This window comes from Enhydra lutris, unplaced genomic scaffold (assembly GCF_002288905.1).
Source record: "Enhydra lutris kenyoni isolate GAN:26980312 unplaced genomic scaffold, ASM228890v2 scaffoldscaffold7, whole genome shotgun sequence".
NCBI lineage: Eukaryota > Metazoa > Chordata > Mammalia > Carnivora > Mustelidae > Enhydra > Enhydra lutris.
In genome coordinates, this window is record NW_019154091.1 from 4,145,924 (window position 1) to 4,290,102 (window position 144,179).

The 144,179-nt window shown below is 37.8% G+C and overlaps 2 protein-coding genes across 6 annotated transcripts; both read right to left on the minus strand.

Annotated features, from left to right (window-relative positions):
- Nucleotides 1-6,409: 6,409 nt before the first annotated feature.
- Nucleotides 6,410-42,405, minus strand: LOC111142181 (growth arrest specific 2 like 3). The gene is made up of 9 exons (XM_022495191.1): nt 42,290-42,405; nt 28,571-28,618; nt 23,240-23,408; nt 21,857-21,972; nt 19,706-19,847; nt 14,401-14,464; nt 13,589-13,727; nt 9,527-9,634; nt 6,410-7,962 (listed from the first exon to the last, which is right to left on the minus strand). Exons 2-9 carry the CDS (start codon nt 28,592-28,594, stop codon nt 6,655-6,657), a joined length of 2,070 nt encoding a protein of 689 aa, XP_022350899.1. The 5' UTR covers nt 28,595-28,618; nt 42,290-42,405; the 3' UTR covers nt 6,410-6,654.
- Nucleotides 42,406-50,555: 8,150 nt separating this feature from the next.
- Nucleotides 50,556-108,723, minus strand: LOC111142164 (nuclear receptor subfamily 1 group H member 4). 5 transcript variants are annotated; one of them, XM_022495163.1, is made up of 9 exons: nt 108,645-108,723; nt 92,476-92,841; nt 71,498-71,638; nt 69,447-69,580; nt 67,692-67,790; nt 67,260-67,359; nt 63,393-63,539; nt 53,246-53,359; nt 50,556-51,170 (listed from the first exon to the last, which is right to left on the minus strand). In XM_022495163.1, exons 1-9 carry the CDS (start codon nt 108,721-108,723, stop codon nt 50,932-50,934), a joined length of 1,419 nt encoding a protein of 472 aa, XP_022350871.1. In that variant the 3' UTR covers nt 50,556-50,931. The 5 variants fall into 5 exon arrangements, with proteins under 5 accessions (XP_022350871.1, XP_022350870.1, XP_022350868.1 ...); XM_022495162.1 differs by having other exon boundaries at nt 71,486-71,638; XM_022495160.1 differs by lacking the exon at nt 108,645-108,723 and adding an exon at nt 99,600-99,720 and having other exon boundaries at nt 71,486-71,638.
- Nucleotides 108,724-144,179: the final 35,456 nt, after the last annotated feature.

Here is a 144,179-nt window from a genome sequence, read left to right on the forward strand (position 1 = left end):
GAGCGGGTCATGTCTGCAGACTTCAAACTCTACCCTGGTATTTTCTCTGGAAAACACTCCTTTCACAGTAGGTGGGTCCACAACATTAAGCCAGAGGTTCCCTTTATACACACTGATGCTTATTTCCCTCAGTAAAAAGGTATTTCCTTCCCCCATTCCGTCAGCATTTAGGCATTCAGTGCAGGCACTAATTGCAGGAGATGCAACTATGAACAAGTGAGACGTGGGGCTCCTATCCTAGGTTTGGTCAGGGATTTAGGCAAGTAAGCAGGAGATTGGTGTTTGGTGCAACGTAATGATACGAAATGTGATTTTGGAAAGAAAGTATGCTGGAGACATCCAACCCAGGCTTGGAAGGTCTGGGTTTGTGAGTGAGTGATGCTTGTGCTGGGACATGAAGGTTAACTGTGAGCCAGGTGAGGGGCTGGGGTGAGGGAAGGCGTGGGTAGTCAAGGGAATAGCATCTCCCCTCTCTGAAGACACTGAACTACGCTCTCTTCTTAACTTGCTCTCTGAGCTTTGCTGATCTCAAAGGCTGTAATTTTCAGTATTGACTTTTTTTAACCTCTAAGGAGACCTGGGACTTCATGGACATCAAAAACATTTTTGCTGATGCCCCAGGTAAATGGAAACTACTGCATATTGCTGTTTAAGGGCACTTGCCTTCCAAGGATGCGGAGAAATAGGAACCCTGGTGCGCTGTTGGTGGGAAAGTGAACTGGTACAGCCACTGTGGAAAACAACACAGAGGTGCCTCAAAAAATTAAAAATAGAACTATCCTATTATCCAGTAATCATGCTACGGAGTATTTACCCAAAGAATACAAAAACACAAATTCAAGGGATACATGCACTCTCGCGTTTACTCCAGCATTATTTACAGTAGCCAAATTATGTAATCCAGTGTCCATTGATTGATGAATGGATATAGAAGATGTGGCATATACACAACAGAATACTATTCAGCCATAAAAAGGAATGAAATCTTGCCATTGCAATGAAGTGGATAGATCTAGAGAGTATAATGCTAAGTGAAGTAAGTCAGCTAGAGAAAGACAATACCATATGATTTCACTCATATGTAGAATGTAAGAACGTTTGTTCTTACCTTTGTTTAAAGGGAAAAAAAGAGACAAACCAAAAATCAGACTCTTAACTATAAGGAATAAACAGATGGTTACCAGAGGGGAGGTGAATAAGGGAGGTGGGGAACAGGTGAAGGGGATTAAGAGTACACTTACCTCGATGAGTACTGAGTAATGTGTAGAATTGTTGAATTGCCATATTGCACACCTGAAGTTATATATAACTGTGTGTTAACTATACTAGAATTAAAATTAAATAAATAAAGGCACTTGCCTTCATTTTACCTCAGTGCTTGGGATTAAAATTTAAAATGTCACGTTCCCCTCCTCTTCCAATAAACACCACAGGTTGGCCTATTCTTCCAAGGCTACTTATTGGGTCCCAGAGCACCCAGCACAGCGCAATGAATTATTGGAGAGATCTGCATGGCATGACTTTGTAGCACACTTGCAGGGCTGCATGAGAGAGATCTATTTATTCATTCTGGAAGAAGCATATGAAACCTGTTCATTCAGAGGACAGTCACTTATTTTCAAAAGTTTTTTGTTTTTTGTTTTGTTTTGTTTTTAATGGAGCCCCTAGGGCCATCTTTTACCAATATCTACTTCCATTGCACTGCCAGGAAATTGATTTTAATTGCTAATTTTAATTAGCATTAACTAAATTTAATTTTCTTTCATTCATTCACCCAGCAAACATTTATAGAGCACCTCTACTTCATCACTTTGTCCTACATCCAATGCTTTGAACATAGTTAAGAGCTTTATAAACTAAAGACATAAAAATATACTAATCTCTAAATCTATTTAAGCTTAGAATACTTTATAGAAAAGTCCCAAAACAATTAAATCAAGAAAACTTTTCTCAGAAGAAATAAAACAAAGCAGGATGTTATATTTCCATGGATTTTTTAAAAAGATGCCAACTAAGTCCTGGTTTCCTTATCATATCAACATAGAGAACAAATCAAATGTGTAGAGAAGGATAAATAGGTAAAAATAAATTTATCCTTTAAGCTCAGTTCATCAATCCTAGTAGGTATTTTTATATTTACCGTCAGTTTTCTTGAGCCTTAGTTTTCCTCATCTACAAAAAGAGAGTTCACTCCTAAATTTATTAACAAACATGTACCGAACGCCTACTATGTGCTAGGTACTGGCTTATGCTTTGGGAACACAGTGGTAAACAAAACAGACAAATTACTGTCTGTATGGTGTTAATAGTCTCATGAAGATAATAATACTAATATGGGAATGCTTGGAAGATTGGCTATTAATATAATTAAGCGTTCTGTGAGTTGCAAAGGGCTTTGTAAACCCAAGGCTCCTGATGTGAGAACCACTTTTTTCTTCATTCTATCTCCACCATTCAGTAGGTTTTACTAAATGGTGATCTGAGTAGATACAAGTGCATCAGTACTATCACATTTGACCACTAGAGGTCCTCCACAGTCATACCCAACATTAATCTATGTATTATATTCATTCATTCCAGTATAATTTATCGAAAGCAACTTAAGAAAGTTGGTTATATTAAATAAAATGTATTATATGAAACTCTAAGGGACCTCCACAAGAGATTAATTATATTAACCTAGATATCACTTCCCATGAAATAAGATTTGTGCTATCCCTGGCTGAACACCCAAAATAAAGAAAATATTCTGAATTAATGTCTTATCACAGCAGTCCTGCAAAAACAAACCACTTCACCACCATACATACTTCTTTTAAGATAAATCATTGTAGGGACGCCTGGATGGCTCAGTCAGTTAAGCATCCGCCTTTGGCTCAGGTCATGATCCCAGGGTCCTGGGATGAAATCCTGCATCTGGCTCCTTCCTTGCCCAGCAAGGAGCCTGCTTCTTCCTCTGCCTGCTGCTCCCTCTGTTTGTGCTCTCTCTCTCTCTCCCTTTCTGACAAATAAATAAAATCTTAAAAAAAAAAAGACAAGTTAATGTCCACATCATTTTTAATGGCTATTTTGTATTCTATTTTATGGTTATACCAATATTACTATGTGCTATAGTTAACAAACTTACTGCTAAATCTTTCTTTCTTTAAAATTTCTTCAAGGTCAAGTCTTGTGTTTTTCTATTAAAAAAAATCAATATATTTATAGGAAAGCAGCTTAAATTTAATAAAAAATTTCTTTATATTTTCATATTTACTGGCAATTGTTTTTTAATGTTTTCATAATATTCCCCCAAATTTCATAAACTCATGAATTTAAGTTTAAAATTTCACACACACAAATAGCTAGAAAAATATAAGAATTTTGCCCAAATGGTGCTTTCCTGTTTTCTTTTTTGAAATATCACAGGAAATACTTAATGAACACATATTGAACTGCTTTTTATAATTGCTCTGATCGTGAATATACAAAAACATGAGTATTTCAAGACTCTTTTCACTTGTGTCTGAGTGTGAAATCAAGACAAAGGCACTGAAAATTCCTACTGTCAGGAGCCTTCCATGAACATAAGACTGGTGTAATCTATTGAACTGTACTCTAATAATTATTTCTATTATCTTGGTAATTATTAAGTATGAGCCTTATTGAGACAAACTTCTAACAGATACAGCAACTTAGGGAACTGCTATTTAACGGCAGAATCTTACATTCTCCTGGAAGCAGTGAAGTGAATTCCACAAGTATGAAAAGGGCAGTTTCCTGGTAGCAAAATCAAAACTATTCTCAAATTATGAGTGCTTGATATACACAATTTCTCACATGAACCGAGTGATCAGAATGTATTTCCAACACACAAAAAAGCACACTGAGAACTTGGTGCATATGTTTAAGTTTTAATACTTGAGAAAATAGAAGTTAAAATCTGATACAAACACTGCTGCACAAGAAAAGAATATATACACATTTGGATATCAATAGAGTCAGTATGTGAACCTGGATGTACAAATGTAACAAAACAACCTGTTATTGAAGGCTTTTAAGGAAGTAAGAGATTTTTAAATCAGGTAGAGATTAAAAGATCGCAGAAGGAACAGTAACTGTTTCTCAAAAAATTTCCCTTGTCCACTAAGAATTGTAAACTCTGTGTGACATGGAAAGTTAGAGGTCACATAATGCATCAAGATATTTTGAAGACGTAAGACATAAATGCCCACTGTAAACCCAAACAATCTAAAAATAACCAGCATTTCATTTTCCTCCAAAGATCAAATTGATATACCAGTCATGTTCACAAATTTTGGCAAAGAAAAATAAAAACTCGTTCCATTCTTTTTTGAAAATACACGTTATTTCTTCCACCAGCTGCTTTAGTAATTTAAGCTTAATTCATTTTGTTAAATATGAAACATGAAAAATCTTTTGAAATCTTGCACTCTTAGAAGAAATGAAAACTTCTTTCCAACTTCAACAATGTATTTTAAAAATTGTGAAAATGATCAGAAACAATACCAGCTCTTTAAGAGCACTTCAAAATATATTTGAAGAAAGTATTTTTCAGCTGTTGTTTATTTTTAAAAATCTTTATCTTGAAAGGGTAAGCTTCAAAGGTATCTTGAAAGAGATCATGCAACATCAATATAATTGGAGAAATTCTCTACTGATGAAAAATAGGGTCATTTATAAATTAACTTCCAATTTCCTAAAAAAAATTCCTGGAATTTGTGCCAGATGCCTGTGGGATACTTTTATTCCTGATAACTCTCAATACAAAAGTTACTGTTTAATACTGTAAAATCTACTTTATTTCATAGGTTGGTTGGAATAGCATTATTTTTTAAGTTCTAGAAGTTACCAATACCGAAATATTGCTTGAGCTTATGAGGGAATGAACTTCTTGAACGTTAAATTCCTCCTCTTTGAAAGATGCATTAAACATTTCTGATCACTAAAAGCGTAAAGCTTCTAGCACTTCTTGAACACTGATTTCACTTTCCAAAAATGTAAATATTCTCTCAATGCCCAGAGCAACAGAACTAAACCAAGTATTTGGTGACTGTCTCTTTTAAGAGAAGTATTAATTATTCCAAAAACTAGCTTGCATATATCTCTGATTTTAACTGTATCAGACAAAAGATCACTTCGTTTTATACAAAGTTTTCTTGCTTTATAATCTATGGAATGTTAGTAGTGAGCTTAAGATGATTATCTTATAATTGCACATTTGTGTAAACCATTATTTTTCTTTAGAAAACACATTTTTAGCTTAATAGGGAAACATAAACCTCAATATTGAATATAATAACCTATGATAACTGATAATACTATAAAGTTATTAAACACACCCCTAAAACTTCTGAAAGTACATTAATAATTTTTTTAAATAGCCATAATCCCTTAAAAAAACAAATTATTTACAAATATCTTAGAGCAGTGGAACCTATGCAGTCATTACATGATGTGGATATGTTCCTTGGAGAATCTACCTACAGAACAGAAAATGCTGCATTTATACTGTCCACTTGCCACTGAAAAAGTGAAAGCAGCATGATTTTATTACAGAAAATTAAAATAATTGGAAGGGTCTAATTAAAACTGGCATTGTGCTCTCTAAAGAAAAATAACAATCACATGATAGAATTTTTATATAGCACCACCATAAGATGCTTTAGTAACACCTTAATTTTAGGATTGTTAACACATAATTCTGATATTGAAACATTATTTTAATGTAAAAATTCATATCTGCACTCAGAGGAAACTATAGTAAAAATATTTTTAATACGGTAAAAGTTACTAACTCAGTTTCCCCTTTCACATTGCACAGCATCCATCTAAAATATAAGGTGTAGATTCTTATAAATAACATATAAAAAGTCTTGGGTTTGTTTTCTGTTTTTTTTTTTTTTTTACCAAATTTCAGTTTATATTTCAATATCTTATGGGTTTTTTTTTACCAAAAATATTACAAATTTTTTTACCAAAAATATAATAAAATGTTAACAACTTTAATATAAGCCAGTCAAAAATCAGTTCCTTCTGATTTGGAAAGCTTAAAATGTTAAGTAATAGAATTCTACCAACCCTAGAGTAACATCAAGCTAATCAGCAGCAGCCATTGGTACTTAGTATTGTTCAAGCAGTTAATCCTGATCAAAAATTAAATTAGGTGCCTTTCGTAAGACAAGTGCCAAACCGTTGCTATTTTATTAAAATGCGGTAACTCATATTAAGATCAAGAGCACCACTGTTGCTATTAGGCGGTATATAACCTCCATATTTAATACATATTCAAAAATTCAACAACTATGGTTATAACTCTAGTAGTGTTATTTAGCTCTACATTTCCCTTAGAGGGCAGACATTAACAAAGATGCTATGTATTAAAAATCATATAAAAAAATCATATCAATATCTACTATTAATAAGAACATTTTGGTGATTTTACAACTGTCTGCCTCAAAAGGGTACCTCTGGTGAATTCAGAAATGTGAATTCTGATGCACACTCTACCCATCCCCAACCTCCAACCCTCACCTTCCTGTGCCTAATATCTGAACCTATTTGGACAAACACCCACAGGAGAAACTTTTAAGATGTGATGCTAACATATTTCACTCTCTTCTTTTCCTGTTTTCTTAAAGGATGCATTTGTATTTATTTTCTAGGTTTCTTACTTCCAGTCATAACAAAATAATGGTCATCATCCTCCTTTTTCTTTGTGGTAGGTTTTTTATCTCCACTAACTGCTTCCTTACCAGATGAGGGTGGTTTCCTCGTTGCAGCTGGGGCTTTGCCACTTTTTGGAGGCCCTTTTGCTGAATACTGGCTCTTAGTGGCCATCTGTGCTGACTTTGATACAGGTTGTGTCTTGACGGAGGACTGGGGAAGACTCATGAGAGACAGTGGGGTACGGCCAGGGGACTTCAAGGAGCTGGGTCCTGTCTTCTGGGATGGACTTTTATTCTGGGGCTGCTTTTTGGCAACTGAAACCATATTCTTATCTTTTGATTCCTGTGCAGTTTTTGTAGGTACAACGGAGGATGCGGACAGTGGCTGGTTTAAATTTAAGGCTGACTTAAGCTTGTGTGCTGGCATTGCCCCAGCTTGTGGGGCTCTATCAGAGGGCTGAGACCGTGTTCCTAGACTTGTGGGTATAGTTTTGGAACTGGATTTTGTTATTTTTGCAGGGGAATGGAGAGAGGGGGAAGGTTTAGGCCTTACATGTATATTTGCCTTAGGTGGCTTTGAACGCTTTGACACTGAATCTGAATGTGCCATTGAAGGAGACTCTGCATTATCCCTGGAAGATATCGGAGTGTGTTTCAAATGCTTTGGTTCAGTTTTTCCAGAAGACTTATTTGGCACAAGTGCAGACTCAGGCACATCTCTGGGCTTCTGGGCCATAACAAGATTGGCCTGAGGAGTATCATGTGATGAGATAAGTTTTCTCAACGACTGAGAGTCACAAGGTGTGGTTCTGGATGAAGCCGGTGAAGAATTGCTTTTACCTACTGCTTTGTTTGAAGGAGCCTGTGGTTTCTTTGTGATGCCTTTTGAAGATTTGAGCTTAAGATGAGAAGATGATGCTGGAGAATCTGGCAATTTGGAACGGACTGACACAGAGCCCAGATTCCCTCCTTTCAGGGAAGATGCTGGCAGCAACCCATCCAGTGGACGTACCTGCTTTTCTTTGCTTCTTGGAATACCAACTGGCGTGCCAGGTTTTGATTTTTGTTTCTGAAACATGTTAACAGCTGACAAAGGATTCATTTCAGGAGGCTGAGGTGTTCTGGCAGATGAATCAGGTACATTTTCATTGGAAACTCCTTTTTGAAAGGCTAGAATTTTTTGTTCTAGTGTAGCAAATTGTAATATTCGACAGGGATCATATTTAAGCAAAAATCCTTGAAGAGTATCCCAGCCTCCACCAACACGGACCATGACATGTTTTCCATGAAGCATCTTTTCCCCCAAAAGAAAGTAAAAAAACAAACAAATAAACAAAAAGCCCATAAGGTTCACAGTTCCAATTCATTAGCAGTCACAATCTGTGATGTTTATGATCTATGAAATTCAGAGTATTTGCCAGCAGCTTCAATATAAATTGATAGTCTATTTCTTACATTATTAAAATTATCAATTTAATTCATACTGAATTGTGCAATTAAATATAGGTCCTCTAATTTGTAAGAAAAATTTTTGCACACAACTTGCATCCTAAAAATCCAAATTGCAAATATACAAAATTGCAAGGGCAATATTGTTCAATAAAGAGGAAGAAAAGAGAGAGGAAAGGCAGAAGGAGAGGAAGAGAAGGAGAAATGAGGACTTACAGAAAATATGCCTCATAATAAAGAAAAAAATTATGGAAGAAAGATAAAAACAACTAAAACTTGTACTTTGCAATTTAATAAATTACTTTCATATATATAATTTAGCAAGTTAACCTTTCAAAAAACTTCATATCCTTTACAATTTCGTCATTCTTTGCAGGCAAGAAAATTATGGCTCTGCGAAGTTGAAGAAATTGTTTCAAATCACACAGCTTAGGCCTGGCCTCAAACATACCAGGCTGCACAACTCCAATAGCGCTTTTGTGCCGCCAAGATGCATCCTGGGTAGGCCAGCATAGTCCCAGCTGATTTTCAGGCCCCTAACTCTTCGGCAGGCAATTCTTCACCATTGTAGGAGATTGCCCTGCAAACATTAACTCCAAATCCCATGCCCCCATCATTCTATCAGACTGCCTTAAAAAAACAAAGCCAATTAAAAAACAGAAAGTCTTGGAAATGTTTCTAAAAGTGAGTTGGGCAGGGTGTGAGGAGGTAATGATAACATGAAATTTTAAAATATGGATGGTGAAATATTTTTAAGTATTTTTATATTATATTCCTAGATTGGAAATAAAAGAGCTCTTCTATCAGAAGTGGACAGAATGCCAAACAGGTGAAACTTCAATCTCTTTACCAATAAAGAGGACGGTTAATCAACTGCACATCACAGGTGGGACAAAGGAAGGAAATGAATATGCACATCAGGATATTGGTAAATACACTGATGCTGTGTCAATGAGAAAAGGTTTTATACTTAAGACCCAATCTATACATTATTATAAACTGCAACATTTTGACTTCCTTTTCTTATTACTGACATTTAATCTTATTACATGTACTGTTTTAGTTTTTTCTTCTTATGATGGGAAATCATGCCTTTTTAGAAAATTTGAAAAATGGAATAAAATAGCTGGGGTATATAAAGATTTTTTTCCCCACAATTATTTTAAATGTCTGAATAGTCTTAGCTATCCTTAGTAGTGTATTGTGTTAAAGGTGTCTACCAAAACTCATATGTACTCGTGAAAGCAAGTATTCCATATTTTTCCTGTACAGTAAAATTCTCCCATTAATAACACTCCCTATTCCATTTTTTTAAAAAGTAAAAGGGAAGCAAAAGGAATTCGGTTAAACAATAAATCCAATTTCAAAATAAGACCTCTATGTAAATAGGATATAAATGGTGGACTCACTCTTATAAAGAGTATTTTATCCCCAAGTCGGTACCGTCCTTCAGATAAGTACTCAATAGAGAATCGATGGGAACAACTACAGGGGGGGTCTTCAGCAATATGTTTAACCTAAGATTCAAAACAAACAAAATTTAGTGCTTATGACAAAAAATATTTAACATTAAATAAGCAAGGTTTATTTGATAGATGCGAAATCAAAAGATAAAAATTTAAAGACAGTTGAACCATTTATTATTACCTCTCCTTTACTTGTTGACAAATACTGAGATTAGGATTTTTTAAAAAAATAATCTCTACACCCAACATGGGGCTTGAACTCATGACCCTAAGGATCAAGAGTCACGTACTCCACAGACTGAGCCAGCCAGGCTCCTCCACAGACACTGAGGTTAAACATTAATCTAATAAAAGCTGACAGTGACAGCCTTTTTCCTCTCAGCTTTCAAAGTAGGCTCCACACCCAAAGTAGGGCTCAAACTCAGGACCCTGAGATCAAGAGTCACATGCTCTACTGACTGAGCCAGCCAGGAACCCTAGGGATGAAGTCTGAGGCTCCCTTTCTCCCTCCCTACCCCACCTCTCTCCCTCTCTCTGCCCAAGTCTAATCAGGGTCCTAGTGGATTCACTGAGCACTGGAGGTCTGTGAATGTGAACAACAGGGAGGTCAATTCAAAGCACATTCATTAAGTCCTAGGAAACACATGAGTTTATTATTGAACTTGAATTGTTTTATGCCCTGGATTAATATATCTGTGTCAGGTCAAAGACAGGCCAGTCAGATAAACTTTAAGTAGGAATTCTCACTTGTCCCTTAACACTATGCTAAACATTTGGAGGGGGGTATCTAGATTGTTCCAAAGTTACTGTTAAAATTACCAGAGGCAAATTTATATCTATTCACCCAAGACTGGATGAAATTCTAAAGAATTCAATTCAAGAGGCATTTTTCTAAAAGTGCTCACTTTGTTTCAATAGTCTGCTAAGTAGATGAGAATTGGGGACAAGTCCCTACTTCTATCCCTCAAGGAGCTTACAGAATTTTTAACTGCAGTAAACATCTAAAAAATTATAAAAATGAATATAAAAAGAAGTTTAGGAGTTCTATACTTAAAATATGGAAATTATTATAAACTGATTAAAAAATAAAAACATCTGGGGTGCCTGGGTGGCTCAGTGGGTTAAGCTTCTTGCCTTCAGCTCAGGTCATGATCCCAGGGTCCTGGGATCGAGCCTCACTTCGGGCTCTCTGCTCAGCGGGGAGCCTGCTTCCTCCTCTTTCTGCCTGCCTCTGTGCCTACTTGTGATCTCTGTCTGTCAAATAAATAAATAAATAAAAATCTTTGAAAAAAATAAAAATAAAAACATCTGTTGAGATGTTTGAAAAAAAAGTTGCTATCAGTCACCATGGAAAATATTTTGTTTTCCTAAAAATTACATTTTTGGAAAAAGCAAGGCTATGAATATTTTTCTCAATTATCACACAGACTATATCTACACAAACTCATTAATTGAAGTTGCATATGATATTAAACCAAAGTCTCTTCAGATATGCCTAATTTAGCTAAGCACTAATAGAAATCCATGACTGTCTTCATTATCTACCCAAAATGAACAGCCACAGGTGGATTCACCAGGATATGATCAGAAGGTTCCAGAATTTATCTCCCCACATCATTCATTTAACAAAATAATATGATCATAAATGGAACTATTATAAGGCATTCAATTATGTTTCTCTTGTTCATAGCCTAGTATATATGCATGTGTACATACACATTCATGTTCTCACACAGCACAGACATAAATAAAATGCCTAAATGTAAACTGAAGGTGGGTATAGAGTTTACAATTATTAGAACTATTTACACATGTTAACCAAAGTAATCTGAAAGGAGGTATTTTTTTCAGTCACTACTTTCTATCAATAAAAGTTTCATAAGCATCAGAAATATAGCTGAATACAGCACTCTAAATAATGAATCAGATGATAATTATTACTTACATTAAACACAATTGCAAAATCTCTGTAGATTATGGATGTAGAGGTGGACACTGAATGTATTCAAATACCATACGCATATTAAAGAAATGTGTTCCTTTTTAGTGTTCACAACAAGAATGTAGACATGAAAAGTCACTTGCTTTATTTGTTTAAAATATCCAAATACCACTTACATTCAGCAGTAAAAATTAGCATTAACCCACAATCTAAAGAAAGGAGTAGGCCTAAAAGAAATAAGAGCTATGGATAAAAAAATGTTCTCTTCTGGTTTTATCCACTGTATAATTAACATTAAAACACTAAAGGAAATAGATAAATTAAAATAATCTATAAGGGCACTAATCTATTATCGATTATTTTCCTTCTTTTTCTTACAATTTGTCTATATATACATACTTTTCACAAAATATTTTTCTTGTTGCTACATAGTGATCACATATAATGATTATTCTGTTAAGATAATGAATCCTAATTCACCTAGCCATTGCTCTGAGAGTATTCCCACTGCTTCTAATTTTCACCATTATATATAGCACAATAAAAACTTTCATTTATTCTACTTTTTAATTCCCCTTCAATTACAAAAAAATTAAGGAGGAACATTTTTGTGGTACTTGATAACCATTTGTCAGCTGTTTTTCAAAGTTTACATCATTTTCCACCACCAGTAGCAATCCCTAAGTATAGTTTTACAAAATTCACCAGCACCAGGTTTTATAATTTTAAGAAATTTTACTAATGAGGCAAGTTGTGTATCTTAATTCCTTGATTCTCAGCAAGACTCAACACTATATTTTCCTCTTGTGTGAACAACAGTCCTTGCCCATTTACCTTCTGGAAATGCTTTTCTTATCAAACTGTACAGTAGTCTTTCCAATTCAGTAAAAATATATTTTGCCAATGTTTTCTTTTCTATTTAATTATCATTATTTTAGTTTATATAAGATTTAAAGTAAGTTTTATTTTTTAACCTATTGCATTATCACTGTGTCACATACGGACATTGACAGTCATCATATAAATCAGTAATATAATATAAGTAAGTATATTTTGGCCTGGTAAAGAATATTCAGGCTGACATTTTCTTAAACTGTCTTGCAAGGATATCCAAATCTTTTACTATAGACTTTTATTACGTTAAACAAAACAATCAAAGCAACACTTTCCAAATGTTTATCAGTAATGACTTACTCATTATTTCTTAAATAATTTTGTACATTAAGCACTTTCATAAAATACAACAGTCTGAAAAAGACCATAATTCTAAACAACAGTGGAAGAAAAAAAAAAAAATGTTTGCTACTCAGTTCACCTCCATCACTTACTAGACTAGAGTCACTACAGAAGATACAGCCAAGGACAACTGCAGCTCTAGTGACCTCTGCATAACAATGACCAGGTAAACCTCAAAGACTTCCCAGCTGAGACCCGTCATTTCTAAAAGTCTGCATACATTGTCAGGGGAATATTCCCAAAACCCCATCAATTTGCTCTCAGAACTTTTCCTCCTCCTATATTCTCCAAGTATCAGTGTACTATTTACTTAGAAACCTCAAAAATCATCCTAGATTTTCTCCCTCCCTATCAGAATTAGGATTCTCCAATTCTACCTCTTAAATATGTCCTGTTACTGTTCCTTTTACTTCACCTTCACTACTGCTGCTCAAGTTCAGGCTCTCATCATTGTATGCCTGGATTATTACAACAAAACCAATATAACCTCTACATGACCATGAGAGTAATCTTTATAATGTGTAAATCAGATTATACCACTACCATGATTTAAAAAACAATCAATGAATTCTTGTGGCCTCCAGTTCCCGTCATGATGGATTCCAGCCTATTTGCCTCCCCATTCCTCAACTACATACACATCCATTCCTCATCATACACGAACAACACATCACCTTTAACATATAGTGCCCTAAACTCACCAGGGAGTAGTAGTTAATACTGGTGTATGTTCTGAATAAGAAACATTCTCTTTTAAACACAGCATCACCTGCAGCAAACTATGAGACTGTGACACATCACAACTGAGAAATACAGCAATTACTTACAGCCTCATGTAGCTCTTCATGCGGACAGCACGATTTCGGAATGCTAATGGAATCTTCGGGCCCAGAAGTATTAAGTAAGGTCTCTTCTAGTTCGATTTCTTTCTCAAGTTTTACTAATACTGGTGGCTCAACCCCATATCTGAAAACCAGTTAGGAGATATCATTCAAGGAAAGTCCGACTCATTCACTTCCCTGCATATCACAACAGGTTATGTCTTATTTTTAAAGTGAAGTCTATTTGATTCTCTTCTACCAATTGTTTCACTGGAACATTTGGAAATGCTTTTTAATATCCCACAGACCATCAAAAATTCAACATATAATCTTCACATTATAGCATATATTGGGATTACTGGATGCTCCAGTATTCAACTAGGGATCCTAAAAGTCAGCCACCTTTAAAGTTAGCTTGAAAGTAAAGATGGGGCTGAGTCAGGTATGGAGGACACTAAGCCTGAGCCTTCTTATCAGATCCTCTTTGTGTCCAGAAGATTTGCCTTGCCTTTAACTGCTAAGAGAGTTTTACATGCGCTTACCTTATTCTTAGTTTAAAAAATTTAAGCAACAACTTTTATAGTTTAATACTAAATGACAACAAGTTATATGGGTGAGCAGATGTTGACACATGACACAGCTCATGCAAACAGAACAAAGTTGAAAGAAAGAAAGAAAGAAAGAAAAGGAAATTAAGTTGTTTTATTTCAATCAAGAATTATTTTCTTTTATTTATAAAAAATAGTGCTCTATCTAAAATAAAGTAGCTTTTAGAAAATTAATGGCATTGAAATTCTGAAATAATGTGGAATACATACCTCGACACAATTCGACCAATTTCAAGAAGACAAAGATACACCTGTCTTGGATCTTTGTGCAAAACTGTGAAAAAGTAAGACCACATATTTTAAAGGGCAAATTAAATAGGGAAATAAATTTCTGGCATAGGAGAAGTAAAAAAAAAAAGAATAACGAAGACAGTAGGTTTACTTGTTTGGAGACTTAGAAGAGACATTTTCTCTACATATTATCATCATCATCCATAAATTTTTTAAAAAACTGGCTAATAATAAGAGGATGAAAATTTAGCATGTACCCTAACTGGTAGCATTTTAAGTCTAAAACACTAAGGGCTTAATAACATTAAATTATTTATATTTCAGATCTCTCAACAGGAGATATTATTTGAAGAGATATACCACCTCAATTTTATTCTAAACTATCTTTAGCTTAAGACTATGTGTTAATGGCTTTCTCAAACTTTTTCAAAATCAGAAAAGAAGGAGTACTTCCTAACTCATTCTCTGAGGTCAGTATTATCCTGATACCAAAGCCAAACAAATACATCACAAGAAAACTAAAGACTAATATCTTTTATGAATATAGATGTAAAAATCTTCAATTTATTACTGGCAAACTGAATCCAGTAGCAAGTGAAATTTATCCCAGGAATGCAAGGTCGGTTCAACATATGAAAATCAATCAATATAATCCACTATATTATCAGAATAAAGGAAAAGAAATGTGCAATTATCTCAGTAGACACAGAAAAAGCATTTGAATCAAATCAAATACTCCTTTCACAATTAAAAAAAAAAAGAAGCCTCAACGAATTAGGAATGGAAGGAAACTTTATAGGAATGGAAGGAAATCTGAAAATGGATATCTATGAAAAACCCATAGTTAACATCATTCTTAAAGGTGAAAGACTGAGACTCTTCCTCCTAAGACTAGGGAGAAGATGGATGTCCACTCTCACCTCTTCTATTCAAAATTGTACGGGAGGTTCTAGGCAGGGCATTTAGGCAAGAAAAACAAATAAAAGGCATCCAGATTGGAAAGGAGGAAGGAGGAAGGAAAACTAACTCCATTCAGGTAACACTGTCCTTTGTATAAAAATCCCCTATGGAATCTACAAAAGAAAAGTATTAGAGCAAACTTAGTTTCAACCAAGTTGAAGGATACGAGATCAATATACAAAAATCATTACACCTTATACACCAGCAATAAACAATCTGAAAATGTAATTTAAAAAACAATTCAATTTACAATGCTTCAAGAAGAATAAAGTACTTAAGAACAAACTTCACCAACGAATTTTATGACTTGTTTATTGAAAATTACAAAATATCATTGAAAGAAATTAAGTAAGATACAAATAAATGGAAAGACATCCTGTGTTCATGGATTGGGAGACATAATATTGTTAAGATGACAAAACTCTTCAAACTGACCTACAGATTCAGTGCAATCCCTATCAAAATTCCAACAGTCTTTTTTACAGAAATGGTTAAGGTGATAAAATTCATACAGAATTATAAAAGACAGAACAGCCAAAACAAGAACAAAGTTGGAAGACTCACACTTCCCAATATCAAAACATACAACAAAGCTACAGTAACCAAGACAGTGTGTTATTGGCATAAGGACAGACATATAGACCAGTGACTGGACTGAGAGTCCAGAAATAAACCTAGACATTTGTGTTCAGGTGATTTTTAAAAAGAGTGGCAAGACAACTCAGTAAGGAAACAGCAGTCTTTTCAACAGATGGTGCTAGAACTGAATATCTGTATGCCAAAGAATGAATTTAGATCCTTAATTTACAACATATACAAAAAATAACCCAAAATGGACTAAAGAGCTAAACATAAAAGCTAACACTGTAAAACACTTAGAGGAGGAAAAAGAGGTGAAAATCTGTGTGACCTTGGATTAGGCCATAGTATTTTACATATGACACCAAAAGCATAAGCAGTCAAAGAAAAGATAAATTGAACTTCAGGGGCACCTGGGTGGTTCACTGGGTTGAAGCCTCTGCCTTCAGTTCAGGTCATGACCTCAGGGTCCTGGGATGGAGCCCCCTGCATTGGGCTCTCTGCTCAGCGGAGAGCCTGTGTCTCCCTCTCTCTCTGTCTGCCTCTCTGCCTACTTGGGATCTCTCTCTCTATCAAATAAATAAATAAAATCTTTTAAAAATAAAATAAAATAAATTGAACTTCATCAAAATTAAAAACTTTCATGCATCAAAGGACACTATCAAGAAAGTGAAAAGGTAACCCAAACACTGGATGAAAATACTTGCAAGGGCACCTGGGCGGCTCAGTCGGTTATGCATCTGCCTTCAGCTCAGGTCATGATCCCCTGCTCAGCGGGGAGCCTGCTCCTCCCTCTACCCTTCCATCCTGCTCATGCTTTCTTTCTCTGTCTCAATAAATAAAAATCTTTAAAATTAAAAAAAAAAGAAAATATTTGCAAATCATATATCTGATAAGGGCCTAGTATTCAGAATAAATAAAAACTTACAAGTCAACCAAAAAAAGACAAATAAGCCCCTAAAAATGAGCAAAAGATTTGAAGACAAATTTCTCCAAAGAAGACACACCAAGTGGCCAATAAGCCATGAAAATGCTCAACATCATTAGTCATTAAGGAAATGCAAATCAAAATCACAATGAGCCACCACTTCACATATCCACTAGGACAGTCATCAGAAAAAAAAAAAAAAAAAAAAAAACAAGTGTTGGCAGAGATGTGAAGTTGTACTCTGCCAGTGGGAATATGAAATTTTGTAGCCACTATGAAAAGAGTGGTAGTTCCTCAAAAAGATAAACATAGAATTACCATACGATTCAACAATTCCACTTCTAGGTATATCCCTGAGAGAATTAAAAACATGTTCACTCAAAAACCTGTAAACAAATGTAATAGACAGCAGCATTATTCATATTGACCAAAAAGAAAATAGAATCAAAATGTCCATCAGGTGATAATGTTTTTAAAAAATGTAGTATATCGGGCTGCCTGGGTGGCTCAGTGGGTTAGGCCTCTGCCTTCAGCTCGGGTCATGATCTCGGGATCCTGGGATCGAGTCCCGCATCGGGCTCTCTGCTGGGCAGGGAGCCTGCTTCCTTCCCCCCACCCCCGTCTCTACTTGTGATCTCTCTCTGTCAAATAAATAAAATCTTTAAAAAAAAAAAAATGTTGTATATCCATGGGGCGCCTGGGTGGCTCAGTGGGTTAAAGCCTCTGCCTTCGGCTCAGGTCATGATCTCAGGGTCCTGGGATCGAGCCCCGCATTGGGCTCTCTGCTCAGAAGGGAGCCTGCTTCCCTTCCTCTCTCTCTGCCTGCCTTTCTGCCTACTTGTGATGTCTGTCAAATAGATAAATAAAATCTTAAAAAAAAAAAATGTAGTATATCCATACATGGAATCATTCAGCCCTATAAAGGAATCAAGTACTGTTGAATGCAATGACGTAAATGAAACATGCTAAATGAAAAAAGCCAGACACAAAAAGCCACATATAGTATGATTCTATTTATTTAAAGTGTCCACAATATGCAAATCCATAGATGCCATCTATAGATGTGGCTCATCTACCTTTCTGTTCCTGTTCTTGAGTTAAATGCTCTAGGAAACTTCTGAAACTTAACAGAATAATGGTATGTATGATGAATAACATAACATGCACACTGACTCCCCCAATGAAAATGGCAGTTCTCCTTTGATTTATGATTATTATCTTTTATATACCCAAAGCACAAAGTATACCCTTCCAATGCAATAAGAAGGCCTATATTTGAATCTTAAATTCATACCAAAAGGAATCTGTCCTGAAATTTTCATTAAACTTGTTTTTTTTAAAGTAGCTTTTAAGCACACTTTAACCATAGCATACTTGGGGGTTTTTTTATTTGCTTTGATTTCCTAGCAAAATGTAAAAAATTAAAGCCTTATCTCTGAAAACCTTTAGTAAGTAAAAATATTAGCTCATCAGTTCAATGGCTAGAAAGGAGTTACTGTTATCAGCAGTGCTTTATTTACTCCTATGCTGACCTTCAGGACAGTCAGAAGATGGCTTCTACTAACAATAAGAAATACACAATTTTATACCCTTTCAGAAACAGTAAGCTGGAAACTAGAGAATTCAAAGCATTTCCTCTTTCCTTTGATCTCTACAACCTACATATGCCACTAAATCAACCTCACTGTCAATAAAAATCAGCACACCTGGATTAAAGCAGGGTGCAAAATGGGAAGTAAAACAGAAACCCATTACATTTTTTTTTATTTTATACTGGATAGGAATATCCAGAGGCATATCAAATGCGTAGCAGTGGAAGCAGCCGACCCCACGCGCAGGCAACAACAGTGTGCACAGTCAGAAAATTTTATTTTATTTTGTTCTGTTTTTAGTATATTTTGTCCATTTATGTTTGGTATGGAACTATGAACACATGGTTACCTAATAACCTGAATCTTTGCTTAAGGCAGTGAACTAGTTATTCCTTTTTTTTTTAGCTCAGAGAATTTTCAAACTATAATAATACCACCTAAAAACTTGTTTTTTATTATCGCCATGAACCAGCAATTCTATACAATGTCAGTGATAACATAATTCTCTCTACCAGGGTATGCTACTACTCCCATGATTTCCGCCCACACTTGGTATGCTACTGGTCTTATCAAAATGTTACAAATTCTATGCATATATGTGTATAAATGCTCTAAGGAAATATATATATAGTAGTCTAAAACTTAGGTAGCTTTCAAATTAGTCACTGCAAAGACGATTCTATTGACTTAAAGAAAATGAGATAATATGTCAATAATTCTTTGGCAGAGCATGACTTTTAAAAGGAATTATCAAAAACATGAATCTGTTTAGATGATCAACTTGGCAACTGCTGTGTACAAGGTAAATCTAAATACTGTGAGTATACATCATTTGACCTTTTGTTATTTCTATAATTATCCAGTCAAAAAGAAATTAATAGTAATTTAGACTTTGGTAGAGTAATTCTTGATGAAAACATTAATTAGCAAAGCATTAGTCCAGAACCTTTCCTTGGCCAACTCATTTAGGAAGTAAAATATTTCTAGGGCATTCTAAATATATAAGATATTTAACTATAAATGAAAAGCTTAATCTATATTGTTTAGAATCTGATTCTCCGATTGTTTTACACATATTTAAAATATAAGTTTTTCTAGGAAAATGAGATACGGCCTTATTTGGAAAAAAGTCCTTATTTTGGAAAAAAAAAAATTAGATGTGAGACATACAAAAATACCCTAATAAACACTAAACATTAAACACAATGATGACACCAACACTTACCTAAACCTTCGGATTCAAAAAGGTAAGTCTCATCAACCCCAATGTGCCGGCACCAGTAAAGGAAGTTCGCAGTATTATCTCTAGCAAAGAATGAACCTGAGGCAGCATCTTTCTTACAGGGCACTTTTCTCATTGGAAAAGTCTGAAAAAGATGAAAGACTAATTTCAAAAACTCGTATCAAGGATATTTTCATTAGATATCCATTTTAATATTACTAAATAAATGTTCAGTGTACTGAATCTGACTAAAAAGTACACATTAGGAGGAAATGTATCTTCAAAAATTACTTTAAGTATATTCCAGAAAATGACTCCTAGGAAGTCAAAATTAGCAGCAGGATCAAGCATCTCTAACCTCTTTCTTCTTAAAATGACACAAGAGTCTTAATTAAAACAAAAAATGACAGTCTAATAATTCCAAAGCACATCTCTAAATGTCTCTCCATACACAGTTCAATACAACACAAAATTACTGCCATGTTAAAGGTTAATGGAACACTCATTTTTGCTTACTTCCTTATTTGCAGATTCATAAATATGGTTCTGAGTTTCTTGAGGAGACTGTCAAATAACGAAGTAGTAGCCCATTCTTAATTCAAGTCTTTGAAAATTAACAGTCTAAGTTATATAGAATCCTAATTTTTTAACTATCTGGACCAAGAATAGTTAGATAATCCTGCTGAGACAGGGGTTTTAGTTCTGTTTTAAGTTTTTACTTGAAAAAGCAATTTATGCCTAAGATTTTTTTGCAGTAGGCGCAATGGAGCGTAAGTCTGTCTCCCACCTCTACCACTCAGTTCCTCTCTCTTCCTAGAGATAACCACTAATACCAGTTCCTTATATACCCTTCCTGTTGTATTTTCCAGAATTAAAATGGCCTTGTGAGTTCTTCTAATTGTTAACTGAAATCTTCTCACTTACATGTTAGTGGGCATCTCTACACACAAGGGTACACATATCTGTACATACAGAATGCTACACAAACACGCTAGTCTGCAATCTGATCTGTATGTGTATATGTGCATACACACTTAACAAAAGGCTGCAGGCATCTTTTGGGGTGAAAAATAACAGATTAAAATAGTAATTTCTAATGAATAGACAAGCATCCCACTCAGTTTAGGTATCATAATTAATTTTTAACAACTTCTTTATTGATGAGCATTTATGTTGTTCTTAAATTTTTCTGCACAATCACTTTTGTGAATTTGTAGTTATTTTCTTAGAATAAATCCCTGGGAGAATTATGTTACGTATCAAAAGATATACTTTACTTTCAATGTGATATATATCACCCACTGCCCCCCAGAAAGATGATAGCAATTTATGTTTCTACTAACCCTATGTGAGTATCCAGATGCCACACTCACAGACCCCAGATCTCATAGGTGACCCACGTTCAATAAAAAGAAAGGAAACCTTATCTAGTTCAAATCATGATTTCATGGTCAATGGAGGAACACTGCCTAAAAAAAATTATTATTCATTCAATCAAATTATAGAATTTACCACCAAGACAAAATATGGGGAATATAAAGATGGTGATGATAATGGTAATAATAATAGTAGTAAAAATAATAACTGTGTCCCAGGAACCATCACAAGCTCTTTTCTCATTTAACTCTCAAAACAAGTGAGAATATGAGTATTGTTCTCAAGGAGATATAACTACTTACTGGATATTTACTTACACTAGGCACTAACCTAAATACCATTTATACATTACTTCATTTAATTTCACTAAATCCTTGCAAATAAATCTGACAACATAAATATTAACTCACCCATTTTGCAAGATTAGATAAATTACCTAAGGTCTTATACATAGTTGGGTAGAAGTTTGCAACTTTTCAGATATGATAAGAAATGTACAAAAACAAATTAATATGTACCAAAGTATAAAATCACTGATTGTCAGGGCACCTGGGCAGCACTGTTGGTTAAGTGTCTGTCTCTTGGTTTGAGCTCAGGTCATGATCTTGCTCGTGGTCATGAGATGGAGCCCCACGTTGGGCTCTGGGCTCAATGTTGAATCTGCTTCAGATACTCACTCTCTCCCTCTGCCCCTCCCCCTGCTTGCTCTCTCAGATGGACAGATAGATAGATGATAGACAGATAGATAAAATCACCTCCCGTCAAACATGTTCTTACCCTGGGTTCTCCAGACTCGAAAGTTTTCACCATGCTTTGAAGAACATCAATCAGTTGGCATAATAGTACTCCATTATCAAGTTCTTCCAATAATCTTTCTGCCTTAACTTCAATACCTAAAAACATATTTCAAAGTCAAGGTTCTACTAGAAACAGTAAATTCAAACAATATGGTTAAAATTTAATTAAATGTAATTAGATTATAGCTGAAACACAGGACAAATAGTAGATCATACTCCAAGTATTCATTCTTAGAAGTTATAGTTAAAACAGATAATGTGAAATTAAGTGAAAGACAACAGAAACAAAAATATCTGTGATGGAGAAGAAAAAATAAAATGACATTTTACTTCATTTCTTAAAAACCAGAATATTTACTGCACATTACTACTGCTTGCACAAGAAAAAGATTTTCCAAAAATAACATGGCTTTTGTTGTGATTTTAAAATTAAAGATAATAGCATAACAAATGCCTAGGGAATACCAGACTTTTTGCCTCTAAAATCCCTTCTTTAGAACAATTATTATTACATAATAAGCTTTTAAAAAACTATCCAAATCATCAAACTGATATGAGATAATTAGTTGTATAGTGTTTTTAATTATCCTGGGAAGGCCACAGATGAAATTCTGTATTTAAAAGAGAGCGTGTGGGGTGCCTGGGTGGCTCCTCGAGTTAAGCCTCTGCCTTCGGCTCAGGTCATGATCTCAGGGTTCTGGGATCGAGCCCTGCATTGGGCTCTCTGCTCAGCAGGTAGCCTGCTTCCTCTTCTCTCTCTGCCTGCCTCTCTGCCTACTTCTGATCTCTCTCTCTGTGTCATACATATAAATAAAAATCTAAATTTAAAAAAAGTGTTTTTCTGGGAGATAGTTCAGAGCACTCCTAGTCTAACGGATAAAGAAATATGAAGCCAGATATTCTCCAAGCTGACACTTCCTCCTAGGTTTCACATGCCTTTGCCCCTCAATCCCTCAGAAGTAGCAATCATTTTAATTACAATATATATTCCCCTCAGAATCTCATGCTTATATGAGATGGGGGGAGCACATCAGTAATAGAGATCCCAAATCAGACCTATAAATTAAAAAAAAAAAAAAAAAAGGTTTCAACATTAGCAGTGAAAATGTTTATTATTCAAAGATTACTATATACCTTTTCTATTAAGCCTCAACCTTTCTTACTATCCAAGCCCTAAGGTTCAGGGTGAACTGAAATATCTCCCCAACAGGAATGTAAGCTTGCAAGAACAAGCATATCAAATATTCCATTCACTAGAGTATCCTCAGCCTCTAGAACAATCACTCCTTCACAAAGAGTAAGATTCTCAATAAATATTTAGTAAATAAAAAACTACAATTTTGAGTATCTTTTCAAGCCTTACCTAATAAACCAGAGAGCCAGATTGACAGATCTTCTTGCATGGGCAACAGGGTGGCTTCATGCCTCACAGCTATCCACTCATCATACTGACAAACGTCAGCCAAACCTGGCCCATGTCTGGGGGTCAGAGGACTCCGTGGACTTAGAGGCAGGTCTTCTCCAAACCATACCTGAAGAAAACACCAACCAAATGGATGCAACCTTTTTAAAAGTCAGTGCAACCCACACTTATATTTAAATGATGAATTATAGACCATACATCATATGCACATGTATAAAACTGTGGCAGTTCACAGAAAGGTTATAAACTAGAAGCAAACTATTAATCCAGAAACTCGAGACATTTTCAATATTCAACACTGTGGTAAATATAAATCAATCCTTAATCAATGAATGGATTCTACTATCGAACTACAGGATAAAAGTCAACAAATAATATGTTTCCTTCACTTGTTAGCTAAGTTTAATAAATTACTTGAACCACAGCTTCAGCCTCTCAGCTATAGAATCAGTCAATGGTACCTGCCTTACAAGATACATCTTTGTAGCATCTAGCATTGGGGCGAACAACATTTGTTATACAACGGATAAATGAATGAATAAATGCATAAGTGGCATTTTATAACTTCTGGTCATAATAACAGTGTTATCTTAAAAAAATTCTAAATAATCTGGTACGTCACCTGATTTTTGCAAGGCCCACAATCTAAGAATGGTTTTTACATGTTGTTATCTACGTACCTATGTAATAGCCTCAATTTTGCCTACTTACTCACAAAGCCAAGAATATTTACTACCTGGCCAATCCCTGGTTAAGAATAAAAATTGACCTAAACATAATACCAAACCAACACTTGCAAAATTTTGAAATACAATTAGAAGTGCTTTAGTGTAAGATTATTTAGAGAAAAGACTTCAGTTTATCAATTCAGGAAGGGGTATTTGAGCCCAAGTGAAGTGATGAGGGATCCTCACTGGAGGGAAGCTTGAAATGGAGGACCAGAACTTGAGTGAGATGAGAGTGTATCCACACATGGGGACAGCCTTGTGCACAATATCAGACCCTGAGTAGGATGAGGAGGGCATCCCCAGGAAGATGGGGGAACATCCCAGTGCAGGGTGTCAGAGCCCAAGTGAGCTGAGAAAGACATTAACTCAGGGAGTGGGTGGCAGCAACAATAGGAGATTGTTATATCAAATGGAAGCCAAGTTTCTCACAAGCCATAAGAGGTCAACTCTTTTGGAATAAGAGAAAACTAGAATGAATCCTGTGGTGACTGGAATATTTTTTACCAGAAAGCAAAGAAGGCTCAAAAAATGATAGGTCAGCAAGAAGGGACTTCTTCTACTGGCTAAATCAAGAGCAACTTGAGCATTACACACTGAACAAAATAGAAAACTATCAGTTCATATAGATATAAATATATGAATAAACTGGGATTTTGATGAGGAATGAGATTTTTATATGGTTTCAAAGTATTTCCCCACAAAATACTTTCACAAAGAGAAGAAAGAGTAATTTTACAGTAGAAAAACCTAACAGTCGGCAACTTAAGCAAGTGACAAAGGTAAACACAATCAATAATGGGACAAATAGAAATCACATTCTACCTGAAAGGATGCAGTGAGAAAACACAGTATCCCTCTCTGATATTCCTGCCAAATATGCATAACCTGAATCTAATCATGAGAATACAACAGACAAATCCAAACTGAGAGACATCCCACAAAATAAATGGTCTCTAATATTCAAAAGTGTCAAGGTCATTAAAGAAAGCAAAGAGGGGCGCCTGGGTGGCTCAGTGGGTTAAAGCCTCTGCCTTTGATTCAGGTCATGATCCCGGGTCCTGGGATCGAGCCCCGCATCGGGATCTCTGCTCAGTGCAGAGCCTGCTTCTCTCTCTCTCTCTCTCTCTCTCTCTGCCTGCCTCTCTGCCTACTTGTGTTCTCTGTCAAATAAATAAATAAAATCTTAAAAAAAAAAAAAAGAAAGCAAAGATACTGTTCTAGACAGATTAAGGGACATGACATTAGGTGGCAATACTGTACCAACGTTAATATCCTGGTTCCAATTATTTCATTGCTGTTGTGTAGGATGATGTCCTTATTTGTGAGAAATACACACTAAAATATTGAGAGGTAATGGGGCATTAGACTGGCAACTTATTCTCAAATGGTTTAGCAAACAAGTATCTCTGTTCTACACTTAACAGCCACTTTGTAGGTTTGTGATTACTTTAAAATAAAGGTTTTTTTAATTTTAAAAAAGGAGGTACGAGTATAGTTAATACCAAGTGCATCTATTCCCTTCTTGATTTTTAAATGTAGATCATTTTCCCTCTAAAATATATTAAACTTATTGAAGCATATTTAAGGCAAGTCTTACTACACGAAATAAAAATCCATAACACCATTGTTAATCCAGACAAACTTTGGAGGAATAAAAGAAAAAAAAGAGTTGTTTCCAAGTTCCTATGATGAGAAGCAAATCAAAAAACATGAATACATACCACAAGAGGGAAGCAGAAGTAGCGAAACTCAATAAAAATATCAAAAGATTAAAAATAAATAACTTATTTGAGGGCCATTATTTTAGGAACTAAGAGTAGAGATTAGGAAATGAAATCCTAAATATATAAAGATATAAAAAGTTTTAGGAAAAAGACAAGATGTCTTTTTTATTTATTTCTCTGAATTCTCTTAAAATTATTTCAAAGGCAGTATAGCAAAGATTTACTATTTAAAACTTCCTTTCATAAGCATGTCTTATTTCTGTTAGCACATGGTATTCAGTTAAATATTTGTTAAATAATTGAGGGCATTAGCAAATGACTCTGCACCATCAAAATCAAGATGTATCTTACAGTTGAAGATATTTTATAGCAAATAGAATGTTATTTGTCTTTTAACAATTTGGCTGAGCTGAAAAAAGGCAGAGCAGTTGCAAATGTTTGTCAAGGAAGGATGTGATACAGTTAGAAGGGTGGTTTTGGAAAAAATTTTTTGTGAAAATGAAGAAGCTAACATTAATAGAAGCCATTCTAATTTCTTGCCACATTAGGGATAAGAGTACTTGGATTCTCCTATTCTTGCCAAAAAAAGACTATAATAACCTGGGCTAGTCAATATCATATTCATGTTGTTAAAATTTAGATGTTAATAGCAAAAACTGTATGTATAAATGTTGTCCTCAAACATGTGAAAGCCGTCATATTGCAAAGATTGTTAATCCACAGGCAATCTGTAGATGAACTTGAGTACGTACAAAAACTTAACTTACAATTAGGCAAACTTTTATGCTTATACACAAATGGGCCTTTTCTCAGTTCATAGCCTTTTGTCAGATTCTCAAAGGGGACTATGTATGACCCAAAAGAGATCAGGAACAATTGTTCATTGATTTTTTTTAGACTGTATGTTTATTTACTAATCAGAATGAATGATATTAAAAAAAGGGAGCAAGGAAGATCTTAACGTATTAAATTAACAAGAAATCAGCTGATAAGCTATCTACTGAGTGTCTCCTCTCTACGAGGCACTTATGAATATATACACTACAGTCTAATACAATTAGCAAAGAAAGAGATGAAAATCCTACAAAGTTTTCACACTCATCAGAGAGAGAAGCAAAAACATCCATGACCAGATGTCAAGCATACTCTTAGAAAAGAATTAATAAAGATGAATCTACAGACTCTAGATCAGAGAAGGTTTCATGGAACTATAAAACAAAACTATAAAGAAAAATCACCAAGCTAAGAAAATATTAATGGCATTAGAGTAGAATGAGAAAAACATGGTCAATACAGCAATTATAAAAAGCACCCAATAAAGAATCAAGAAAATATAATTAACATGAAACTGATGACGTTTCTGAGACTTAGATAAAAAGAGAACAAATCGAAATAATTGAATAAAAAATAGTTTTAAGTAATAAAGGAGTTTTGAGCATACTCAATGGGGATTTGAGAGGACCCAAAGAGCAAGCATAAGACCTTTTGGGAGACTGCCATGGACTCCCAAGTCCCAAAAGGGAAAGAATATAATAGAACTCTTTATTAATACAGCTGCATAGCACACATAGGAGGGAGTATAAGCAGGATCATATTCAGAATTGTTGTTAACATTCGATAAATAAATCATCTTTAATCTTCACCACTGTCATCTTGATAAGCATTCTTTCAAAAGAAAAAGAAAGGAAGGAAGGAAGAGTTTCATGACATAGGTATAATGTCCAGTTTTATATGCGGAGAGTTTGGTTATACCAATGATACAATCAAACTGCTGAAGTGTCTACTATGCAACATACATTCTAGTAGGCACTTTGCTCATGTTCTCTCATCGATTCCATTGATTTCCTGAACATCGACCTCACCTTGGAGCTGAGGATGCAGAGGTAAAATAAACTTTCGGAATCTTACAGAGTTGGCAGAACCAGAACCAGAAATGATTGATTCTGAAGTTCTCACTTCACAAGGCAAATTTTATTATCAGCTGCTTGCATCTTTATAGGTAGAAGTTCAGTGTGATTTTTATCTTTAAATTAAGATTCAAGCATATTCTAATTATATAAAAAAAAACTTTTAAAAGAATATAAGAGTAATATAGCAAATACCAATTCTGGAAATCATTCAAATATAAGATTATTCTGGTTTGTCTATCTCCATCTTGCTTCCCCTCACCCAAAACAAATAAACAAGCAAAAAAAACTTTAAATTTTAAGTTTTAACGTCTGGTCATTTATAGGCATTACAGGGCACAGGCATAATTATCTAAAATAATTTATAATTGTCTTCATTGAGAACTCTTTTAATTACAAATACATACTAAATTGTAAGGAGAGGAAAATTATAAAATGTTCCAATTCTCTTCCCAGGGTAGTAGGGTGGACACACCAATTCTAAGGAATTTTTGACTTTTTAAAAAATTTTATAAACATATAATGTATTATTTGCTTCAGGGGTACAGGTCTGTGAATCATCAGTCTTACACAATTCACAGCACTCACCATAGCACATACTCTCCCCAATGTCCATAACCCAGCCACCCTATACCTAGCCCCACACTCCCCAGCAATCCTCAGTTTGTTTCCTGAGATTAAGGAATTTTTGACTCTTACAAATAATTTGTATAAGTGAAAGCTTAAAATCTTTTCAGAACTAGAAAGTTAAAATACAGTCATTTTTGTTATTAAAATTTCATGCTTAAAAGAACTAGTACAGTAAAAACATTGTGGGATAATTTTAGTATTCTAATTATTATAATTTTATATAACCTCACATAATTATTATCTCATAATTTAAATACATATTTTCCCAAGAAAAACACTTACTTGAGTTGCAGGTTGCATGGTCATCTATATTGAAATGAAATTGCTTTTCTGAAAAGAGAACAAAACATTAATATGCAAAAATTGGTAGCTTTCCTACTCCACAACACCCAAATTTTAAGGAATCTGCTTTAGTCTCCTATTTGACTGAAAACTTAAAACTTTTTCTTCTATTTAGAACAGTGTGACTGTAGAAGAAATCAATAATCACTCCTAGCTTCTCACTTATGAAAGTACTCCTCATTTAAAAGAGGAAAACCTGAAACAGTTTCTGGGCTAATATCAAGGTAATTCTGGAAACATCTGGCTAGAAAAATAAAACTGACAATAAAACTTAACACATATAAAAGTCTCCCCCAAATTTCCCCTGTAAACATAAACACCGACAGCACAACAACTGATATGGAAGTCAAGTATCTCTCATCTGATTTTTATAAAGAGATCATATAAATTCATCTGGACTTTGCAGAAATTCACAAGCTTAGCCATTAGCCTCTTCTGCCAGACAACAAGGTAGTAAAGACAAATATCAACTTTAACTATAAAACAATACTCAATGCCTTCCCATAACAACTTTTCATAAGCTGTTTTCTACATAAAATACTAAAGACAAAAAAAAAGAAACTGCAATTTTAACTCCAAAGTACTATTTTCAAAATCTATTGAAAAAAAAATACAATTTTAATTAATTAGGTTAGTACAATTATTTAATGTAATTTTAGAGGGAAAAAAGGTGAAGAGCTTAAAAACACTCAGAATAAAAGAGACTATATAAAAACTAGGATTTTTTATTGCTTATGGCAGCATAATATACTAGTCTATTTTTTATTATAAACTACCATTAAAACATTATAAAAAAAATTAAAATGGTCTATAATGCTGTCAATTTCCAAGAAAAAGTTACTTTCTCCTCTAAGTTTTGCCAAACATACCTCATGCACAGTATCAACTACACATACAACTTTCCTTTCAGGAACATTTCTTCTGGTACCAAAGTTGAACTTGAGCTAAATCTAACTGAAAAGTCTAATATCACATCACGTTTTCTTTGCGGGAAGGCAAAGGACAGCAGAATGTCCTTTTTGATGTCATTTTTCCTTCTCTCTACCATAGCAAAAGGCCAAAGTACAATTGAGCATTACTAATGAGCTTGTTATGCTTCCCACGAGCTAATTCAGTGGGGAATACATTTTCCTTTGGCATAAATAATTCTTTGTCCTCAACAAAGATCCACAGTAAGAAGCTTCCGAGACTATTTTTTAAAAATGCAGCTAAGAAGCTGCTCCCATTAAAATAAGGAGTCCCACATAATCAGACAAGAGCTTTAACAGTTGGAACTGCCAACCCAAAACAAAAGAAGGCCTAAATTATAAGGCGTGTGCAAATCAAGAACAGTGACACATTCACAAAGAAGCTATTGCAAAAATGTTTCGTAGTTGCACTTTTTATGGAAAATCCAACAAAATTGGTTTTACGAAAGAAATGAAGAATTTGTGCACAACCTTCAGTCACTTGAGCTTTAGCAGAAGAATCTTTTTTATACATATTTTTCAAAGCATTCTACTTGTGTAATACAAAGAACTCCTCTTAGGATGACAAAAATATAACCATCTATATTACCTTTAAAAAGAAATTTTCTAATAAATTGTACTCAGATAGGCAATAATGTAACTTCATATATGAAAAACTATCGCATATATAAATACATGCTTTTATTGGAAAACTTCTATAAACTGATAAGACTGTATCAGTGAATCAATTAATTAATGAGTACTCATCATGTTCCAGATCCTGAGAGCCAGTTATTGATACTTTCTAGTCATTTACTATTCTTTTTCTAAACCATTTTTGTGTCCTCAGGTATTTCATCCCAAGAGTAGCATCTATTCTACAGTTACCCCATCCCGAGTCTGCACCACAATCACAATTCTTACCTCCCACTCTTTTTGTTACTACCTATTTTCCTCTTTTCTATCTTTCCCTAAAAGTCTCAGTCTCTAATTTTTCTCACATAAACCAAATATGATGAATCAGCAACACTTCATTTTTGGAGCTGCATTTTAATCAGCAAATTATTGCCTTTATTTTATTTTGCTTTTGTCTTTCTCTCTTTTGGGAGGAACCTATTCAATTCTTTGACAACTTGAGGAAGTCTTTTCCCTTAGATTTGGGCAAGAAGATCTCTGATTTGACCAAACTATACTGTAACCCTGCTGGGAATCATTCACAAGACCAGGATTAGAGATCTTAAAGGAAGAGAACTAAACTTTTACAGTCTGAGGAAATCAGAAACGCAAAAGGCACTCACTCATCCACCTGAAACCTGAACAGAATTTGGACCTAACCCACTCATCTTAGAAACAGGTTCAGTCATGAGGTCCTCAAGCTCATTTATGGTTAGCCTCTTCATACCAATTTAACTTAAAATCATGATGGCAGAAAGTGCCAACCTGTTGAACAGATCCTTCTTCCCACAACTGTAGGCTTTGAAACTGAGTACATTTTTATCCCCCACCCACATTATAAGATATGACGGGAGAGCCTAAGGTGGAATAGTACATTCCTGGTACACATGGGGGAGGGGAGGGTTTGGGAAAAAATGACAAAAAAGCAAAGAAACAAGGTAAGTTTTTTCAGGAAAAAAATGACATTAACTGCCATCATACCACATTTAGCACTCAGACACCAGATTATTGCCAAAATACATAAACTTCAGGGATACGATAAATGCCAAAATTGGGATAGTGGGATAATGCTTACTGTTGAGGAGTGGGAGAAAGATGAGACCGGGAAGAAATGCCCAGAAGCCTTTCAACTGCACTGGTAAGATTTTATTTCAAGTTAAATGGTGAGAACACAGGTGTTATTACACTAGTCTGTATGCCTTTCTGTATGTCAAAAACCATTTCATCATTTTTTAATGCTTCATTTAGAAAAATAACTGTAGAAGACATCTGGATTTTTTTCGGGGTGGGGGGGGACTTTCTTAGCTTTAAAGTTTGGGTTAAATATTTCCTAATTGCCTAATAGGGAAAATAGAAATGCTATAGTCATACCAAAGATATTTCATTTTTTAAAATATGTACTAAAATAACACATCATAAAAGCACCAGCTCTGGTAGTAGAAAGTAGCAGACACAGCTGGTTTGAATTCCAGGTCCAGCACATTAGCTATATGACCTTGGGGTGCTTAACTTTTCTGATCCTCAGTGTTCTCATCTGTATAATGGGATACCACCACCTCCTCCACCTGGTTATTATAACAATTAAATGAGATGACACACATGAAGTACCTGACACATAACTACCACTTAACAAATGAGTTGATATGATTAATATTTTGACGAGACATGATTGTAGTTCATTTAATATAACTTATCAAATTAAAAAGAGATAAGGCCAGTAATACCTAGAAATCATTAAACATAATATGGAAAGCTTTTTTTTACTAATAAATAAATGTAGTTATAAGTGAAAGCAAAAGCTTTAAAATAGCCATGTCATCATGGGGAGGATACTCAGATATGAATTTGTGACTCACAGTTCTCTTTGCTAGAATACAAGTCTTCAGGAACTTATCTAACATCAGCCCTTTGCTCCATTCAGTCTGTCTCCTCGCTGTCCTCCCTCAGTTTGTTTTTTTTTTAAAGATTTTATTTATTTGTTAGAGAGAGAGAGAGAGAGAGCACGTGGGAGCAGAGGCAGACAGAGTGTCAGGCGGAGGCTGGGGGCACATCGGGCTCCTTGCTTGGCAGGGAGCCCGATGTGGGACTTGATCCCAGGACACTGGGATCATGACCTGAGCCGAAGGCAGCTGCTTAACCAACTGAGCCACCCAGGTGTTCCCCCCCACCTCAGTTTTGTTCACTTCTGTGGCTACATCACTATTCAGTCTGTATGCTTTTCCATGGGGTGAACACTCATGCATTAATTCAACAAGCATTTACTCTTCCTCTTTCATGAACTAGGACCACAACCAAGAGACACAGTAATGAACGTAACAGACATGTGACTGCTTTTATGGAACTAATACACCAGTCGGGAAATTTTTAAAAAGCAACCACACAAATGAATACACAGAGTTAAATCTTGATCATTTTACTTTGAAGGAAAGAATGGGGAAGGAAACAACAGGGCCTACCTTAGACTTAGATCGAATGCTTAAAAATGGTTTAGCTGAAGGGAAAACATGAATTTGAAGAATGGTAGGAGTTAGGGAATGAGAGGAAGAGTTCTAAGTACAGAGAATTATTTTTGCGAAGACTCTGAGGAGAGAACGTGGCATATTCCTAGAACCGAAAGAAGCAGGCATGGCTGCAGCAAGGGCAATGTGTGGCTTGGGAGGGGACTGAAAAGTTGGGCAGCAGCCCCATCCCACTAGGCCTCCTGAAGAAATTAGATTTTATTCTAGGTGCAGTGAGAAGCCATGGGAGAGCTTTAACCAAGGGAGAGACAATCTAATTCCGAGTTTCAAAAGAGCTCTTTGAGGGGAAGAGTGGAAGACGGCAGTGAAATAGTGATGGGTTTAACAGAGAAAGGGGGAAAGAAACAGAAAGGGGAGTGGCTAGAGATGTGGGGAAAAGAACCAGGGGAAACAATGAAAGAAGGAGACATGGAGAGGGTAGAAACAGTGAGACCATATAGGAAATGGGAGCACACAGGTAAAGAGATGGAGAGGAGCCTGGCAGAGGAAGAGTTAGGAAATCTGCAGGACTACAGTAGTTCGGTGACAAACAGTAAGTGAACTAGAACAGCAACATTATCTCCACTTTAGAGAAGTGGATGGAGTTGATATCCACTTTAGTCAGAACCAAGACCTGATAATGGTTAGAGAGAGGGGTGGAAGGGAGGGATGTAAGGGCAGAATGAAATGTCAAAAGTGACTCCCAGGTTTCTGGCTTAAGCAACTGAGCAAATACATAGTGGGAGCATTTATTGAGGTGAGGATGATAAGAGTGTGAACAAATCGAGGCAGGGAACACAATACAGACAGGTCAAAAGCACTGTGTTTTGATCATGTTTAATTTGAGAAGACTTTAAAGACATTCTAGTGGAAGTGTTTGGCAGATGGTAATACTAATCTAGAGCTGAGAAGAAAGCTTAAGAGAAGGTAGAAATTGTCAGAAATTACTTAGGAGGTAAAGCTATTAAGAAGAATGAGATAATTCTTCTTCTGTCTTGAGAAAGAAATGGAGAAAGCAGTAATAAGGGCCTAAGAACAAGAGAAAAAACAGAGAAAATCCAATATTAGTCCTGAGAAGAAGTTAGCATAGGAGATAGAGAAAGAATAGTTGAAAAGATTCTTCATCATCTTAACTAACCCAGGCTTATAATTTGTTTGATTAACCTCCTCCCAGTAGCCCTTCCTAACTGGCCTGAATTACTTCTGATTCTATCTTTAGCTCTTGAATTCACATAGCAGTTCCCCAATATCTTGCCTTTACACTGCTTCGTACCATTTTGTGTTATTTCTGTGTATTGCTTTGCCAACTATATTGTAAGTTCCTGGACTGCTGCTAGAAGCAGTATTGAAAGAGTATTCAAGCCTAAAGTTCAGGAAACACTTTTGGTAAATCTCTAGGGAAAACTGGGTTGTCTCTCTTCTCCACAGTGCTTCTGCTGTGGAACAAAATGTGACAGCAGCTTGGAACCAGCTAAATCATAGACAAGTATCTACTGGGAGATCTTTTTTTTTTTTTTAATTTTTTGTATTCTTTATTATTTTCACGTGACATGAACTGATAAATTATTTTGCCTCTCAGCCAGCATGTCCAAGGTGGAATATATACAATGGTTACTAGTCAAAGTACCAGCAGGTCAAGTGAGATGCCTGATAACCAAAAGAATCACTAAGAAAAAAAAAAAAAAATGGTGTATAGGCAGAGGGTCCAAGTGAAAAGCATAGAATAGCTGTGCCAAGGGGCATGGATTCTGGAAGCAATGAGCTACTCAGGAACTTCTGTGCCTCAGTGAACAAGCACAATTTTATCCCATTTTTAATGAACTCCATTTGTGGTAGACAGAATAATGGTTCCGCAAAATGTTTTCATCCTAATCCCCAGAACCTGTGAATACACTACTTTGTGGGCAAAATGGGCACTGCAGATTGAGTAAATTAAAGACTTTGGGATGAGTGATTATCTTGGTAGGTCAAACGAAATCACAAGAGTCCATGTAAGAGGAATGCCATGGCCAAAATTCCTGATGAACATAGATACAAAAATGCTCAACAAAATATTAGCAAACTGAATTCAACAATACATTAAAGGGATCATATACCATGATCAAGTGGGATTTATTCAGGAATGCAAGGATGGTTCAAACCCACAAAGCATTCAACATGATATACCATGTTAACAAAATAAGAAACAAATGATCAGCTCAATAGATATAGAAATAAGGTTTAACAAAATTCAACACCAATTTATGAGAGAGATTCTCAACAGAGTTGTTACAGCGGGAACATAATTTAACATAATAAAGGCCATATATGACAACCCCACAGCTAACATCATGTGGTCAAAAGCTGAATATCTTTCCTCTAAGATCAAGAACAAGAAATGGATGCCGACTCTCACCACTTTTATGAAACATAGTATTTGGCAGTCATGGTCAAACAATTAGACAAGAAAAAGAAAAGTATCCAAATTGGAAGGGAAGAAGTAAAACTGTCATTATTTACACATTACATGATATTATATATAAAACATCCTAAAGACTACCAAAAATCTTAGAACTAACAAATGAATTCATTAAAGCCACAGGATTTAAAAATCAATACATAGAAATCTGTTGCTTCTATACATTAATAACAAATTATCAGAAAAAGAAATTAAGAAAATAATCCCATTTAGAGTTACATCAAAAAGAATAAAATACCCAGGAATAAATTTAACCAAGAAGGTAAAAGACCTGTACAAACTGAAAATTGTAAGACATTGATGAAAGAAATTGAAAAAGATGCAAATATATGAAAAGATATTCCATGCTCTTCAACTGGAAGAATCAATTAAAATGTCCATATTACCCAAAGCAATCTACATATTCAGTGCAATCTCTCTCAAGATTCCAATGGCATTTTTCACAGAAACAGAGCAGAACAATCCTAAAATTTATATGCTTGCTCATTCTCTGTCTCTCTCTCTCTCAAAAAATAAATAAATAAAATCTTTTAAAAACACACAGCATGGTACTGGCATGAAAACAAATACTTAAATCAATGGAAAAAATTAGAGAATCCAGAAATAAACCCACATATTTATGATCAACATATAACAAAGGAGCCTAAAATATGTTATAGCAAATGGACAGTCTCTTCAATAAATGCATTGGGAAAACTGGACAACCACATGCAAAAGAATGAAACTGGACCATTATCTTATACCACACACAAAAATTAACTCAAAATGAATTAAAGACTTGAATTTGAATGTGAGACCTGAAACCATAAAACTCTTAGAAGAAAACATAGGTGATAAGCTCCTTGACATCAGTCTTAGAGATGATTTTTTGGATCAAACTCCCAAGGCAAAGGCAACAAAAGCCAAAATAAATAAGTGGGACTACACAAACTAAAAAGCTGATGCACAAGAAAGTAAACCATCAACAAATGAGAAAGTCAACCAACAGAATGGGAGAAAATATTTACATATCTCTTATGTGATAAGGAGTTCATATCCAACTCAACTCAGTAGCAAAACAATCTGACTAAAAACTGGACAGAGAACTGAGGGTTGCTGGGGCCTGTGGGGTGGAAAGGATAGGGTGGCTGGGTTATGGACATTGGGGAGGATATGTGCTATGGTGAGTGCTGTGAATTGTGTAAGACTGATGATTCACAGATCTGTACCCTTGAAGCAAATAATACATTATATGTTAATTAAAAAAATGGACAGAGGACCTGAATAGATATTTGTCCATAGTAGACATACAGATGGCCACAGACACATGGAAAGACGCTCAAAATCATTAATCATCAAGGAATGCAAATCAAACTACAATGAGGTATCACCTTACACCTGTCAGAATGACTTACCAAAAAGCCAAGAAATAACAAGTGTTGGTGAGGATGTAGAGAAAAAGGAAACCTCCTGCACTATTAGTGGAATGCAAATTTATGCAGCCACTGTGAAAAACAGTATGAAGTTTCCTCAAAAAATGAAAAACAGAACTACTATGTGATCCAACAATTCCACTTCTGGGTATTTTATTCAAAGAAAATGAAAACACTGATTTGAAAAGCTATATGCATCCCCAAGTTCACTACAGCATTGTTTACAATAGCCAAGATACAGAAACAACCAAAGCATCCACTGACAGATAAATGGATAAAGAGGTGGTGTATGAATACAATGGAATATTACTCAACCATAAAATCTTGCCATTTGTGACAATATAGAAGGACTTAAGGGCATTACGCTAAGTGAAATAAGTCAGATAGGGAAAGACAAATACCATATGATCTCACTTATATGTGGATTTAAACAAACAAACCAACCAAGCTGATAGATAAAGAGAACAGATTGGTGGTTGCCAGAGGTAGGAATTAGGGGGTGGGCAAAATGGGTGAAGGGGTTCAAAGGGTACAAACCTACAGTTTATAAATCATGGGGATGTGATGTATAGTATGGGGACTATAGTTTATAATACTGTATTACACATTTGAAAGCTGCTAAGAAAGTAGATCTTAAAGGTCCCCATCACAAGAAAAAAAATTATAACTATGTATGGGGATGGATGCTAGCTAGATTTTTCATGGTGATCATTTTACAATATATACAAATATCAAGCATGTATGTTGTACATCTGAAACTAATATGTGACATGCCAACTGTATCTCAATAAAAATACATTTTTTAAAAAGAGGGATGAAGAAAAGTCAAAGAAGCAGAGAAACAGATTTGAGTAGCATCACTGTCAGCTTTAAAGATGGAAGGAGGAGACAAGGAACACAGGTGCCCTCTCAGAGCTGGAAAGGGGAAAGAAATGGGACTTCCTCTGGAGCCTCCAGAAAGAAGGAAGCCCTAATAACATCTTTTTTTTAGCTCATTTCAGATTCGTGACCTCCCAAACCATAAGATAACAAATTTGTGTTGTTTGCAACCACTACAGTTGTGGTAATTTGTTCCAGGAGTAATAGGAAAGTAATAGTGAAGAAAGGAAGCTGTGCCCAGAGGGTCAAGATATTTGGCCCCAAGAAAGCAATATGCACCCAGAACATGACTGGAAGATACAGTGATCCAACATATTGAAGCAATGAGAAAAATGGCACCAGTCTGTATAGTATGCTAAAAGATAAATAAAACCAACCAAACAAACAAAAATGCAAAATTTATAGGTAAAACCCATTGTGCTATGTGCTCTCTAGCATCATCTCATCATCATCATCATCATCACTATCATCAAATGGCCCTGCCTTTGTATAACTGAGATTACTTATTCATTTCCTCATTTACATATTTACAAAGGCTTCCTATGTTTACTATTTCAGGGAATAGCACCAACAGTCACCAAGTTAAATAGATCATCCATGATTCCTTCCTCTCCCACACCTTCACTGTGTCCTTGCATTCCTCAGTTAAAATAGTGACCACATCTTTGTTGCTTCTACCTCTAAATTTCTTCTTCAATATCTATGGCCACCCCTCTAGTTCAAGTCATCATCACCCCTCTCTCTAGGTTTACTGAAACAGCTTCCAAACAGTCACCCTCTCCCAGCTTTGCAAGCCTCCAACCTGTTCTTCATGTGCTGCAGCCAGATTGATCCTTCAGAAACCCTCATCTGAGGATACCTTTCTCCTTCCCTACTTAAAATCCTTAATGACCCTCCAATGCCTTCAGGATAAAGCCCCAACTCCTCAACAAAGCTAACAAAGCCTGATAAATCCCCTCTAGCCTCTTCTCTAGACCCTCACACTCCAGCCATATTGAACTTCTTTTAGACCCTTCAAGTATGCTCTCTCATCTCTGGGACTTTGCCCGATGATCTATCTACATGCAACAATCTTCCTCCTCCTTTCTTCCAGACTCATTCCTACCTATTTCAGATTCAATTCCTCTATTTAAAAAAATTTTTTAAAAAACACCTCCCAAACTTCCTCCCTAATTTAGGTTACACAGCAATATATGCTTTTATTTTACTCTATACTTTCTAAAATAAGACCCTTATGGGGGAACATTCTCTACTTCTTCTACTACGATGTAGAAATTAGTGCTAAAATTAGTACCAGAATTACTCCTAAATACAGTAAATGTTGCATTTATCACTAAATGGAATATGAAACAATAATGAAGTAAATCTGTGATATACTCATTAAAGGAAAATGCAGCTTCCAAAGCAGATAAAGATTTTTCAAGAGAAAGAAATAAGATTCTTACAGCTTCATAAAAACATCACATGTTATTTGTAAAATTATAAAGACTATTCATTTGTTGGGAGTCTTTGCTTTTCTATTTGAAAATTTCCTTTTGCAATATTTCATAGAGATTTAACCTAAATAACTTAATTTTATGTTCAACAGAACTATTCACTTATCAAAAAATTTTTAAAGAACTTAAAACATTTTGCCTTTATATATGATAAACTAAAAGACTCTACAGAAAACATACCCATACACAAACACTAATATAAAGAAATGTAAAAACACATAAAGTATCTATTAACAAGAAACTGCTCAAATAAGTCGTCATACATTCATACAGTGGATTTATTCAGCCACTTGAAAAATAATAGCTATATCTACTGATATGAAAAGATGTTATGTGACCAAAAGCAACCTGCAGAACAGCATGTATAATTATGTTACTGGGATCACAATGTTTTCTAAATTGGGGAAGGGAAGGTATAAAAAAGAAAAACTTCTGAACACAAGTTTTTCAACAGCCAATTTTATTTTTAGGATCCAAAATTGTAACATGTCACCCATCAGGAGAAAAAAAAAGTCATTATGTTTGAAACTACATAAAGTGAGCTCTTCAACCATAGTTAACTGTATACTGTTACAGAAAAGTATATGTTATATGATAGTGGGCAGAAATTTCCATCAGTCAGCACTTCAGCAATATGTACCATATGACTAATGGTATTGGTACTATAAATTCCTAAGATGCTTTCAACATCAAAGATGAAATTAATGTTTAGTGCATATGCTACATTTTATTACATTCTAGTTCTTTAGAAATTAGTAATTTATTGATAAAATAAATGGCAACTTTCTGTTAAAACAAGCTACTATGTAACAATGTAATAACATTTGTATTTTTAGAAGGAGAAACACTAAAGAAATACAAATGCAATGACTGCTTATCGTGTAAACATGCCTTCCGAGGCATTTCTTTATGGCAGTTAAATTTTGATTAAAAATTGTGAAACTGGAAGTGAGATAAACTTACTGACAGACTCAAGTTTCCTATTCTCTCAAATTCTATGTACATGACATGGTTCTTTAGACATGTAAAGGTATATCTGATATCAAAGTATAGAAAGCAATAGGTAATAAGGAAATAAAACACATAAACACAGACATACACGGACATGTTACTAAAAGTAAACTATAACAATACATATTAACCTTAATCCTTACTTCCCTCCTCAACAGTCGGCTTGAGAAAAATTATTGAAATAACTGAACTTTCTTAACTCCAAACTTGAGATTTACAGGAGGGTGAGGATGGGATAATATAAGAGTGCTGCATAGTAAAAATATAGTGAATACACCAAAGCTAAATGGGAAAATACAAATTAGGAAACATTACTTCTGAACTGGTCAATTCTCCAAACACCATTAGACTCATTTAGTTTTTAGTAATAGCATTTATGTTGCTGACATTCTTCTCTTATCACACGCTTTCATCTACCATCACAAATTATTTCTTACTATTTTTTTTATTATGAAGTATTCAAAAATAAAACTATACATGGCAGAAATGAACCTGGGCTATACAAACAACTCTGTGCAGAGAATTTATGTAACACCAGGAATATAAATGAAGGGCAGTGTGACACACACAAAAAAGGGGGTGGACTGAATTCTGAGTGGACTCAGTAGGTTATTTACTTTCTCTGAGTTTAAGTTTCCTCACCTATAACGTGCAGATTACACCAACTACATTACAGGATTACTAAGAGGTTTAACATTAATATAAGTAAAGAACCTAAAACACATACCTGCACCATCTAGGTAGTAATGTGTTTGATATATAGCAACAATTACTATTTTTAGTGCTTACAGGTATTAAATTAATCAATGAATAAGAACTCATCACTGTCTTTAGTACTACCTTTAGCTGCTGTGCTTCTCAGTCCTTTGGGTGTAGCTTAAAACTTCTAATCGAAATTAAACAGCAAGAAATAATAATAGCTATATTTCAGGCACTGTACTAAACCATTTACGTGGATTATTTATTTCATTTAATCCTCATGACAATCCTCCCATCAATAAGGTAGGAGCTATGGTTAACTTTTTTTTTTACAGATTAGGAAATTTAGGCTTAGAAAGATTAAAAAATTTGCCTAAGGTCATACCCATGGTAAACCTGATTTCAGAACCTGCATGCTTAGCAACTTTGCTATGTTAAAAAGAAATATTACTTTTAATTCAATAATGTCAAAATAGCAGACACCTACTATCCAAAGCTGTTAATGAATTTTTGAAACAGATGCATCAGACAACTTGTATCAGAATATATGCTAGGAGATTCTCATCAGTGTCCACTTTTTCATTCAAATCCAACCCAATCTCCTCCCAAAGAAAATCTGAGGTGGCTAGAATTCTAATTCCTAATAATTTAAATCCCAAGAAATGTGATCACATAGCAGCTCACCAACTGCTTATCTTCTGATAAAGTAGTTGTCAGCGCTCTTCAAGCGAGCAAAACAAAACCCAAAGTGTGACTTGGACTGCGCCTGCAAAAAACCATCTCTTCACTTAAGGACTGGATCAGCAACTCCGCCATGCATACTACACCACTCTTAAATCCGTAAAATTCAACTTGAAAAGATTAGTTAGGAACCAGGAGTGACTGTGTCAGGAGGGACACCTTCCAAGAGCTTCCCCAGATTTCCAGGGCAATCTACAAGCCTTCCCTTCCTTTTACCCCACAAGGCAGCCCTCCAAACTAAGGGATGCAGCTGGGAAAGCAAAGCCCTGCCCGGACTGGAGAGAACAAATAGGGAAGAGGCTGTAAACTTTGCCAGAGGAGAAAATGACTGTCTGTGTCGTTCTCTTTCCAAGGTCTGTGACTATATTAATTCTTCCAAAGGGTGGTGTTGAGGAAATCAAGTGACCCTATATACGCTGGGCGCTTGCAGATAAGGGTGCCCCCGGAGACCTTCAACTAGCTTCAGGTTCTAATCTCCCTCTCGTTTTCTAAAGCAGACCAATAACGGCTTGACACCTCTTCCCCAACCTACTACGTCCGCACCTGCTGCCCACCACCACCCCCAACCCTGCACACCTGTTGCCCCTCGCGCCGCACCGAGGTGGGCAAGACAGGACAGGCAAAACGTCACCTTGACAGCCCCAGGGACCAATCAGAGGACGCGGCTTCCGCGGCGGGCCAATCGCAGAGCGTCTTGGATTTCGCGGAGAGATCCAACCAAACCAGCGCTTCGACTCGGCGGAGCGCCGGGGGTCCTCGAGCCCGCAGACTGAGGCGCAACAGCCCCAATAAGGCGAGGAGAGGCTCGCGAGGAAAAGAGAAAGCAAACAGGGAAGTACTCACCCTCCCAGGCGCGGGATGGTCACTTCTCCCTGCGGGGTGACATCTCGGTTCAATCTGTGCGAATCCGGCACGCCCCTGACCAACCGCCGCCGCCTCCGCCTGGGTCTCAGGTCTCGCCGCGGTTCGCCGCCTGTTTCGAAAGGACCAATCAGAAGGCGGAGGGAGGGCGTGGCTGGAGGCCCCGCCCCAGTTCGCAGGGAGCACGCGACCCGCGCGCGCGCCTCAGTCAGCCGGGGCGCCCCGCCTTCCACCCCTTGGAACCTTCCAAGTCTGGTGGACAACCCTGCTTTTCATGGAAAAGGGAAGTGGCTTGGTCATGGAGCAGGTCCCCCCATCTGGCACCCCGGCGACATCAACAGCCCCGAAATTTATCCCGATGGGCAGAAGAGATGAATCAACCTCGCTTGTAAACATCCTGGAGAGTTGCCGGGTAGAGTACAAGGGTGTTGCCGAGTCGTACCCAGATCTATTAAGAGCCCCTCCCAACTGTAAGCCGCTGGAGATCCCGCTGTAGTGCGGGCGCCACGGTTTCCGGAGACAAACTATCACCCATAGGCATAGGAGTCCTAAGCAGAAACCTTCCCGAGAGAGGTCCCTCTTCCTGTGAGGTTCGGTGTTGAAAGATGGAGAACTCCCGGCCACAACTGGAAGCAAACAGGATGTTGGCTCTTACTTCAGGAAACCCAAGAAACGAGGGAGGGGGGGGGTAAAAAAAAATAACCTCATCACAATGAGGGATGCTTACTAGCTCGGAGGGTTGAAATCGAGCAGAGACTGGACTTCAGTGTAGCAATTAAAAGGTCTGATAACTGCAACTGTAATGTGACTTGTTAATGGGCGGGGGGGCGGTCAGTAGTCAAAAGCCTGGAGGCCCAGGCCCTTCCCTCCTAGTTCGATTTGGTCAGATCATGTCACTTCTCTGGCCCTCAGTTTCTCATCTGTAAAATGAGGGCTTTGGTGTGGAATGATTTTCTGTCTCTCTAGAATTTATTCTTTCATTCACTCATCAAAATCAATGAGAATGGGGAGCCTGAGTGGCTCAGTCCTTAAGCGTCTGCCTTTGACTCAGGTCATGATCCCAAGGTCCTGGATCAAGCCACATGCCAGGGTCCCTGTTCAGTGAGGAGACTCCTTCTCCCTCTTCCTCTGCCTGTTGTTCCCCTACTTGTGCTTGTTCTATCAAATAAATAAAATGTTAAAAAAAATAATGAGATTCCGTTGCTGCATTGCTGAGGAAACTAAAATGAAGAAGACAATGCCGTCCTTCAAAGTGCTCAGTGCCTTGGTAAAGGTTTAATGGAGGTCTGCAAAGGAGGGACCACCTAACAGTCTTGGAAGGTGATGGTCAGAGGTTTGAAAGGTGCTGAGTTTTGAAGGATGGTTAGGAATCTGACAAGAGCAAGGATAATTGGGAATAAGGAGCGCTTTCCAGGCAAAGAGAACACATGGTTCCAGAGATGTGAGAGCAACTGGAATGTCCTGGGAATAGTAGTTCTTGAAAGATTAAAGACTGGAGATTGGGAGGTAGATCAAGGTGAAAGAGTAGGCACAGATGAAAGGTCTGGTAGGTGCTGAGGAGTTCAGAATTTTTCTTGCAGTCATTTGGGATTGGTTATAAAAAGGGAATGATATGATGGTGTGTTTTAGAAAGAAAATTTTTTTCAAGGATTTTTGAAGAATGGAGTGAGATTGGCAACAATTCCAAAAACTAGAAGTTAACAATTACCTAAACTAAATTCAAAACGGATGGAGAGAAAAAGGTCTCTGGAGATAACCTGAGAAGCTGACTTATCTGGACTTAGTAATCATGTGATAATGGTGCCAATCTAAGGAACACAGGGAAAACAACCATCGGAGAAGAAAACTACACTTCGGTTTGGGGTGTGTTCAGGTTGAAGTGTGAGAGGAACATGCAGGTAGAGGGGCTCAGAGGGGTTTAATTGGTTGGTGCAGGAGATACAGATTTGAGAAGTTAATTCAACAAATATTATTGAGTAAGTGCCCCACACCAGACTCTATCCAAGCACAAAGGATCCTGTCCTCACAGAGTTTATATTCTGGGGTGGGTAGATAAGATGGTCATCCAAAACTTGACATATAAATGGTAATTGAACCTGAAGCCCTATAGTAGGCCTTTTTTACTGCAGTTGATCCCAGAAGCCTTTGGTGCTCCTGACTATAATAAATCAATTTTTACCTATCGCTCAAATAAATGTATGCTTTATAATGTTTCTTTTTAAAACTAAGAACAATTTGTCATATTACTTCATATAGACAAATTTCAAAGTGGAGTTGTAGCTTTAAATTGGGCTTTACTAATATCAAAATCTGGGGGTGCCTGGGTGGCTCAGTGGGTTAAAGCCTCTGCCTTCGGCTCAGGTCATGATCCCAGGGTCCTGGGATTGAGCCCCGCATTGGGCTCTCTGCTCAGCTGGGAGCCTGCTTCCCCCCTCTCTCTGCCTGCTACTCTGTTTACTTGTGATCTCTGTCTGTCAAATAAATGGATAAAATCCTAAAAAATATATCTGTACACTTCTCTACAGAAATTTAAGAGTTGTTTGATGAGTCATTAGTTAACAATTTTTTCTTACATGCATACTATGTGCTTAAACATTTGAATACCACTTATTAGAAATTGAAAGATGTTATACGTATATATGTATATAAACACTCTCTATCTCACACACACACACACACACATATACACGCACGCATGCACACACACCCCACCTAATATTTCTGAACTATTTACTGAAACTTTGACAGCAAGGCATTTTATGCTTGCTTTCTTTTTATTCTCATTGTCTATGTAGTTTGTCTTTGGTAACTTCTGTACCTTATAAAGATACAAGACAGGAGGAAAGTGAATTTGCAACCAAAAAGTCCAAGCAAATCACTTTTAAGTCCATATCCCTCACTGGTTAAATGTGTACATTGGGTGAGGAGTTCCTTCTAAATTCTTTGATTCTTATTGCTTTTCCTTTCTGTATTATAAATAAGAAAGGGGGCGCCTGGGTGGCTCAGTGGGTTAAAGCCGCTGCCTTCGGCTCGGGTCATGATCCTGGGGTCCTGGGATCGAGCCCCGCGTCGGGCTCTCTGCTCAGCGGGGAGCCTGCTTCCCTTCCTCTCTCTCTCTGCCTGCCTCTCTGCCTACTTGTGATCTCTGTCTGTCAAATAAATAAATAAAATCTTTAAAAAAAAATAAATAAATAAATAAATAAATAAATAAGAAAGTTCTCTTGTTGCTTTCTTAACCTCATTTTTACATTAGTTCCCGGTTAGTACCCCACTCCTTAAGTGCACTCACCATCTTACCTATCTTGATTTTAACACTACAATTAGTAATTGAGGGTTCCACCTAATGAGGTGACATCTACTTTCATGTGTAGGTTTTCTAATTGGTGGTTAGGTTAATAGCTATATTTTAGAGGTTCTTACTTTACTTGAAATTGCCACAGTTGCAACATGGAGAGCAAGTTTCACCAGCCTGTTTTCATCAGATGATAAAGTCTATTAGTTATGGCTTTGCCAGAACTGTGAAGATGTGCCCCATTTTAAGAAAGCACCATGCCTGGAAATCTAAATATTAAGTTATTACACTAGGAATAATCACTTATTTGACTAATCAGAAGAGCCTCTCAAAATCATATACCCCTTCGATGTAGAGATATGATTTGGCTTTTTCACAGCCCTGCAAGAATGCTCTATTGCTTAAAACATACTGTAGTTACAAAAATAAACCCAAAATGTATTAAGGACTTAAATGGGAGACTTGAAACCATAAGACTTCTAGAAGAGAGAACAGGCAGTAATTTTTCTTACATTGGCCATAGCAACATTTTTCTAGATTTATCTCCTGAGGCAAGGAAAACAAAAATAAACTATTGGGACTACATCAAAATAAAAAGCTTCTGCACAGTGAAGGAAACAATAAAACTAAAAGGCAACACACGAAATGGGAGAAGATATTTGCAAATGACATATCTGATAAAGGGTTAGTATCTGAACTATAAAAAGAACTTATAAAACTCAACACCAAAAAAATAATCCAATTAAAAATGGGGAGAAGACATGAACAGACATTTCTCCAAAGAAGACATACAGGTGGCCAACAGACAATGAAAAGGTGTTCAACATCTCATCATCAGGGAAATGCAAGACCACAGTGAGATATCACCTCACACCTATCAGAATGGCTGAAGCTGTGGTGCCTGGTTGGTTAAGCATCCAACTCTTGATTTTGGCTGAGGTCATGATCTCAGGGGTTGAGATCATGCATCAGGCTCCATTCTGGGTGTGGAGCCTGCTTAAAATTCTTTCTTCCTCTCCCTTAACTCCTCCCCAAAGCCCCCTCTCTTTAAAAAAATGGTTAAAGTAAAAAAGGCAAAGAACCACAAGAAATAGAAGAAGCAAGAAGTATTGGCAAAGGTGTGGAGAAAAAGGAATTCTCATGCACTGTTAGTGGGAATGCAAACTGGTGAAGCCCCTGTGGAAACAGTACGGAGGTTCTTTAAAAAATTAAAAAATATAACTACCATATGATACAGTAATTACACTCCTGGGGATTTACTCAAAGAATACAAAAACACTAATTTGAAAAGATATATGCACCCCTATGTTTATTACCACATTATTTATAATAGCCAATTTATGGAAGCAGCCCAGTGTCCATCAGTAGATAAATGGGTAAAGAAGAATGTGATAGATGATAGATGATAGAGAAATAGATAGGTAGGTAGACAATATATATATATATATATACATATATAGGTTTATATAGAGAGAGATACGCATACACACACACACAGTGGAATATTACTCATCCATAAGAAAGAATGAAATCTTGCCATTTGCAACAACATGGATGGATCTAGACAGTATAACGCTAAGTAAAATAAGTCAGAGAAAAGACAACTATCAGATGATTTCACTCGTATGTGGAATTTAAGAAAACAAATTGTCGCGGCCGGCGCAACAAATCGACCAGGAACGTGAGGGTAAGAGGATGAAGATAAGAACTTGAGAAGCAGAGAGATGGGGGCAGGAGGAGCACTGAGGAGGATGTCCAACAGTGCTAAGTTTATTCAAAGCATTAAGGCCATATATATATATAGTGATATTACCATAGGAGAAGCAATACACCTGTGTCTAGTTAAACAACCACGAGTTCCCATAATAAGTTTCACCATTGACTATAAGCAGACCTCGTGACACCAAATGGCTGATGCCAGTACAATTGTTCTGTATTGATACAGCAAACCTGAAAGTAATTTATGAGCTGTACTAGGGCAGCAAGGACCAGCCACGAACTTATGACCCCAACCGAATTGTTCTCATTTGTTTAGCAAGTGTATGGGAAGTCACGTAGGCGAGCGCACAACACATAGCACAGACCCTTTCTCAGTGCTACTCAACTTTTCCCGTCCTAAACCTTTTGTTAGGTTATTCAGACTTTAAAGGAGGCACAAGTCAGGGCCTGGTTTGGTCCTCGTCTCAAGCCTTACCGTGGCCTCCCACAATAAATGAACAAAGTAAAAAGAGACAAACCAAAAAACAGATTCTTTAACTGTGGAGAACAAACTGATGGTTACTAGAAGACAGGTGGGTGGGGGGTTGGGTAAAATAGGTGAAGGTGTTTAAGAGTATACTATTCTTGAGGAGGAGCACTGAGTAATATATAGAATTGTTGAATCACTATATTCCACCCCTGAAACTAATATAACACTGTATGTTAAGTATACTGGAATTAAAAAAAGAAATAGTTCTTGATTGATTGATTAATTTTTTTTTTTTTTTTGCTTTTGATGGGTTTTTTAGTTGTTTTGTTCTGCATTTTGTGGCTGCCGCTGCTGTTGCATTTAATGCCTTGACATTACTGAGTGTCAGTCTATGGATTATACCTTGTATGAAGTATTGGATAAAATTTGGGGGCAACAGAGGGCTTGATTAATTCATAACTAACTAAACTACTCATTCACCTGATAATCTATTGAGAGCCAACTACATTAAAAACAATACTAAGCTTATTTTAAAGAAATGTTGCAGATTTACATTAATATAAAGTATAAGTAAGTCAATGTTATAAAACTTTGTAACAACAGTTGTAATTAATAGTAAAGTGTTATATCTATGTAGTAGATTGAATACTGTCTCCCCTCCCCAAAATTCATGTCCATCTGGAACCTCAGAATGTGACCTTATTTGGAAATAAGGTCTTTACAAATGACCCCCTCCTCAATTTTGATAATTTGCTAGTATGGTTCATAGAACTCAAGAAAACAGTTTACTTACTGTTACTGGTTTATTATAAAGGGTACAGTCAGTAATAGCCAAATGGAAGAAGCATGAGGTAAGGTATGGGGGTGGGGGAGGGGTGGGGGAGAGGACATGAGCTTCCATGCTCTCTCCAGCACACTGCCCTCCCAGCACCTCAATGTGTTCATCAATCCAGAAGTTCTCCAAACCCATCATTTAGGTGTTTTTATGGAAGATCCATTACATAGGCATTATTTGATTAAATACTTGGCCACTGGTGACTGACCTCAATCTCTGGGAATCATCTTTTTTTCCTCAGATTCTGGGAATGGGGCTGAAAGATCCAGCTCTCTAATCACAGGGTTGATTACTCTAGCAATCACCCCCATGCTGAAGCATCCATAGTCCCACCCCCATCACTTGTTAGTATAAACTCAGGCCCTTTGAAAGGAGCTTGTTATGAATAACAAAAGATGCTCCTTTCACCCCTATCACAAAATTCCAAAGGTTTTAGAACCTCTGTGCCAGGAACTGGGGACAAAGAGCCTATATATATATATATATATATATATTTGTAATTTTATCACAATTAGTTTTCCACATGAGAAGCATATTATTTACTATTATAAGGTCTTCACTATGTGAGTAAATCCACACCTACACTATAAACTCCTAGCTGTGTCTACAGCGCCCCCTCAGTTCCAACTCAATTCCCATCACTTTCCCTACAGATGCTTTATAATCTGGGCAACACCGACCCACATTCAGGTCCTCAAACTAGATCTCCTCCTACAGGCATTCAGAAATTATTTCTCCATCTGAAGTGTCCTTTCTTTACCACCCCTCTCCCTTGGTGGGCCTGCAACTTCCCACTTTTCATTCATTAGCTCAATCCCTAGAGATGGTAGTTGCTGGTATCTTCATCTCACGCTGGTGAAACTAAGGGTCAGGAAGGATTGTGCTAAAGGTGGTCTCTCTCCAGATTACTTGTTCTTTTTCAACAGCTGCACAACTTACCAGCCTCTGGTTTTGCTCCTGCTACCCCTTTCACCTTGAATCGCCTTTCCTCTCACCCTGATCCAAGTCTTGGATACCCTTCCAAGCCCAAGGGAAATGTCACCTCCTCCATGAGACTTGCCCAGTGACCCCATAGAACTTGCCTCTGCACTTCTTTGTAAACCCCTCCAGGCAGTTACCGTGTCCCTTTAGGCATCTTGTAATTAGTGAGGACTCAAGTCTTCCTCTCCTATCAAATGGAATACAATTAAGGTTAGCTCCACCTTATTCCCTCTTTACTATATTTAGGACTTTAGGGTTGCTCTAATATTTTAATACAAAAAACCTTTTTGCATGCTTAGCTAGCTCCATTTTGTCTGATTCCAGGAGAAGGGAACATACAAGCCCATTACATACAGAGGGTATTTTATTGTATTCACCAAAGACTAATGGGGAGAAGAATGCAACAGTATAACAATGAATGAAGGAAATGAACTAATTCCTGCTTTGGGGGAAGTATACAACAGCTGTGCACCCAGCTGTAGGTTTGTTTTCCAAAAACAAAACAAACCAAAAAAAAAAGAGAGAGAGAGAGAGAGAGATTAATTATAAACACTGAAGCCAATAGCGAATACTTTTAAGAGAGAAAAGGGAATATCCCACCAAGGGAGTCGTCTGCATTTGAAAATGCTGCTTCAAGACTCTGCCTGTGAAAGGGTTTGCTCGAGGAAATGCTTTATGTGAGAATCATTAACTTTTCTGTATATTATCTCCTTGAACTTCAAAGAAAATGAACCAATCCAAGGGCTATTACAAATAAATGAATATTCACCAGGACTTCTCCAGGGATAAGAAAAACACCCTTTGTGTTGTGAGAGTTTATCTTTTTGTAAATTACCCTTCACCCACCCCCCACCCACCTCCCAGATACACATCAGGCCCATTAGGATGTGATTAACCATTTAAAGAAATGAGTTTGTATATTTTTCAAATTTTGTTCCAGAAGAGAAGCCTGTTGCCATTATGTTCAGTTTATTGCCAAAATTGAAACCAGCTCTTTGATAAAATGTACGCAAATAAGGTAAGATAAAGAGCAAAATGAAATTTTCCCTATTTCAACAGATAGAGGTAAAGAATGATCAATTTAATTAGGCAAACAGGGCATGCCAATTAGAATGAAAGATTCCCTGAAGCCTTATAAAATACAATGTAAAGAAAGTCATCCTATCTAGCTTTATATTTACAACTGTGGAAGTTATGTAATTACTACATAAATATTTGTCAAAATTCTTGTGTGAGACCAGGTACAAATGAAATAAAAGAAAGTTGTACATCAGATTTATATTATGAGGAAAATCAAGAGCTAGATGCTGTTGCCCCTGCAGTGTTCATCACTGCACATCCCAGATTTCACAGAGAAGTGGGGTAAACTTGTGGTCATTTACTCTCCAGGACATCAGCATCTCTGCGTGGTGATGATTAAATGTCCGCAGCTCAGTCAAACGGCCCAGGAGACAGGCAAAATGTTGAGGATTTTCAGGCTGATAAATCTTACACAACTTCTGGAGCACATCAAGCAGTGGTTCCTGGAGCTTCTCTACCGCTTCTCTGTCCTTTATATATTGTCTGTCTGTTTTGAGGTTTAAGATAAAAAGACAAAATTAAAGAGTGGGGAAGTATTAATTTGGCGTAACTGTAGCAACAGTAACTTGCTTGCAATGTAAATGTAAGGGCCTATTCAGCCAGAGCGGCCCCACCCCGGTTGATCAGCCATTTTGTTGTTTATGCAGTAAAACTTAAACTGACCCTGCCCCCCACCACTTACTTAAAAGCAAGTCCAGGAAACCAGTCCCAGGTAACAAAGCCCAAATACAAGGCTGGGTCAGGTCAGGTGGAGATAACAGCTCGAATGCAGGGATGAGTCAGGTCAGGTGGAGACATCCAATCAGTAGAGCCCGCATAAGGTCTCCCTAGCTACCAAGGAGTGGGCCCTGCCTTTGGGGCGCCAATTCTCACCAAGGTGATAGGCTAGTTCAAATGTCTACTATAGGGTAAACTGTAATTCAATTGGTCACTTATGTGTGACCTAGCATGACTGTGCAGCTTTCTCTGTGTGTTACAATCTCATTCGCCACCTGTGTGTGGCCAGGCCCAACCACATGGCCTTTGCTCTATAAAAGTTAGTCTGTGAGGCAGGGAGGGGTTGCCCTCTCTGTAAGGTCTGTTTGATGGTTGGTTTGATTCTTGATGCTTGGCGCAAAATAAAGCTTTGCCTGACCTTCACTTTGTATCAGTCTCGCTCCTTTGAACATGGACCCATTATTGGGGGACCCAACAATGGTAACCAGTAAATGATTGTACATCAATATGATGGATACATATATTACAACAAATTTTACTGATATAATTATTTTTTTTTTGAGAGAGAGAGAAAGAGAGAACGCATGCATGTGCACACAGGAGGTAGGGGGAGAGGCAGAGAAAGAATCTAAGCAGGCTCCATGCCTAGCACAGAGCCTAACAGGGGCTTAATCTCACAACCCTGAGATCATGACCTGAGCTACAATCAAGAGCCAGATGCTTAACCAACTGAGCCACCCAGGCATCCCATTGCTAATATAATTTTTAATGACATGGGAAAATAAACTTTAAAAAAAGACAATATGTGGTCTATTGTGTTAAAAAGTATGTAATTCCATTTAAGTTCCTGTTCAAATATCAAACTCTTAGAAAAGCCTTTCCTGACTACTAATTATAGCAACATCCTGCTGCCACTTTCTTTCCTTATATCCTCATCTTTACATATATATAAATATATAATATAAATATATTAATAAATATATAATATATAATATAAATCTATAATAAAGATATATAAAACATATAGCTTTATATATTTTATATATAAATATTATTTATAAATTTAATATTATTATATAATTGTAACTTAATATATAAATTAAATTATATATAATTATATATATATATACTTACATATTTTATATATTATATATAATAAAAATTATATGAAAATACATATATAATTATAATTTGATATATAAATTAAATTATAAAATTTACAATATATATTATATATATATTTAACAATACCACCTCCTGAAAATTATTTTTGTCTCCTCATTTGTTATCTTTCTCACCCTATTGGAATGCAAGCTCCATGCAGCTATCTCCTGCCTGTTTCTTTACTGCTGTATCCCCCAGTGTCTGGAACCATGTTTAATGCATGGTATGTGTTCAAAACGCAATTATTCAATGAATGAGTACTATGTTTGGAAAAAAGGTTGAGAAGAACTACACTGAAATATTAACAATGATTTCATTTGAGTGGTGGGATTACAGGCCATTTTACTTCTTCTTTGCACTGCTGTGTCTTCCAGATTTTCTTTAAAGAAACATTATTACTATTACATTGGAGAGGGAGTAGAACAAACAAATGGCATAAAAATAAAAATGTAGTGGGCACCTGGGTGGCTCAGTGGGTTAAAGACTCTGCCTTCAGCTCAGGTCATGATCCCAGGGTCCTGGGATCGAGCCCCACACAGGGCTCTCTCCTCAGCAGTGCACTTGCACCCCTCTCTCTCTGTCTGCCTCTCTGCCTACCTGTGATTTCTGTCATTAAATAAACAAATAAAATCTTTTTAAAAATAAATAAATAAATAAATAAAAATGTAGCAACAAAATTACCTGGAGAGAGGATAACAATTGCCGTAAGCAGGGCATACTCTTCTTGAGTCATTTTCAATTCTGCAACGCTTTTATAAAAACTAAACATAGGTGTTATGTATTCATCAGAGATACCTATGGGGGAAAGATGAAAAATTGCAGAGGCATAACAAAATTTTTGAATGAAAAAAAGTGTAAAACTATAGACACCTTGTATACACACACGTTAATATTTATGCACAAATGTACAAATAATGACTGTATATTATGGGTCCAGTCAAAGGCAGGTCATTGCAAAGAAGGTCAATTAACAAAATCCTCAAAATATCACCTAATCAATGATTTGTGTGTTCCTAATTTCAGCAGTGCCTTTTCTTTTTTTTTCCATTTACTTGAAAGAGAGAGAGAGCACAAGCAGGAGGAGTGGCAGGCAAAGGGAGCAGGAGAAGCAGGCTCCACTCTGAACAAGGAGCAATGTGGGGCTCGATCCCAGGACTCTGAGATCATGACCTGAGACAAAGACAGACACTTAACTGACTGAGCCACCCAGTTGCCCTCAGCAGAGCCTTTGTTTCAGTCACTACTATTCGCCAGTAAATGACAATATTCTCAAATTGCCCAAAGAATCTCCCAACCATTTTCTAGATACGGTTTAATCTTTTTAATATTAATATCTATAATCAAGGTATAGGCAGCATCTTAAACAAGGAACCAAAAATTGTTGTTCTTAAGCCCAGAAGTATAAACATCTTCACTTAATACATCAGCTAGGGTTCTTCTCAGAGTTGCATTGCCTACTAGGGCATGGGTACTTGGCTGTTCTCTCAAAGTCAATACATCCAAAATCAAAAATACCATGTACAGAACTAAACTCATCTTCCTCCAAATCCATCCCCTTCCTGGTATTCCCATTCTCAATTACTGATACCTTCACCCACCCAGCTGCCCCTGCCTGACAACTGAGACTCGGTCCTCTCTCTTAACTCTGGCAGGTGTGAGTCCTATGATTTGACCTGCTACCTCTCCCTGGGTGCTCTCTCTTCTTTCCATGGCACCTGGAATTGGTTTTGTTTAAGTCCTTATTTCTTTTCATTTGGATTACTACAACTGCCTCCTCATTGGTCTTCCTGTCTTCAGTTTAGTCCCAGAATCTTAACATTTAAATCACATTTTGGACCCCCAATTCAGTCTTCCTAATACCGCATAAGAGAGTCACCAAGAAGTTAGATAATTTGCCCAAAGACACACAGTTGGTGAGAGGTGGAAGCGGGATTTGAAACTAGCAGGCTCCAGAGTCCTGGCTCTTAGCTGTCACTAAGCTGCCTGACCTTTCTATCACACAGCCTTTACTCCAGCCATGTTTAGCCACTCAGAGCTCCCTAAAGAACTCACATTGCCCAGTTTTCACATTCTCTCTACTTGGAATATCCTCCTTCTCCTTTATCTAGCTGGCACTTCTTCATAATTTAGGACTCCTTTGTGTCACTTCCTCCAGTCATTCAACAAGTATTAATTTTGTGTCTGTTCTGTGCATGGCTCCACTCCAGAAGAGCTTTGGCTAGGGAATTACAGAGAAAAGAAGAAGGAGGAAGAGGACAAGGAACAGGAGGAAGAGAAGAAGAAAAAGAAAAAGACCATGGGAATTAAAAAAAAAAAAAAAAAAAGACTGTGATGTAATTTATGGATGAATTAAGATAAGGATGAATTTCCCAGAATTGGTCCACACTAAAATGGACTCCTCTATTCCATCTCCAACCAGACCTGGAGCCATACAGCTTTGGCCAAACCAAACCAGAATGCAGCTGGATTCCAGATCCTAAAGAGTACAATTTTCATATAATATTACACTTCTCAGAATCAGAAAGTCCAAATCCTTGCTTTTAGAATAATCTAAAGAGTCTTCCAGAACTGAATCCCTGGCCTTTCTCTCTTTAGTCCAAATGCCATACTCTTCTTTCCCCTTGACTTTTGATTCTTTAATCGACCCCAGTGGGCTCTCTTAACAGTAGTGTCTTTGTTAAGCAATTTGGGTATTGCATCATGTGGAAGATTCCAGCTTTTACAGATTGAGCTGAATACCCATGACTAAACTAGATACAACTTAAAATCCAGAAGGTTGAAGATTGCGAGCCTGGGAATATCAGTCCTGGTTAAGAATTAGTGAGGAGGTTAAGAATTAGTGAGCCAGCTCAGTTTGAAATCTGATCTATGACTTGATGTTGGTCACAATACTTAAATTCCATAAGCCTCAGTGTCTTCATCTGTGAAATGTGAATTATAACAATAGCATTATATGAGATAATATATGTGGAGTGCTTAGCATAATGCCTGGTTGATAGCAAACCCTCAATGAATGTTAGAGCAAATACTATTATTGTTATTTAAGAAATTAGATCAATATTAGTTCATTAATTCATTTTTATCTCAGTTTATCTCAATTTTAGTTAGACTTAGCTCATTTACTTTTGTGTTTACAAAGCTATGTTTTTGTTTTATTTTTACATTCTGGACCTCCCTAGAGATTAATATAAATTGGCTGATCAGTGATTTGCTTCAGTGTTCTTCTAGGTGTTAAAGTTAAACTAAGATCTATATTTTCCTGGTAAGGATGTTCTTTTTTACTTTAAAAAAGAAAAATGGCAGTCTTTAGGCTTTCCTCAGCATTCAGGGACTACACCCATCATTTGTGGCTACCTGAAATAATAACTCATGACCATGCTCTATTTTAAAATAGCATACAAAGATTGGTGATAATATTAAAGGTGGTTGATTTGAAAATATTTAATTTTTAGAAAACATATTTGACTACCTAATTTCCTATTTTGTCTTTCTAAATACCCATTAACCTTACAAAAATGTTACTTCCATTAGCTATCTAACTATAGCTAATACTTTTGAGGAAAAAAGAGGTAAAGATATTTGCTATGATTGTTTATATTGTATATATTGTACAAGCTAACAGTGAATATAGTGAAAATATAGAAAATAGTAGAATTTAAAAAAAAATAAATTTTCTACAGCATAGATCAAATATAAATCTGCTTTTAGAATTGAAGTTAATAATCAGAATTAACTGCAGCACCATCACAAAGGGGTATTTTAAGTTTTATGAACCAGCAATTTCTAACTTAGGAAATGTAAAAATAATATCATTCCGAAGGGTCAATCTTTTCTTGTTTTCCTGCCTCCTCCTTTCTGGAGATTTGTTTTAAGTTTGTTTCATTTTTTGTTTCTATACCCAATTAGCTGATTTTTGGCCACAAGGTGGGGCTATTTTCTAATTTAACAACAAAGACTACTATGGAAAAGAGCACAGTTGTTTAAAAAAAAAAAAAAAAGTGTGTTTCTGCTTCTGTTTCTTGTTTTACTTTTTTTAGAGAAAGAGGTATATAACCGAACAATTAATTGTTCAATAATCAGAAATAGTCTTTGAAAGAAAAACTACTTGATAGAATCAACTCTATGCTATTTTAAGTTATTTTCAATGTAAATGTCTTTTATTTCCTAATTAAACTTCCAAATTTTAACTGGGGACAAAAAATAAAGCAGAGAGGGGCGCCTGGGTGGTTCAGCAGGTTAAAGCCTCTGCCTTCGGCTCAGGTCATGATCTCGGGGTCCTGGGATCGAGCCCCACGTTGGGCTCTCTGTTCTGCAGGGAGCCTGCTTCCTCCTCTCTCTCTCTCTGCCTGCCTCTCTGCCTAGTTGTGATCTCTGTCTGTCAAATAAATTTTAAAAATCTTAAAAAAAAATAAAGCAGAGGGATGTGTGTATGTGATACAAGATAGTATATAAGACACCATTCCTGGTATTTTAAATACCTCTATCTGATTTATTATAATTGATGGGATCAAGATAGACCAAGAATCTTACTAAAAATGATGCTTTTTGCTCAAAATCATGTAATTTGACATTTTCCTAGAAAGGACACCACCCCACAGCATAGAAGTTAAGGTATAAGTCTCTGACATGCCCTACAAAGCAATGTTTCCTTCTACTTTCCTTAAAAAGCTCTCTCCATCCCAGTAGTTTCCCTATGAGGTAACAACAGAAACTCTTGGTTCCTGGAGCCAAATTACGTCAGTCTGCACTTCTCCACCTCTCCTCCCCTCCAATGCCATGGCCAATGTGCTATGGCAGAGGAAAAGACAGAAGCTCCAGCCCAACGTCCAGCCACTGTTGGTATAGTCAGCGACAGTACAATTCTGGCCACTGAGGCAAAGGGGAGTCTACTTGGGAGGTCTCAAGAAAGATTTCTATACTCAGGAAGAGGTCATTAATTTCCTGTCTTAAGTTTCTTTTTCCTTTGGGCACTGTTGCCCCTGGATGTGATGCCTGGAAATGCTGTGGCCAGGAAGAGAATCAGCCTGAGGGTAAAGCCAATACACCAAGGACAGCAGAGCAGAAATTTTGAAAAAGACCTGTCTTTCTGATAACCTGCTGAGCTCCTTAATTAACCAATTCTGCTGCCACCCTTCCTCTGGGTTTCTCATTTGAGCTAATGTCCTTACTTTTTAAGCCATATTGAATTGGATTTTCTATAATCATCAGCCAAGGGCATCCTAACAGATAGTTCCTCTAACAAATAAGATACATTTTTAGTCTTCATGCTTTTTTGCCTGAAATATAAGGCAGGATCCCTATTAGGCTAGGACACACCATTCATGTTTCAAGACAATACTCAAATTTTGCTTCCTCTGTGGAGTTTTCCCTGTCACAGTGAAGCAGAATTAGTTGTTTTCTTTTCTACATTCATTTCTATGCATGTATCACAATTCATATCTCTCCTTCCCAATGGAGTGTGAAATACCAGAAAAAAATCTATGAGAATAGGAACCAATGCCATACTCCCTGTGCCTGACACACTGCCTGACTACTTAAAGGTGCTCTACTCAGTAATCAGCATCCTGCTGGAGACATGATAACGATGAACAAATGTTTGTTAAATTGGGCAATATTCTGTTTTGTTAGTTCCTTGCAACGAAGGTGACATAGTTGTGAGACATGATGGGGGCAAGGGATGCCCTTAGGACATGGAAACATTCTCAGATGTTAAAAGCTTGGACCCTAACCTCTATTTCAACTGCCAAATTCTACCCTGTCAGTCATTTGTGCCATGCTGCTGGCCTTAAGTTAAAAGTTGCCATCAAATTAGCAATTCAAAAAAATAACTACTTTCAAAATAAAATATTTGAAATATTTAATAAATAACGTGCTTCCCATTAGTCCTAGTGGCTAAAGGTTATGTGGCTAAATTAGATTTCACTGGTGCTTAGGAGTTGCCAGGGTTTGGATTGTCAGGTTCCAAATCACCTCAACAAAATTCACCAATTTTTGTACAACAACGGTGCCCCAGGCACTGTGATAATGCTGGGAATAACCTTCTAGCAGTCAACAGATTAATGGAAGAAACAGATACATAAATAAATACATATTGTCCAATACTGGACAAGTATAAAAGGCTTATTGAATACAGCTGAGAGCCAATGAAAATGCTGACTCCTATATTAATTTAATACTTTCTTTTATTCTGAAAATGCCTTTTTCCTACAGATTGAACCCCCATTTGTCTATGCCAAAATTACATAATCAGTTTGAAAAGCAAAATGTGGTGTTAAGAGCTCCAAATTTTGATTTATGCATTTTACTTTTCTTATAAATATTCTGTTATTTGTTCTTAACATTTCCAGCCCTTTCTTCAAAGTCAGTATCTCACCTGACAATCAGCTTACATCATCTTCTTTAGAAAAGTTAGTTCTTAGAATTGTTTCCATTTGTAGCCAAAGCTAAGGCAATGAAATTATGTGTAGTTAAAAAGCAGAAAAATAAGCAAGGTATAGAGTACACTTGACCATGCTACCATAAACCAGCTACAACTCCATCATGCTGATAAGGATCTCTCATTTCTCTGACCTCCCTGATTCTCTTCACTTTATCATTTACCTAAAGCCAATTTCAAATAGCTACCTGCTTATATGTTCCCTCTCAACCAAAGGGCAGGAACTGTGTTTTACTAGGTCTTTGCATTCCCTACTAGCGGATAGTAGAGCTAATATTAGACCATGGTGAGTGATAGGTGCAACATATAGAAAGAGCACCGGGCTTTGAGTTGGATCAACTGCATTCATCTCCTGGCAATCTGCTGATTAGCTATGCGACATTGTGCAGGTCAATTAGCTTCTCTAAGCCTGTTTCCTCATCTATAAAACAGGAGTGTAAAACCCACCTTTAGGGGCCATTGAGAATACACGTAAGATGATGTGTATAAAAGCGAACCACTGCAAAATCCTAAGATACACTGTCATCCTGATAAACACTTAGGAATTGGATATTTCATTTATGTCTGTTATGGGAATAAAAAAAAGCCAAAAAAAATATGTTTCAGAGGTTATATTTGAAGTTAACAGAACAAGTTGCATGGTCTGTGAAAAGTTATTGCTAATTTCCTTAATGTTAAAATGTAAACTCATTCAATGTTAGCAATTTCAGTGCTGTCATATTTTATGGTTTCATATGATTATTTCTAGTTTTAACAAATATTTCAGCTTTAAAACCTAGTTTGCATAATAGTACATTAGAAATAATATAATTGAGGCACTAGAATTATATAGAAATAACCCAACCACAAGTTATGTCAGATATAATATTCTGAATCTTCAATTAATATAAATAAGCACTATAGCTCTCATTAAGTAAATGTATCTCAGGAGACAGTACTTTTGTGTATGTAATTGGGATTTAATAATAGCAAACAAAAGAGTACGAATTTGAAGAACAAGAAATTAAATTTCACATTATATTCTTTAAAGAGTTCTGTAGGCATAGTCAGGGCAACTTTGAGACGCTATGTTTCTCTAGAATTAAATGTACAATAGAAGAATGTGTTATATTTGCATAATAATAAAAAGTTATTCTGAAAGGTCATCTTGCAAGATCAGGTTTTTATGTGGTGTGTAGAAGAGGCAATGCTCTAAAATCCACTGGGAGAAGCAAATTCATAAATATTAATAAATGGAAGCATCATTATAGATAATAAAATACGAAGCAGCATGTGAGTTTTGGTGGTTTTTATTGTCACAATATGTGGTTGATGTTTGGGTAAAGTAATCTGTTTATGAACCAGAGGCACACATAGTTATTTATATAGTTTGCATTCTAGAAAACTTCATTCTTGAACTTCTCTGAAACTTGCAAAATCACAAGTTCTGAAACCTACATTAATCAAGCAAGTTTTTTTCCTATTTTTTACCTGTTTTTAGACTGCAAGATCCTCATCATTTCTCCCTAGTTGTTGCATTGATTTCCTTATAGACTTGTCTCAATCCCTGTAAAAGTTCCTTCATATTACTGCTTGAAAGACCTTTCTACAGTACTTCTATGGTTATGTCTTATCTGCTCAGACCATTACAAGACTCCTCATTATACAAGAACTACACTAAACTATTTTTGTGGTGTTCAATGTCCTTAAAAATCTAGCATTATTACATTTCACCTTCAGAAATACTATTTTTCAGCAATGTCACGGTATTTGTGGATCCAACATATGGATGCTCTCACACCTCCACATTTTTGCACTTTAAGTTTCTGTATTACTATTTAATGGCTATAGCTGTTGGAGTACCCTTCTCAGACTTTTGTGGCTTGATGAGTTCACAACCATCCTCCATGGTTCACTTGTCAACTTTGTAAGCCTTTTCTGACTCACCATGTAGACTCAGGGAAGCCAAGCACATCTTTCTGCTTCAATTTCATTTTGCATATACATCCCTCATAGTCCCTATTACACTGCACATTGTTTTGGAATCCTTAACTTATACATCTTACCCATTAGTTTATAAGCTCCCAGGGGACAAAGATCATAATTCCTCCATACCCTCAATAATTGTGCAGTGCTTGGCACAAATCAAGTATTCAATGTATATTTGTTGAATAGAAAGATCTCCTTTATTGTGCCTACTAATTAGTAACTCATTTCCCCCTCCTACTCAATGGGCATAAATTTTCAGTTAAGTGAGATGAATATCTGCTCTACAACATTATACCTATAGGTAACAATGCTGTATTGTACACTTAAACTTTTGCTAATAGTGTAGATCTCATGTTAAGTGTTCTTATCACAATAAAAAAAAATCAAGATACTTAAGTCACTGCGCAAGTGACTGGTTAACCCAGCAATCAGAAAAATTGATTGGTTAAGAACTAATTAGAACTGGATGGTACTGTGGAGGTTACCTGATTCAACCCTTCTCCCTTACCCCAGCTGCCTGGACAGATGCACAGATGAGTGAAAACACACACACACACACACACACACACACACACACATACACACACACTACATTCCAGAAAATGTAAAATAAAATCTGTCCAGAACCAGAATCCATATTTCTTACTAATATACTATCTTTCAAAGGGCGAAAATCTCTGACAATGTATTTCTCAGACTCTTTCCCTTCTCTCCATTTCTTCTGGGAGCACATTCTTGAAACCTCTTGCCTCCTGAGAGGCGTCTCCCATCCTGGCTTATCCTAACATTGCTGGCAGATTTGTAAAGCATGACTGGCATTTTTCCTCTCCTACTCAAAAATCTTTAATGTCTCCCTGTTTCTTAGAAAATGAAGGATAAATCTTTTAGCCTAGCATTCAAGGTCCTCAACCGTTTGATTCTGACTTCTAAAAAATTCCATTTCCCTTTGATGTAACCTTTAATCTAATCAAACTCAAATATTCATTCTTCTTTGTGTGTATAACCTGAACTTCCCTGCCTCGGTCCTTTGTTTCTGCTGGTCCTTCTCTCTTGTACCTCCACTCTGAATACTCACATAAAATATCATTTAAGGTCCAGCTTGCCAACGAAATCTTTCCAGAGCCTTACCAACAAGAAGTCACCCCATCCCATTTCTCTTCCACATTTTATTGGAACTATCAATGTATAGTTCACATCTCCCTACTAGACTATAAGCTTCCTAAGAGAAGAAAGATGCCTGATTCCTCTCACTACCTCTACAGTGTCTTGCCCTTAAATATATGTTAAACTAATAAATTAGTGGATTTATATGAATAATGAATGCATCTTTTTAAAATGTGTATTCTTTAAATCTAACAATGATGATAATTATGCTTTCAGTGTTTAAGAGAAGAAAACACAACAATTATGGGATGGCTGCTTTTTAAAAAAATTATTTTCAATTATTTTCCTTATATTGCAAATGCAGAAGTTCCTAAAAACTTTCCTTCCAATATCTATTCTAAAACACTAATTTTATAAATATTTAAACTTGTTCTAGTAATTCATAAAAAGATAATACTTTGGGAAGAAAGGATCTTGAGCCATCATTTCATCTCGTTCATCCATTCCCTCCCAGTCCATATATAAAGTCTCTCAGGTAAATGAAAAGTTATACTATTTTAAGACTCAGATTCTAAGATAAATAGCACAGAATTCCTGGAAATTCATTCCAATATCTCTTAGTCCTTTCTGTCCCAGTATTCCTCTGTAATAAGTTCAACTCATACTATTATTTCATTTTGTCTCTTGAGAGGCAGTGTAACATAGTGGTTTAGACACAGGGCTTCTAAAGTCAGACTTCCTGTCTGTCAATGGAAAAGTTACTAGGCACTCTCTGTGTCAGTTTCCTTATCTACTAAATTTGAATAATAATAGTACTTATTTCAGAGGACTTTGCAAGGATTTGATAAAATCATATATGTAAAGTATTTAGAACAGTGTCTAAAACCTAGTAAATGGTGTACAAATGTTGCTATTAATAATTCCTTTTATTTTGCTTTGAATAGAGATAGATAATAGTTTGATCCATAGTCATTCATATGTGAAGGTTTTGAACAAATGAATCTTTTTTGGACTGAATAACCTCAGATCCTGTATGCTGTTTTTATCAGACTAATTTTCTGAACTTTAAAAAAATTTCTCCTTCGACCTTTAATCTTAATATAGAGCAAAGAGTATTTTTAGTATTTTGCTAATACAACAAGATTTTTGAACCAACCCTCTAAAGGCCTCATCTATTTAACACATATCTTTTTAGAGCCATTCTCCATACTAATCACAACGGGCACATAACTTTGCATAAGACAGGCAGGAAGCCTATCTTGTGGGATGTACAAATTCTTACTTGCAGGAACAAACTCTACCATTAGCCAAATCACTTACCACTCTTCCGAATTCTTTCTTCCAATAGGTCAGCATGTCCAGCTGGAAGTTTCTTATTAAAAATCTCAGCTGAACGCAGGAACATAGCTTCAACTGCAGACCCCTTCAGCAAAGCAATTTGATCTTCATGGTCCAAAGTCTGAAATCCTGGATGAAGATGATAATCAAATCAGTGTGAGGGAATTGTGAATTCTATATAACAATATTTCATCATCGTTACCATTCCCATTGATAAAGCATTTCCATAAAGTGATTTTATAATTGTTTTAAGGTTGGGTAGGTGAGTCATTAAGTGCTTATTGTTCTCTCCCAAATAGATGTTGACTTTTATCTTTATTGAGCAGGATTTGTTGAATAAATTGGGTAAAAAAATGATGTCAGATCCACACCAAAAATACATATTATGGCAGAGCAGACTGATCCAGATGAAGCAACCCTCAGAAATTAGAAGCAAACAGACACTCTTTGAGCCATTATATTAGTCGCATCTGGTGTCATAGAGTTAACTCTGCAGAATGGAAGCATCCACAAAACAGAAAAAAATTGATGTTAGTTTATTTTTATATGTGTTTTGTGTGTGTGTGTGTGTGTGTGTGTGTGTGTGTACATGTGCATAGGAGCTTATGTTGTTTTCCCATTTATTCAGTTATCCAATTATTCAACAAATAATTCTTGGCTGTCAATTATGTGCCAGGCACTGGGAATACAAAAATGAAGAGAACGGCAAAGTCTCTGACCCCAAGAAGTTTATACTCTATTAGATGTGGCAGATAATTAGCAAATATGAATAATTTTATTATGTGAGGTAGTGGTAAACTCTATGAATAGAAAATAAAGCAGGTAGGAACCAGTGAATTCTGGGGAATATTATTTTAGTAGGATTACCTTGAAGCAGAGATCTGCATACAGTAAATGTCGGCATACAGTGAGACATGGGGATAGCTGGAGAAGGGCATTTACTCTTGAGGCAAAACAACATATATGTTCATAGCAGAGCCAGGGGTCAGTGAGGGGAAGGAGGAGGAAGAAATGATGTCAGAGAGGTAGCTGGGGACTATGGCATATAAGCCAGGATAAGGACATGTTTCTTCAGGTTATCAACTCATTCCCATATTTCTCTAATTTTTTTCTACCCTGCATGATAGAGTGCTGAGCTCAGAGCAGATATCTTAACATGATCTTGATTGTTTTATTAATTTTTTTGAAAATTCCCCCGTTTTCCAGATTGACTAATGAGTCAGACAAATAATCTCTTAAATGTCTGGATATATGTGAAGATTTTTTTTCTTTTTTTTTCTTTTTAATTTATTTATTTGACAGTGAGAGAGATCATAAGTAGGCAGAGAGGCAGGCAGAGAGAGAGGGAGAAGCAGGCTCCCAGCCAAGCAGAGAGCCCCACATGGGGCTGATGTGGGGCTCGATCCCAGGACAGCCAAGAATTATTTGTTGAATAATTGGATAACTTAATAAATGGGAAAACAACATAAGCTCCTATGCACGTGTATACACACACACACACCACATATAAAAATAAACTAACATCATCAGGGTCCAAATGGCTTAGAAAAGTATTAAATAACAGTGGAAATTTAGAGAAGAGAGTAATGTGAAGGATTAAGAATCAATATCTTAGTGAATCTAAAAGCTCCTTTGAGGACTGGAGCCAAGCCTGCAGGGTCTCCAGCACCCTGGACAGTGCCTGGCACAGCTTATGCTCAATGAACTACAGAATGAAACAATTCATCTATCTCTTTCACAAAAACCCTTTCATTTTTGGAGTTACAGCACTATTATTACTATTTATAATAATGCCATTTCCATTATTTTTGTTAAAATATTAATTTTAACCATATTGTTACTATTGCTAAAATTTCTCACGAGTTTTGTGTCTTTTATTTCCTTCTGTATTTTATTTTTTTCCTTTTAATATTTTTCATTTTTTTAAAGTTTATTCTTAAGTAATCTCTATTCCCAATTTGGGGCTCAAACTCAAAACCCCCAAATCAAGAGTCACATGCTCTCTCTCGACTGAGCCAGCCAGGTGCCCTTGCTTTACCCATTAAACCTACATTAACTGTACTCTTTCCTCCCCTCAGGAACTAGTCTAAGCATGGTGAATAAAGAGATGTGTCAGTTATTGCTGTTGCCTTCAGATAAGCTACATTCTATGAAGAAGATTTTTTTCTTCAATTATTTTGTGGTTCAAGACCAACAAACAATCTGAACTGAAAAACTCTCTTTTCACAAACAACCAAAAACATTATATTTTTCCTTTTCCCCCAATTCCTCCTCCCACACTTTCCACTCCTGTATACACTTGCTTTTGATCAAGACTGCCCTAATTAGCATATAACAAATTAAGTCCTTCTTTCATTGTTAATAAAGAAATGAGAGAATATTAATGTTAAAATGATAATGAACACTTTCTCCTCACATTTTATGAGTTTTATGTAGGCTTATGTCTATCCATGACACTTTAATAAAATAATTGCATAATGTCAGCAAAAGAAGACAAATTAACCTAATTAAAATCTTACATCAGAAGTTACCTTCTGTAATTTAATATTACAAGATTATGTTCTTGTACAAGGTATTAATTACACTCTCCTAGATCATGGAATTCTATTGTACTAATATATTTTCAAAACACTGAAACAACTTAAATGTATTGGCTTAGATAGCATCGGTAGTGTTGCTGGAAGAATTGGGAAGCTGGGAGATAAGAATCTTGAATTCCAGTTTCTGTATTGGCACCATCCATATGACTATGAATAAGTTCGTCTCCCTCATTTCACAAATATAATTGTTCATTAAGTCCTATCAATTTTTGCATCTCTCTTCATTTTGTTTTCTCTTCGGTCTCCCACTGCTGTTGTTTTATTTCAAGCCCTCTGCCTTGACCCCTGCAGTAGCATCCTAAATGATCCCTCCTCCTTGATCCCTCCCTATTCAAATCCATCTTATATAAAACTGATCAAGTCATATCTATATAACATAAATCCATAACATTCCTGTCAACACAAACAATAACAACAAAGAGGCACCAAAAGCTCTCTACAATCCAGGGAATGATGATTAAATTCCTTAGTTAGGCCCTTATCAGTCTGGTACCAACTACATTATGTCTAACCAAGGAACCCACCACATTATGCTGTAATCCCATTGAATTTTCCTCTTTCATCTCTAAAAATCCTATTTTTGTTTATGCCTTATATTTTATATTTTCATGAGCAGGTTTTTCAACTTGGAAGGTTCCTTCTCTTCTGTGCCACCAAGAAAATTGCTTTATTTTTTAAAAAATTTTTTATTAATTATTTTTATTAAAATATAATATATTATTTGCCTGAGGGGTACAGGTCTGTGAATCATCCGGCCTACACATTTCACAGCACTCACCATATCCCATACCCTCCCCAATGCTTTATCTTTTAGACCTGATTAAAATATTATTTTCTTTGAAGTCTCCCTATCTTTCTCAGATACAATTAGCAACCACTTCCTCTCTGTTCAAACAGCGCTTTGTATATAATTTTTTTTTATTATAGCCTTTCTTTAGTCACCCCCCTTGAAGGTAATAGCTAGGTACTTAGCATGAAATAGGCATCAACAAATGCTTATTAAATGAGTAAATGGATGAATGACAAATCTGTAAAGTCTCAATTTCTTAGTCTATCGATTCAGAAGAATTATTATAAATGATTTCACATATCTTATCTGGTTCTAACATTTCATGTCTATAATTGCTAGACACATTAATTTAAATCAGATGTAAAATAATCCCTACTTTACAATAAACAGACCTGATTCTCTCATTGTCACAAGAATATTACACAGTATAACAAAAAAAGTATCAACATATAAAAATACCTGGTAGTTTTTTTGTGAATTCTACGAGAATCTGTACATGACTAGTTGCCATTTCAGTTAAAATGAGAAAGTTTTCTTCTGCACTGAATTCTTCTTTCAACTAAATTTTAAGGAAAAAAATCAAATGATTAATAAGTAGATGAAAGGATAAATAACACAAAATCATTAGACTAAAGAACAAGATTTGGATAATAAAATTTAAATTTCAGCTCATATTTTTCAGATTGTCAGAGAACAATTACTATCACCTAGACAGATATGAGACCTCTTATTCTTTGTTCAATGCTGCTAAAAGTTTAAACATATAAACTAAATTCTCAGCTGTAATCATTTAGAAATAACAAATTCATATATAAATTCTATCTCCAAAATACTAAAAGCTCCAGAAAACATTAACTTTAAACCCATGTATTTTCAGATATTTGTACACACAATTTTATTTGTTATTTCCTGAGGCATCCTCTGTTTGCTGTATGAATCCATAATATAATGCAGAAGATTCTGTTGATCTGGGGTGAGTTCAGTTTTCTCCTACACTGGCAAAAAAATAAAAGGTGTTAGGGAAGGTGGTTATAAGGCATCTTTCATATATATGTATCCATCTGGAATAAACTAATTTCAGAAATTGTTGATAAAAAGCCTTAAATGTGGCAGGAACTATGCATTCTGATATAATGTATGCTGTAATCGCTTACTCTGGGTTCTTGGGCAAGCCATATATCATTTCACTAAATGTCTCCCAAGTTGTTGATTTTTTTATCTGTAAAATAGGGATAACAAAATATCCATTTCATGTACTTCTTGGGAATATAGGATAGTCTGGATATGAAGTCTATCAAGCCCATTCATAGGGAAGTTCAGTGAAAGTTCAAGGTTTAGTCACTAAGGAAAATGTCCCACACTTAAGAGCATTCTGAGCAAACTGTGGCCCATCTACCAAATCCACCTGGTTTTGTGACTATTGGAACAAACCACACTCACTTGTTTATGTGTTATCTATGTTGCTTCTGCACGAAAATGGCAGGGTTGAGTAGTTGTCATGGAGACCTGTGGCCAAAGCCTAAAATATCTGACTCTTTATAGAAAAAAGTGTTTGCCTAACCTTGAAGTAGAGTCATCAATCTGGACATTTCAGACCCTGAACATCCCTTTCTCCCGACTAGCATCTTTTGAAGAGTATAGCTAATTTGCCAACTCTTTGCTTCCTTATATCAAAGTGTGAATGTCCTACGGCAGGATAATATGAAAGTATTTTTTTTCTGAAGTGAATGTGAAATACTATACTTGGAAAACTAATTGTGGATGAAGTTTTCCTTGTCAGTAGCATAATAAGCATTAAGAAGAGTGTGATTTAAACAATCATGGATTTTTTTTTCTCAGCTTATGGCAAATTAAAGTTCCCCATATACTGGGTGGATTATCACCATGTGTTTAACCAATCATCCAAAATGCTGTTCTGTTCCTCTATTTTGTCTCAGGTTGCTCAAAGGATTACTTGCGTAATTCATGAGATCTATAGGAAAGGCTTTTCTCTATTGTTCTACAGATGTGTATCGACTCAATTTTACCCATTGGTAGGGACTAACCCACAAACCTCTACTGCATACACATCCTTCCCACTTTTAAGTTTCCCTTCTTAATGAAAGAAAAAAGAAAATGGTCATCAGAACTCAACCTGAGGGGTGCCTGGGTGGCTCAGTAGGTTAAGTGTCTGCCTTTGGCTCAGATCATGATCCCAGGGTCCTGGGATCCAGGCCCATATCCCACATCAGGCTCCCTGAGAACCTGCTTCTCCTTCTCCCTCTGTCTGCTGCTCCTCCTGCTTGTGCACGCAGGCTCTCTCTATGAAATACATAAAATCTTAAAAAAAAAAAAAAAAAAAACCCTCAACCTGAAAAATCCATTTCTACACTGAACCACTTCTACTGGGAACCTCTTGGTAGTAGGCGTGGAATGGAGCCAGGGAGACAGAGAGCATTCATTTTGCTTTATTTACTGCTAGTATTTGAATTTCTACACCAAAGCAGATTTTACTCTCTCCACTAAAAAGAAGAAACCCATTTAATGCACAACTGGAATGAAATTCTGCTTACGGTGGCTCTAATTTTAAAGTCTCTCAGCCAGGTCACTACAGGCCTAGAAGCTCAGCTGCTGTGGGCTTCAGTGGACACCATTGCATGTTATTACCCTGCATGACTTGATTGTCGAGGTCACTTGTCGCAAATCCCGACCTTCACTGTCTTCATTAATGGTCTGATCTGCATGCTGCTTCACGTTTTTCCTTAGTCGTTTAGATTTACACTGAATTTCCGTTAACAAGCCTGAAAAAATAAAACACAGAGATTTCACCCCAGAGTCCTATTGGGCCTGTGGTCATGAGGCAGCTGATGTGTAGTCGGCTCACATCTCTGCAATTTGGCACAGCACTAATTCTAGTCCTTCTGAATTTTGAGACTTGGCCTTGAACAAGAAATTTATCCCCCTGTAAATCTCAGTTTCTTCATTGATAAAATAGGAAAAATATCTACCTCAAAGAGTTTTGTATAGATTAAGCATCATTGGGTCTTTTTTAAAAAGTTGTATTTTATGTAAAGAGTTTGTAACACAAAAGCATTGTACAAATGCACAGTATTCAGTCAATAAAAAAGTGAAGGACACTGTCCCCATTCTTGGTCTAGGGGACCCTGAGAGCTAGTGTTTCATAACATAATGTTAATATTATTTCTCATCCATGTTTATGTAACTGTATCTTAAAAAGTATATTCCATGTCACATTAAGCACACATAAGTAAACACATGCTGAGCAAAACAAATGTCAACATCCTTTAGGGAAAATTTTAAATCTCGTCATTTTTCAGAACTGTGTACATTATTGAGAACATAGAGATGAAAATAACTCAAAGGGACTTTGAAATTTCCTTTTGAAGAATCTTATAACATCATCATTAATTTATACTAAAACAGCTATAAAAAATAATGCAGAACAATCTTCCATATTCCCATTTAACGTCCTTATCCTCTCAATGTTAACGAAACTAAGTTCTGGGAACTTCTTTGTCCAGGAATTTATTTTGTGAGATCACATGAAAACTCTGCATCTGTTATTGGCAAGTTTGCATTAATAATAGTATAGACTCTGGTAGGCAGAATCACAAAAAATGTCCTCAGTGCTCCCATTGGAACGAGTTCATATTTAAGTGATGAGCAACATGAACCCCCCAGTATCAAAGTAAGCATTTCCATTGCAAGATTGGATTCCAGCAGACGTCCCTACTGCAGTCTCTTGTTTCATATGCTAAGAGGAGATAGTGATCATCCACTATAAAACTTTCATCTACCCAGAGCTGGATTATTTACACTGACCTATTTTTCCCCCTCTTGCACACATTATTTCTCTGGGTCCATCCCAGTCGCCTGTACAGTGTGGAAACAATAGAACTGGAGTCACCTTCCAAAGGCTTTTATTCCATGTGGCATTCCCTCCCTGAATGTTATCATCCCCTTGGTGACATTTGTTTGTCATTTGTGTTTTGAGGAGGAATAGGCCATATCTCAAAATCTGAGTGGTCTGTAGAATTTGCAGAATGAAAAATTAATATGTTATATACTAGCATGCATTCCAAATTGATGAAGATTATGGTTCCTCAGAAAACCAGCAGTTAATACAGTGTCTCTTTATCAGATCAAAGGGCCAAATTATATTAAAACCCACAGTAGTTAATTTCCTGTGTAAACCTATACAAATTGGTTCGAAGCTGCACTAAGAGAAGGACTTCTAATAAAATGACTTGGTTTACAACTCTATTTAGACAATTCAGAGGCAGTTATACCTTATAAAACATTCTTAATCTTTCCCACAACTGTGAATTTTTATGCTAATTAAACAATAAGAAAGATATTAAATCAAATTTGGAGGAAATTTTCAGGCTGTTTTTATTCCTGGTAGCTTCTTACAACATGCTATTTTCACTGCAGATTAATGCCATTTTACTCCATATATGATTCCTTGCAGCAACGAACAGCAAAAAGCTCCTTCTTTCAGGGGAATAAAACCCTTTTTCACTGACACTTTGGCCAATTTCAGGGGTTCCTTACCCTTTTCCAGAACATCCACGGTTTAGTTCATCCCTTCTTTAGTATGTGAAGTACCATTCTAATCAGACGTGTTACCTGCATCTGCCTCCTTAAGAGATTTTAAGTGGAATTTAATTGCTTGATGTGAATACCTGTATACATACATTCAGCCAACATTCCCATCTCTTTGCATTTCCTTAGGCGACATTCTTGGCACTTTCTTCGCATGTACATGTCCATCACACAGTTGCCCCCATTTTTACACTTGTACACGGCATTTTTGGTAATGCTTCTCCTGAAGAAACCTGTGGAGGAAAACATAGAAAGGAGTAAAAGGACTCATAACAACTCCTATTCAGTAAAACACATTAGGATTAAGGGATGCCAGAGCATTTTCTCAAGAACCCCTGGAGAGCACCCAGGCCATCCTAAAGAGTACAGGTGACAAAGGTACCTTCAACCTCACTTCATCGTCCAGAAGACAACTACTGTTAACTTCTGTCTCAAAGAGAAAGACATGTTTGAATCATAGCCTCTCTTAAGAAAAATCTTAATTTGGAGGGGTAGTTAGAGATGTATTTATTTGTTTGAGAGAGAGAGAATAGTGGGAGGGACAGAGGGAGAAGGAGAGAGAGAATCTCAAGCAAACTTCCTGACACAGGGCTCAGTCTCAGGACCCTGAGATCATGACCTGAACTGAAGCCAAGAGTCCATCATTTAACCCACTGCACCACCCAGGTGCCCCTTAATTTGTTGTTGTTGTTGTTTTTTAATTTTTTATAAACATATATTTTTATCCCCAGGGGTACAGGTCTGTGAAACGCCCGGTTTACACACTTCATAGCACTCACCATAGCACATACCCTCCCCAATGTCCATAACCCCACCCCCCTCCCAACGCCCCTCCCCCCATCAACCCTCAGTTTGTTTTGTGAGATTAAGAGTCACTTATGGTTTGTCTCCCTCCCAATCCCATCTTGTTTCATTTACTCTTCTCCTACCCCCTTAACCCCCCATGTTGCATCTCCTCTCCCTCATATCAGGGAGATCATATGATAGTTGTCTTTCTCCGATTGACTTATTTCGCTAAGCATCATACCCTCTAGTTCCATCCACGTCATCGCAAATGGCAAGATTTCATTTCTTTTGATGGCTACATAGTATTCCATTGTGTATATATACCACATCTTCTTTATCCATTTGTCTGTTGATGGACATCTAGGTTCTTTCCATAGTTTGGCTATTGTAGATATTGCTGCTATAAACATTCGGGTGCACGTGCCCCTTCGGATCACTACGTTTGTATTTTTAGGGTAAATACCCAGCAGTGCAATTGCTGGGTCATAGGGTAGTTCTATTTTCAACACTTTGAGGAACCTCCATGCTGTTTACCAGAGTGGTTGCACCAGCTTGCATTCCCACCAACAGTGTAGGAGGGTTCCCCTTTCTCCGCATCCTCACCAGCATCTGTCATTTCCTGACTTGTTAATTTTAGCCATTCTGACTGGTGTGAGGTGGTATCTCATTGTGGTTTTGATTTGTATTTCCCTGATGCCGAGTGATATGGAGCACTCTTTCATGTGTCTGTTGGCCATCTGGATGTCTTCTTTGCAGAAATGTCTATTCATGTCCTCTGCCCATTGCTTGATTGGATTATTTGTTCTTTGGGTGTTGAGTTTGCTAAGTTCTTTATAGATTTTGGACACTAGCCCTTTATCTGATATGTCATTTGCAAATATCTTCTCCCATTCTGTCAGTTGTCTTTTGGTTTTGTTAACTGTTTCCTTTGCTGTGCAAAAGCTTTTGATCTTGATAAAATCCCAATAGTTCATTTTTGCCCTTGCTTCCCTTGCCTTTGGTGATGTTCCTAGGAAGATGTTGCTGCGGCTGAGGTCGAAGAGGTTGCTGCCTGTGTTCTCCTCAAGGATTTTGATGGATTCCTTTCTCACATTGAGGTCCATCATCCATTTGGAGTCTATTTTCGTGTGTGGTGTAAGGAAATGATCCAATTTCATTTTTCTGCATGTGGCTGTCCAATTTTCCCAACACCATTTATTGAAGAGGCTGTCTTTTTTCCATTGGACATTCTTTCCTGCTTTGTCGAAGATTAGTTGACCATAGAGTTGAGGGTCTATTTCTGGGCTCTCTATTCTGTTCCATTGATCTATGTGTCTGTTTTTGTGCCAGTACCATGCTGTCTTGATGATGACAGCTTTGTAATAGAGCTTGAAGTCCGGAATTGTGATGCCACCAACTTTGGCTTTCTTTTTCAATATTCCTTTGGCTATTCGAGGTCTTTTCTGGTTCCATATAAATTTTAGGATTATTTGTTCCATTTCTTTGAAAAACATGGATGGTACTTTGATAGGAATTGCACTGAATGTGTAGATTGCTTTAGGTAGCATAGATATTTTCACAATATTTATTCTTCTAATCCAGGAGCATGGAACATTTTTCCATTTCTTTGTGTCTTCCTCAATTTCTTTCATGAGTACTTTATAGTTTTCTGTGTATAGATTCTTAGTCTCTTTGGTTAGATTTATTCCTAGGTTTCTTATAGTTTTGGGTGCAATTGTAAATGGGATGGACTCCTTAATTTCTCTTTCTTCTGTCTTGTTGTTGGTGTAGAGAAATGCAACTGATTTCTGTGCATTGATTTTATATCCTGACACTTTACTGAATTCCTGTACAAGTTCTAGCAGTTTTGGAGTGGAGTCTTTTGGGTTTTCCACATATAGTATCATATCATCTGCGAAGAGTGATAGTTTGACTTCTTCTTTGCCAATTTGGATGCCTTTAATTTCCTTTTGTTGTCTGATTGCTGAGGCTAGGACTTCTAGTACTATGTTGAATAGCAGTGGTGATAACGGACATCCCGACCGTGTTCCTGACCTTAGCGGAAAAGCTTTCAGTTTTTCTCCATTAAGAATGATATTTGTGGTGGGTTTGTCATAGATGGCTTTGATAATATTGAGGTATGTGCCCTCTATCCCTACACTTTGAAGAGTTTTGATCAGGAAGGGATGCTGTACTTTGTCAAATGCTTTCTCAGCATCTATGGAGAGTATCATATGGTTCTTGTTCTTACTTTTATTAATGTGTTGTATCACATTGATTGATTTGCGAATGTTGAACCAACCTTGCAGCCCTGGAATAAATCCCACTTGGTCGTGGTGAATAATCCTTTTAATGTACTGTTGAATCCTATTGGCTAGTATTTTGGTGAGAATTTTTGCATCTGTGTTCATCAAGGATATTGGTCTGTAGTTCTCTTTTTTGATGGGATCCTTGTCTGGTTTTGGGATCAAGGTGATGCTGGCCTCATAAAATGAGTTTGGAAGTTTTCCTTCCATTTCTGTTTTTTGGAACAGTTTCAGGAGAATAGGAATTAGTTCTTCTTTAAATGTTTGGTAGAATTCCCCCAGGAAGCCGTCTGGCCCTGGGCTTTTGTTTGTTTGGAGATTTTTGATGACTGTTTCAATCTCCTTACTGGTTATGGGTCTGTTCAGGCTTTCTATTTCTTCCTGGTTCAGTTGTGGTAGTTTATATGTCTCTAAGAATACATCCATTTCTTCCAGATTGTCAAATTTGTTGGTGTAGAGTTGCTCATAGTATGTTCTTATAATTGTCTGTATTTCTTTGGTGTTCGTTGTAATCTCTCCTCTTTCATTCATGATTTTATTTATTTGGGTCCTTTCTCTTTTCTTTTTGATAAGTCTGGCCAGGGGTTTATCGATCTTATTAATTCTTTCAAAGAACCAGCTCCTAGTTTCGTTGATTTGTTCTATTGTTTTTTTGGTTTCTATTTCATTGATTTCTGCTCTGATCTTTATGATTTCTCTTCTCTTCCTGGGTTTAGGGTTTCTTTCTTGTTCTTTCTCCAGCTCCTTTAGGTGTAGGGTTAGGTTGTGTACCTGAGACCTTTCTTGTTTCTTGAGAAAGGCTTGTACTGCTATATATTTTCTTCTCAGGACTGCCTTTGTTGTGTCCCACAGATTTTGAACCGTTGTGTTTTCATTATCATTTGTTTCCATGAATTTTTTCAATTCTTCTGTAATTTCCTGGTTGACCCATTCATTCTTTAGAAGGATGCTGTTTAGTCTCCATGTATTTGGGTTCTTTCCAAATTTCCTCTTGTGATTGAGTTCTAGCTTCAGAGCAGTGTGGTCTGAAAATATGCAGGGAATGATCCCAATCTTTTGATACCGGTTAAGACCTGATTTAGGACTGAGGATGTGATCTATTCTGGAGAATGTTGCATGTGCACTAGAGAAGAATGTGTATTCTGTTGCTTTGGGATGAAATGTTCTGAATATATCTGTGATGTCCATCTGGTCCAGTGTGTCATTTAAGGCCTTTATTTCCTTGTTGATCTTTTGCTTGGATGATCTGTCCATTTCAGTGAGGGGAGTGTTAAAGTCCCCTACTATTATTGTATTATTGTCGATGTGTTTCTTTGATTTTGTTATTAATTGGTTTATATAGTTGGCTGCTCCCACGTTAGGGGCATAGATATTTAAAATTGTTAGATCTTCTTGTTGGACAGATCCTTTGAGTATGATATAGTGTCCTTCCTCATCTCTTATTATAGTCTTTGGCTTAAAATCTAATTGATCTAAGGATTGCCACTCCTGCTTTCTTCTGATGTCCATTAGCATGGTAAATTCTTTTCCACCCCCTCACTTTAAATCTGGAGGTGTCTTCGGGTTTAAGATGAGTTTCTTGTAGGCAACATATAGATGGGTTTTGTTTTTTTATCCATTCTGATACCCTGTGTCTTTTGATTGGGGCATTTAGCCCATTAACATTCAGGGTAACTATTGAGAGATATGAATTTAGTGCCATTGTATTGCTTGTAAGGTGACTGTTATTGTATATTGTTTCTGTTCATTTCTGATCTACTACTTTTAGGGTATCTCTTTGTTTAGAGGACCGCTTTCAATATTTCCTGTAGAGCTGGTTTGGTATTTGCAAATTCTTTCAGTTTTTGTTTGTCCTGGAAGCTTTTAATCTCTCCTTCTATTTTCAATGATAGCCTAGCTGGATATAGTATTCTTGGCTGCATGTTTTTCTCCTTTAGTGCTCTGAATATATCATGTCAGTTCTTTCTGGCCTGCCAGGTCTCTGTGGATAAGTCTGCTGCCAATCTAATATTTTTACCATTGTATGTTACAGACTTCTTTTCCCAGGCTGCTTTCAGGATTTTCTCTTTGTCACTAAGACTTGTAAATTTTACTGTTAGGTGACGGGGTGTGAACCTATTCTTATTGATTTTGAGGGGGGTTCTCTGAACCTCCTGGATTTTGATGCTTGTTCCCTTTGCCATATTGGGGAAATTCTCTCCAATAATTCTCTCCAATATACCTTCTGCTCCCCTCCCTCTTTCTTCTTCTTCTGGAATCCCAATTATTCTAATGTTGTTTCGTCTTATGGTGTCACTTATCTCTCGAATTCTCCCCTCGTGGTCCAGTAGCTGTTTGTCCCTCTTTTGCTCAGCTTCTTTATTCTCTGTCATTTGGTCTTCTATATCGCTAATTCTTTCTTCTGCCTCATTTATCCTAGCAGTGAGAGCCTCCATTTTTTATTGCACCTCATTAATAGCTTTTTTGATTTCAACTTGGTTAGATTTTAGTTCTTTTATTTCTCCAGAAAGGGCTTTTATATCTCCCGAGAGGATTTCTCTAATATCTTCCACACCTTTTTCGAGCCCGGCTAGAACCTTGAGAATCATCATTCTGAACTCTATATCTGACATATTACCAATGTCTGTATTGATTAGGTCCCTAGCCTTTGGTACTGCCTCTTGTTCTTTTTTTTTGTGGTGAATTTTTCCGCCTTGTCATTTTGTCCAGATAAGAATACATGAAGGAACAAGTAAAATACTAAAAGGGTGGCAACAACCCCAGGAAAATATGCTTTAGCCAAATCAGAAGAGATCCCAAATCGTGAGGGGGGAGAAAGGTTCAGAAAGAGGTTCAGAAAGATAAAACAAAAAACAAAAACAATTAAAAAAAGAAAACAAATAAAGAAAAAATATAAAAAAGAAATATATATATATATATATTAAACTAGTTAAAAAACGTTAAAAAAGAAAAGGGTAAAAGTTAAAAAAAATTTGGCAGAAGAAGAGAAAAAAAAATTGAAAAAGAAAATAAAATTAAATTAACTGCAAGGCTAAAGAATCATGGGGAGAAAGCTATGAATTCCGTGCTTTGCTTTCTCCTCCTCTGGAATTCCGCTGCTCTCCTTGGTATTGAAACTGCACTCCTTGGTAGGTGAACTTGGTCCTGGCTGGGTTTCTTGTTGATCTTCTGGGGGAGGGGCCTGTTGTAGTGATTCTCAAGTGTCTTTGCCCCAGGCGGAGTTGCACCACCCTTACCCGGGGCCGGGCTGAGTAATCCGCTCGGGTTTTTGCTTTCGGGGCTTTTGTTCCCTGAGCGATTTCCGTAGAGTTCCTGAGGACGGGAAGGAAGATGGCGGCCTCCCAGTCTCCGGCCCGGAGAAGCCGAGAGCCCAGGGCCCCACTCCTCAGTGCGCCCTCAGGGAACAGCGCCCAAGTACTCCTGTCACCCTGGCCTCCGGCCACGCTCTGAGCTGACCGAGCCTGTGACCGGTTCAAGGTAACCCTGAGTTTAGAGCTCACTCCTCAGCTCTGTCTCTGTAGCCGGCTTCCCCGTTCTAATACCTGTAAGCTCTGCGACACTCAGACACCCCCGATCCTTCTGTGACCCTGTGGGACCTGAGGCCACGCTGACCCCACCTGGGCTTCACCCCAGTTAAGCCTCTGGAGCAATGTCCCTCATCAGAACAGACTTTTAAAAGTCCTGATTTTTTGCTCGGTTGCTCCGCCGCTTGCCGGGAGCCAGCCCCTCCCCCCGCGGTCTATCTTCCCGTCGCTTTGGATTCACTTCTCCGCCAGTCTTACCTTTCAGAAAGTGGTTGATTTTCTGTTTCTAGAATTGTTGTTCTTCTTCTCTTCGATCTCCCGTTGGATTTGTAGGTGTTTGCAATCTTTAGATAAGCTATCTAGCTGATCTCCGCTACCTGAAGTAGTCTCAGCCTGCTACTTCTCCGCCATCTTGACTCCTCCTCCTAATTTGTTTTTTAAGGTAGGTTACTTTCCTTATATCTTTATTGGGAGACAACTGTGTGCCTGTGAGCTCAAGGTGCCGGTGGTACAAAGGTGAATAAGTCATCCCTGCCCTCTTAGAGTTTATAGCCTGGTTGAGGGCAAACCCATGCAAACAACCAAACAAGTGAAATTAAGTGTTCCTGGGCTGGGCTGAGGAAGCAAGGAGAATGGTCAGTTTGGGTGAAGAGATCAGACTCGGAAGTAAGTGTTGAGCTAAGCCTTGCAAAACAAGTTGCTATTTACCAAGCATCCTGGGAGAGGTCACATTGAAGTCTTCCATTCAGTATTTAAGATGCCCAGCCTAGTGTAATAATACAGATGCCAACCTTGCTTTAAAAGCAAATATTTGTATGGCCGCAGCGGCAGCCTACCAGTTAAGCTACAGGCAGGAAGGCCTTTCTCTTTTTCCCCACTTGCCACTTCTACTCTTTCTCCTCCACCTGGCTAACTGTAATTTCTGACACTTCAGAGTCAAGGTGAAGTGGTGAATAAGGAAAGGATTGTGGGAGGCAAGGGGAAGAAGTAATAGGAAAGTGCTCAGTTGCCCGTACTGCTAGAAGTTGGCTTGTGCCCAGCAAGTTTCTGAAATTGACTTCTTCTCTCTTGGTTTGGGTTCTTTAGAGAATTCCCACCATTGGGACATGTTCCTTTGCAATTCCTCAATGGGGGCAAACCCATCTCTATTCTAGCCCATGACTTGTATCCCCTTCTTCTGCATCTAGGAATTTAGCAATTTACCACCATCCTCTTTACTCTGAAGTCCCTCCATGTGGCCTTCTTGTCATGAGCTTAAGATAACCCTGTGCCAGCTTTCTCTGGTGCAGCAAACTGGGGGAGGGGGGATCTCTCTCACTTATTCATAAGCAGTTGCCATACCTCTGGCCCTTTCAGCTTCTCAGGTGAAAGTCAGATGCCAGTCTCCTGTGTTCCTCAGCTGTAGGGGATACTTATCAATCTCCTCAAGCGATCCTGTTGAAGACCCTTTCATTGGGCATGGGGCAGCAGGGCCTCCTTAGTGTATAGATTTCACCTGGGGAAGGGGGGACACATTTTCCTAATCCTCACAAAAGTACCATACTTTCAGTGGTGGTCCCCAAGACAGATACCTGCACCCCACACATTTCCCCCTCTGTATTGGGGATATGGGATTTATGGTGCACTAGTCAAATGCTCCAAAATCTTTAAAGACTACTCTAGAATTTCCAACTCCTGACCACTTCATACCCTCAAAGTAGGTGAGGTTTTAACTATTTCTTAACTACCCACTGCAAGATGGGCTCGCTTTGGATATAGCAACTAATCTTCAAGAATGCTGAAACTGAGACAGCAAGAGTCCTTCTTATTTTAACAGCCTGTTGGAATAATAGCTAACATTTATCAAGCACTCACTGGCTGTTGTTCTAACCACTTCACCTGCACTGAATTATTTAACCTTCATAACAATTTTATGATGAAGATAATATTATATATTCCCATATTATAGAAGTGGAAGAGAGGCAGAGAGATTAACCATCTTGGCCAAGATCACATGGTTAATAAGGGAATTAGGAGGATTCAAACTCAGGCAGGAATTTCATCACAGACATGGAGATTTGCAGATTAGTTATGGCAATTTTTTTCCAGCAGAAGGCAATAAAAATTGTTCTGGTAAAAATAAGTATAATATGACAATGTACCAATAGCTAGAAATTGAGTGTCTTGAGGAAAAGGCATTATATGACTAGGCACGGCCCTGATTAATTTTGAGGGGAAATCAGAGAGCACTTCATTAAAGAAGTAGAATTTAGGCAGGCATTAGGAAATAAGTAGGGTTTTGAAACATGGACTGTGAGGGAGGAAGGGCATTCTGGGAAATGAGAAAGTTATGGAAATACCAAGGAGGGGTAGATGATCTATTTTGGTGGCTGGGTAGAGTATAGGGAGAATTAGTGGAAGGGGGGTAAGAGCATGTAGTGGGACAGAATATGGTTAAATGCCCTTCAATACAAGGCAAAACTGCTGAGTTTTTACCATGTAGAAAGAGAGAAGCCATTAGAGGGTTTTGGCAGAAGAGGGTAACCTGCATCTTGGGAAGGATCCTTGGTGCAAGGTGAAAAATGTAAAACAGCTGAGAGGTGATTGGTGCCTGAACTAGATGGTGAGAACAGGGAAGAAGAAACAGGGGAACTCAGGACTTGTTAACTAACTCAACGTAAAAACAGAGCCTGAAGAAAAAGTTAGATAGCAAGGTTTAAAAAAATCATAGACTTGCTTGTGAATCTGTCAGCTGGTATAACTTTCAGTAGGAAAGATCTTACCATTTTCCTAAATGTCAAATCCAACCACACAAAGTCTAAAAAAAGACTTTGTGCTTCAGATCAACATTGATACAGGAAGTGCAAATACCAAAGCATGCATTTTAAAAGAGCCTCTAGGCAAGAAAAGGAAAGAAGGAAGGAAGGAATAGGAAGGAAGGAAGAAAGAAAAAGAAAGGAAGGGAGTGAGGGAGGGAGAGAGAGAAGGAGGAAAGGAGGGAAGGAAGGAAGGAAGGAAGGAAAGAAGTTAAGTTAGGAAGTTAGTTTTCTTCCTTGTACCAAATCAGTGAGCTCAATGATGTTCCTTAGTCAACCTGAGTCAATCTTTACATGAATATTTAGCCCCTCCCAGGAATGATTCCATTTAAAACCATCATGGGGTGTGGTGCCTGGGAGGCCCATTCCTTGAGCATCTGCCTTTGGCTCAGATCATGATCCTAGGGTCCTCGATTTGAGCCCCACATCAGGCTCCCTGCTCAGCGGGAAGCCTGCTTCTCCCTCTCCCACTCCCCCTGCTTGTGTTCCCTCTCTCTCTGTGTCTCTCTCCGTCAAATAAACAAGTAAAATCTTAAAAAACAAAAAACACAACACAACACAAAACAAAAAAAACCCAGGGGCGCCTGGGTGGCTCAGTGGGTTAGAGCCTCTGCCTTCGGCTCAGGTCATGATCCCAGGGTCCTGGGATCAAGCCCCACGTCAGGCTCCCTGCTAGGTGGGGAGCCTGCTTCCCCCACTCTTTCTGCCTGCCTCTCTGCCTACTTGTGATATGTCAAATAAATAAATAAAATGTTAAAAAATAAAACATTGTAGATACCGATAGCACAATAGTTAATAGAAATAAACCTCCTTATTCCAAGATGAATCAAAGGAACAGTGCTAGGACAATTCTGCAGGTTTGTTTTTTTTCTTGAACTTTGATATTAACTGAGAAAGAAATCATTATCATCTCAATAGCTAGCTGAATTAATTAGCTTTCATTCTGAGATAGCAACACAGTATTATCATTATATCACTTAAATATGGGTACATATACTATATTTATACTTATGCAAATTTATCCATACACGTACCTCTGACTCTATCTTGAGCATATTCAACAATGCCCAGGAAAGTAATGTGAAGATGAATGGAAAGGAAATTCACTGAGGAACAGAGACTCCCTGATAATGAAAGATGAGTAGACAGGGTTGGTATTGTCATCTGAGGAAGGTGTGGCACTAGGGAAATTCCTGTGGTGGCAGGAGAATGTCTATAGGATAGGAAAATGGATCCCTCAAGTCTGCAAAATATTGCATATCCTGCTTCTCTGCTTCTTTATATAGACATAACTCATAGACCATACCCTATTTCCAATGCATATATACATATATGTGCACACACAAGCACACATGCATATGCACACATCAGACTCCAGTGACTGACAGTAACTACTGTTTGAAATCAGTAAAATATTGGTTGTTTAAAATTTTCAGGGTCTCGAGGTGCCTTGGTGGCTCAGTGGGTTAAGCATCTGACTCTTGGTTTCTGCTCAGGTAATGATCTCAGGGTTGTAAGATCAGGCTCCATGTCAGGCTCCTTGCTCTGCATAAAGTCTGCTTGAGATTCTCTCCCTCTGTCCCTCTCCTGCTTGCTCTCTCTCTCTCTCTCTTTAAAATAAATAAATAAATAAATCCTAAAAAAACATTTCAGGGTCTCCATACTTTTTAAACAGCAACAAATGCACATAGCTGAATAACTAGTGATCTTTACATCCAATACAGCCTAAATAGAATCAGTCTTCAGGTATATCTCACCACATTATCAAATAAAAAGGACTCCATCACTCACTTATTTAGAACTTACTTTGTATCAGGCACTATTCTAAACATTTGCATATGGTGATTCATTTAATATTCATATCGATCCTATGAAGTAGATTTTTTTTTTTTTGACAGATCACAAGTAGGCAGAGAGACAGGCAGAGAGAGAGAGAGGAGGAAGCAGGCTCCCGGCAGAGCAGAGAGTCCGATGTGGGGCTCGATCCCAGGACCCTGGGATCATGACCTGAGCCAAAGGTAGAGGTTTTAACCCACTGAGCCACCCAGGTGCCCCTAGGAAGTAGATTCTATTATTATTTCCTTCCTACAGCTAAGGAGACTGAGTTACAACAGAGATGAAGCACTTTGCTCCAAATCCTATAGATAGTAAACAGTAGAGCTTAGATTTGAACTCTGATATGCTCACTGGCAAACTCTATGCCTTTAATTAGTCCTTTAGGCTATCCTTCTAGTAAGGAGCTTACATTGCTAAAAACTGTCTTTAGACATTAATCATTTTAGAATTTGTTTACAGACTCCTGATCACCTGGCAGAAGCGGTTTCAGACTATTTTTTTTAAGATTTTTATTTATTTATTTGACAGACAGAGATCACAAGTAGGCAGAGAGGCAGGCAGAGAGAGAGAGAGGAGGAAGCAGGCTCCCTACTGAGCAGAGAGCCCGATGTGGGGCTCGATCCCAGGACCCTGGGATCATGACCTGAGCCGAAGGCAGAGGCTTTAACCCACTGAGCCACCCAGGTGCCCCCAGACTATTATTTTTGAAAAAGCATCCCTCAAACTTCGGAGATGAAGTTGATGAAATTTACTATTTTTTAAGCTTTTATTTTAATGCAAGTTAGTCAACACATTGTTATATTCGTTTCAGGTGTACAATATGGTGAGTGATTCAACACTTCCAAACAACAGCAGGCATTCATCGTAATACAGGCAGTTCTTAATCCCCATCACCTATTTCACTCATCCCCTCAACTCTTCCCCTCTGGTAACCATTGGTTTGTTCTCTATAATTATAAGTCTGTTTTTTGGTTTCTTGATCTATCTGTCTCTCCCTCTCTCTCTTTTCCCTTTGATCATTTGTTTTGTTTCTTAAATTTCAAATGAGTGAAAGGCTATGGTATTTGTTTTTCTCTGACTGACCTATTTCACTTAGCATAATACTCTCTAGCTCCCCCCATGCCATGCAAATGGCAAGATTTCGTTCTTTTTATAGCTGAATTATATTCCATTGTATACGTATTCCACATCTTCTTTATCCATTCATCTACTGATGGACACTTGGGCTGCTTGCATATCATGGCAATTGTAAATAATACTGCTATAAACAGGGGTGTATGTATCCCTTTGAATTAGTGTTTAGTATTCGTTAGGTAAATACCCAGTAGTGCAATTATTGAATCACACGAAAGTTCTATTTTCAACTTTTTTAGGGACATTCATAGTGTTTTCCACAGTGGCGGCCCCAGTTTGCATTTCCAACAACATGGCAAGAGGGTCCTGTTTTCTCCACACTCTCACCAATACCAGTTGTTACTTGTGATGAAAATTATTATCGACTATTTAGTGCCTGCTGATAACTTTGAGGTTTTCACCCTTTAACCTATTGGAGAGCCACAGACAGACAAAAAAAATTTCACCTGACTTCTCTAACACTTACTTTTATCAACTATAATCCGTATTGATTTTTTTTCTTAAATACATTTTAAAAGGACTGACTTTGAATTATTTTGAGAAGTTGGCTAACATCCTTTCAGAGCAGACAAATCTACAAACAACTTAGTAGTCAAAGGGCATTCATCAAACTTCTATACTCCCTTCTGTCAAAAAAAACCCCACAAAATAAGAGAAAAGTTCATGGAAACAGCATAATCTCTACGAGTTAGAATACAAATACCTCAGTGTATCAAAAATGCTGATTAATCTCTGAAAGCCAGGGAACAGAATAAATTTGTGAAAAACATGCCCAGAATAAGTGCAGAGAATGCAGAGGATTAGGAGCAATGACGGAAACTGAGTTCAGATACAAGATGCTGATGGCCTATAAGGATTCAGCGGGAACATTGTGCTAAGCCAGGAGTTGGCTAACTACAAAATGCAGGGCAAGTTCCATTTCTGCTTATTCCTTTATGATCTGCAACCTAATAATGGTTTTTACATGTTTAGTGAGTGAAAAAAAAAACTCAAAAGAAAGTTATTTTGTGGTATGTAAAAGTTGTATGACATTCAAATTTTAGTGTCCATAAATAAAGCTTTATTCGAATATAAAGCTCATTCATTTACATGCATGTCTGCTTTCACACTACAATGGCAGTCAAGTAGTTGTGCCAGAAACCTTAATACCTACAAAGCCTAAAATATTAACTATCTGGCCCTTTACGAAAGTTCACCATCCATCTAAGATGGATGAACAGTGTATTTGCTTGTAGTCTCAAGCAATGAATATAAACCACAGTGCAGGGCAATGCCCAGAAGGAATGGGGAGTCTCCGTGCCTAGAAGATAAGGACCAAAACATTCTATCCAGCCACACGTCTTGTCCTCCTTCCAGACTGCTAAAAGCAGTCTGCACAAACACAAACAGCATCTCAGAGGACTGAAGAGGGAATCTCAGAGGCTACTTAATGAAACCATTCTCTTTCCTAAAATCATTTGAGGATCACCTTTGTGGGGGTTTGCCTGGGAGGCGCCTCTTAGTCTATTCCTACTTTCACCATAACCTATTAATACAAGGTGCAGGGTCAAAGTATAAGACATTGCAAAGTAAGCTCCCACAAAGGCAATTCTTAAATTATATATTCTAATGCTCATATATATCACAATTAGAAATGGAGATACTTAGATGCCTCATTCTTTATTTTTAAAAGTGATATGACTAGTGGTTGTCATTTCTATGTGTGAAATGACACACATAGAATAACTAATAAGTTATTAGTATTAACTAACTAACTATAACTAAGTAGGGTCGTTATTAACCCTACTTTGTTATTAAGAAGATGGTCTATTTTGTACACAAATGAATATTGTCCAATAATTTATGGTTGTGCCTGCTCTGCCAGGAGATCATTCTGTCAAATAACCAATGGGTTTGGATTCACCATCACCTAGATTTTGTTTGTTTTTCTCTTTGTTGGTGTGTTCGTTCTCTAAACACAGAACCAACTTTTAAAACACTCATTTTCCTTGCATATGCTTTAGTGCTATCTTTGGAAAGTCATTGACAGAAGGATACAAAAAAAAACAGCACAGAGATAAAATATAACTCAGGAGTCCTGATGATCTGACGATCAATTCTACTCCATTCTTTCATAGCCATGAGGCCTGGACAAGTTTTTGAGTACTGGTATCTTTATTTGCAAAAAAGGAAATGATAATACCATCTACTGGAACCATTATAAGGTAAATGAAATAAACAGTCTGTGGTGGGAATTGACCAGCCCATAACAGAGACTCATTACCTTCCCCAATAATTTGCGTCCATTAATGTGTTTTTCAATAATTTTAGCAATGCTAATATGAAAGAATAATTTATTGAGTGATTCGTGGATGCTTTGTTATTTGTTCTTTTTGCTATTTGGGGGGGTTAACCTTTTCTCCCCACCCCCTGCCTTTTTTAACTTTTCTTTCCCATCCCAAGAGGCTAGCCATTTTTCCATGTTCACTTGATAAAACAAAAGCTAAAGTCGTCTACCTCTAAAAAAAGATAACTCTAGCATTGGGCGTTTGTTTTCAACCCCTCATTGAAAGGGTTACACTGGGTCATCTCAAAGATGATGGAGGTGGAGGTCAATGCTTTTAGATTGGGAAAATGAGGGGAGGGGTAATAATGCTCTGTGTGAGCTTGATTTTGCATCTCTTTAAGAGCCATTCAGACTCCCAGGTGGGCAAACTCCCAGTAGCTGGAGGCTTAAGCAAACTAGAGGTTTTTTTAGTCACTAATTTCATATTTACATATTGCTTATGTATTTAGTTTAAACATGCCTTCTTGTTTAAATGTAATTTTTATAGTCTCTATTTCTCTTGCACATTAACTATATATTTACTTGAAATTTCAATTTTTATCCACTGGAAATCATTCTTTTACCATTTAATTTTTCTGTATGTTCTTTTTGACACTATTTCATTGTTTTTATATTTTTTAATCTTTTATTTTTTTTTGTCTTACTGTTTTCTCTTTTTGTCTATTTTAGCTCAGTTATATAAACTGTTTCCCTGCTTTGCTTTAAAATGGTGACTAAGAGAGCTGGAATTTTGTCTGTTTTGTTCACTGCATCTCCTATGCTTAGAATAAAACCTGGCATATGGTTGGTACCTAATAATAGTTGCTGAATAAAGAACTGAATTAATTAATTCAAACTCTCAGGAGCTGGAGGCTTACTTAATTAACTAATAGGAAGAGAGAGAGTTTCGAAGACTGTGTATGATCAAAGTTTGAGAGTCTGGATGAACAGAAGAATAACAACAATAAAATAATAAGAATTCACCAACAAAGGAGCAAAATCTAATGCTTACTGAGCATTCAAGTGTGCTAGGCATAGAGCTAGATGTTTCAAAAACAATGTCTCATTTTTTTCTTCACAGTAACTTAATGATAATAGTAATAATAATGGACATTTTTTAAATTATTATTTTAATTTAATTTAATTTATTTTCAGTGTAACAGAATTCATTGTTTATGCACCACACGCAGTGCTCCATGCAATACGTGCCGTCCATAATACCCACCACCAGGCTCCCCCAACCTCCCACCCCCACCCCGCCCCTTCAAAACCTCAGATTGTTTCTCAGAGCCCACAGTCTCTCATGGTTCATCTCCCCCTCCAATTTCCCTCAACTCCCTTCTCCTCTCCATCTCCCCATGTCCTCCGTGTTATTTCTTATACTCCACAAATAAGTGAAACCAATAATGGACATTTATTGAAGGACAATTATTGAGTACCATAAGCAAGTACTATGTTAATTGCTTTAAACATATTATCTTCTTTAATCCTCTCACCAACCCCTAGGTACCTACCTCAAAGCATGGTCCTGAGGATTAAATGAGCTAGTACAGGTAAAGCCCCAGATAAAACCTGTGCATATCTTATCTGTATCTCACCAGCATCACCATCATCCTCATCTCAACCTCAACCTCCCCCTCCTCATCTTTATTACTATCCTCACTTTATAGGAGAGAAGTCTGAAGTCCAGACACATTCAGTAACTTGGAACATCTGAGAAGAGAATCAGCAGCACGGGAAGAGGGTGTTGAAATCTGGGTTGTCTGCCATCAGAATCTGATTCCTCTTGCCACTTTTATAACACTTAACTACAAAAGGCTTCCAATGTGGTGAAATAGTTTAAGCCCCACCCCCTTGCATCCCACTCCAAGATAATTGGACCTATAGAGTTCAGTAGGATCATGATCAAATTTTATAAACTCAGACCTCAAAATCAAATAGGATTTCAGGAAGTTCATGTGTGAGTCAGGGCGCCTCAGCCCTGATGCATAAACAAAGGGCCCACTGGAAACACTCTGCATCTATTCCACACACCAGAATAGACTCAACAACTATGGAGTCTTTTCTAGAACTTCAGAACTAAGTCAGAATATGTTCAAAAGGACCATAGGTCACCCATTTACTCATTAAAATGCCCTTTAAGAATTCTACCATTCAAAAAAAAAAAAAAAACCACAAAAAAACAAACAAAAAAGAATTCTACCATTCTCTCACTGACAAGTGTAGACTCTCCCAGCCTGGAGATGGATGTGACTGACATAGACCTATTTGGAAATGCAGCCATTTGAAACTTCCAGTCAGATGCAGATCAGTTTTGTTAGCTGAGGTTTGAAGTTTGAATCAAAATTCACCCACACATGAGCACATTTTCATATGCCCCACTGATAAGAGGGAGAAAAGAAAGCTCTTGATGTAATCTGATGCTGAGCAAATGGCAGACACTGTCAATGCATTATGCTTGTGTTCTTAGAATCATTGCTCTTTAAAAATGTATTAGAATTTCTCTCATTGATGCCATAAGTGTTGACAATAAAGCATTCATTATAATTAGAAATAGATATGAGGGGCTCCTATGTGGCTCACTGGGTTAGAGCCTCTGCTTTCAGCTCATGTCATGGTCCCAGGGTCCTGGGATCAAGTCCCGAATCGGGCTCTCTGCTCAGCAGGGAGCCTGCTTCCCTCTCTCTCTCTGCCTGCCTCTCTGCCTACTTGTGATCTCTGTCAAATAAATAAAATCTTAAAAAAAAAAAAAAAAGAAATAGATATGAGACTAATGAAATCAGGATATTTAACCGTGATCTTTGTTTTGTTTTTAAGTTTTTAAAAACTTTCTCCTGTGTGTATGTGTGTGTAAGTATCACAGATCTGACAGACGTACAATGAAGTCCTAAAGAAAGAGAGCTGCCAGGATCTTTACATATAAAATTAAGTTAATTCTACAAAGACCCTGTGAAATAGATATTACCCTTTTTTTTTTTTTGCAGTGTGAAGGCTCAGAGAAGCCAAGTATTCCACAAACTAAGAATTGGCTGGCCGGATATCCATGGCACCCACTTCTACTCTAGGGTACGTTCTCTATTGTAAAGGCAGGAAAACTGGACACCATCTTTCCCAAAATCCCTTGCAGCTAACATTGTGGATATGATTTAAGCTCTGCAGGACATACGCCCTTGTAAGACTTGTTTCTGCTGGCAAGCAGGGCTGTGGAATTGTGCTATGGCAGCATCTTGGTTTCCCATTGCTAACTTCGAGGGCATTGAAAGGCAAGACACAGGGTGTTTGTCATGGGTATATTAAGTTTAGTTGGCAAGCCATTGCTCTGGAGCCAGTAGTTACGGGGGAGGCATCATTCTGATCCTTAGATGGCAGCTATGGTGGTGTCTTTCTGGAGCCAACAGCTCTGTGTTACCTTCTTGTTTTCCCATCTTCTTGACCATAGCAAGTCCTTGGCAGGCCAGTTCTGCAGGGTGACCCTGAGCATCCTCTTGGAGACTCAGCACAGAACCTGCTCCTCTACCCTTCCAACTTCTCCTACATTAATTCCTTACTGATAGAAATTTTTATTTATTTCACTGAACTCTGACCAATATATTAAGTAACATGCTTACTCAGCCAAGAATGACAGTCTAGAAAACCCCAAAATCCACACCATTCCTTTGATGGAAAGCTATGGAGTAAGACTCATTCTGTATTTGGTAAGCACAGATATCAAAGGAGTGTGGAGTGGGGGGCCAAGTTGGCCAAGTAGGCCTGCCTGGCACGGGGTACTGGTTCTTTCCCTTGTAGTCTACCCTGTGTTGTGAACCTCCTTCCTATTCACTAAGATAGGATAATTTTCATTTGTTTCCTAAGGAGAACATATACAAAGCACAAAGGAGCTCATTATTGGCTTTTCAGTCATAAAAGCCTAAGCATCAAGATCCCAGACACTAATTTTCCCCAAGTTGGGATAGATAGACAAATAAAGAGAAACAAAAAAAGCCAAGTCATGTTAAGTTCATGAGAAGGCCCTGAGTTCTGTCCCTCCCACCTTCATGCCCAGACGGTACCCTGGGATGTGTGTATTGAAAGAATATAGCAACTCCATGTCATTCAGGAGTCCTAGAACAAAAGAATTCTTGTGCCCTTTCCTGGAGACAGCCTAGAGAGGCATCTGTGTCTGCTGCTACTCAGGGCGGCATAGGAACAGGTGAAATGGTCTCTCTGAGCATCCAGGCATGTCCACACCACATGGGAGGAGCATCAGGAACCCACCCACCTGAGCTGCGGAACAGCAGGCAGAGCAGTCAGGAAGAAGTGTGCTCAAGACCCCAGAATGGAGCCTCAAAGACCCTTCCGACTGGTGACTGAAGACCAGCTAGAATAACACCCAGCAGATGCCGTACCACATTAACAACGGTGAAAACCAGAGTCTCCCCCGCAGTTCCCAATCCCTGCAGGACACTGTGTAATCATAGAATTTAGACAAAACCCCAGAGAAAGGTAGGGGTTTTTTTGTGGGGGGGGGATGAGTAGAATAATCCTGAATTGAATGAAATATAGTTTCCATGATTTCAATCCAGCTATACAATTCAATCCAGCCATACAAAATGAGTTTACGTGTCTCATATCCATGCCCTGAGTGCTGTACTCTCTCGCTACCCAGCTTCCAGTTACTTCTCGTACTCAATCTCCATAGCCATTGGTCTAGAATAGGGTCAGCAAAATACAGCCAGGCCTATGGGCCAAATTCAGCCTACTGTCCATTTTTTTGTTTTGTTTTTTTTTTTAATTTCCTTGCCTATTTTTGTAGGTTAAATAAAGCCACAGTTATGCCCCTTCTTTATGTGGGTGTGTTTGCAAAGTTGAGTAATCACAACAGAAACCGCGATGGTGCAAAGCCTGAAATATTTACTCTCTCTTTACAAGGAAAAAAACATTGCCAACCTCTGATGTAGAACACAGGCTCTTCCTCGCTCCGTCCCATCTTTTCCCCACACTCTGGTCCTTTTGCTCCCACCATGGGGGCAAAGTTTCAAGTCAGAATCAATGAAAAAGCTCAACCTTTCTCTGCTCTTAAAAATTATATCTGCATCCGGATCCAGCTTTTCCTTCCTGAATTTCCCCAAGGATGGGTTCTCTCCTGAGTACTTTACTGTCCCCTTGTGTTCTGTGATCCTGTAATTTTCTGGTCCCCTCCCATTTCTGGCTTCCTTGTATATCTTTTAGGGGCAACTCTTCCCTTGCCTGCTTTTATTTTATTTTTTAAAAAGATTTTATTTATTTATTTGACCCAGAGAGAGAGAGAGAGAGACAGCACAAGCAGGGGAAGAGTCAGGCAGAGAGAGAGGGAGACGCAGGCTCCCTGCTGGGCAAGGAGCCGGACACAGGGCTCAATCCCAGGACCCTGGGATCATGCACTGAGCTGAAGGCAGCCACTTAATGACTGAGCCACCCAGGCGCCCCTCCCCTGCCCACTTTTAAAGTCAGTGTTTTGGGGGGTTGTCTTAGGCACACTGATTTCACTCCATTCACCCTGGGTGCCCCAGAGTCTTCTTGGGAGGACCAGGTTTCACAAAGTGTTCACCTGTAAGGGGGTGACCTGACTCAGATTACTGACTTCAGAGTTTTATTCTCTGGCCCAGAAAATACCAATAGTTTATCCATTGATTTAGTCAATATTAGTCTTGAGCAAATAGCTCAAAGAGTAGAATGACCACTCAGTAGGCAAGGATCAAAAGACAGGATAGGCTAGTGGTTAACTCCAGAGCAAAGGCTCTGGAGTTAGGCCTATCAGTCATGGATTGGAAGCTCCACCTCTAATTAGCTGTGAAGCCTTGAGGAAGTAACCCACTTTTCTCATCTATAAAAATGAGAATGAAGTATTAGAACTAATAAGTTTACTATTGAGGTTTAATAAATACATCAACTAATAGAGTCTTACTCTCTTTGATCTCAGTTTTAAAAGAGATGCGTTCAACAGTTTCTCTTTCTTTTAAAAAAACAACAGGGGAGCGTGGGTGGTGTCTGATTCTTGATTTCGACTCAGGTCGTGATCTCAGGGTTGTGGGACTGAGCCCCACGTCAGACTCTCTGCTGGGCATGGAGCCTGCTTGGGGTTCTCTTTCTCCCTCTCTCTCTATTGTTTTCTCTGCTTGCTTTCTCTCTCTCTCAAAAACAAACAAAAACCCCATAATCCATTTAATTTCTTTAACCATATGTGAGGTTGTAACTAGAAAATATTTTACTTATATATAAGCTAAATACACTAAAAGGCTTTTCCTAGAGATTTATTAACAGGTAGGCATGTAGGGAGAGAAAATGGGAAGTTATCTGGAAAAAGGGAAGAATTCAGTCTGAGGGATTTCAACAACCAGTTCAAAGAGTAAAACCTCAAGGAGAGAATGGCCAACCAGAGGTGCTTACCTTTGCAGCCCTCACAGGTCAGTGCATTATAATGGTAACCAGATGCTCTGTCTCCGCAAACAACACATAATTCATCCCCTTTTATTCTCCCTGCGGATGCACTCATTCGGGCCTTTTTTGTTACAGGAATCTCTGCTACCTCAATCTCTCCTTGGTAGAGAGTCTCCGCTGGCATTCGCCTGAGTTCATATATTCCAGGAGAATACCACTCCTCGGGCTGCTGGGGATAGAAACCTAGGTTGGAATAATAGGATGACGACGAAATCTGTGGCTGAACTTGCGGAAACGGAACATTGTTGTATTGTGAGTATGGCTCTACTTCTAGATTCTGTCCCAAAGGTCCTGCTGCTTGCTCTGTTAGTACACCTGGACAAGAGTAACAAAATTGGAATTAATGTCTAAGAAAAGACCAAAATTCAACTATATAAAAATTGACAACTTCTTTACAGAAAACAAAAAACAAAAACAAAAAAACTATAAAAAGGATTTAATGACAAATTACAAGCTCCGAAAAATATCTGCAACATAAAAGACAGACCAAAGACTCATATCACTAACAGGTAAAGAGCACCTGCAAACCAATAAGAAATATTCAACAACCTCATGGGAGATAAAGGATATGAAAGGACAGTTTTTAGAAATACAAACAGAAAGTGTTTTATAAACATACAAAAATGCACTCACCTTTATCAACAATTAAATTTAAATTTAAATTGCAATATAAAATGACCATGTTCATCCTCGAATAAGTAAAGATTAAAAATGCTCAATAGAACACTCTTAGAGAAGCAAACATTCTTAGAGGACAATTATTCATTATCCTTCAGCATTTGAAACTCAAATACTCTTTTAACACAGACATTAGACTGCAAGGAAATTTATTTTAGAAATAGGCACGTATTTGTGTGAAAAGCTTCTGTAAAGATATCCATGTGTAGGAAAATCTGTAAAAACTATAAATTAGGAACTAATTTAAATATCCACCAATAGGGGTCTTATTAAATTGCATTATGTCCATGCACTGAAATATTATGTAGATGTGAATTTAGATCTATATGTGTTGATAAAGAAAGGTTTCTATGATATGATGTCATTTGAAAATATTAACTTATAGAATAATGTATATATTTATGTGGGTATTAAAAGAACAATGTGTGTGTGCACACGCATGTGTACAAGGCAAGTTTCTGCAGGATACAAAAGAAACTGGATGATGGTGACTGGAAAGTGAGATTGTTCCATTGTTTTCTGGGGTAGGAGGTTGTATGGTGTTTATGCTGTTTGTAACTTTGCCATGTAGATTAGTATTTTAATCATGATAAAACAAAGAAGGAGCTTTAAAAGAAAAAAGAATGCAGTGCCTGGAACTGTGAGTATGGTTCAAATTCTAGTCCTGTTACTTATTTTCTGTGTGCATCTTGGCAATTTATTTAATGTCTTTAGGGATCAAATTTCTCTTCATAAAACAGAGAATAATAGCTACCTCATTAGGTTGATGTAAGAATTAAACAAGATCATGTATGCCAAGCACTTTGCTAAATGTTTGGCACACAAAGAGTGCCAGATAAATTAGAGTTGCCATTAAAATAGTAATAATAATCATTATTCCTACTGCCGTTATTACAAAATGAGCCTTTTATCTATAAAACCTCTAGGTGTTAGAAAACTATCAGGTTGTGAAAGTGCTTCTATTTCCTAGAAACACAAACAATGACTCTTTAGAAAATAAAAATATTTAAGCTATGCAAAATGCTAAAAATTTTAACAAACATAAATAAGATATAGGAGAGTGTACAAATGTGTCTGATTCTTCAAAGCATGGTCAGGCAACCCTAGCCCAAAATTCCAACTCCACCTCCGATGAACAGTGGAACTTTGGGCAAATTGCTGAACTACTGATGAGCCCAGTTTTGATGGCAGCAAGCTCGGGATGAAAATATCTATCCAGAGTTATGTTGAGGATTGAATGGGGTAATACAGATTATTCCACAGTTCCTTATGAAAGTCTTGGGGTCACATGTGTTTTGGAATTCAAAACTGATTGACTGTGTTTTAGAACAGAACACAGTGCTCTTTCTCCCTGTGTGGTCTGGGACAGAACTCGGAATCAAACACAGCAATCTTCCATGGTGAAATGTATAAATATTCATATGATTCAGAATAAGTAAATAAATAAAGGCCATTAATATCCTCCCATCCATTAGGGGTCAGGTTTTTGCCACCAGAGAAATTTGTGTCAAAACTTTGGTTAAAATGTTTCATTTTTAAAGCTTTTGGAATTTAAAACTGTCCATTAGGGACTGTAGATCTATGCATCTATACATTTGCAGTGGTTGTTATTATTGCTACTACTACTGTCAGAAAACTCTTAGAAACTCTATCCTAGTGCCAGGAGCTTGTATATTTGCAATTCTTCTCACAAAATCCTATGAGGTGGGTAACATTAGTATCCTCATTTACAAATGAGTAGCCTGAGGCACAGAGAAGGGAGGCAACTTTACTCCTACATTCCTAAATAGCTGAGATTTGAACTTTGACAGTCTGACTTTAAAATCATGTGCTGAGGGCTGCCTGGGTGGCTCAGTTCGTTGGGCCTCTGCCTTCTGCTCGGGTCATGATCTCAGGGTCCTGGGATCGAGTCCCACATCGGGCTCTCTGCTAGGCAGGGGGCCTGCTTCCTCCTCTCTCTCTCTCTCCACTTGTGATCTCTCTCTGTCAAATAAATAAAATATTTAAAAACAAACAAACAAACAAACAAAAAAACCCATGTGCTGAATCACTCCTCTCTGGGATAATTTCAGATGTGTGATGCTTTAAAGAATGAGAGTTCACGGTTTTCTCTTCGTCTCTTCGTCCCTCTGTACCTCAGCTGGTGAGTCCCTTCAATACCTCTGCTTGCCGGTAAGCTGCAATCAGGTGTGCGAGTTGCCACATGATCCTACCTTTTCTCTTCCAGCCATTTCTCATGTTTTGAGTTACCTAATCCTTGAATCTGCATTGCAGGTTCCAGACTCAGAACCTCCCTTCCCTGCCCCCAGCTCCACTGCTTCCTGAGCCTGGAACTTTCTACAACACAGCCATTTGCTCACAGAGCTTCATCTCACTATTCTCCACTTAATCTATCTCTAAATTTCCTTGTAACTATAGCTTCTTTTGGGAAGTCTTCCCTGACTCTAGGTCCCAGGGTGTTTTGAGTTTAGTTACATGGTACTTACCTATCCTCCGAGAGCTGCCCTTTGCTCATCTCTAAAGAAAAGACTTCATGCTGGATGACCTTACAGTTCTTCTTTATATCTAAAAATCTCCATAAGTGAATGACAAAAAGACTATGGGCATGAGAACTCAAGGCTTTTCTACAATGGCAAAGTGGAATATATGCGTACCAAAAGTCTGTTGAAAAGAATGCTTTCTGCATTGATCCAGAAAAAGATTGTCAAAGCACAAAGTATATACTATCTGGGAAAAAATTAACTTCCTGTCTTCTATGCCTGACTTCTCCATATAAAACCAACATTAAGTGATTATATCTGAAAGACAAAGTTTTGGCAATGGTGCTTTGTCTTATTACCACAAAATAGAAGAATATGAAATAGAATATGATTACAACAAAAAGAAGAGATAAAATATAAGCAAAATCCTGATCTATTTTATAACCAAATATGACTAAAATTTGTGGAGTGAATGGGTTTGAAAAGAACTGAAAAGCATGAAAAGCATTACTTTCACTTATACTTATTGCTGGATTTTATCCCCCAACCGATCTTACCCTGTCAATTACTGGTTCCCACCCCCAACCCCTGCAGATCCAACAAGGTAAAGCAACTTGCCTGAGGTCAAACAATTAATGACAGAAACTGGATTTTACAAAATCCAGGGAAATGTGTAATTTTTCCTCCTCACGTGACAATTCCAAGATCTCAAATCATTGTTTCAATTAAGCTAGTATTCTTTTTTTTTTTAAGATTTTTATTTATTTATTTGACAGAGAGAGATCACAAGCAGGCAGAGAGGCAGGCAGAGAGAGAGGAGGAAGCAGGCTCCCTGCTGAGCAGAGAGCCCAACGCGGGGCTTGATCCCAGGACCCTGATACCACGACCCGAGGCGAAGGCAGCGGCTTAACCCACTGAGCCACCCAGGCGCCCCTAAGCTAGTATTCTTATAATCAATAGATAGCATGTAGTCCTGACTAAAGTCAGATCGTGGCATCAAAATCTTATTGGTCCTTTGGAATCATTTCAAGCAAAATGGAAAGCTTTCACAAAGACATTGACAATATTATATGAAAGCAAGAAAACATAGTACGAATATGAGAATAGCACATAATATTATTAAATAATGCTTCTATCCTCAAAGCACATCCACATGTAGTATTTCAGTGTCCCCACCAAATCTCCACAGTATGCAGGCAACTTATAAGAAGAAGCCCAGCATGGTCAACAGCACCCAAAATAGAGGGATTAGAACAACTTCCATCATGAATTGACTGTAAGACTTTGAACAACTGCCTAACATTTTTTTTCTGTTTTAATTTCTTCTATAAAATGGAACTATTAACAGCCAGCCTTGCTATCTTATAAGGTAGTTCTGAGTATAAAATAAAGTAGTTGAGGAAACGTTTTGATAAGTTGAATGTCATGAAAAGACATGTTTGTTCCCTAAAGAACCTAGCAAAATCCTGATTTTAATAGTTAACTGATAGTTAATTAGTAATTATCTTAGTCTGTTTTGATAACATAAGTTATAGGATACTCCTTTCATTTATAAATATTGTATTGATACTTGCTATTTTCCAGACAATGTGTTAGGCTCTGAGGATACAAACAGTGAACAAGACAAAAGGAATACAGATACAAAAGGCTCCAGTCATTCCCTACACATGCAGGCATGTGCGTGTGTGTGTGTGTGTGTGTGTGTGTGTGTGTGTGTGTGTGTGTGTATAGAGATATTAAGGGCTGGGACAAAAACAAGCGAACAAATACCAGAACTCTCTGATAAAGCACAGATGTGGAAGAGCAGAGATGGGTCAACTTTAAAACATGATTTCTATAAAAGTAAATTTATTTTTACTTTAGTACAATTTAAAGTAAATAATAATATATTAATATATATCTATAAATTTGGATTTATCAGTGCTTTTCCAGAATCAGTCTATCCCAAAGTGGGGGGATTTAGATTCCTTTATGATAGGGAATGCTCCCTGAGAGTTTAGGAAGAAGTTTAGGAAGTTTAGTTTTTTGTTTTTTTGTTTTTTAAGATTTATGTATTTATGTATTTATATTTAGAGAGAGAGTGTGTGAGCAGGGAAGGGGCACAGGTAGAGGGAGAGGAAGAGAATCTCAAGCAGACTCCCACTGAGCACAGAGGCCAATGCAGAGCTCAATCTCACGACCCTGATATCATAACCTGAGCCAAAATCAAGAGTTAGACACTTAACCAATGATCCACCCATGTGCTCCGAGGAAGAGCTTTTAAATGGGAACACACAAATGTACAGACACCTGGGAAGTCTGAGACCCCCTGCAAAGGAAAGCAAAATTCTTCTGGGTAGAGTCTCTAGCATTCAGTAGTTTCTCTAAAGGAGTACCATCTAAGGGAACTTCCTGAGATGATGGAAATATTCTATATCATCAATACGGTAGCCACTAACCGTATGAGAATATGGAACACTTGAAATGTCGTTAGTGATATTGAGAAACTGAGTTTTAAGTTTTGTTTAATTTTTTAAAGATTTTATTTATTTATTTGACAGAGAGAGACACAGCGAGAGAGGGAATACAAGCAGAGGGAGTGGGAGAGGGAGAAGCAGGCTCCCTGCTCAGCAGGAAGCCTGATGTAGGGCTCAATCTCAGGACACTGGGATCATGACCCGAGCCAAAGGCAGACGCTTATCAACTGAGCCACCCAGGCACCCAGTTTTATTTAATTTTAAATAATTAAAATTAAAAATTACATAGCCACTTGTGGCTAGTGACTACTATATTAGACAGTACAGCTCCAAGGAGTTTGTGATGTGTTTTTATTGTTGGGGTTAGTCTGTGAACTCTTTGGGGAATATATTAGGTTATATTCCCCCCCACCCACCTTTTTTAATTTCATTCCTGGTGCCTTACACAAAGCCTAATACAGTGTGCTTAATAATGCCTATTAAATGGAAATGATAGAAAGATTTGCTTTTCCTGCCTTCTAACTGATTTTGTAAATACAGTGTCAATCACTTTTAAACATATTTAAATAAAATAGTATGCTGCTAACTCTACAATCATATATTCAAAATTATAATTATTGTAAAAATGATTAGAGTTTCTCTTTTAACTGAAAATTTAAGAGGTAAGATTCTGTTTTGAAAAAATATTAAAATAGATAATATTACATGATATGGTCTATGTTTTAATTATAATCTATGTTTTACTTCAGAGAAAACAAATAGTGTAAGCCTAAAACTGAACTCTTTACTTATCTGATTTTCCATCAATTTTGGATAAATCTGCTATGAAACTAATTCAGTAAATCAGTGTTTCTCAATCTCTCTTTATTTTTCTCATCACAAGCCATAGTTTGAAATACATCTTATATCACAACTCCTGTATACACGTAACCATATGTAGAAGTAACTGAAACAAGATTTTCACAAAATAACACTTATCCTTACTTCTTGAAGTGCACTCTGACATTTCTATGCTACTCTACTCTTATTCTATTCTATTCTAAACTATTCTAACTTTTTAATGGTGGTCATAGCAACAAATAGACTTCGTGACCCACTGGGATCTGAGATGTGCCATTTTTAAAATACTGCATTAAGTACGTACTTCAAAGTACTTTTTCATGTGTCTACAGGCATTAATTAGAGCTGCCTAGTGTTTAACTTGAGAAAAGCCTGCTAATTTTACATAATATTTAATAAACAATTTTAGGGAAAACATACTTAGATTTTATCTCAATGAGATACTCACCTCCCTAAATCCTCAAAAATCACCCCGCCCCCAACTTCTCACCCCAGCCTTCTGGTTCTGACTAAGACATCTTTGACAGACACCCATTGCTAAAATCTCAAACAAAAGCCCTCCACTTCCTCAGTCCAGTTGCAGAAGTTTGGTCAAGAGCACCTGTGAACAGTGTCTTACCTTTATCAGGCTTCATGTTCATCATTTCCATAATAAATCCTGATGATGCATGTCTATGGTGAGGACTACTTTGAATTGGATTTTCTAACCCCTGAAACTGCATTACCATTCTTAGCTTACTCACAGCAACTGAAAATGAGACCAGGTAAGCAGCGATAGAGGCCAGAGGTTGTGTGGTTTACTGATTAACTTCATTACAGAGCAGAATATTTGTAAATGTTTACGAGAAAAGTCCTCGATGCCAAGTTGCCTAGTAGCTGGAAACCAGTCTTTTAGCTAAATATTTTGGGGGCGCACTTTCGAGTTTTAGAACTTAATAGGTAGAGTAGATTTCTGTTCAGTGGCTCTAAAAGTGGATTTGGGGTCAAGTGCCATACTCTGTGTCTTGACATTTGTTCCTATCAAAAGTCTACAGAATAATATAATTTTGTTATGTCAGAAAGCACTGAAGTGTAATGCTTAACAGTACAAGACCAAATGATCTGGGTTTATATTCAATGTTAGTGGAATTGTGTTCCCCAACCTCCCCCCCAAATTGGTATGTTGAAGTTCTAACCCCCAGACCTCAGCATGTGACATTATTTGGAGAGAGGGTTTTTATAGAGGTAATCAAGTTAAAATATTCATGAGGATGGTCCCTAATCCCATATAACTGGTCTCCTTATACAAATGGGAAATGTAGACACTGAGACAGGCAGACGTAAAGAGAAGACACTATGAAGAGATAAAGGGAAAAGGCAGTCATCTATAAGCCAAGAATAGACCCCAAGACCAGGAATAGACCCTTACCCCACAGCCTTCAGAAGGAATCAATATGCTAACCCTTTGGTTTTGGACTTCTTTCTAGCCTCAAGAACAGTGAAACAATCCATTTCTGTTCTTTTTTTTTTTTTTTTAAGATTTTATTTATTATTTATTTGACAGACAAAGATCACAAGTAGGCAGAGAGGCAGGCAGAGAGAGAAAAGGGAAGCAGGCTCCCTGCTGAGCAGAGAGCCTGATGCGGGGCTGGATCCCAGGACTCTGGCCTGAGCTGAAGGCAGATGCTTTAATCCACTGAGCCACCCAGGCACCCAATCCATTCCTGTTCTTTAAACCACCCAGTCTGGTCCTTCATTACAGCCTCCTTAACAAACTAATACTTCCAGACTCCCTTGGTACTCACTAGCTGTGGACGTGGACAAATTCCTGAACCATTTTATTTCTCCATTTCCTCACCTGTAAAATGGGGCTGATAACCATACAACCTCACAGAGATACAATGAGCATTAAATAAGATAATATTTAATAAAATGCTTAGCACAGTAGATGGCTACCCACCGTCACTACATTAATGTTATGATTACTCAGCTTTGGACTCAGGTTGTAGGGTGGCTTACTTACTGAGTAGGAATAATTCTGCAGCATAATCTGTGGATATCAAGCTTGTGACTATTGGTTATTTTTTGGAAGAAAGGGTTTTAAAATAGGATTCAGTAGGCCCAGGGTTAAGCTCACACTTAATGCAGCCAGACACCCTGTATAATCTTAGGCCAGTCTCAGGTTCTGTGGGCCTCATTTGTCTACATCAACAGATGGTAAAACATAGATAATAGTTCTTGCCCTATTTCCCCTCATAGATGTGTTGTGAAGATAAAAAGACAATAAATACGAGAGCAATTTGAAAGACAAAAGTGATCTGTATAAATGCAATCATCCTTGCCAAGACATTTCTACAGCCTTCACACTTTTACAAGTGGTTCCATATACATTACATCATTTGATCCTACTTGTATCCTCTGAGGAAGGTATTATTTATGATGCCCCCTATCTTCTATCATATTTTACAGACTCCACAAGGCAACTCAGTGACACTAAGTGATTTGTCTAAAGTCACGCAGCTAGTGAGGCATTAAGTTAGGACTTTAACCCAGGTCTTCTGACTCAAACCCCGTGGTTGAAACACTAAGGCACACTTGCCCTCATCGCCAAGAAAGAGGAAAAGAGTGATGGTCCATGGTTATTTTTTGGTTTGGATTGTCAAATCAAGGCTTACCGTTTGCAAAGCTATTCTCAATCCTCAGTCTACTTCTGACCTTATTGTCTTCTCCTCAAAACCCCAGAGCTATCCTTGCCTTGAGAGGTTCATGAGTGAGAGAGCTACCCAGAGGATGTAAACCAGGATAAAATACCTATGAGTTTTCCATTTTATTTTTTAAAGATTTTATTTATCTATTTGATGGAGAGAGAGAGACCACAAGCAGGGTGAGCAGCAGGCAGAGGAAGAGAGAGAAGAAAGTTCCCCACTGAGCAAGAGGCCCAGTGTGTGGCTCAATCCCAGGACCCTGGGATCATGACCTGAGCTGAAGGCAGACACTTAACCAACTGAGCTACCCAATCGCCCTAATAAATCTTTTTTTTGTTTGTTTGTTTTGTTTTAAAGGAATTCTCTACTGACTTTCTCAATGGTCAAACAAATGGACCTCTTGTCCTAGAAATTGCTATACTAACAAGGAAACGAGTAGGACAATTTAGCTGATCTAGGAAACTGTCTTTCCTGAGTAAAATTCACACAGGATATTCTCATAAGATGGACTGGACACCTTTGCTTCTCTCTCAGTGATGCCCAACAGCCTCACGCTTTTTTTTCTAAAAATCCATTTTCCTCTGCCATTCTGTGCACTGAAATAATAGCCACTAGTCATATATGGCTACTTAAACTTAAATTAATTTAAACAAATTAGAATAAATTCCTTAGTTATGCTGGTTTTATTTTAAGAGTTTGGTAGCCACATGTGGATAGTGGCTATGGCATTTTGGACAAAGTGGATCTAGAATATTCCATCATCATGGAAAGTTCTGTTGGTCTTATGCCTATGGTACTTGGGAGCAATATGAATGATGCATCATTTGTGGTAAGTGGGAGCATCAGCTATGAAGCCATGAAAAAAGGGAAGTCCCAGAGCAAATATTGGCAATGCTTTTCTGAAAACTATCTTTGAGAAGTTGGCCAATAGACTTTGAGTAATGTAATATCATTGGAAAGACTTTTTCCACAGAGAAGGTTAAGAAGAGTGTTCTATTTGCCTGGATCCTTAACCATCTAATTCTAATTGCTTGTCTTGATTATATTTTGGATGCCACTTATACCTATAGAATCTTAAGCAGATTATTAAACATTGTTAACTTTCCACTTTCTCACCAGTAGAAGGAGAATAATAATGTTATGTAGCTCATAAGAGTGTTGTGAGAATTAATGTCAATGGCAGATAGTTATAGCACACTTATGATGTGCCAGGCATTCTTCTGAGAACTTGATTAAATAAAGCAATTCACTCGTGTAAAGTTGAGGAATTTGACCAAGACCATGTACCAGTAAATGACAGAGATGGACTTGAATGCAGGAAATCTGCTAACAAGTCTAAAATGTGCTTAAGCATGATATCTGACTATTTCTTGAAGCACTCAAGAAATAGTAGTTGTTACCATTGTCACAATTTTTTTTATCCCTGTAGATGTATAAATTTACAATCTGATTTTATAGTCAACCTTTCTCAGCTTGGTTAAAATGTTTAGTTTTTAAAGCTTTTGGAATTTAGAACTCTCCATTGAGATCAGCTTTTAGTCTGCAAGGTTGAGAGCAAGGACCTGGATGGTATTATCCACCAGCTGGCCACTTGTCTAAAATTCTTCATCTCTCTCCAGCCTTTTCCAAACTATTCATGCCTTATCAAAAGAAGCAGTAGTCCATTTTGTCATAAGTAAAGTCTCTGTCCATAGTTCTTTACCTTCTTCCATTTTTTACCTCCACTAACAAGGGTTACCAGATCTGAGATTCCTGGGAGAACAAAAACCAACCCATAGTGAATTAATAAGAATCTTATATATTGCATAAATCTGTGGAAAAGATGTGGGTAAGAAACAATATTTAAATTATGCTAAAACATAGCTCCCATTTTGTCTGAGCCAACGGTATCCTTCCATCTTCTGGAAACTTTTGTTTGTGATTTACCCATTAGAACAGAACTACATTCACTTGAGTTGAACCCAGTGAGATAAACCCAGTGACTTCAGATACCTGAAGTCAAATTCAGAAATATTCCACAAAACTGCATCTAAAGACCTTTAATTGTATTTTAAAACATCTAGCTGATTTTGTAACATCTGAAAGATTCTTTCAATTTAAGCAAAAGACATAAACAAGAATCATATTCCAAAGTGAGTTTCTTCTAATAAAAATAAAGCTTTACTCAGAGAAAACAGGCATCAGTAGCTGAGAGAAGCACAAAGTAATGAAAAAATAGCTAAAGGAAAGGGATTATGGGAGATAGGCCTCCTACCACTTGCTGGGCTTTATTCAGAATTGGTCTTTGGAAAGACTATTAGATACCCTAATAAAAAATAATATAAAACTATGGATTCCACAGCTATTGTTAGCAATGCCATAATACCAAGATGAGATAGAGTATGTGTTTCCTTTCTTAGGGCATCCACACATTTATTTTCTTACTGTCAGGTTTTGTTGGCTCCAGGAAGATTCTTTGCATTCAACAATGTTAAAATAAATAGAACTTCCTTCCCTTAATGGGTAGAGTGGTGTTTGTCATTTCAACAATTTAAGTAGCAACAACTACGTTGCAAACTCTGGATTAATTATGTTATGTGATGCCTTCAGAGCACTTTCCCAGACAGTCATTCAATTCTCCCAACAAGCTGTGACATGTCATCATTATCCCTGTTTACAAAGGAAAAAACTAAACTTCGGAGTGTCTCCATGGCCTCCAAGACTATTTCTTTCAATTTCATTGCTTATTTCCACTCACAATCAGTGAACTTTTCCCAATATCACTGAGCTAAAAGAATCAGGACTCATTGTACTGGGAACGATAGATACGGGAGCATAAGACAGTACCTTCTATTGCTTATTCTGTGCTATTGTTAGAATGCTTTTCTATTAGTCTGAAATTCTGTGATTTTTTGAGTTCTTAAAGCACAATTTGCTAAAAGAATACATGGGTTGTATTTAACATACCATCTCCTACCCTATTCGCCATACGAAACCATAGGAAGCTATGGACTTTGCCATTATTACCTTTTATTATGCACTAATTGCATAAAGGCCCTGCCTTCTTCACTCATCAGGCAACTCTTTCTCAATTCACTAAATTAATCTTTGACCAAGCTTCCTGGCTTGCAGGATGTCCCAAAGGAAAAGAGACTTATCTCTTTTGGGTCACCATGTCCTTCCATGCCGAGTCCTGTGTATGGATTGAGTTACCAATGAGCTAGATTCCCATCTGAGTTTGTCAGGGATGTGTGACAGCAGAATAAATTAAAGGACCTCACAAGGTCATTCCAGCCTCTTCTCTACAACTCCATTCTGTCTAGGCTTCTTTCCTTTTTTTCTTCAAACAGCAGTCTAAGAAACAGAACTATAGAGCAAATCTGTACCATCCCCCCTTAAAATCTTAGCCTTCCTTTGAATACTTAAACTTATTTTGGGGAAAATCCCATTTATAGTGTGTGGCAAACCCCTCTGGTGGCAATGTCACATCCTTCAGCCCACTCCTCATTTCAGCTGTAGCCACAGCAAATGATCACACCTGAGTTCAGACTCACCTCATATTCAGTCTGTCATTTCAGGAGCATGCCACACATCTTTTTGCTTTCTGCCCAGAACTTCTCCAACATCACAAGAGACCACTTGGCCTGATTCCACTGGGAGTAATAGAAGCACAACCCAGGAGTGCTGGAGAGCTTATGTCTTCAGGGGTGATCTTCAACCTGTTACTAACTGCCCTAGTCCATGGTCCCTCGGAAGACAATTCTTTGTGCTACTCCCAGGGGTGTCAGGTTCCCTCATCCACAGCAGTGACCCTCATAATTCATCTTGTCTTGGTTTTCCTCTTTCCCTGTCTCATGACCCCAGTCTTTTGCTTCCACCATCCACGATCACCTCTCACATAGATTATCTGCATACAAGTCCCTGCTTCGGGCTCTTCTCTTCAGGGTTACCATTTATACATGTGGAGCTGCTTCCCCTTCACCTTAAGCAAAGCCTTCAGCGAGTGAGGGGTTCATAGCCATCTGTGGAAGACACTGAAAGTCCTCACTCCAGAGGTCATCACTGTCTCTGGTGCCCATTAGTGAGTGCTCATCAGTATTTGCTGAGTAATCTTCATATCACCTTCCTAATGTCCCAACATGGGGATTTCATTATGGCCCTTATAATCACCTGCAGGGAGGAGAACCATACCCAAGGCCACCTTAAAAGTCACATCGTGTGCCAGATGAGTACCAATGAGTCCAAGTCGCCACTTTCTGAAATGACTGTAGCAATTTGTGGACTCAGACGTTAAAACTATACAACAGTTCCGGAATATGTAGTCTAATAATCTCCCATTACCCATACTAGTTGGGAATACAAGGGTCCAATGAGAATACAAGGTCCAGAGCCCATTCACTAGACCATTTCAACTGCCCTAAATAAAAATGAAAAGACAAGGAAGTCCATTCCAGACTTTGAGCTTTTTCATTTACCATTTCCTCCACCTAGAATGTTATCCTTGGCTTCTTGCCTTTCAGTCTGAGCTCAGTTGTCAACTCCTTAGAGGCATTTCCCAACCACAGAAGTTAGAGCAACCCCATCCTTCCAGTTACTCTGATATCACCCTGTCTTGTTTTTATAGCACTCACCACTACCTGATATTATTTTGCTTATTTATTTATTTATTTATTTATTTATTTATTTGCATGTTTATTGTGAGTCTACCCTCCACTAGGATTTTGCCTATCTTACTCCCTGCTTTCTTTCAATGCCTAGTATATAATTGGTACTCAACTTTTGGGTGGAAAAAATGATAGCTATCCATATTCTCTACCATCAGCCTCACTTTTCTTTGTTGTAACAACATGATAGCTGTTATTCATTACACAGACCATTAGAAAAGAATTCCATTCTCCAGCTAGTTGGGCCCATGAGTTAACACTTGCGAATCTCTGGTATATCTCAAGATCCAGGAGTGGTGAGTTGGGCACTGCCAGTTACTCATCCCTGAGCCACAATGTTTTCCCTAGTGCTCTGCATCCTAAGCTCAGGGTGGGAAGCCCAAAGAATCCATCAGTGTCATCAGGACACAAAAGAAGATGAGGAGGAGGAATAAAGAAATTAAAATGCAAGTCTTTATCCACCCCTTTGGCATACGTTTAGCTCAGGTTAGTTAAGCAGAGTGAGATCAAGGGCCTGGGAGGAAAGAGATGTAAAAATAAGCTTAGAGCTAGCTCTAGAACTTAATGCAGAAAAGGAAAAGGTGCCCCCAGATACTGGTGGACCAGGAGAGAAGACCAGATGAATATTTGAGAAAACTGATCCAGCCAGGAATAACAGCTGTGCTTATAGCATGTGCAGCCTGTGCTCTCAGGAATCTTAAATGACAGTGTTAGGAAACAAGATGAGAATATGGTCTAGCAAAGGAGAGCTAAAGGAAAAGCAACACTGGAGGCATGAGTCACAGTGCTTCCTTAAGCAATCATTCCCAGATGCTTCTAACTTGACAGCACTCCCACAATTTTGCTCTCTCTGCTCACATCTTTTTCACTTCATAGCTGATGAGGTTAGCCTTCAATCTAACGTGCTTGCTTGGGGATCTTACCACGTAGTCATAAAATTTCAGTGAGGTGAAAAAATAATCTTACGTGAAATTTTCCTTAGTTTATGATATGCACTTACAGTTCTAATTATCCTGAGTTCTGATTAGTAGACAAGAATTATGAAGATGTCCATGCACTGTTTATTTTAAGAACTAATAGAAGGGTAGACCAGAAGCAAATAATCAGGTAGTTGGCCATAGAGGTAGGGCTCATTGGCCTTGAATGCATGCACATGGAAGAAATAAGACAAGTATGTCTGACAACTGGCATTTCATAAAAAATAATAGTGCCTTAGGTCTCTCTAAGAGTTATTCATAAATATCTCTTTTTTTCTCTAAACCTCTTTTCTCCTTCCCTTTTATTATTTATTACTTGATTCTTATTTATCAAATGCAAACTAAGGTTAATAAAATATGGTCACTGCCTTTAAATGTTCATATACTGCATGGGGCAGGTAGATATGTAAATAGGTAATACAAATAAAAGAACTCTCCTTGGAAATGACCCTCTAAACCACTGTACACTAAGATTCTAATGAGTAGTAAATAATAGCATAAGCTATTAATTAATCTCTTTCAAGGATGTCTGCAACCAAATAGGGGATCGTCCCTTCAAACAGTGAATTTTGTGGAATTTCAAATGTTTGCATTTTCACTATCATAGTCTACCATGTTCCATGCATTAATGGAGAGTAGGAGAGTAGAAAACTGGGAGCATCTAAGTCTCCCAACAGGGCTATTGTACAAAAGGGAAGTATTTTATAAGTGGCAGGCGGCTTCCCTACTCCATCCCAAATATTGCTGCTGTTGAGTTTGCTGGTGTTCCCAATTAAAACTCTTTATAATGACAGTTTTTTCATAAATGCATAAAGCAAAGCAATATATCATTTTATGGTATCATCTAGTTACAGATCTACTGAAAACAACCTAGAACAGTTTGTCCTCAATCCAATTTAAATGACTAATCATGACACTATGCCATATATCCCCCAGCATGAGATGAATAGTGGAAACTATAATCTAAGTAATCTCAGCTTTTTATAGGTATAATATTAAACCATAAGAAGCATGATTTCATACTTTAGTACATGCCATAATAATATCAGAATTAGCCTGTAACAGGAATTCATTTCTACTCTCACATCTGTTAATTATCTAGTCTCATGGCCTTGGGCTAGTCACAAAGCTCTCAGTCTTGCAGTCCTCATCTATAAAAAAGAAGACCATTAGGTTCAATAAATCCAAGGTCTGATCTACCTCTAATCTGGCATAGTACCTAAAGTTTACTGAGTACTTAGGAGGAACAAAAACATTTGCCAGTCTCTGTTGGATTCATCATCTAGACATTCCCCCCCCCCATATTTCCAAGTTGCCTTTTTTTTTTTTAATTTAAATTCAAGTGAACTTGACAACTTACCAAATAAATTGTCAGAAAGAGAAAATTCTTCTGTGACAGGTAAGTGGGAGTGTTCGATGAGATTCATTTTTGATCCCATCCAAATTGTTCTATTGGAGAGAATGCCCCTTTGTTATGGTGGTCTTCAAAAAAAAAAAACAACAAACTCTGAAAGACAAATCAATAAGTAGAGAGTTTGAGGAAGGATTGGCAGTGTAGATAGTTGAGAGACAGAGAGAGAGGGATGGAACAAAAACTTACACACAAAATAGCAAATAGATACCTTTGTAGACATTTTGCCATAGCCTTTCAGTACATATCTGCTTTCAATATTTATCATTTTTACACCTTATTTGGACTCACAAATGCCCAAGATATGTGCCTTCAAAAGAGAGACTCTAATGTCTGGGAAAACACCATATGTTTTCATTTAAATTTCAGCACTTGAGAAATTTGGGCAAGATTTGATGACATTTTGGTTATCTCTTCATTTCTTTTACAAGTAGAAAAAATAGAAAGAAATAGAAAGTCATGGACAAAAATGTGATAAATCAATGACTTATTATCTTAAACCTTATTCCAAAGTTGAGCAGGTATTTACAAAGACACAAAAGTGATTTAAGACCACTTCCTGCTGGAATCTTCTTGAGTAGGCACTATGTTGGCAAATCAAAAATTCAGAAAGTGTTGTCTCAGAATCTTAATTTTTGCTTTTGTCGTAAAATTTCAGAGGCTTGCATTTTCACTCACAGGGTCTCCCATGGTTTATATTTATGTGAGCTAAAATAAAGTTATGGTAAAAAGAAAAATAATGGTAGATCTCACCAAAGTGTCTGAAGTTTCATCCTGAGGAAATGTCCAGAATGAATCCAAGAGCCCAAGAGAAGCAATGTCTACTTTTAGTTTTATTTTTAGGTCTTCTTTTCCTCCTGCCTTCCAATATTTCTCCCACTTTCCTGCAGAGGTAATTTAAAAGGTCAAGTAATGAAAACTTGTATTATCAGAATCTCTTTTCCAATGCTGTTTTCCAAGGATGATATTCAAACCTCTTTATCTTGTCTCCACCAAGAAATCATTTTGTTTACAAATAAGTAACTATATTTGCTATTCAGGAAGATAATATAGGAGTTCTGTTGAGCAAATATTTATTTCTTTAGACTGTCCCTGCTACTTATGTCTTTATTTATTTTTCTTTCACTCATCAGAATGTTCCAGTTCAAGCAAAGGTGAGATTCAGATACACTGGGATACTGGTAAGGTAGTCTACCAGACTATGCTGCTGCCTTCATTCCATTATTCATGCTTTCAAAAAACATTTATTGAGAACTTATTCGGCACTAAATTCTGGGCTGGATCTTTGGAGATAAAGCAGTGAAAGGAAAAAGAAATGTCTATGACTGATGACATCAAGCTTAATAAAGAAAAGAGACATTAAAAATAATCACGGGGGGGCGTCTGTGTGGCTCAGTGGGTTAAGCCTCTGCCTTCAGCTCAGGTCATGATCTCAGGGTCCTGGGATTGAGACCCACATTGGACTCTCTGCTCGGCAGGGAGCCTGCTTCCTCCTTTCTCTCTCTTTGCCGGCCTCTCTGCCTACTTGTGATCTCTGTCAAATAAATAAAATCTTAAAAAAAAAAAATCACGGGGGGTACCTGGGTGGCTCAGTAGGTTAAGGCCTCTTTCAGCTTGGGTCATGATCCCAGGGTCCTGGGATCAAGTCCCACGTCAGGCTCTCTGCTCAGCGGGGAGCCTGCTTCCCCCTCTCTCTCTGCCTGCCTCTCTGCCTACTTGTGATCTCTCTGTCAAATAAATAAATAAAATCTTAAAAAAAAAATTTTTTTTAAATCACATGTATACACAGATGATTACAGATTGTCATTACAGTGACCCCAAGATTAAGGCCCTAATAGAGAGGTTTTAGTGTGAAAAGGAATCAAGATAGGGAAAAAGCTGATGAAGGATGTGGTTTCAAGGGCAGTTTCTAAAGACGGTCAAGACTAGGGCACATCTGAGTTGATGAGAAGACACTAGAGAGGGGGTGGTTGAAGACACAAGAAAGAGAACCTCCTGCTATAGGATACAAACCATGCCCACTATGGGAATGCAGACAAATCTGGGCCCATCTAGTGAACCAATGTGAACCATGCCCTACCAGAATCTATTCTCCAGGAAGCCAAGGAGCCTGCTGGGAGAAAACCCATTCTAAAGGCAGGCGGAGCCAAGAACCACGACCTTCACCCTAAAGCAAACCTTAGTCATTTGAGAAATGTGTAATTCTCACTATAGCACAGTGTTTGGCCAATCCATACTGGATTCAAAACTCCTTCCTACCCTATAAGCTGAAAAGAAAAGCTATAAATAAAAATGAAACCTAGAAACATTGATGTATAAAGTAGAGGTAGACCCTTCCAACAGAATTCTTCCAACAAGTAGGAGAGAGTACTTGTTTCAGTGCCACCCTTGCTCTCACACCACTCTGCCACATATCACAGTGGAACTTTGACCCCAAGAGGACCAGGGCCTTTCCGGGGCAATTGTGTAATAGGAGCAGCATGCTAGGTCTCACCATAACCCACAGAGAAGCAGAGAAATTGTGACCACTGGTTGGCCACTGTTCTCACTCATGGATACAAGAAATAATGGAAGCAGCAGCAAGAACAAACCTGATCATGAACAAACAGGAGACCCTAAGGCATTTCTGAAATACTTGGACTTTGACAGAAAGCTAAAGGTCCTGAGGAATAAACCAGTGAAAGTTGAGTTGTTACTGTTAATGAGACCTCATTCAGACTCACAAGCTAGTTGCAGATTAGGGAGAATCAACGTTTAATATGTTTATATAAATTATATAGGTGTATATTCACTGTGTATATATTAATATATCAACTAATTATATGTAATAATTGTGTGTGCATGTCTGCATATTGTATAATAAATGGGTTGAAACCCTCCCCAAAATTCAGACAACTATTATTCTAGGTAGAGCTCCTCTTCTGGAATAGAAAATTCCACAGTTTCTCAAAATAATAATTTCCAGGAACCCACAATGTACAGAGACTCTTATTTTCCTAATATTCAATCCAAACGTATACTCTGTAATTTAAGACCCATATCCTCTAATCTTTAAAAAAAAAAAAAAATAGGAGATTTCTGTTCTTTGTCTCTTCCTTTGGGTTTCCTTCTGTGCTACCTTTTTCTCACACTTGTCTTTTTTAATCTTTAGTCATGTTCATCAAGCTCCCTCATACTTCCGTACCATATGATAACTCTGTAGTGTTTTCCAGGTATACTCATCTTCATTTTGGATTCCTATATTTTCCTTTATATGTTCATATAACTTGGTACCTTCAAGTGCCTGGCACATAATAGGCCCTCAAGAAATGTTAGCTCAATTAAATAACCTGTATTAACTGTTTCTCCTACTTAGTTCTGCCTAGTTCCCTGCCATTTGTCATGCTCTTCCTGGAAGTGGCAAAAGATAAGGATATGATTCCCCTATTAGCACAAAGGACATAATTTGTCAATCTCTTACCCAAATGAAAGCCCAATTCCTCTAATTCTATAGCATTCGGGTTACTACCCCTGGCTGGAGATCCATTATGTAGGTTCCCCTGATTAGCTAACAAGAAAGCCCTCCAGATCCAGAATCCATGGCAGAGTCTGCTCAAACCAGGTTTGATGGAGTTATGATTCCTGAAGGGGCTTAAAGAAAAGGAAACTCTAATTTTTAAAATGGTAACGCAAGCACATGGTAGGAAAATCAAACAGTACACTTAAAATTTACCCTTTTGCTTATATATCTATGGTTGTCTTCACACAATAGCAGAGTTAAACAGTTTCAACATAGTCCACATGGTCTGCAAAGCCTAAAATATTCACTATCTGGTCTTTATAGGAAACACTTATAATCCCCACTCTAACCTACAGAGACATGTATGGAAGTGTTGAATCCATAGTCAGAATAGTGTTGTAGAAGGCCTGGGTGGGTACATAGGAAATTTCCATGGCATCTGTAATACTCTCCTTCTTAAGCTGGAGGATAAATACAAGGAGGTTGATGATATTATTCAATGTTTTTGCATGTGGGAAATATTTCATGATGAAAAAAGATTGAATGAAATTATATATGTAAAAATCTTCCTCATCTGTGAAGTTATGCAAGTTCATACATGATTCTGTCCTCCTTACACATTCTTAAGGCTCTGAGGAAAGAGTATTCCTTTCTTTTAAAAAAATTATTTATTTATTTATTTGACAAAGAGACAGAGAGAAGATGAGTGGGGGGGGTGGAGAAGGAGAGGGAGAAACTAAGCTCCCCACTGAGCAGGGAGTCCAACGTTGGGCTCAGTCCCAGGACTCTGGGATCATGACCAGAGCTGAAGGCAGACGCTTAACTAACTGAGCCATCCAAGTGCCCCAAAAGTATTCCTTTCCATAAAATGTTTGGGGACTCTAACTGTGGCCAGTGAGGCATTACTGGAAGCACTGAATGGCACAATGAGATCTATGTTTAAGAGTACTCTAGTGAGAAGGTGGGATGGGGAGGGTAAGCAGTGAAAGGCAGAAATTTGTGGCTGAAGTGAGGGGATCACGTGCTTCACTTTGTGGGGTCTGGGAAATGGAAAATAGGGGCCTTGAATATAGCAAACATAAAGAGGGGGCTGGGAGAAGAAAGGCTGATGATTCAAAGCTTAAGCCCTGGGTATCAGTGGAAGCAGGAACAAAATGTTTATTTTACTTCATGTTTATTTGTATGATGCTGTACGCTAAGTCGTAACTTAAGGACCCAAGAACAGTTTCAGAAATCGTTGGCACTGTTTGTTTTTAATGCGATAAGACACATAGTGACTGGTAACTTAGACTCCAAATTTCTGGTTATCAATTTTTACTTGTTTAGATACTTTGTGTCACTGGAAGTTCATGGTGTGTGGATCTCCTCTGATGCAGCATAAACCATTTGCAAACAGAGACCTTGGAGAAACCCTGTTCCAATTAAACAGCTTTGACTCTGATTTAGAAGAATCTCAGTTCTCAGAAGATGAAGATAAAAACCAGTTACATGTGCTGGTCCTCTATAAACTGTTCACACGCAAGGACACCATCCTTGGTGACGCTTTTCTCAGATGAACCCAGTTGTTGAGGGCAAAGTTAAATATGTAAATCATTCTTAAAGAACAGTAAAAAAGTAGGCTTTTTCTAGCTGTCATTATTTCATGCTCAGGGGAAGCTGTGGATTCAGCTAAAATTTGGAAGAATGCTCTTAAGAGAAAAGAGAAAGGAACTCTTAAAAAAAAAAAAAATCTGGTCTTCCCGGAAGCACTCAAACTAAGTAATTCTTTTCAGGGCAAAAATACAATTTAAGGTACATAGATCCTTCCCAAAGTCCAGAGAGATGTATAAGACAATGTTCGGCCAGTACCAACCACAGGTCAGGAAGGATGACCTTGAGCCAGTGTGGTCATTGTGACCACATTACCCTGAAAGTGGTGCCCTCTAGGAACAAAATGGTATTTATTACTGTCACTGTAACTAGTACATATCTGGGGGAGATAGACTAAAATAATATCTACCATTTTATGAGTACTTACTATGTGTCAGCATCCATACTATGTTATTTCATTTAATCTATAATTAGTCAAGTAAGTATTAACATACAAACTTTATAGATGAGAAAACTGAGATTCAAAGAGATTCAGCAAACTTCTCAAGGTCACGCTTCTCAAGGTCACTCTGACACATTGACCTTCTCACCTAGTGGTAAGCAGAACAGGGATGTAAACCCACATCTAACTCTAAATTCATGCTCACTCATGCAGCTCTCCCACTGAGACTGTAACTAACCATTTACTAATCCTAATCCTTACTAATCCTTACTTAACTAATCCTTACTTAACTAATCCTTACTAATCCTCCAACTAGTGTGGTGAATCGGCAGTTCTGCAAAGTCACTTCTGCCTAAGGCAGTCAATGTGTTCATATGAACAAATTAATTAAGCCTGTAAAGGGTTTGCCTGTTATATTTATATTATATTTATATTATATTATATTATATTGATTCTTCTTTCGTGTTTCTCAAGTCTCCATTTAAAAGTATATTACCTTCAAGTATTGTAAGCCAAAAACACCAGACCTCTACAGCCTCTACAGCCCTTTGAGTTTCTGTGAATGGGAGTTATACAATGGGGCTTAAAGAGTGGCTGAGCTTTATCTCCAACTGGATAAAAAAGTTGAGTCCCCTAGGGCCATGAACCTGACAGTAAGTATTCTATTCTGTACTTGTCTCTTGCTTATCTTGCTCAAGCCCCAGTCCAGCTTCTCTTGACTAGCGCTACCCTTCAGGAGGTTTTCATACCGAGTACTTCCTCTTGTCATAGTTTTAATTCTATCTTTTCGTTTGTAGTGATTAACTGTCTGTCTTCCCCACTGTACCATCAATTCCAGGAAAGCTCACCCAGGATCTCCAGTGCCTAGCAGACTGCCAGACACATAGTAGATATGCAAGAAATATTGTTGATTGAATGCATTAGAGGATGAATAAACTAACTGAATGCACAAATGAAAAATGAATAGTATACCTTCACAGATAACCAACCACCTTTAGAATCAGTCTTGTTTGGGCCACAGGATCATTAGTGAATTGAAATGTCCAAGAACACACATAAAAACTGAAGGAGGATTTTTTAAATCACATACAAAACCTGATAACTGAGGCTGTTTTCCCACAGTGGATCCCTAATTAGTGAACTGTATCCATTCCTGTTGAAAATCTCTTATCCATTTTATGCATGGAATTGAACACCCCAGGAAATAGTTTTAATAACCCTCCCAAATCTCCTTTTGTTAATTTCTCTTTCCTGAGAATTACCAGAAATAATGTTTTGTCTTCTTTTTTTTTTTTTTAAGATTTTATTTGTTTATTTGACAGAGATCACAAGTAGGCAGAGCGGCAGGCAGAGAGAGAGAGGAGGAAGCAGGCTCCCTGCTGAGCAGAGAGCCCGATGCGGGGCTCGATCTCAGGACCCTGGGATCATGACCCAAGCCTAAGGCAGAGGCTTTAACCCACTGAGCCACCCAGGAGCCCCATGTTTTGTCTTCTTAATGTTTACTCTTCATAGTCAGGAAAGCTGTCTCATTTTCCCCACAATCTGCTATATTCAGAATGGTCAAGAAGTTGTTTATGGTTTCTTTATTACTGACCTATCATCTTTTTTTTCCTCAAATAATTCATTGGTTCTCCTAAAATTTTGCAAAAGTAGGCACCACACATTCTTCCATTCCACACACACTTTTGCAATGTGAGTTTGCTTCTACCCTTCAATAGATGACATCTATTCCCCAGCCCCTGAACTAAGAACTGGTCTGGTAACTTCTTTGACAAGTCGAATGGTGGATGCAATGCTATGAGACATGTGAGTTAGGCCATAAGAGGACTTGGAGATTCTTTTCCTCATCTAGGAATGTTGCCCTGAGACTGAAACACTCTATGTAGATGCTCCCGGATATAAAACCTCTTGGATAGAGAAGTTCAACTCTCTCAAACATCCCATGTGGCAGCCACACCAAGACATCAGACCTGTTAGTAAGACCTTCTTGGACCTTCCATTCTAGTTGATCTTCTATCTGAATAAGCCACATGAATGAGTCCATGCAAAACTAGTAGAGGGGCTACTCAGCTGATTAATAGAAATATGAGAATTGATTATGAGTAATTATGAGAACTAATTATGAGTAATTATTCATACTCTTTTAAGTCACTATGCTTTGGGGTAGTTATTACAAAGAATAAAATAAGAGATATAGAAAGCAATACCTGGAGAAGGAGGATATTTTAAAAAAAAAGGCTAAACCATATGGCTATATGATTTTGGGATCTGGGAATTGGGCAGAGCTTAAAAGAGCACTGAGAAGATTGCTCTGGAAATCGGAAAAATGGTGAAGGAATTACTCTAGGAAGCTGGAAAGGGGATGGGTCATATATTGTAATCATGAAACAATTGGCAATACTCTCACCTGTGGTAACTCAGAAGATGGGGAGTTTTCTAGTGGACTTGTGGACCTGATTAAGGAGATTTCCAAGGAGTATAATGAATGTGTTGGTATATTTATCTGCACATGATGAGGTCCATAAAGAAAGAGATGAGTTGAGGAAGACACTGTTCATTTTGTAAGCAGAATTTAAAGTAAATATGAAGGGTTCAAGACATGCTAAGTTGAAAAGTAAGAACGTTGCATTTTTGGTCTCTCCATCTGACAGAAGAGTCTCAGGAAATGGCCCCAGGGTAGATATCATATCATGGATGTGGTTATAAGATCCTTTGCTAAGAGCTCAAAAAATTTAAGGAGGTGCTTAGTAGACATTCACATCTAGGTTAAAGGACTTCTAAGAATGTCAGAGGCATTATCCCAGAGTATTATTCCACAATAACTAGACATGTCCAAAGTAGGAAGGAGTCTGTCTCAAAAAATTATGGATGTTGGGGCACCTGGGTGGCTCAGTGGGTTAAAGCCTCTGCCTTCGGCTCAGGTCATGATCCCAGGGTCCTGGGATCAAGCCCCACATCGGGCTCTCTGCTCAGTGGGGAGCCTGCTTCCTCCTCTCTCTCTCTCTCTGCCTGCCTCTCTGCCTACTTGTGATCTGTCTGTCAAATTTAAAAAAAAAAAATCTTAAAAAAAAATTATGGATGTAGGTTTTCAGGCACGGAGTGAGTCCTAAAAAAGCTCATAATAAATCCAGAAAATGTTACGCAAATTGCTGTAGTGATACCAATGTCATCTTGAACCAAAAACTGACTTTGCAGTTTTTCCCACTATGCAGTGAAGTCTGTTTCTCCACCCCTTTAATGAGTTTTTATTATTGTGATTTTCTTTGACCAAGAGAATTGTTCTATTCCAAGGCTAAGCCTCAAGAGACCTGTGGCTTCTGTTTTCACCCTCTTGGAATGATGTCCTGAGACCATCACACCATAAAGAGACCGGGAATGAAATACTCCAGGCAAAAGATACTTAGCCATTGCAAGCATCCCAACCAACAGCAACATTAAGGACCCAGTTGTGGAAGTAAGACCTAGTTGATCCTCCAGTTGAAATCAGTTGCATGATTGAGCCCAGGAAAAAGCAGAACCACCTAGCCAACCCATAGAATTATAAGAAATGATAAATCAGAGTGGTTCAGTCAGTTAAGAGTCTGCCTTTGGCTTTTATGATCCCAGGCCCTGGGATTGAATCTCACATTGGGCTCCTTGCTCAGCAGGGAACCTGCTTCTTCCTCTGCCTCTGCCTGCCACTCCACTGGCTTATGCTCTCTCTCTTTCAATCTGACAAACATATAAAATCTTTTTTTTAAAAAAAGAAGTGAGGGGCGCCTGGGTGGCTCAGTGGGTTAAGCCGCTGCCTTCGGCTCAGGTCATGATCTCAGAGTCCTGGGATCGAGCCCCGCATCGGGCTCTCTGCTCAGCAGGGAGCCTGCTTCCTCCTCTCTCTCTGCCTGCTTGTGATTTCTCTGTCAAATAAATAAATAAAAATCTTAAAAAAAAAAAAAAAAGAAGTGATAAATCATTATCTTTTTCAGCCATTAAGTTTTGAGGTAGCTTGTTACATAATATTAGACAGTTGATTATAATCCCCCAAATGAATAATATGATACGTTGGCTATTGTTTCACTGGCATCTAAAGAAAGTATTTTGTTTAAAGTAGCTTGTTTACTCTTTTAAAATGGCATCTCAATGTCAATTTCCAATGTCAATGCCAAGTGAATTCATTTATGCACTTATTTATTCAGTCAATATACATTTATTGACTCTGTGTCAGTCACAGAGTCACCAGGCATATATGCACCAGGTATATAAAGATGAAAAAAAAATCATGATCCTTCAAGAAGTTCAGTGGAAATGTCCAGCAAGGAAAACCCAATTAAAATAGTCTGGGAGTTGTTATGACAGAGGTAAGCACAAGTCCTTTCAGGAGCATAAGCAAGGATATTCATCGATTCATTCAACATAGGGGAAGAGATGGTTAATTTGCAAATAAACAAAAAGTGCGATTTCCACTGGTGATAATAAGAAAACAAAGGGGACAAGGGATAGTGTGATGCCATTGGACACTATTTTGGACAGAGTTAACCGAGAAGAACTCTGTGAAGAGTGGACATTTGAGCTGAGAAGTGGAGGATAAGGAGTAAGCCATGCAAGAGGCAATTAAAACCAAAGGCAGAGAGGTAAGCAAGTGCTAAGAGCCTGAGCTTGGAATATGGCAGGAACAGCAAAAGCCCAATGAGGCTGGAGATGGGTGACAAAGGGACAGTATAGGAGATGAGGCCTGAGATAAGATAGCTTTCATATGGTCTTGTTGACTGTGGTAAAGAGTTTTGATTCTATTCTAAATGGGAATCATTGGTGAGTGTCAAGTGTACATGTGACTAGGAAACCTTTCTGAGGGTGGAGGGCTGCCTCTTGAATTTAATCTTGAGTAGGCATTAGACTAGGCAGAGGGAATGCAGTGGGGATGGCTATAGGAAAGGAAATCACGTGCTATGTTCCAAGCAGCCATCTGTTTTCTCTGCCGTAGTTGGTGGACTCAGCAGGAACCAGAGGGGGAAGGATGACCTATTCAAGAAATAGTGTCCAGAAAATTGATTATTCCTTTGAGGGGAAAAAAATTAAAGATGTTTATCTTGTATCATTCTTCAAAATAAGTCTCAGGTGGATTAAAGATTTTAAAAATTATAAAATTATTGGGAAAAATATAGGAACACACATTCATGATCTTTGTGAATGAAAGGGTTAAGAAGAACTTCTTAAACAAGAAATAAATAGGAAAGGAATAAAGTTGACTATATTAAAATCAAAAAGAAATCAAGACACTATAAACAGAGCTAAATATATGAAACAAACAGGGAGAAAATATTTACAACATAAATAGTAGCCAAAAATTGGTACAAACAATACATAAATAACTCCTATAAATAAAAACAGAAAAGATAAACAATCCAGGAAAGAAATTGGCAAAGGATATAAAGAGGAAAATTCACCAAAAGGAAAATAAAAGTGGCCAATAAACATACAAAACATCTGAAACTAATTAATAATCAGAAAAATGCAAATTAATATAACTAGATACCATTTCCACCTATCAGATTATTGAAAGTTTTTTGCATGATAATATGTATTCTCAGAGACTACTGGTGGGGGCATAGATTTTCATCTTTCTGGAGGGCCCTTGAGCAGTATGTATTACAGTAAAATGCAATTCTAACTCTTAAATATCGTTCCCGGATAAACCTTGGCACAGTATGTTCACACAGCATTGATTCTATTTAGAGCAGGAAGTAAAAATCTCTAAGTTTTATTAGGATTTTATCTTGAAAAATAAAAATCAAAACTTATATTATATTCCTATATATTCATTTCAGTCAGAACTCTGTTGTAATACTTAGACCTAACAACAAAAAAAAGTATTGCTTTTTCTATGCAGTGTTTCACTTCACAATCAAGTTGTGTTAGATTAGCTTTGTATTGACAGAAACTTAAAGAAAGGAGAGAGAGGAAGAATAGCAGACACTGCTTTATTACCAAAATTGGAAAGGGGCAAACTAAGGGAGAAAATAACTCTCTGTGGAGGGCACAGGGGTTAGGGAATTACAGAGTGGGATAAGAGAAGAGAGAAGTGGGTGGATATTTTTGTATAAGGAACTTTCTCCTCCCCATGCAGCTGGGTAACTAAGGACTCATGTATAGCGATGCCTTGTGGCCACAACTCCACTGGCAGCAAGTAATACAGCAATAAGAAATAGCTGGGAAGAAGAAAATTGTTCCTATGTCTCTTAGCCCCTTCACACTCTCTGTTGCTAGGATGAAAGAGGAAAATGAGACTTTAGAAAAACAAGGGGAAAATTCTCACTATCAAGAAAAGAACCTATTCCGGGGCGCCTGGGTGGCTCAGTGGGCTAAAGCCTCTGCCTTCGGCTCAGGTCGTGATCCCAGGGTCCTGGGATTGAGCCCCGCATCGGGCTCTCTGCTTGGTGGGGAGCCTGCTTCCTCCTCTCTCTCTGCCTGCCTCTCTCTGCCTACTTGTGCTCTGTCAAATAAATAAATAAAAATCTTAAAAAAAAAAAAAAAAGAAAGAAAAGAACCTATTCCTTCATTCTTTCCTTCATCCACCCACCTATGGACAACATGAGTCTGTTCAAATCTGTCACATGGTGATGTGTATTCTCCTGGCACTCATAACCTTCAGACCCTGTGAACCACAGCAGTGCTAAGCTCTTCTCGGACATCCCTAATCATAGCATCATGGTGGGCTCATGGAGTCTTTAATTAAAATGCTCATGACTGAAGTCTCCAACCAGTGCTCCTAGACTAATCTCTGGGTTAAAGCAAATACGGTTGGAAGTTTCCAGTTACCTCTGCTAATAGCGCAGCTACTAGAAAACACTCTACAAGGCTTTAGGACTTCTCACAACTGTGCTAGGGCTTAATGTGTCACCCCTTCCCACTAAAATGTTTGCAGGCTGCTCTGCCTGCTCTCCCATTAGTCCCAATGTCAACGTTTCCCAGTTTTCGAGAAAGTCAGGGTAGCAAGGAAAGGACTTTGGAGTCAGAAAGACCTGCCCTCATGTTCAGTACCTGCGACTTCCTAACTGTGTGATCGTGAATAGGTTATTTGTCTGCTGAGGGGGCGCCTGCCTGGCTCAGTGGGTAGAACATGTGACTTTTGATCTCAGGGTCTTGAGTCCTAGCCCCACATTGTAGGTAGAGTTTACTCAAAAAACAAACAAAAAAATGAGTTGTCCACTTTGAGCCTCTGTTTGCTCATCTGTAAAATAAATATAAGAAAAACTCCCAAACAGGCTCATTGTGAGAAAGAAACAAGTTTAGGGAAAGCCTGTGACATATTAGTAGAGGCTCAAAATCAGCAAACTCCACTACACACTCATGGACACACATATTTCTTTTCCTTTCCTTACAAAGTACTACCAGGTGTTCCATCACAATCTGGCCAGATTTGGGAGGTATGGAAGGTGTGGGAAGACCAGAGTACATTCCTTTCCCTCTCGAAAGACTCTGGTCGTGGGGACTCTGGAAAGAGGGCAGAGGAGTCTGGAGGAAAACACAGCTGCAGATACTGAGGGAGGGTCTCAGAACAAGTGTGTGTTGTCCCTAAGTGGTAATTATCAGATACCTCCAAGTTGCATCAGCCACATTGCAACATTCTCAGCAAAACAGAAGAGTCCACGGTGCAAATGGCATAGGTCCATCATTTGGAGGAGGGGGTGACTCAAAGATGAAGTGTTTATCATTTCATAAAATCACAGCTAGAAACCCAATGATGGCTTGCTCTACTTCTCTTGTCAATACTCTGAGGTCCCTTATCTAAGGCAGCCCCAGAGGCAATATCAGATTTCTTTAAAACTCAGGTGAGTTTCCCAAGGAAAGAATCCAAAGTGAGTCATGAGTATCCCCTCCCCCCCTTGAAATAAAAACTCAGTAAAGAGAAATAATCCAGGATCACCTTATAGTTAGTTGCCTAATTCACTATGGCAGTAAGCAGACAAGGCAATGCCTTATCTGTAGATTCAGACATTGGACAATTTTAATCTCAAAGTTCTTCCTAACATTTTTCATCTTTTTTAGTGTTTCCATCCAATATTAATATGATAAGTGGAAACCAAGTTTACAACCAAAATCAAAAGAGAGCTTTTTAAACCTTCTCTTCTTCTAGGAAAAATTTTATTTCATTTACGCAAAGCTTAAACATCATCCTGTCCCTAGGTCCCAAGTCATTTGAGATTAGCAGTATTCCCAAACTCACAGCAAGATTTGATAAATCACCAAAATAGAGCATACTATTCAGGTCAAATTGTCTATGGAATCAGAACAGAGAAACTTCTGAAATTCACGGTCTCTGTGATTCTCTTGGATAACCACAATGTTTAAAAGATATTCCTAAATAATTTGTCAATAAGGTAAGCAACTGTTAGACCCATGAACTCCTGCTTCCTCTTGTTTGTTTTTAGAGTTTCTTTCCTTTTCTTTCCCTTCTTGTTTTCAGGATTTTGCATTAGACTCTAGTAACTTAGAATTCATCCATCGATCACACTTCCTGATATTAAAGAGAAATTTTAAATGATAACTTCCCCTCTGCTGCCTTCAGATGGATACCTGGCCCCAGAGGAATTAGGTACTCACTTAAATTGTCTCAGGTTGGAGATGAACTTGCAAGGCCCTCGGAGGATTCTGAGGCCAATCTTCTTCTCCAAATCACAGTACTTTTGCTACAAATGCTCAGAACCTGGGTTTGCATTGGGGTGAATCCAGGAGACAGCAGGGTGAGGAGGAGGAGGAGGAGGAGAAAGAGGAGGGAGTTCTAGTAAAAGCTGTGGATGATCACAGACGGCCTTCCGGCTCAGCAGCAACATCTCTTCCTTGGCTCCGTGCCTCATGAACACAGATTAGTCATTAACAATCCTTTCCCTGATAAATGATATAAACATAGAAAGGAAACTTGGGAGGGCCTCGAGATTCCCAGGACAAACTCCCACAGCCCCAAAGAAAGGAACGGGACCTGTCCAAGAAACCCTGAAGCTCGGCTTTTAAAGCAAATCTCCTCAGACTCCTTGGTAGGGTTCTGAGTCCCCAGGTTTCTGCAGGCTAGTCTGAAACTGAACTGTCCTTTCCCCTCCCCCCTAATTTCTTTTAATAGCTCCACCACCTCCCAGGGACTGAAGTTAGCAACTGAGCCTTCTTGACCCTTCCCTCTCCTGGGCCTCCTATAGCAAGTAATAACAGATCCATGTGGATTCTATCTTTGGAATGTCTCTTATTTCCAACCCACCCTGTTCCTCTGCTAATTTGGGCCTAACACAGCCTTCTTTCTGAAGAACAGCATCGGCCTCATACCTCTTTTCTCTTTACTTTTTTTCTCCCTCTGTTTTTCAAGTTGCATGGCGGTATAAAGCATGTGCTCCAGTCAGATGCCTACTTGTTTGCCGCAACCCTGGGCAAGACACATAGCCTCTCTGAGTCTTGGTTTCTTCCTCCGTAAGGTGGAGATACAGTATCTCATGGGCTGTGGTGAGAATTACACGCATTGTTAAAAATGTGCAAAATATTTGAAAGGTGCCTGACCTACAGCAAGCACCCAATAAGTTTCAGTTTTGTTTTATCAATTGAACTAATTGTTTTATCAATTGAACTGATATCGAATGGTCATCTGCATACTATGTACCCAGCAAGCAACTTCCTAGGTGTTCTGCTAATCAAAATCCCCCAGTGGGTTCCCACTGCCATAAAAATAAATTTTAAAATGCTTTGGTCTGACATTTAGAACTCCTTTCACCCTCGGACAGTCTAGCCCTAATCCATCTTTCTAGCATTTTCTTACATCCTGTCTCTTCAAGAGACCTTAACCTCTTACCCACCTATGCCAACCTCTCCTGGCTCTGTGCGTTTGCTCAAGTTCCTCCTTTTACCTAAATCGCCTTCCTTTCGTATCCTCAGGTCTGGCAGGTTCACCACAAGTGCAATGTTCTACCTGAAGCCATCCCCATTCCTCATCTTCCCCTACTCTGCCCACCAAACCCTCCTCATCCTTTATTTGTAGTTCTCTCATTGTCCCTTAATTCCTCTGATCTTGTATATAATAGTTACCTACTTACCCTTTTATTTATTTTTTTTAAGATTTTATTTATTTATTTGACAGAGAGAAATCACAAGTAGGCAGAGAGGCAGGCAGAGAGAGAGGAGGAAGCAGGCTCCCCGCTGAGCTGAAAGCCCGATGTGGGGCTCGAACCCAGGACCTGGGATCATGACCTGAGCCGAAGGCAGTGGCCTAACCCACTGAGCCACCCAGGCGCCCCCTTACTTACCCTTTTAAAAGAACAAAATTTCTGGAGGAAAAGCATGGTAGTCAACTTGCCTTTGTATCCATCCCTTGTCTTCTCATAGTGCTCTCATGGAAAACTATTGCATAATTATTTGTTAGCAAAAATCAATGAGTGAGCTGAGAAAAGAAGAACTTTCCAAGGCAGCATGTGCACACATGGGTGTGTGTGTGTGTGTTTGTGTGTGTATGTGTGTGTGTGTGTGTGCCCGTATATGCGCATCTACCAATGTTCCCCCGTTGTAAAGTTAGTGGAAGGTCTACATTCAAACCCCTTAGGAGTGCTACATTTTACTTCTCTTATTAAGTAGCCTATGTAGGTCCTACAGGCTCATACTCCCTATACCCATGGACTCCCTATGTACTGAAGCATGCCCCCAGACACACCCTTCATCACAGGAAGAGGGGGAACCCAGCCCCATAAATTCTCCCCTCCTATTTGAAGAGTCTGTGATGACACTGACCCTGCTCTGCAGCTCTGGGATAACCGAAGGACTCCTGCATGACTCCCAGACTGATTCTTCTTGGATGGCAAGAGCCTGTATTGTGATTTCATTCCCCCTAGCAGCCATGGAAGCTGATGGTTGAAAACGCAGACTCAGAAACTTATCACTAGGGTTCAAATCTCCCCTCTGCCACCTGTGAGTTGTATGACCTTAGACCTTAGGATTTTACTTAACATCTCTATGTCTCCTCATCTGTAAAATGGACATATAATTACTACCTATTTCACAGGGTTATTGTAAAGATTAAATCAATTAATATGTGCAAACTGCTGGTTCATATAGAGTGTCTGATACATAGACTTGCCAACTAAGCATTAGTTACTACTCTTTTCCTTGGGCATTTCACACTATCATATCTGCCTACAGAACTAGATCTGAAGGATCTCTGGCATTGGGAATGAAAGGTATTGAGAAGGAGAAAATTTCAGGGTAAGAAAAAGGCAACAGCAAAAGCTCTGAGCCTGGAGTAGCTTGCAGAATCCCATGAAGGAAGGAAGGCCAGTGTTTTTCAGCTAAGAACACAGAGGAGTTGTGAAGAAATATGGATAGGTGAGGTAGGTGTGCCAGGAACTCTCTCTCAGAGAGGGACATACACACACACACACACACACACACACACACACACACACATGCTCATGTTACTTTTTAGATACTAGACATGTGTAACATGTTTCACAAATAATAACATAACACAAAGTTTTTGTATATTATAAATTCCATGTAGCCCAACTGACCCTCAAAGGATGGATGCTTTCACTTAGCTTCGCCGAACTCACTCGCCAATTTTCAACCCTGATTTGATCAACGGAACTGCATTCTGTTCCATGAATGTTTTTCCCAATGCATTTGCTGTCATGAAATCACATGTGTGATATATTGTTGAACTGCTACCCTCACACAAATTATATCCATTAAATCGCACCCTCTTTCAGTTCCAACATATATGCTGGAAACTCCTTCATTAATCAGTAACATGAGCAGCTTCTTGGCTGAATCAGATAATAGTTTTCAGACCTTGGAAGACATGCCTTCATTTTTGTGTATGTGCTCCTCACAATGTAAAGCTATAAGCAGGACACACTTCTAAGTTTAATCTTTATTCCACCTAGCCCAGAGATGGCAAACTTTTCTTGCAAGGGCCAAAAAATAAATATTTTAGGTTTTGCAGCCACATCTGGTCTCTGTCATAGTTTACAATCTTTTAAAAATAGAAAACCTCTTCTTAGTTTGCAGGTTGTTCCAAAATATCAATGGACCCAATTCTGTCTGCCAGCCCCGCTTGCCTCAATCAACAAAACAATGAATCAAATCCTGATTCACGGATTTTTTGCTCATTTCTGTTATGTAAATGTTCTCATCATGGCCAAACTATCAACCAGATGGTACTTAACACAAGGTTGGGAAGACAGGTTCAGTGGTATACCATTACTTAGTATTTCCACCTTACAGGTACAATAGATGTGAATAACCACAAAAGCATATATAATTGCAAAATACAGCACAATAACCAGAAAGTGAGGAGTTTTAAACATTTATCACATCTTTTTAAAAAATATTTTTAGGGGCGGGTGGGTGGCTCTCCAGTTAAGTGTCTGCCTTTGGCTCAGGTCCTGATCCCAGGGTCCTGGGCTCTCTGCTCAGCCGGGAGCCTGCTTCTCCTTCTCCTTCTGCCTGCCATTCTGCCTGCTTCTGTTCTCTCTCTCTCTCTCTTTCTCTGTATGTCACATAAATAAATAAATAAAATCTTTAAAACAATGTATTTAATTGTAAGTTTATATACTTTAATTTTTTAATGTGGCTATGTTTACCAACCCACTCAGAAGTTCCTGAAAATTTAACAAATGGCTCTTGTGAGTCAGAGAAAGCCAACTCAGCAGTCCACCAAGGGCACGAGGGCCTCTTCCATCTAGTCCTTGTAAGTGAGAAGCTAGAAAATGTTATCTCCATTTTACAGATGAGGAAACCAAGACCTAGTGATCAGTGACTTGTCAAAAGCAACAAAGTTGGGACCTTAAACTTAGACTTGTTTTCTCCAAAGCTAATATAGTCCTCCTTTACTTTATTCCACTGTTACGGCAGGCAAAGTAAGATCAAAATATTTATGAAATGCTTATCAGTATTGGGATATTTTAATTAATTGCTGAATAAGAGAAAGATGAGGGAAGTCATTAACATTGTTAGTGATCAACTCTGGTATAGTATTAGATGTGTAACATAAAAGCCACTCTGCCAAAAAAAAAAAAATCTCTATTCCTAGAAATTCATATTTTTTAATTAATGCTTTGGCTTCTTTATCTTCTCAAGGATTCCTTTTTTAATTGAAAACTCCCCCACCCACCCTAATGAATGAGTTCCTCATAGATCAAAAGCACCAAAGATCCTGAAGCAAATGGGAAGCAGAACAGGTAAACTTTGAATGTTAAAATAGCAAAGGTCTGACCTAACCTAGGAGCAGGAGGCATGGGTGACCACCACAGTCAGAGAACAGAGACAGGACACTCAGCTTCACAGGACAATGACCACAAGGAGAACACTAAAATAGAAAGGGAGGGAAGGAAAGAAAGCCTGGAGAGTTGAGTTGGTCTCTTTCTCCATTGGCTCAGGCCTGTTGTTGAGCACCTATAGTAGGCTTGGTTCTGTGCTAGGACTGGAGATAGATTTAAAAAAAAAACCACACCACCTCAGGACTTACCTTCAAGGAGTTTACAAACTAGTGAAAAACATACATAAGGAAGTAAATGGTTGCAATAATGAATAAAAAATACGTTGAGAGGGGTGAACATGGGATGCTTTGAGGGTACAGAGAAGAGATAACATTCATATGAACTATGCTGATTAGGGAACTCTGCAAAGGGTAAACAAAGCCTTTGAATAGCAGATGTTTAATAAAAGATTGTTCTATGTGTAAAGACTGATGTTTTAAGTACCTGGTTGGCTCCTGTGTTTCAGAATCATTTCTAAGGAGACCAGCATCATGATTTTCATATCTGATTCTGCTCCACAGTTATGGCCTATATTCAGCCTCTGAAACACAAAAGGAATAGTGTAAATGCAGTATCACCACCACTGTAGAGCTCTGAAAATATGCCTTCTTGATGATAAGTAGCCTTGTCCCCACTGAAGAAAGATAGCTTACCATTGAGACATCAGCTGAATTTCCCCAACAGATGGGGGCCTTTTCAAAATAAAATGGGCCATGTCCCCAAATGTGTCCTTTGTTCTACCTATTAATAATCTTTTTAGCAACCTTTGGGTTTAAAATGCAGGTTGGGCATAATACAACACTCAGGCCCAACACTGACCTTCATCTTTCTATTATATCTTTTATTGAGAACCTGCTGCGAATATTTCACATCCAATTAACCCATATAGCAGCACATGGCATTAAATGGGTCATCCTATTTTAAGACTTTTTTTTTGGTAAGAGTTGAATGCAGTTTGGACAATCCACTCCAGCTGGAGCTAGAACAATTGAATGCAAGCCTTGGACAGAACAAAAGTTCTAAACATGAAAGAAAAATGGGTAAACCACATGCAAATATGATACATAGAAAAGATATACACATGAACATTACACATATAAAATGCCATTGAGACTCAATCATAATAAGAATCATAATAAAAGACAAAAAATGACATATAAATGGCCAGTAACACATAAAAAGAAGTCTGCTAGCATACTGTACCAGTGAGGATAAAGAAACAAGCACTCCCATCTATTGCTGGTAGGAATGTAAATTGGTACAATCTCTAAGAAGGACAGATTGCAAGTATGCATAACCCTTTACCCAGTAATCCCATTTCCAGGAATCTATCCTAAAAGAAACTCATGATCATGTGTGAAATGATACTTAAACATAGAGCTAAATTCACCTGGTATGCTCCAGATGTGCTGCACTGATTGTTAAAATACTGAAATTCTTCCTGATGTACTGGTAAACACAGCTGCCCTGAGCCCACCCAGCACCCCACTTCTGCCCTGTCATCCAGCTCCTCCTCTCAAACCCCCAGACCTTGCTGCAACAGGGCAACTCAAGAGGTCATGCCTGATACTGCAGGGGCCGCCAGGACCATGCGTCAGCCCCGTGCCCAGCCTCATTCTGATTGACCTGTGCTTGTACTGGGGGGGCTATTAGATAACTGATCTCACTCCTATATTCAAGGCTGTTCACTGCAGCATAGAATCTAATAGCAAAACTTGGGAAACAACCTAATCAAAAGCTAATATTTACTGGAGAGCTGACTATGTGACACACACTGTTCTAAGCACTTTACACTGATTATCATATTTAACCCCCACAACAGCCCTAAGGAGGAAGTACTATTGCAATTCCCATTTTACAGACAAGAAAATTGAGGCACAAAGAAGTTACCCAACACCATATAGCTAATCAGTGATGAGCCAGAACTCTGTCAAGGTAGTCTGATTCTGAAGCCTATGCTCTTAGAACAAAATGTGCCTCAGTAGAGACCGACATTAATTAGGGTCTATCCACGGAATAGAAACTTATACAGCTATAAAGAAGATGGGGATGTTCTTTATGAACTCATAATGGAACAGCATCCAAGCTAAACTACTCAATGAAAAGAAAGTACAAAAAAATGTTTGTAGTAGTTATCCAATTTGTGGATCCACACACATTTGCATATGTAATTATATACATACACATACATGTTTGTATATGTATATACGTATATGTATATATATGTATATGAATGCATATACACACACATAAAATTACAAATTGGATACATAGGATGTATCTGGAATGATACATAAGAAATTGGTAACTCTGGTTGCCTACCTCTGGGGTACAAGATATTAGGGAAAAATGTTTGCAGTGTGTACTTCTTTGCACCTTTTGAATTGGATACTATGTGCACATACTGCCTGTTTTAAAAATTAAACTGCAAATTAGTGTTTTAAATGAATGATATATACACAAAGATTCTGAGGCAGAAAGTCAAAAGAGCTTACAGAGAAATAGAAAATGTGTGCATCTTGTCAGAGGTGAGTGAGAGTCCACTCTCCTGGTCATCAGGCAGAGCAGAGCCTTTAAAGAAAGGGAGAGTTGTGAGGCTATTTGGAAAGCAGGAGAGGGCACCCCCAGGGAGGGGGGCACAGCTAAGGACACCATGATAAACTTTAGCACACAATGAAGTGAAGGTCACTGGAGATCTCTGTGTCCTCTACAGTTGTGAGTGCCTGCATAGGAAGCCAAGATCTGGGTGTGGACATTCTGGGATGGGCCCCTGAGGTTGAATGTAGATTAGAAATCAGGCTTGTGGTGTCCATCTTAGGGAAATTCAGAGGAACATGAACGAGAAGTGCCTGAACCTCATCCTGGCTCACATCCAGGTCTGGTAAGGAGTTAAGCTGTGGAGCCATTCTCAAAAAACTGAAAGAAACAAAGAAGTAATTGAAGGTTTGGTGGAAAATGGGGCTGAGGAAAAATGGTTCAAGGAGCTGATATTGTTGGTTCGGAAGGAGGACAATGACTGTCCCCTACTTGATGGCATATCATTGTCAGTGGGATGGTGACCAGCTGTTCTCTGCCGCCACAAAGGAGACAAAGAGGGAAAGGGTTTCAACTGCCACATGAGCAATCTGAATTAGATTCAGAGAAAATCTTTTCATCAGAAAAAATACGACGTTGTTAAACACTGAGGGAACAGACTCTGAGGGAAGATAGGGTATCAATTTCCCTCCCTCTAAATTAGACCTGATGGTGTAGACACCAAGCAGCATCCAACTTAGTCACCCTTTGTGTATCCCAGGGTCTTCACCTTAAGCTGTATGCAGTAACACCAACCTCATAAAAGTTGCTATAAAGGTGAAAAGAGAGCCCGTATGTAAAGCATTTAAAACAGGGCCTACTCTACAGTAAATTCTGGACAATAACAGCTGTTGTCCTTTATGGTAAGATAGACAGTGTCTACTAATCGTGAAGGTCTTCAGTGATTTTGATGATTCCTTGGGATGGTCCCGGATGGCCTTTTTAATTCAACCAAATATCCCAAGTGCTTCATCAATAGTTTCATGTCCACAGCTTTATAAGGAAATTCTACCCTTTCTGGAATAAAGGGTAGACTATTCTCATCTGCTTTGGTTGTAAGGAGTTCTGATGTCAGCCATTCCCAGAAGTCACATTTCTAACAACCTTATTCTACGGGGGAGTATGGACAAGAGTTTTTCAAATATTTTGGATTGTGACCCATGATAATAAATAAATTTCATACCACAATACAGTACACAAATGTACACACACACATTCATGCATGTGTAACTGAAATGGAAGTTTGCAAAAAAAAAATGCTTAGGCTTTCTATGTGTTATCTATTCTGATATTTTCTATTTTATTTTATTCTGATTTTTAAAACTCTGACCTTGACCCACTAGATTGATTTCATGACCCACCCATGGATTGTGACAGATAGTTTGAAAAACTTATGTCAGGTCTAAAACCATTGGGCAAGTTCCTGACCTGCTCTAGGGTCTACTAGAAAAAGGGGATTAAATTATCAGTATCTTGGTGTCTTATAAAGTTTTAATTTAGTTTAATTTATGAAGTTTAATTTAGAACACTAAGTAACACTGGGCCTAACATTTATTTAATAGACCCTCCTCAATTAAAGTTGACTATGCCATTTTAAGGTCATCCTGAAGTTCCTGTGTTAAAGTCGGGCAGAGGGTCTGGCCCAGAGCCCATATGCTCTTACTTGGTAGATATCCAGTCGAGGTGCTTGATTTCGCTTCCAATAACAAATGTTCATCAGCAAACCTGAAGAGAACAGAAGAGCAAGGTGAGAGGTGAGAAGTGGCCACAATGCAAGAAACTGAAGCATTCCCCAAAACATGAATGGACTGTGCTTAATACTAAAGCCCAGATGAGAACAAGTGTGCAAGAGCTGCAAAGAGAGGTATGTTATGTCCTCTTCTTCCATTTAAAAGGCAGGGTAGAGCAGAATACACTTTAGGGAAAAAAAAATTCTGTTCCAAATGGCAAAAATACAAAAAATAACTAAACATATTGTTTCTTAAAGAGTACATCTTGGGTGCTGAAAAAATTAATGAAAAGATCTCCTCCTTCAGCTAAGACAAATGAAAGAAATATCAATGTCATTTGAAATTAATTTGCAGAAAGAAGAGATGCACATTTCACCTGTAAACATAGCCCCCTTTAACCTGGCAGTTACAATTCTTTGCCTCGATCCCAAAAGAACTAGATATAAACAGTTGTCAAATTTTGCTTCTATCATGATTATAACTTCTTACCATGACCAGCGAAGCAGGATATTAACGGGATGATCATTTGCGTGTGTTGTCGTTCTATTCTCCAGTCCCTCCAGAAAAGCCACAATTCTACTAAGGGAGATAGATCTCATGTATTTCCTTTTCTTTGCCTATCCTCTCCCAAGCCCCCCACACATCCAACTGACAAGAAAGAAGAATATGCTGAAGGACTTCTTCAAAGAGATTTTAATGGTAACTTGAGAGGAGAGAGACCGAAAAGTGGTTTTGGGGCAAGATTAAAAATTTCAGAGATCCAGGGGCACCTGAGTGGCTCAGTGGGTTAAAGCCTCTGCATTCGGCTCAGGTCATGATCCCAGGGTTCTGGGATCAAGCCCCGCATCGGGCTCTCTGCTCAGCAGGGAGCCTGCTTCCCTTCCTCTCTCTCTGCCTGCCTCTCTGCCTGCTTGTGATCTCTGTCTGTCAAATAAAATCTTAAAAAAAAAAAATTTCAGAGATCCTGACTGAAAGGAATATGGTGCCAACATAACCATCCTCCAAACATTTATCAAAATAGAAACAATTCTAATCCATAACTCCCTAAAGAAGAAATCCACTTGATTTTAGATTTCTTTTGATCAATAAAATGATTTTTGTTGTATCAATTATTTTAAAAGTGTGTGTGTGTCCAAGTCCTGCATTGCAAGTACCCTGACTATTCTTCTTTTGGGTTTATCTAGCCCTTAATACTTGAAAGGAAAGATATTCCCAAGACTTCAAAGTAGAAGATTAGTAAGAATCCCCACTCTGCGTTGAGCAATAGGAAGACTTCCAAGGAAATGGCTCCAGTGTATTTCTAGAAAATTTGGGCCCTAGGCCAAGGGGTTCCAAGCCCTTCCAAAGATTCAGGCACCATAAGCGTGGTGCAGGGACCAGGGAGCTGCAGAAAAGGCCCCTGCAGGCTAGGACAATGGGCACACCAGTGGTGAACCTCACAGATGGTGTCCCATGATTGATGACATTTTACTGTGTGTGAGAGCTTGACACCACACTGGAGTAGAGTCCCAATAATGACCAGGATCGAATATCTTTCCAGCATGGCAGAATGGAAAATAGGTTATTTTCATACACTTGAGTTTCTGGCCAGCAATTTAAACTTCTTAGTCCTGGACCTGACACTCTGGTGGCACCTCAGCAGATGTGGCTGAAATCTTCCTTCCTGGACTATGGAGCCTACAGCCTTTGAGAACACTTCTTCTACCAGATCAGGCAATTTTCTCCCCTTGTCCAGCACAGCAAGTCAGGCCTAATACCTTAGGTATAAGCTATCAGGTTGGTGTCTTATAAGCAGGACTGGGGCAATAGGCAAATTTGGGCTGAAAATCTACACCCATCTCTGGGATTTTACATTTCAGAAATAAACTCCTACTCCTACTACAATAATACATCATCATCCATTATATGAAGAGGATATAAGACAAGGTAACACATCTCATTGCAAAATGATAAATCGTTCAGACATAAGATATTGTCAGCCCATCCCCCTCTTTTCTATTTGCAGGCAGAGGAAGGGAGTGTGTCTGTATCAGATTTGGGGATCAGATATCACGGATGAAGCTGAAAAGAGTGAATGCTTTGTTACTTTAACAAAGCCCATTTTCAAAGCTTTGTCCCTCTCTGCTACTGTACTTATCAAAGAGAATCAGATTATCATCAGAACGAGGCCCAGCATAATTTTATAAAGAAAAATAGATAATTGCTCATTGGATTTTAATTACTAGGTTTAATTTTGTCAATGCCACCTCCTTTCATTTTTTTCTTCTAAAACCCATCCTTAGATGTTCTCCCATCATTTCTCATTTTATGATTTCCTATCTGTGAGTATTAAATTCCTGGTTTATTAACATTTTTTCTTAATTGACTTTTAAAATTCAGTTCTAAGCATCGGTCTCTATGAATCACTTTGGTAATATCTTCTCTGTGAAGATAATGGATAGTTTGTTAAAGCATAATATTAATAGCATAATATTAATAGCAATAGCATAATATTAATATCCACAAATGTAGGCTTCCTTCCCTGGGCTTAATTGCTGAATGCACTATATTGAAAAAGCAAAGCTACTATCTACTTGATAAAATAAGCAAAATGTGTCGATAACAACTACATATGAAATCTAAAGTTATAACCAGAGCTGGAGTTCTTCTTCTCCCTCCTAAATGTAAAAGGAAGTAGGACAGAGAAGGTGATTATGAAAATCAAAGAGATCTTCAACAATAGTAGAAAAGGGAGCAAATGAGTATCACTCAGACCCTTGAGATCTCAGGGAAGGTTCAGACCGCTCATCCTTAGGCACAATGTGATATTAGAAAGATGTTTTCCAAATCAGAAGCCTTGATGCATGGTGTAATGAGGATAAGTGTAGTTAGGGGCACAAGCACTCCCCACTTCACCCTAATTCATTCATTCATTCACTTATTCAATCATTCATTCAATACATATTTATTGAACCCCGGCTCTGGGCCAGTCACTAGGCATACAACAGTGCATAAGAATGAGGCATTTCCTATCTTTACGAAATATATTATCTAACAAACTCCAAATCTACTTTATATAAACAAACAACATGAAAAAAAGTATAAGCACAAAAGCAACTGAAACAAATTCAGGCATCCATGGCTGCAAATAATAATAAAAAAAATCTAGACAGTAATCATCATTCTCAGTATGTCCTGACCTGCCATACTGCATATAATTACCTTGATACTAAAAAAACTTTCCAAAGTAGATCCTGTTACCTTCTTTGTAGCTAAGGAAGCTGAAGATGGTTAAGAAGCTTGCTTAAAGCTAAATGGCCAGAAAAGTCCAAGTGTTGAGGTTTGAACCACAACCCAACAGCCTTCCAATACCACTCTTTCCCTGTATGGCGACGTCTTCTCTGGGAAGAGGACTTTCCCTCTGAGAACCCAAATCATTACATTAGAATACCAGAAAGAGACCTACCTAGAGCATAGTAGCTTAGCTCCTTCCATAAATGCTTCATAAGGATTTATCGTCTTTTTAAAAAATACCATTAGAAAAATAACTTTTATATATAGACCACTTCTGTTTCTTCTAAAATACTGTGGTTGAAGATATCATCATTTGTATTTACCCTGTTACTAAAGTCCACTCAATAACTTGTTTTGCCAAGCTTACATGTTTTCTTATGTTAGATATATAATTCATCATGTTTCTCTTTTTGCTCTAGCTTCTAGGAACTCCTAAGCTTAAAATTTCTGATTTTACTTTAATTCACTCATTTGTTCATTCAACAAACATTTTTGGAAAGTGATTATTTTAGTGTGATTATTTGTCCCTGCCTCAAAGGGCTTTTGATTTCCTTTTTATCTTTATTGTAATTGTTTTGCTATTATGTTTATTATAATGTATTTTATTACATGGGTTTTTGGAAGTAGTCAGGAGAGTATAAAATGTAAATGATAACTAAATGGGGGGCACCTGGGTGGCTCAGTGGGTTAAGCCTCTGCTTTCCGCTCAGGTCATGATCTCAGGGTCCTGGGATCGAGCCCCACATCGGGCTCTGCTCAGCAGGGAGCCTGCTTCCCCCACCCTCTCTCTGCCTGCCTCTCTCTGTCTACTTGTGATCTCTGTCTGTCAAATAAATAAACAAAATCTTTTTTAAAAAATGATAGGATCTGGGATACAGATCCTGTGGCTCAGAGCACAGGCCTTATAATCTTGTGGACTCTGGGTTCAAATCTCAGTTCTGCCCCACTTACTGTGTAAACTGAAACAAACTACACTTTCTGAGCCTCTGTTTCATTAAATGGGACTAAGAATTCCCACGCAAGATGCCTATAAAGATTAAATAAGATAATATATACAAACCATCTGGCACTGCCAGGCACAAAGTAAATGTTTAATAATTCCTACTTGGGATTAAAGCAGGTAAATAGACAACAAATAATCCTACCCATAAATACCCAGTCTCTGAGGTAGGGTGAGCCTCATTTCCATGGAAAATAAATGGACATTTTTAAAACCTCAAAATTTAAATTAAGGTTAAACTGCTTCCCTTTGGTCCTTTCCAAGATTCTCGGCAATGTTCCATCACCCCTGGTTGTTGAGCCCTCTTGTCTAATTATAAACTAAATTCTGGCTTGTTAGCAGAAAAGATTTTCTCAGGCTCTGTTCTATAAACAATACCAGAGAAATCACAGATGGTTTGAAAACTGGGAGGGCCCTCCCAGTCTGCACTTTTTTCATCTTAAAGACCCCACAAATGACTCTGGCTTTAAAAGTTGTATGTTTGCTATCAACAAGCATAACACCTTATGCTTGCCTCATTGATGACATAAATCACACTGTCTTATGGTTTATTTCCATGTCTGTCTCACCCATAGGAAACTTCTTGAGGGCTGGCAGTATTTCTCATTCCCATTCATTCCATTTCCTACTCCAGTGGCAGGCACATAGTAGTTGCTCAATAAATATCCACAGAATCAATGAATGATCTAACCAATTAATGAAAAGCTACATGAGGCCAAGGACCGTATCTAATGCATTGTGTTATCTTCCCATAGCACCTATCATAGTGAATGAATGTTTAGCTGAGTCCACTTGAGATACAAAGAACTTTTTGAATAATAACAATTTAAATATAATTTTTTAGCTTAAGCCACAAAATAACTTTTTTAAATCCCCAGAGTCAATTTTTTAGAGAACTTTCAAAACCATGACCATCTTTGTGACTATTTTCATCCAAATTCTCAAACAAACCTTGTGAAGTTCTCACATTGGAGTCTTTGCATTGCACTATTTCTCTCAGTGACAGGGAAAGCTTGGACAGAGGTGGGTGAATGGACTTTCCCAAAATCAGACTGAGTTTAGCAAGGCCTGCAGGTGGAGACTGTGTTGTGTTCTTTCTAGAACTCATATCTACTTCATGTCTAGAACACATGAAAGAGGCCTGCCAGGAGTTCAATAACTATGAACACCCAGGAGACTCTTGGGAAATAACTCTTCCAAAATTGGGTTCAAGGACACCACGCCCATGGAAAGTTGTGTGTGTGTGAGTGTGGGGGCGGTGATGCTAAGTACTTCCATTCATGAACTGTTCACTTTCTCAAATGGTCTCTCTGTCATGCACAATATCAATTGTATGTGAAACTCAGCCCCTTCCTGGATTCCCACTCACACATAACACCCAACCTTGCAGAGCCTTTCTTTGAGTAACACTCTGATAAAAGTTTGGGGAGTCTAGACGTCTTTGTTCAGTAACTTGATACCCCTCCCTTTCTCTTCTTCCTAATACCTTCATTTACCTATGCAGAGAAATATCAAAACTCCTTTTATTTTACCTCCTCTTCCTAGTCTTAGCCCTGATGCTTATATTTTCAAACTCAAATGACTCATAAAGATATTTCCCTTCATAAGAAGAATCTTGTACCAGCTATTAAAGAATGATTTTCAAAAATAAATAAATAAATAAAATAATGATTTTCACCACTTGGACCAAGTTGCCTAATTATTTCCCAATATCCAATCTCCTTTTATAAGCTTAAAATTAGAACTCCTGAAATTTAGCTGTGTACATGGACACACAGAATAAAGACTTTCTCAGTCTTCCTTGATGCCAGGTATAGTCATGGAATATGAGCAGAACTAATATGAGCAACCTCCTAGTACATCCTTTGTACCTGCTTCCTATTGGCTGAAATGTGGACAGGATGGCGAATGCTGGAGCAGCCATCTTGAACCATGAGAGAAGGTTGTGTGCTGAGAAAGACAGAGCAACAGGATTGAAGGATTCTGGGTCCTTGACACCACACAGCTGCTATTTCAGTCCTGAACCACTTACATGAAGGCTATTATGTGATTGAACAGATAGACTTTTCCCTTGTTTAAGCAATTTTTATTTTGCTTCTTTGTGACAGCTATTAAAACTATATCCTGCCCAATACACCTCTTTATACAGATATTGGCAAACATAAGCCGCATCATCACATGTAAATCCTGTGACAGGCATTCTAATCAGATTACCCATTAGAGTAAGCCCTACTCATTTCCTTTCTATTGCTTCTTTTAATTTTGTTTTCCTTTTTCATGTAGAATCATTCTGCCAACTCTTATCAAGTGGACAGATCTCTATTGTTTTGGGTTATAAATAAAAAGTTCAGCATTTTATATGCAATGGGATTTTTTCAAACATTTCCAATTAACACAGCATGCTTCTGAATTTAGCTTTAGTTTACATTTCAGTTAAATTTAAATAAGCTTAAAATTTTTATTTCTTTCAGATTTTTTTCTTCTGTAAGTGTTTTTGTATGAAATCTTCAACTATACAGAGAAACAACATATCTTTTTAAAAACCCCAAGAATCACTAACAAATCATTTTCAAGAAATCTTAAGGTTTTTTCATTCTTGGTTCATTTAAACTTTGTACATATTCTCCTACAACTTGCTTTTTCTTTCAACATTAGGCTCTAGTTCATTCATTTTCATTCTCTTTTATAATTATTCTGCAATATATCCATTCTCCCACTGATGAACATTAAGGTTGCTTTCAATTTTGAAATATTCCAATCAATGCTTAAGTGAACATTCTCACATCTAATTCCAGGGGCACAGGTTCATATGTTTTCTAGGATATGTCCGTGCAACGAAATGGTAGCATTGTACTGTATGCACACTTTAAACTTTAATAGACTTTACTGAATTGCTCTCCAAACTTGTTCTACCAATTATACTCTCATTTCTGTACATCTTCGCTAACATATCTTGTCAGCTTACTTTTTTACTTTCAATCATGAGATTGAAATAGTATCTCATTTTAATTTGCATTTTCTTGATTACTGTTTAGGTTTATTTGCCATTCGGTTTTCCTATTCTGTGAGATGCCTCTTTATATTCTTTGCCCATTTTTCTATTGGGTTGTTTGGATTTTTCATTGATTTATAGCTAAATCTTTACATATTTGGAATCTTAAATTTTTCTAGTGATATGCATTACAAATATGTTCTCTATGGGCTGTCTTTTAAACTCTCATGCACAGAATTTGAACATTGTAGTGTCAACTTTTTTCTCTATAAATTGTGGCTATGTCTTAAGAAATCCTTTCCTACCTGAAACCATAAAAATATATCTTTCAATATTTTATTCCATTAATTTTATAGTTTTTCTTTTCAAATAGAGGTCTTTAATCCATGGAGAAGTAAATCTAAATTTAAACTTAAAATTTTTTAACTCTAAGAATACCAAATTGTAGCTTTTATGACAACTGAAGGACTTGTGAAAGAAAAAAAAATTATGAAAAAATAGAAAGGACACCCAAGAGAGTCCAGAAAAAAGATCAGAGGTAGCTGAAAGAACTCTGTCATACGTATTTTTTTTCTTTCTACATCACTTTTAAAGCACTCTTCAGAGTCCTTCATCCATTTCTCATGCAACATAGGATCTTCAGCTTGTGTATTGAGCTCTGCTTCTGCTCCACTCCAGATCTGCTCATCCTCACATACCCTGCAGCCTTGGCCACTTGCCTTTCTTCCCAGGCTGGAGCAATCCCAGAGATGGCTCACATCCCAGCTGCTGCCACCATCACCTCATTCCCAACATCTCCAATTTTCTCAGCCTCCCCAGGGATAAGGGCTGGGCTTAGCCACAGATTCCTCTCTGCACCAGCTGTGTGGGAACCGCAGCAGGTTTAGGGTGCAGCCCCAACCTGATTATCCCAGCCAGTGGTTGCTGAAAAGGGCAACATCAGGCAAGTGAGTGAAACTTGGTGCCCTGTAGGGCTGGCTTTCCCCAGTGAAGCAGAAGATGGAAATAGGCTTGCAGATAAATGCCATGCCTTTATTCTTCTTCCACAGTGGACTATTCTAAGAAATCATGAATCCATGTGGCCACTCAGATGTCCCACATTAGCTAGCCATGTATTCTTGAGAAAGTGTGTCTCAGTGTGGCAACATACCAACTTGTATTGTTTTCCCTCCTTCCCTGTCTTATTTCCATTTTTCCTTCCCTCTTGCATTCTTAGGATTGCACCCTCTTCAGTAAGCATTGCATGGAAATTTTGCTTCATACTCTCTTTTCCAGGGATCCTACACTAAGAGAGCTTGCTTAAATTTTTCAAACACGTATTATCCATCAGTAACTAAAATTTATTTTTTATCAAAACTGGTAAGCAGTTTTGAATTTGCAGATATTACCCATTTTTAAGGAGAGGGAAGTCTACTGGGGAACTTCTAGGAGGGATCTTTCTCCCTGATAAAACATAGAGCAGCATGAGGAGAAAGCTCTCTTCTGCCTTCAAAACCCCCTTCCTTCCCACTGTAAATGTGTTATGTGGGAACCTGAGCTTTGGCGCTTTAGCTGCCATTTTGAAACTCTGAGACAGCCTTTTTCAAATGGCAGAGCTGAAAGGTGGAAAGACCCTGATACCTGGTGACACCTCTGAACCCCTGAACCAACCCTGGAACAGACTATCTCCAGACTTATTGTTCTGTGAGATGACACTTAAAGTTCATCATTGTTCGGCCATTATTGGCTATTCTGATGTCTGCAGCCAAAGTCTCCCTAAATAATGCAGATATAATCTGCATACCCATGGTAACTGAAGCCATAGGAGTAGATGAGACCAGTGCCTTGGGTCTGCCAGTATTAAAAGTACAGACAGGAGGGAATGGACTCTATCAAGGGATGTTTAAAAGACAAGCTCAGACATTAACACTCTCAAATAACAACGGCAACAGTACTCATAATCTAGCAGTACAAAAGGAAGAAACATAAGTGAAAACTGTCAATTTAGCTCTTTAATTGCCAATCTGTTCAAATATTTGACCAAGATAAGGTGGAAAACAGGAGCCACAGGTTTTTATCTAAATAAACTTTTTTTAAAAATTCTGGTAACTTTAACTTTATTCTTTTTTTTTCCCACCCCATTATCCCAATCAAGAATTAGTATGGAGACATTCATTGATAGATAAAGTGAACATCTTCAAATTCCTTGCTTGAGAATTTCCTATAGGGTTGCGTCATGAAATTCACTTTGCCCTGGAGAAATCATTGCTTGTCAGCATTAAGCCAGGCTGATGAATAATTCTGACAACATCGCACACCAAATTAGCGAACTGGCCAACTTCAGATTTCTCAACTAGCTACTGTTTTTGCCAAGTTTTTAATTATGAATGGACACAATAAGGTTATCTCTCTCCCTTCATTTAGAATAAATATTTGTACACTCACTGACATTACCCTGTCTATATAATGCATTTATTTAGTCATTGTGTTATTGGTGGTTTAAGGGAATAATACTCTGCTAGACCTAGCATAAAAGATGAGGTCGGGGAATACTTTGTGGGAGATAATAGTGCAATTTTAGAAATGTTTAAGGTAAACTAATGTAACACTGGAAAGAAGAAAGGGTCTGGGAAAGAGCTCAGGAGTCAGAGTTGCTGTTGAATTTCAGCCTGTCACTTAGAAACTGTGAGAAATTAAGCAAGTTATTTAGACTCTCTAAATCTCAGTTTTTGCTCTGCCAGAGAGATAATAATATCAACTCCCTAGGGTTGTTCTGAGGACTAAATCATGTCTGGAAAGAGCTAGCACAGTGCCTGGCTTATAGTCCATTTTAATAACTAAAAATCCTAAATGAAACATTTACAGGTTGTTTTTAATATTGGAAAAGATTATTGAGAATAAATATCTATTAACTACATTGCAAAAACATTCTCCCAAGCATTCTTATGTTTCTTAACTTTATATATAGTGTTTTACTTTGGGCAAAAAATTTCCACCTTTCTGAGTCCTGTCCATCCATTTTTTTCTCTTTATGGCTTCTCTGTTTATGTCTTACTTAGGAAAGCCATTCTCATTTTAAAGATTTAAATATGCTGCTCCTTATTTTGTCCTAATACTGTCTTACTTACATATATGTAATAATCTGAGACTTTGTTTTAGATTATGATCTCGTTTCCAAATCAATATCCAGTAATCTTTCTTTACTATTGAAATGACAACCTTACCATAGATTAAATTCTGTAAATGTATGCCTCCATTTATAAACTTATTGTTTCATTGATCAATTTATTTATTTCCACATAAGTACCACATTGTTTTCATTAATACTGCCTTACAGTATGTTTTAATATCTGGTAAGGCAAGATCCTCATTATTCTTTTTTCTCAAAAAAATTTTTATTCTAGCTCAATTTTTTTCAACCAGATGAACTTTGGAATCAGTTTATTAGCTTTCTTTCAAAAAAAAATCCAGCTATAAACATTACTGAGATTGGACTGAACTGACATGTTTATGAAATTCAGTCTTCCCTTCCAGACCTATTCAAAATATCTTTTTATATTGTAAAAATATATTGTAAAAATATATATTTTATTTTGTATTCTTTAAAAGAGCTTTCTGTACCTTTCTTGTTAATTAGGTTTATTCATATATGTATGTATAATCGTTTTTAAGTCATAAGCACAATTCTTATTAGGCTTCTTGATGCCCATTTTATAGTTTTATCACTAAAATAAACAGGAGTTTTATGTGATGCTTTCTAATTGGTCCTCAGGGCTATACATGAGAAAGCTATGGTTTCCAGCTTCTTGTCTGATCCTGTGTGATCTTCTGAATCTTCATATTAGTCTGCCTAGTTTTTCTATTGGTTCTCTTGAATCTTTAAAAATAGAACATCAGGGGTGCCTGGGTGGCTCAGTGAGTTAAAGCCTCTGCCTTCGGCTCAGGTCATGGTCTCAGGGTCCTGGGATCAAGCCCCGCATCGGGCTCTCTGCAGGCGGAGAGCCTGCTTCCTTCTCTCTGTCTGCCTCTCTGACTACTTGTGATCTCTGTCTGTCAAATAAATAAACAAAATCTTAAAAAAAAAATCAGATTTTTATGAAAAGTGACAATTTTATCTCTTCCAATCCAATATTTATACTTTCTTCTTTTTCTCATTATATCATATGTGTTAAGCCCTCCAGAATAATGTTGAATAGTAGCAGTGATAATGGGCTTCCTTGTCTTGTTTCTGACAGAAGCAGGAATTTTTCTGATTTTCACCTTTAGGTATAATCATTTTTTTCCAATCCTACTTTTGCTGAGTGGTTTGATGAGGTACATACATATGAAAAGCCTTTTCAGTATCTATGTACTTTTTACCTGTTAGTAAACAGCTTTTCAAATATTGAAGCATTCTTGTCTTCCTAGGATAAGCCCTATTTTTTTGTGAAATATTATTTTTCTCTACATTGCTGGATTTAATAGGCTAGTGTTTTATTTAAGAATTTTTCATCCTGGGGTGCCTGGTGGGCTCAGTGGGTTAAAGCCTCTGCCTTAGGCTCAGGTCATGATCCCAGAGTCCTGGGATCGAGCCCCACATCGGAGTCTCTATTCAGCAGGGAGCCTGCTCTCCCCCCTCCCCACCCCGCCTGTCTCTCTGCCTACTTGTGATCTCTGTCTGTCAAATAAATAAATAAAATCTTTGGGAAAAAAAGAATTTTTCATCCATTTATCAATGGGTGGGAATAAATTTTCCTTTGCATGGGTGCTCTCTGTGATAGTTTGAGTTACTGTCTCTTAGGTCCAAGGCTACCCTTCTATACTTTGATTCATGGTGCTAGAATTCTGCAAGCCATATTTCTGCTCTGCCAGCTAGCTTTTTATTAGGCTCTAACAAAGAAGACTACAGGGCTAGAAGAGGAAAAGGGGATTTACTCCTTCCTGACAGCTTGCTGTGGTCTTCCTGTTTGCTCCTCTTCCTGTGTGTGGTATCCTGGCAACGATTCTTGACCCAGGCAGCAGCAGTTCCTTCCCATAGCAACAACTGACTCCAGTTGGTACGGTTTTTTCCAAGACTTGCAGAACCAGCCTCAGCGTGTCCTACATCTCCACTCCACCGCATCTCAGACACCGGGACAAGTGGGGCAGTAGCTTCCCTTGAGAG

Excerpts from the sequence above, each read along its gene's own strand:
- LOC111142164 (XM_022495160.1), bottom strand. The coding sequence starts at position 99,708 with ATGGTAATGCAGTTTCAGGGGTTAGAAAATCCAATTCAAAGTAGTCCT. Across the intron at positions 69,581-71,485 it reads GGCTGAATGTATGTATACAG|GCTTGTTAACGGAAATTCAG; the intron begins GTATTCACATCA and ends TTATTTTTTCAG. Across the intron at positions 63,540-67,259 it reads ATTCACAAAAAAACTACCAG|GATTTCAGACTTTGGACCAT; the intron begins GTATTTTTATAT and ends ATCTTCATCCAG.
- LOC111142181 (XM_022495191.1), bottom strand. The coding sequence starts at position 28,594 with ATGACCATGCAACCTGCAACTCAA. Across the intron at positions 23,409-28,570 it reads CCATGCAACCTGCAACTCAA|GTATGGTTTGGAGAAGACCT; the intron begins GTAAGTGTTTTT and ends TGTTTTCTTCAG. Across the intron at positions 21,973-23,239 it reads CTGGCTCTCTGGTTTATTAG|GTATTGAAGTTAAGGCAGAA; the intron begins GTAAGGCTTGAA and ends ATATGTTTTTAG.